Source organism: Clinocottus analis, unplaced genomic scaffold (genome assembly GCF_023055335.1).
Source record: "Clinocottus analis isolate CAN_PGR_092001 unplaced genomic scaffold, fCliAna1.0.p SCAF_4, whole genome shotgun sequence".
Classification (NCBI taxonomy): domain Eukaryota; kingdom Metazoa; phylum Chordata; class Actinopteri; order Perciformes; family Cottidae; genus Clinocottus; species Clinocottus analis.
The window spans coordinates 16,676,773-16,798,668 of NW_027176153.1; the positions used below are offsets into that span (position 1 = coordinate 16,676,773).

The 121,896-nt window shown below is 42.3% G+C and overlaps 8 protein-coding genes and 1 pseudogene across 17 annotated transcripts; 6 read left to right on the plus strand and 3 right to left on the minus strand.

The window, feature by feature from the left end:
- The first annotated feature begins 4,387 nt into the window (after positions 1-4,387).
- On the plus strand, positions 4,388-6,673 carry ankrd33aa (ankyrin repeat domain 33Aa). The gene is made up of 4 exons (XM_068598497.1): positions 4,388-4,645; positions 4,773-4,902; positions 4,992-5,132; positions 5,847-6,673. Exons 1-4 carry the CDS (start codon positions 4,388-4,390, stop codon positions 6,671-6,673), a joined length of 1,356 nt encoding a protein of 451 aa, XP_068454598.1.
- Positions 6,674-10,655: 3,982 nt separating this feature from the next.
- Positions 10,656-22,625, plus strand: acvrl1 (activin A receptor like type 1). Its single transcript, XM_068597466.1, has 10 exons — positions 10,656-11,208; positions 15,952-16,023; positions 16,841-17,077; positions 18,313-18,518; positions 18,619-18,718; positions 18,806-18,952; positions 19,076-19,351; positions 19,540-19,737; positions 21,028-21,158; positions 21,434-22,625. The coding sequence occupies exons 2-10, from the start codon at positions 15,954-15,956 to the stop codon at positions 21,578-21,580; spliced, it is 1,512 nt and encodes a 503-aa protein (XP_068453567.1). The 5' UTR covers positions 10,656-11,208; positions 15,952-15,953; the 3' UTR covers positions 21,581-22,625.
- Positions 22,626-23,871: 1,246 nt separating this feature from the next.
- On the plus strand, positions 23,872-28,222 carry LOC137799958 (activin receptor type-1B-like; annotated as a pseudogene).
- Positions 28,223-31,202: 2,980 nt separating this feature from the next.
- Positions 31,203-45,984, plus strand: LOC137799957 (activin receptor type-1B-like). Its single transcript, XM_068596879.1, has 9 exons — positions 31,203-31,393; positions 40,150-40,380; positions 40,502-40,753; positions 40,935-41,165; positions 41,298-41,465; positions 42,125-42,281; positions 42,515-42,639; positions 42,745-42,875; positions 43,202-45,984. The coding sequence occupies exons 1-9, from the start codon at positions 31,330-31,332 to the stop codon at positions 43,325-43,327; spliced, it is 1,485 nt and encodes a 494-aa protein (XP_068452980.1). The 5' UTR covers positions 31,203-31,329; the 3' UTR covers positions 43,328-45,984.
- Positions 45,985-50,707: 4,723 nt separating this feature from the next.
- kmt2d (lysine (K)-specific methyltransferase 2D) lies at positions 50,708-78,940 on the minus strand. 7 transcript variants are annotated; one of them, XM_068598235.1, is made up of 55 exons: positions 78,347-78,940; positions 75,976-76,058; positions 75,579-75,687; positions 75,238-75,440; positions 74,973-75,082; positions 74,704-74,866; positions 73,625-73,793; positions 73,336-73,450; positions 72,974-73,152; positions 72,561-72,862; positions 72,103-72,219; positions 71,191-71,960; positions 70,951-71,064; positions 70,690-70,803; positions 70,473-70,577; positions 70,208-70,389; positions 69,763-69,927; positions 69,456-69,565; positions 69,276-69,317; positions 69,000-69,185; positions 68,721-68,891; positions 68,509-68,631; positions 68,056-68,159; positions 67,821-67,956; positions 67,631-67,711; positions 67,465-67,542; positions 67,200-67,358; positions 66,992-67,061; positions 66,578-66,816; positions 66,330-66,403; positions 65,891-65,941; positions 64,173-65,795; positions 63,899-64,078; positions 63,312-63,451; positions 61,449-63,223; positions 61,236-61,362; positions 60,859-60,940; positions 60,702-60,768; positions 60,368-60,600; positions 57,278-60,259; positions 57,034-57,183; positions 56,761-56,925; positions 56,483-56,630; positions 56,293-56,374; positions 56,023-56,195; positions 55,704-55,828; positions 55,477-55,612; positions 55,195-55,316; positions 53,675-55,091; positions 53,428-53,564; positions 52,237-52,367; positions 51,595-51,880; positions 51,327-51,400; positions 51,134-51,242; positions 50,708-51,042 (listed from the first exon to the last, which is right to left on the minus strand). In XM_068598235.1, exons 2-55 carry the CDS (start codon positions 76,022-76,024, stop codon positions 50,950-50,952), a joined length of 15,147 nt encoding a protein of 5,048 aa, XP_068454336.1. In that variant the 5' UTR covers positions 76,025-76,058; positions 78,347-78,940; the 3' UTR covers positions 50,708-50,949. The 7 variants fall into 7 exon arrangements, with proteins under 7 accessions (XP_068454336.1, XP_068454332.1, XP_068454335.1 ...); XM_068598231.1 differs by having other exon boundaries at positions 68,056-68,177; XM_068598234.1 differs by having other exon boundaries at positions 73,625-73,796.
- Positions 78,941-82,548: 3,608 nt separating this feature from the next.
- dhh (desert hedgehog signaling molecule) lies at positions 82,549-87,806 on the minus strand. Its single transcript, XM_068597004.1, has 4 exons — positions 87,618-87,806; positions 86,818-87,252; positions 83,806-84,067; positions 82,549-83,646 (listed from the first exon to the last, which is right to left on the minus strand). The coding sequence occupies exons 2-4, from the start codon at positions 87,124-87,126 to the stop codon at positions 82,847-82,849; spliced, it is 1,371 nt and encodes a 456-aa protein (XP_068453105.1). The 5' UTR covers positions 87,127-87,252; positions 87,618-87,806; the 3' UTR covers positions 82,549-82,846.
- A 3,673-nt stretch (positions 87,807-91,479) lies between these two features.
- On the minus strand, positions 91,480-109,486 carry lmbr1l (limb development membrane protein 1-like). Of its 2 annotated transcripts, none has more exons than XM_068597003.1 (17): positions 109,170-109,486; positions 99,115-99,199; positions 97,219-97,252; positions 96,792-96,931; positions 96,138-96,241; positions 95,929-96,052; positions 95,765-95,833; positions 95,616-95,680; positions 95,454-95,526; positions 95,276-95,365; positions 95,106-95,182; positions 94,928-95,005; positions 94,763-94,836; positions 94,457-94,547; positions 94,273-94,339; positions 93,729-93,890; positions 91,480-93,155 (listed from the first exon to the last, which is right to left on the minus strand). In XM_068597003.1, the coding sequence occupies exons 1-17, from the start codon at positions 109,197-109,199 to the stop codon at positions 93,070-93,072; spliced, it is 1,449 nt and encodes a 482-aa protein (XP_068453104.1). In that variant the 5' UTR covers positions 109,200-109,486; the 3' UTR covers positions 91,480-93,069. The 2 variants fall into 2 exon arrangements, with proteins under 2 accessions (XP_068453104.1, XP_068453103.1); XM_068597002.1 differs by lacking the exon at positions 109,170-109,486 and adding an exon at positions 104,999-105,224.
- On the plus strand, positions 106,887-108,582 carry dnajc22 (DnaJ (Hsp40) homolog, subfamily C, member 22). Its single transcript, XM_068597005.1, has 3 exons — positions 106,887-107,475; positions 107,965-108,257; positions 108,406-108,582. The coding sequence occupies exons 1-3, from the start codon at positions 106,929-106,931 to the stop codon at positions 108,580-108,582; spliced, it is 1,017 nt and encodes a 338-aa protein (XP_068453106.1). The 5' UTR covers positions 106,887-106,928.
- On the plus strand, positions 109,256-120,618 carry ikzf4 (IKAROS family zinc finger 4). Of its 3 annotated transcripts, none has more exons than XM_068596999.1 (8): positions 109,256-109,437; positions 115,153-115,207; positions 115,303-115,410; positions 115,527-115,829; positions 115,941-116,108; positions 116,762-116,914; positions 117,028-117,159; positions 117,409-120,618. In XM_068596999.1, exons 2-8 carry the CDS (start codon positions 115,168-115,170, stop codon positions 118,224-118,226), a joined length of 1,722 nt encoding a protein of 573 aa, XP_068453100.1. In that variant the 5' UTR covers positions 109,256-109,437; positions 115,153-115,167; the 3' UTR covers positions 118,227-120,618. The 3 variants fall into 3 exon arrangements, with proteins under 3 accessions (XP_068453100.1, XP_068453102.1, XP_068453101.1); XM_068597001.1 differs by having other exon boundaries at positions 109,256-109,401; XM_068597000.1 differs by lacking the exon at positions 109,256-109,437 and having other exon boundaries at positions 114,914-115,207.
- Positions 120,619-121,896: the final 1,278 nt, after the last annotated feature.

A 121,896-nucleotide genomic window follows, 5' to 3' on the forward strand; every position in this document is an offset into this window, starting at 1 on the left:
ACAGTTTTGCACTCCGTGTTTTTTCAGGTCATTCTGCTACAAATCATTTCCTCAAATGTTTGTTTTACCAAATATGTTTTGTTCTTTGTACCTTTACACTGATAATAATATACATGCAGTGTTTTCATGTTTCTCTAAGTGCATTTTTTTGTTGTCAAATATTAAGAAACACATTTCAAATGTTTCACATCATAGCCACCACTGCTGTGCACCTTGAAGTATCCCTCCCCTTCATATTGTGGCTCTATCAGCTCTCTGTGTGGGCTGCATTCTGAAAAGATTCAAATAATATGCGTATGCACTGTACTTGAAGAAGCCATGGTGCACATTTTCTTACTTCTTTACATATTTTGCTTTCTTTGACTTAACCCTAACCCAGCGTAAAGAAACAATACATGTTCTAAGTGTAAAGTATTCGTTGTTCATACTTTATTCACCCACCCTTAAGTCAAACCACAAACACCTCAAACTTCCACTTCTCATTGAAATAATTTCTGCCATGTCACCCTGAATCTCCTCCTCGTTTTACATGAACACGTTTAGCTCTTCCTTCCCTGCTTCCTTTTCATGCATTCGATCCCTGCAGGCTGCTCGAGGCTTCAGAACGAGAAAAGCAAGAGGGTGGGGGGGGGGGGGGGGGTGTTGTCTTTTAACCAGATAGCTGGAGAGAAAAAAGATAGCAGATGCTCACAGAGTCTGAGCAAAGTGCTGGTAAGACTGGTCCTGGAGAGACATCTAATATTAGCTGAGCACATGGCTGTCTTTAGCATCGGTCACTAAGCTGGCTGAATTTAGTTAATTGCTTCCCAAGCCTCTTTCCAAGTTCTATTGCTCTACCACTGACCTCTGCTGGGTACTCTGGTGTCTGGGGAGAAGTTGGACGGCTTTTTGCAGTGATGAGTGAATGACTCTGTGTGGAATTTCTGTGCAATAGGGGGAAAATAACTTTGACCCTAAAAGGAAAGTGTTAGTATATCAGGAGGTAGGAATCAGAACCAAATGTTCTTTAACTCATAGGTCAGATTAGTAATTGTTTGTAGAAATCTGTTGGATTTTCTTTTATGATAAACACAAACTGCTGCTGTTTAAGTGTGCTGTGCTCTCCTCGTCTGGTAAAGCTGTTTGATCATTCTTAAATATCTAACAGGATAAAGGAAAACACTGAAAACACACACACGCCACTCCCTTTCCTCGCATTTATCAACTTAATTTCTGTTTTGGCCTTTCACAAGCTAGAAATCCTCACCCCCAAGCATGCCCTTTCTTCCTCTTCCTGTGTTTCATATCAGTAAAAAGTCAGGTCGCACCTCAGACTCTTGTGTCTAAACATAGCATTATAGAGTAATGGACCAGGTTAGTGTCATGCTATAGGTCTGACGACGGGATTCACAGCCAAAGAGACAACTTCCAATAAGTAATTGGTTGGGGCATTTGATGGGATTTCGTGAGATTATGTCGTTGGAGGTGTGTCCGCTTAAGGTGGCTGGTATTAACAACATGTCTCTGTTAGTTAATTCTTCAGAGCAGATCAGCAACTGTAATTCTCAGGATCAAAAAGCTTTTGAATGAGCCACTATTGGAGAGATCTGAAATTGAAATAATCTTGCTCGTTACCCGTGCTGGCATTGAAGCCTTCTTCATGATATGCTCCTTCCCAAAGTGTGCAACATGTAGATTCGGAGCAAACAAGATGGGCCTTGTGGTAAGCTGGTGGATATATTTGGAGGGGATATAGACAGCAGCTGAAACCTTCAGTGAGGATGTCCAACACTGCATTACCCAGTTTGACCAGTAGAGGACGGTGCACCCACCAACAGAGACACGTTGTTGTGTAAGGCAAGCTTCGTTCACATGATCAAAGTCAGAAATTGGTCCTACTCCAATTCACTATCAGGGTTAATCTATTTACATGCACCTTTTAAAGCCACGTGATTGAGTCCGTGATGCTATGAATAAACCTGTTGATGCAATATTCCTGTCCACGTATTGTGATTTGGCCATGAAACAATAAGGGATGTGGTTACAGTTCAATCAGAGGGCTCAAACCCTAAAACAAAATATGAAAGTGTCTTAATCTGGTTTCTTATAATAGGAATATGAGATTACTTGGACTATTCGAACAAGTGGTATTTTTGTTGACAAAACGTTATCTGAGAAACCCAGTTAAGAAGACAATTAAATGAAAATGTAGGTTCTGAAACATGAATCATGAACATATGTTTAGCTGTTTTTCAAATGCCTTAAACATGCACATTTTGCACATCAGTTGCTTCAAAATTTGACGGCAGGTATTCGTGTGAAGGCGTCTTATATTTGAACGCTTGCTTGCATGCATCCCACAATGCCCATGTGTTTCCATGCATGTCTGTGTGTGTCATCCCTGTCATGGGAATAATTACTAGCACGGACCCCTGGCTTAGATAAACCGCAGGGCCAGTTTGTGGTCCAAGCAAATGGATTTCCATGAGAAGACAGGCCCGAGAGGCTGTCTCCAATCACACAGACACACTGAAATTATTCAGGCAGGGGGTCCTCAGCAGCACAGCAGATTTAGGAGCCATAGCCTCTATGATTCAGTCACGGCACTTATTTGGACAGTTAAGAGAGGTTTTCTCTGACACAACAGACGGGCAGCAGAGAGCTGTGGATGGACAGATTCAGAGAGAGAGAGCTAAGGAGGGAAGTGAGAGAGAGGAGAAAGAGTGAGCCGACGAGCTCAACGGACTGTAAGGGGAGCAAGGTTGGCTGTTGTCTGTTTCTTTCTCTTAATCCTTAAATCTTCTGTAATCAGGATGAGAGGGAGAGAGCATGTTGCCTGACTTAGGACAGCAGTCTATGTTAGGACCTGTACGGATTGCAGGCTGATGAGGGATCCTAACTAGGCAGTAGAGATGGAGAGAGGGGGATGGCATTCAGCTGGAGACAGCTTGGAAGCGTAAACTTCCACCAAGAGTCAACAGGAAGAAGGGAAGCCCAATTAATGAGGATGGTTTAACCACTGAGAAAGAAGAAAGAGAAGAGGACTTATCCGTGGATTGTTTTAGGGTGAGACGATTTTTTTTTCCACTTTGCTTTTGCACAAATTGTTGCACATATTTTGACATCTTTACTCCACAGTTGATGTTTAAGATCCTGAGGAAGACGCTTAATCTGATTACAAGGTGCTGCTCTGCAGGATGTGAAGGGCACAATAGCAGAGTTAAAATAGGAGCGGTCTATATTTGTGCAGAAGGAGGAAGAGAGAGAAATATTTGTGTGATTGTAATCTTCATTTTTCTGCATAGCACAAGGCGGAAAAAGGAAGGTTGTTTGTGGGATTTGAACAGTTCTATCCAAAATATGCTTTTCCAAAATATGCTATTACTCTAATACATTGTCAGCAAGTGCATAACTGAAGCTGTGCAATCTGTGTTAAATTGTGCCTATTTAGATTTGGTGTCGCGATGTATGCAGGGCCAAGGCAGCTTGAAGTCTGAATCCCTCAATCCCTCACTGGGGAACGATCAAGCTCTTTCTCATGCTCGAAAACATTCAAAACGACCAAATTCATCCCATAAGCCTGAGCCTTGAGAAATAATGGCATCACTGGTTTCAAAATATCCTTCACACAAACATAACATTTGTATTTGAATGGGTTTATATCGCAAAGACCACTGGATAACCAAGTGCACTTCTACTGCTCACTGTGTGACACGGTTAAGACACCATGACAGATGCTGTCATTTGCCAGGACTCCCATTGCTTCCGGCACCATATGGCCTTTCTCAACCCAGTACACCCCTCCTACTATGCCTTCAGTCACATGACTTTCACAGACCAAGCTTCTGCAGTGTTACAATGTTTCTTGACCATTTGCTGTAAACATAATCTGTTTGTTATTTGTAGATATATATACAAGGATTGAACATTTAAATATATTTATGAGTGTTCATTACTCAACTACTTACACTCTTCTTCTGTTCTACAATGGGCTGAGGGAGTGAACGGGTACGGCCAAAAAAACATGTTGCACAGTCAGCTTACACACGTCAGACTTACGGATCAGGAAGACAGAGATGACGTGAAGCTCATCATCCTCTTCACATCACCGGCCCTTATACACAAGGCCCTTACCTGTCATCTATTTAATACACTAACTTCTCAAGTTGCATTCATGCTTGCATTCAATGCTAATACTGATATGCCTCTTGCACACAATTATACGGCAGTCAGCAACACCTTTCACATTAGGATAAGCACACATTGTTGACAATACCTGAATTGGAACATGAGTTATATCAGTGAATGTTGTATCCACAGTGACAATATGAACGTATTCTTATTCAAGATGTAGATGGTGAGCGGCAGACCTGACACCCAGGTGTGAGCACAGGCGGAAAGGGGAACAATGGCCACTGCAAAGTATGACCCCCACCTGGGCGAAGGCCCATCTGAGGACTCGGATATCCTCCTGGATAATTCTGACTCATGGAGTTTGCTCTCTGAAGACTCGTTGCTTCCTGACTATGAAAGGGATGAAAAGTACACAGAGCCGGCGAAAACGTTGTATGAGGCCTGCGCCCGGAATGAACCCACGTCCCTGCGTAGGATCCTGGAAAGAGGAGTCACTAAAGACGAGGTCATGGACCTGGACATCAATGGCAAGGTGAGTTGGATTTCATTTCACTCTTTATAACAGTGACTTTGACAGAAAGTGAGAAATCTATGTTTCTACAACGAAAAGAGTTTGATAGTCATGAAGGTGAATTTATTTTGACATTGTTCCCCCTCAGAATGGACTGATGTTGGCTGTGGGCAAAGGATTTATAGACGTTGTCACCACACTGCACACATGTCCATTCATAGACATCAACCACCAAGACAACGACGGCAACACGGCCCTCATGATAGCTGCTCAGGCGGGTATGTCTCGTAACATATACAGCACATAACACTTGTCTCAAGTCACCAACTTGTCATATTGACATGACGTTTTTGTTTGTTTTTCCCAGGTTTTGTCACCATTTTAAACTATATCCTTAACTTCTACTCTAACGTGGACACCGAAGTCAGAGATCCCCGGGGTTTCACAGCTCTCATAAAGGCCGGCCTGCAGGGCCGAGAAGAGTGTGTATCCGCCCTGTTAATGCATGGTACGTTTATGGTGCATAATACCTCCTATTACCTTTGCAGGAAGAACATCTGGCGTGTGTGTACACATGAACAATAGATTCCATTCAGAGGCAATATGCCTACACAAGTGCAGACCATCACCGATGGGACATATTTAATGGTTTTGGAGAAAAGTACATTTCCAGTAAAGATGGAAGTATGACAGCTATTGTGTGCAATTCATGAGATTTAGAGGCTTAACCAGGATATCTGATTTTTTTTTTTTTTATCTCCAACCACGTTATACTCAAAATTAAATTATGTCAGAGACAGAGTGTTTTACAGGCAAACAGGGCCAAATGTAAAATAAAAAAATATGTATCTAGTACTCTGGGTTTCATTTTCAAGTCCTAGTTATTCATTAAGCGGGTGATCATAGTCTTTGAAATAGACACATATCCCTCCAATAATAAGTTGAACTGAATCATTACTACCAGATAGCAAATCTGCAGAACTCTGGCCTGATTTTAGCACATGTCTTCACCTACTTGCAATCTATATCCTGTTCCTCCATGCTGTGACGTGTTACGCTGTACATCCACTCAATGAAGTATGCTCCAAAAGTGACCACATGGTGGGGTCATTTTACTGAAGGAGCAATTGATTTCCCCACTTCCCTTAGCATCCAATGATTGGCTTGTGTCCTTGTGTTTTTCACTATTTTAGTTTAATTTTTCTCCGCTTTTCATGCACAGGTGCTGATATGAATGCAATGGATGAGGTCCAAGGGAGAAGTCTCAAGGATTGGGTCCTTAGGACAGGAGGGTTTGAGACTCTTCAAAGAATCCGCCGCCTGCAGGCTCATTCTGTCGCTGAACAATTCTGTCAAAGCTACGTTCCTGAGTGGCCTGAGCTGAAGCAACTGGTAGCAAAGGCCACAGCCATCAAAACAACTAGCCAAAAACTGAGGCAGAGCTTGAAAGACAGTGTTTCTTTCAGCTTCCCTCATGACCCCCAAGACAATGGGGTCTTGGACCATATGGTGCGGATGACTACGGGCATCCACAGCCACCTGATTGCCACTGGATGCCGTCCACTCTGTCCCTCCAGCCCCCCAGAGATTGGCAAGCGGCGGTTTGCCGTGCCTGAGCTGCTCGAAAAGCACAGCAGCAAGGAGTTGGAGGAGAGTACAGTGTCGCACAGTAAAGGCTGCGTCACCACCTCAGATTCTCAGGCTGATGTGTCACACAACTCTGTATCTCTGACCTCCTGCTGCCAGGACACAGAGCGCAGGGAAAGCATGATGTCAGGCAGCAGGAGAAGCTTCATTCCCCGCAGCATGGCACACAGGAACAGCGTCTTCCCCTCAGGATGTGTTCCCAAGATTGAAGTAACTAAATCTGGGGAGCCCACTCCAAAGAAAGAGAAAAAGAAGAAAAGGCAGAAGGGCTACCTGGAGCCTCCTATCTGGAAGTACAAGGAGGCCAAGGAGGAGAAGAAGAGAGAGAAGAAGCAACAGGAAAAGGAAAAAGAACAAGAGAAAAAACAGAAGGGGTCCAAACGTTCGTCAAGCCAAAAATGAGGCATTATTCTCTTTTCCTTAGAAAATAAAGTCACGCATGAGGAAGGAACACGGGTGATTACAGTGATGGATTTTAAAATAGTGAACCAAATAATATTTGGTTTTGGAGACGTGACATGTCTTACTATGACTGACCTCTTGATCGAGGATTGGTAGATTCACTCTCAGGGGGATGCAACGTTAAAGTGACCATACACACTTCCAATGACATCATATCACTTGGAGAACACTGTACATTGTGGACTTTACAAATTTGTGTATTGTAAATTATGGCTTTTAACCGCGAGATTACCAAAGCAATAGCAAACACTGTTTATACAGTACATGTGAGTTAACCAAAAACATGATTGCAATGTTGAACGGAGGGAAAAGTGACAACAAATCTCTAAACTATGGGTTTTGCTCCTCTATGCCACGTGCTCAAAAGGGACAGTGACTGCTTTTTACAAGACCAAGAAACTAAAATATGTCAGCAGAACTATCGAAAGATTCATAAAGTGTGGTTCTTTTTCCACTCTGCAATGGGAGGAATGCTGTTAGAAACGTTTCAGAAACAGGAAGTGATCGTAGCTATAACACATTGTCCGATTAAGATCAGAACTGCTCGGTCAGCTGACTGAGCAGTCAGTTTCAATATACTTGAGAGTTCACTGCAATCCCTCAAAAACGACAACCAGGGCCATTTAAAGTCCATATTACAGCATTATATGAATGATATCAGTCACCATTTTGAAATGTCTCTTATTTTCAAGGGTAAACCAATCTTCCCTGTATGCAACATGTAGAATATACCGGATGCCTTTTATTGTGTCTTTTTGACAGAATTGTAATAATACAAATTGTTAGGCTGTGGCACGTGAATGATGTTAGCAGCGAAGATGCAGAAAAGAAAAACTACCCACTGGTAGTCAAAACCAAAGTCTGCCGGAGCTTAATGTAACATTTTTGATCGGCTTTTAATTGAACATCATTATTATCGCTTGCGAAAATGTTTTGACAACAACACAAATCACAAACCTCACAAGTGCAGAGTTACCTATGCATGTATGTCTCTATGCATGTGTGTGTGTGTATGTGTGTATGTGTGTATGTGTATGTATGTATGTATGTATATATGTATGTATGTATGTATGTATGTATGTATGTATGTATGTATGTATGTATGTATGTATGTATGTATGTATGTATGTATGTATGTACTATTTTCACATAATGCCGCTCAGGAAATTGTTTGTGATACATTGGGCATCATATCTTACAAACCTGTCAAGGCAAGAGAATCTCTTTTGGGGTCCAGCTTTCGTTTGGTCATTTAAAATATTCTGTTTACAGATCAACTTAGCAATTGATAAAATCATAAATAATAATACAAAATACACTTAAATATTTAAGTAAAATAATGTGTTCAGATACTGTTTTCACAAAAAGTGAGAACCTCATTTCTGGGGTTATTCATTTTAAAGCGGAAGCAAGAGACAAAAGCTCAAGTCGTTGTACATTTTGATGAAGTGTAAGACATGAAAACATGTTCTATGCAACTTTGAAATAAATGTACGGATCTTTTCAAGTGAATTTGTTTTGGGATTTTGGTCTTCTGAAAGAACCATAATATTGTATGTTAGTGGTCACAGGACATAATACACATTTGTTGCACTGAAAAAGTAATTAAAAGATGCTGCTCTTACACAAGTCCCTGAAACATTTTCCTTTTGTATTCACGCTAGAATTGTAATATTTCCAGGCTTGCACGTGATGGATGAGCCTCTTGTCGGGCACGTAGCCGTGGTAACTCCCTCCCAAAGTTACTTTGAGCTTCTTAAGGAAGCCTATAATGCGCTCTCATAAGTGGCATGAGATGACTTTTGAACTCGGATCTGTAATCTCTTAATCCAATGTACAGTATCAGCACACAACAATTATCTATTATTGGCTACTTTGATGCGCTCAAAAATATACTATGTCAATATTTCCTTTGAGTTCAGTTGGATGTTTTACATTTCAAGTTCTGTAAGTCAACATGAACACTTTCTCATGATATTTTCAGTAATTTGACTCACTTCCTCTTCTCAAGGGGGAACTTGGTGACTTGAGGTCAACTCTGAAATAAAAACCTCTCCATTAGACTTCAAACTGTCTATGAGAACATAGACTATAAACACATATTCTCACAATACACTTATAACACACATCCTCTGAAAATGAGGCCTCACACTGTGAAGCACAAATACGAGCTAAAGTATTGACTTTTTACTTTTTAACAAACTAGAAACACAAGTCTTCTCTTCATCAGGAATTTGCTCATAAAAAACGTATAAAAACATGTCTACTAAAGCAAAATCACATTTCCTCTGCTCTCGTTAGACAACAAATATAAGCTTTTAGAAAAACCTCAAGGGAATGAGACAGTACAGCTCTTGATTGAGACAGAGATTTGGTAGAAAAGAAGAAAAAAAAGGCTGATTAAAAAAGAACAACAATTTGCTCTTTCTTTTCTACATGACAGCTGATGTGAGAGCTTCCAGCTGTTTCTTCAGTCCTAAGCCAAAAACTGAAAGATTACAGAGCCTGAGAACAAGGAGGGGGATTTATTTTACAGACATGAAGACATCTGTCTCAGACTCTGCTGAATGAAGTGTTTTCACACAGCCGGGTTCATCTGGCATCCAAGAGACAAATGCATTTGCCATAAAGAGACACTTTGACGGCCACAACTGCAATAACAGAAAGGCACTGGAGCACCATTGTGTTATCCTCAATTTAATTAACAATGTAACGTAGTTCATTTAGACAAAAGAGAATCCTTTGAAAGTGCCACGTCACTCAGAAATGTGTGTTTGCTTATTATTACTCCAAATGGACGTTTTAACTTTACTGCATGTGCAGCGTTTAACATTAAAGCAGTTTTCTTTCCACATGTTGAAGGAAATGTTTTAAGAAAGTGTCTCACCTTAAATCTCTGTTCAAGGCTTGTTTAAGCATAGTGTCATGACATAACCAACTGCCAACGTCTGGAAGTACACTGTGGTTAAATATGCAACCTAAATAAAACTAATAAAAAACAGTTAGATGCACTGAGAATAGACTTTTCATTAGTAGAAGACAGCTTGTAAGCTGAAGTAGGTTATACTGTGTTTAACATATACAGATAAATTTCACCTGAATCTGCATGACTGTTTGCTTGTGAGGTCATGAGCCTGGAAGGCAGCTCAGGGCTTGTGCCCTTTTATCGTTGTATGGGCTTCTTCACTGCTCTCAGAGCACTGTTTTTGGCCACAGCAGGGCAGCTGTTTCCAGTGAAATAGCCCTGAAAACCCACTGGCTGATGAACATGGTCGAGCATCGAGCATCTAAAGAGCCATATTTGAATCAGCAGTTGGTAGAAACAAAAAGCAAAGCAAATGAAGATTGAATTTTTGACTGCGATTATTTCGGCGGAGAGAAACAGAACTCCAAATGTTGGATGTGGAAATAAGCAACTGTTCGCTTACAACAACTCAGCATATCAACTTCTTCCGTTATTGAATTTTTGCATAATCATTCTGGATTTTTCAATAAAAAGAGTATAGTTTTTTAAAAAAATCATATGAAAATTGTAAACATGTCTCCAGGGGATCACAGTCATGTCATCACTGTCGTTATAATAGGATATAACGCCTCCACTGGCTTCTGAATCTATGTAAGCAAAACAGGAGTTATGGGAGTATGGCACTTAAAAAGTGGTGTAAACTGGGAACAGTAATAAGTACTTCTTGCCTTTGAACACATACGTGTTATTATATGGTGGGCACTTTGAAGCACATTCCTTTCAGTGCAGTGAAGACAGCAGTCCACAGGGGAAAGAGGAAAATAAGAGGTTCGCAAGAAACAGGAAAACCGCTACGAGAACACATTCCGGGCAGAGCAGACCCTGTGCGGGACAATAAAGGGAGGGACGAAGCTGTATCCTATTTGGAAATCTGTAATCTGGCCTTTAGATCGGGACTGGAGACAACAACAGAAAACGTTCATACTTCGGACTTTCAGAGTCTTCAAATTGTGAGGTTCTCAACGCGGAAGGAGTCCGGTTCCAACCCGACTGCGAGGTTGAGGTTTTATCAGCACAGATTTGGACCCAGATGAGATAGTTGCTGCACGCTGGTTGTCGTCCTGCCAGCAAACAGCTGCCCGGGTCGTTTTTCACTTTGCACGTCTTCCTCGAGCGGAGGTGTCACGTTTTTGCTCAGCAAGTGGGCAGTTTTATTATATATATATATATTTTTTTACAATAAGGAAAGACAACAAAAACTGTGGACGAACTGTTTCCAGAGACGGCGGGTTGGACGTCAGCGAAGCAGGAAAGGATGTGAACATCTGCACTTGAGCTGTCGAGACGAATAGTACAACGATTCACTCTTGAAAAATGGAGCTGGTTGCGTTTTAAAGGCACTATTTTTTTTATTTATTTGAAACACTCTGGCCGCGGAAGGAGGCGACGTTGTGATATGGGAGACGTGCGACGTTTGAGTCTGTTGGGTTAAGAGGCGAGTACAAAACAGGTAAACTAGTGGTTGAACAACATTGTTTTCTCTTTCTGTGTGTGTGTGTGTGTGTGTGTGTGTGTGTGTGTGTGTGTGTGTGTGTGTGTGTGTGTGTGTGCGTGTGTGTGTTTTATGCTGTGCTTTTCATAACTAGCTTGTGTCAATTTCAAATGTAAGTATAGCTATCACTGGACGCCATGCCACCTTTGGCTCCACTCCACGTGCTTGCAGATGAACAACAGGTGTCAAAAGGTGACTCACCTGACCTAAAGATGAATTAACAGAAGTGAAGGATGTGCTTGAAGCCATCGCCTGTGTCGTAATAATTATAAATAGAATGGGGGTTGACATAATGAATCAAATGTATTGAACTCTTGAGACCTTCTCAAGCACAATGTGGAGGTATTTTGATTCTGCTACACCTGCTCCACTACATTTCACGCTCAATTAAAGACATTATTTGCTTAGTTTTAACTCCACAAAATAGTTACATGAACAACTACCAGACTGATAAATCAATAAAGTCTATATATTGGCGATATTATGTTCTATTATTATGGCCTAACACCCTTGAACAGTACATTATTGACGATACAGTACTGCCTCTCGTCCCTTATTGTTTATAAGGGAAATGCAAAGATGCATAGCTTACAGAAATGAAAGATATTATTTTGAAGTAGCAGTGCTGCCATTATAGACAGTAGTTTGTCCACCAGAGAGCACTGACAAGTGTATTCTTTACCCCTATTATGTCATATGTCACATATCTGTCATATTCTTATGTTGTTTATTTATTCACGTCAAAAGAAAAGGTGATTGGCTAACACAGAATCGTAGAATATTTCTTAAATTATCATATACCGATATCAACATCAAAAGTATCCTGTATTGGTTGGGCTATGATTACAAGATATTTTCACAGATTAAAATGTATTACCATCTGATTAATATGATTCATTAACAACACAAAAGGATTTAAAATAGTTAAAGTACCTCGCCCCTCAACAGGTTACATAAATAAACTTGCCCACTTTGGTTTGATGAAGGCCATGACGCAGCGACGACAAATATTAAAGCCAGAGCAGATGACGGCTAGTTACATTAGCTTAGAAAATAGCAATATGTCATGGGGCACTGAATTTAATGGGTTTTCTTCAGACCACAAATGTGCCAAGAAGTAAATGCAGTCCCATCTCTTTACTGATAAATCAATAAAGTAGTCCACATGGGAGACTTTGCCAATGGGAGAGCGAGCACCAGCTTTGATCAAGGACCATCTCTGTTTGTTTTCCTCCTGGCTGTGACATCTCCTAGCAGCAGGGATGATCTGTAACCAGTGTAACATTAGCATGATAAGGTTTGCTAGTCAGACGTTCCAGATGTACACAGTAGTTACTTAGTAGTAAAAACAATATAGATGTCGGGGGGCGTCTGCTAAGAGGGTGCAAACATTATTTTATTCTATGGTGTAGATTAGTCCCACATGATCGATTGATGGCGTTTTGAACCATTTTAAACAATAAAATACTGAGTTCTAGAAATTATGGAAAGAAATTTCAATATTAAACACGATTTCAGTCGTCCCTTTTAGTTTATAGCTTAAAAGACACATCTAAGTGTGCAGGTACTTTTTCAAGAAATATTTTGTATGTGAGTCCACTTGTACATTGTTGTATGGCTACTTTTGCTTAAGTAAATACTTTCTACACCAATGGCCTGTACTTTATAGCAAAAGTTCAGACCTTTTTCCTCTCATGTGCAGAATTGGCATATTTCCTGGATGTGTTAGACTGGAGCTTCAACCATACATTTCTCCTTCCTGCATATTGTTTATTTGCTTCACTGATTATGCACACGTGCACACACAGGGGAGACATTTTCCCTTTTTTGCGTATAGATCCTGACAAAGGTCACAACTTCCTTGCAGGTGTGTCGCTGTTGTCGGTCGTTAAAATAAGATGTGTGCAACTCATTCTCATACCCATACCTACATGTGTTTCTCACTTGTATTTCTTCTGCCTCGGAAGGAAGACCAATTTGTCTGACAAATATGCATCCTTTTCTGCCACAGACCTGCTTTCATCGTAGACATGCATGTGAGAGCATGCAGACAGTGACTGAGTCATAAAGCCGGCCAAGCCTACGTTTGTCTGTGAAATGCAGATACAATCAGTCTCTTCCTGTGACAAGCAGACACAAAATGCTTTTACCATTTAAACACAAGTGTCTTACACGTGTGACTTTGTTATTTAAAAGAACATCATTTGTGTTTTCTCGCCATATAAACCACATAACATAAGCTTTTACAGTAACAGTACTTACAGTAACTTCACAGAGTTATCGGATGAGGCCTAGTAGAGGGGCTGTTGGATGCTGGAGCTCTATGCCATGGCCCCACTATAACCACACAGTCATCCAGATGGAATGAGAGATGTGCCTTCCAGAGTTAAAGCTCTCGAGATGAGAGGAAGAGATGACAATGGCTCTTTTCCCCTTGGGTTAGGAGGGTGTAACACTGGGCAGAATGAAGACAAACAGGAGAGAGCTCAGATAGGAAGTGTACTGGAATCTAAAGGCCTATGATGGAGGAGGTGATAACCGCTCTCGTCTATGTTAGGATGATAAAAATGACAGCTAGAGCAAATAAGACACAGTCATGCTCCTCCTGTGGGAATAAGTTCCTTGAGGAGGTGGAGTATAGTGTTTAAGATTTTACTCCACCGGGCCCAAATTAACCACCACAGGCATGTAGGCTGCATGATACAGGAAGTGCATTTCTTTTTTTTAAATATGGCTTGTGGTTTTAGCACGTCAGAGCACCGTGCATTGAGTTTTCATCCGTTGAGCTGGAGCTTTACAGCTAACCTACATAGGAGGAAAGTCTAAAGAAAGCTGAACAGACATTTTTTTCTTGTCAAATGGAAATCTAATCTAGCAGAGATTTCACATTTGATTTGACACTCCATTCAGTACATGTTCTCATTTTCAAAACAGCAAGTAATGCATTTCAAAGAGAACAGGTAAAAATGATTGGAATTAAAACAATAAGCAGACGCAGAGTGACAGATCAGTAAAAAGATAATCATACTAATCACTTCTGGTTTCTCATCAGTGACACTTGACACTAATGAAATGACTACGGTAATGTGATGGCTTCCTGTAGATTATACTTAAATATATCTAGCTAGATGCATCAAAACTAGAGGAGGATATCCGTGGTATTGTGCTGCTGACATGTGCAAGTTCCTCTGCCAGATGTGTGCAGGTCAGGGTTTTTTAGCTGTGTGTGAAGTAGGATTTCAGTAAGAATATTTGACAAATAACCATATGCAGTGCTGTTGACTTGCAGTTAGCAATAGCTAATCTAAAAAATGTGCCTATTTTAGAAAGCATACTGCCATTTGTATTTACAGTCTCGCTGAAGCAGGATTATATTTACATAACTTGTATTTTTCAAACAGTACATTAATCAGTCTGTCTAATAATAATGTATTCAGTATGGTCAACCTGTTTATCTGTGCTTTTTAATTTTCTAAGTTCATTTTTATTCAGTGATCTATATTATTTCTGTAAATTGTGGGAACAGGTGGACAAACTTTTCTTTGGCCAGTGACACCGGAAAAGTACTGAAACGGGCCAGTTGTAGGTGTTAGCCATCAGGAACCACCTTGTACCCTTTTTGGGCTTCAGTCGGCCTGTGTGGCTGCTGTCTCATGTATCTGGACGCACACACCCGAGTAGATCAAGAGATGAGCAAATGGTAACGAACCAACATTAGCCAGCTGAACTGCTACTAACGCCTTGCAAACAACATAATTCCCCAAAGATGTGCTTTTTAGGTGATCTGAATATTGCTAAGTAATAGCAAAGAAAGACACTAAAAGACCTCAGGGTTTATGTGGGTGGTTGTGTTTTTTTGTGGGTTTATAATTCCTGGCTGATGAGAAATACATAGTCTAAATTGTGCCCAGAACATTAAAAAAACAAGAATCTTTTAAGAAACGTGGATTGTTGTTCTTTATAAACAACACAGTGTAGGTAGCAATAAAAAACAGCATCAGACACATTTACTTTAATGCTTACATCTTTCGCAGTAAATATTTATACAGTGTTTTAAACTAAATGTTCTTTAATACTAATTTAAATGAAATGCAATATGTCTAGGCTACGTGGCTGTCAGGTTACAGACTTGCTTCAGCAGTCACAGTCGTGTATGACGGCCCTGCTGCTTTCGTGACCCTCAGCAATGCAGCCCAAAACAATGAGCAGACCTGGGTCTCGCCGGCCAGCCGGGTGGGGCCACTCAATGGCAGGAAGCGCAGCCATCAATATTTACTTTGCGAGCAGGGTAGTCGAGGAGCCGACTGGCCTGGAGACAGGGTAGCACAGCGCCACACACAGTCTCAGCACACATACACAAACATTTTGGAGCGCTATTACAGTCTCCTCTCCCTAAGCCTCCTTTTCCCACCCAATGCAATTACAACACAGGCAGACAGGCTGGGCCCTCGGACTGTTGTTTTTGACCTCATAGCTTCCTCTGCTAAAGAGTCCGGTCTTTAACCACTGCTCGACTCCTCATAGACACTAATAAGTTAGTCAGTAAATTCAAATCACATACTCAGGGCCATATTTGTTCCATAATGCCCCAATTACATTTATGGTATCTCATTATTACCGTTCCTAATGAAGAAGGAACACTAATTATATTATCATCATTTGATAATATTAATTGTTCATTATTTTGTTCCTGTTTTACAGAGATGGAAAGCTCTGGTCTGCGCACAGTGGTGCTAGTTGTGGCGTGTCTGTGGATCTCTGCTATCCATGCAGGTGAGTTAATGGTCGGATGTAGAAAATCAGTGTTGTTAAGAGCAACTACATACATTGAAAGCTCCATTCAGAGTTTTCTGACAAATAATCACATGACTATTCTATAAAGGGGTCACTAGCACGACAGAACCCACTGAGCATGCAGTTTTTAGTTCCTTGTGCGAACTTGAAAATCAAAACACAGACAGGATGGTTCAGGCTCATGATTCTCACCAATCCTCAAGTGTAAAACAATAAGGATCTGATTCCAGCAGACATGCTTGGACAGGCACACTACCTTCCCTGCATGTAATGCAGAGTCAAAGTAAATGAGTGCCTGAAAACAGTCAAATATAAATTGGTTATAAGGAAGTCTTTCCCTTTTCCATAAATTCTGTGGGTTGTCAGAGATTTATATGAGAAGGCCTTTGCCGCATGTTTTTGTTACTTGACTTTTCCTGTGTGCATGAAAAGGGTAAAAAGAGAAGTACCTAAATCATTCTGAATTTTGACATTCTATCTTATCCAAATACCTCTCCTGGTTAACTACACAGTCTTTGTGATATATGCGATGTATTATGGCTGCCAGGAAATGGCATTAACATGTTTCTTTCTATTACCAATAGTGTTTCCCCTTAATAAGGAAGCCACATCTCTTCAGGAGGAGAGTGTCACTGGTAGTCTTTGAATAGTCATTTGTGTGATGTGTCTTTGGCCTTGCTCTTCTTTTACATCTTCCAGATCAATCCTCTGTGGCAGCCAGTTTCTCAACTTAGTACTGACTCGTAAGACTTGCCTATCTATCAACACTGGCTGTGTGTACTTCCTTTTGCTTCAGAGTCTGAAGACGATGGGAAGCTGCTCTGCAGGTGTGAGAATGACAAAGGCACATGTGTGAATGGAACTTGCAAAGGAGACCTCTGCTTCTACACCTGGGTGCCCGGCCGTGAGGAGAGGGGCTGTTTCTTCTCCAAAAACTACATGGAGCAGTGCCTTACCTCTATGCCGAACTTCTTTGTCCAATGCTGCAGAGAGAATCTGTGCAACGTCCTCATCACGCCACCTCCAAACATAAGTCAGTATCTGGAGCTTTTGCTTTACTATATTTTAACAACACATGTATGAATCTGTGGAACTCAGCCTCTTAGTTTAGTGTAATTCAGTAATGTAAAGCAGAGGTAGCCAACACGGTGCCCACGGGCACCTGGTCGCCCGCAGGACAACGCGAGTTGCCCGTGAGGCATGTTCTAAAAATAGTTTTCAAAAATTGAGCTACGTCCAAAAAGAAAATCTAAGATTTCTAAGAAAAATAAATAAATCTAAGAAATCTAAGATTTTTTTTAATCAACCGAGCACGGTTGTTAAAACTCTTCTCTGTGTCGCGCGGCGGAATTCTGCCTTTTCACAATGGGAATTGCTGCTTCAAGCTATCAGCTATTTTAAATGATGAGCTATCACTTTTAAAGCCTAACAGTTCATGTACATGCGAGTAAAGACAAGCAACATCAACAGGCTATAGCCTGGATCTCTATAAACAACGTTTTTGACTTTGCATATCGAGAGCCCTTGGAAATATTCTTCCAAAAGCTCCACAAATGCACTGCAGTGACAAAGCATGCACACTTTGTGGTTGTCATTAAAATAAATGAACACCATGTTTCCTGGGGCGGTATTTATTACAGGTGGGGCGTAAGAGGAAATTATGATTTTAAATGTTCACCGTACACTGTGAACAGGTTTACGCTGCGCATGCGCGACTCACCGATTCTTGGCATTTTGCCAAAAGCCGATCTTCATGAGATCTCTGTGAGCTCAACATTGAGCATGACTTAAGAGCGGTCGTATCAAATCTACAACCCTGTTTTAAAAAGTTTTGTAGAGAAAAGCAGCTCACTGCAGCCACTGATACTGATACAACCTGATGCTCACATACCTGCACTCATTCTGTTTTGTTTAGCAAAAAAATAGCTCATTGTTTTTCACAATCAGTTATTTAGTAGCAACTAAATATTTGTTATTTTTTGCACGGATATAACTTTATTTTCATTTTTCTAACAAAGTGATAAAAAAAATGGTTTTCCTACCAAGGTTGGTGACCTCTGCTCTAGATAGTAACTGGTTCCCCCTGGTGGTCAGTTAAAGCAAGTTAAAACTGTGTGTCCTTTAATACCATGAATCCAAACATCTGCGCCTCAATGTGCTGAAATGTTCTCAACTGGTTTTCTCAAACATGTGTGTGTGTGTGTGTGTGTGTGTGTGTGTGTGTGTGTGTGTGTGTGTGTGTGTGTGTGTGTCTGTGTGTGTGTCTAGAAGGAGAGCCGACCACAACACCCCCAGTGTTCAATAGTCCAGCGCTGTGGATCCCGTTGTCTTTGCTTCTGTTCATCATAACTGTCGGCGTGTGTGGCCTGGTGCTTTTCCTGTGCTGCCGTCGTGCACATGGCAAACTGACAAACGTGGAAGAGCATGATGTCTCCATGCTCAAGGTTCCTCATGGAGATGACCCTACCTACGGCGTAAGAGACATTTGATGTTTGGCATGAAACAAAATATCATAAAAATATGTTCACGTTTTTGAATTTGCACATTTTGATTATTTCTGTGTCTCTGTCTCAGGATATCTTTGATGAGTTTTGCACATCAGGGAGTGGCACAGGGCTGCCCTATCTGGTCCAAAGAACTATGGCCAGACAAATCTCACTTCTCCAGTGTGTCGGTCAGTCTCCTTCCTCACCACTGCTGCTCTTCTTTGTCCTGTTTTGTTTATTACTTTGCAGTCGAGTAATTGCAACCCGGTTTCCAGGCAAAGGCAGGTACGGCGAGGTGTGGAGGGGAACTTGGATGGGGGAAAGTGTGGCCGTCAAGATATTTTCCTCAAGGGACGAGCAGTCTTGGTTTAGAGAGACGGAGATTTACAATACTGTACAGCTGCGACACGATAACATATTGGGTAAGGCAGATACAAAATTATTTTCTTATGTTTTCCGTGCAAATAAAGGCGCAGTGTCTTTTTTTTTTTTTTTTTTTTTTTTTTAAAGCATCAACCTAAATCAGTCTCCTATTCTGGCTTTAGGTTTCATAGCCTCTGACATGACATCCAAGAATTCCAGCACCCAGCTGTGGCTCGTCACCCACTTTCATGAGCTGGGTTCCCTCTACGACTTCCTGCAGTACAGCAGCTTGGAGCCTGAGAGCTGCTTGAAGATGTGCCTGTCTGTGGCCTGTGGCCTGGTCCACCTTCACACTGAGATTGTCAGCTCCCAGGAAAAGCCAGCTATCGCCCACCGAGATCTGAAAAGCCGAAACATCCTGGTGAAGCGGAATGGACAGTGCTGCATCGCTGACCTAGGTGAGGGTTGTGCAGAAGCAAGGACAGCAAAATCACAATGAATCTGTTAGCCTTGTATTTGCATCTGTTTCCAACTTCTGCTGATGGTTATGATTCATTGTATTGAGACAAAACAGCGGTTTCCTGCTAATCTTGATAGTTTTGTAATCCACAATTTTTTTTAAAAGTTGCATCTGTTTGCTCATCAGGTCTGGCTGTGATACACTCTCAGTCTCATGACTACCTGGACGTGGGTAACAATCCTCGTGTGGGCACCAAGCGCTACATGGCTCCTGAAGTTCTGGATGAAACTATTCGTATGGATATCTTTGAGTCCTATAAGCAAACTGACATCTGGGCCTTGGGCCTTGTCTTCTGGGAAATTTCCCGCAGGACAATAGTCAATGGTAAGGAGACAACAACCAATTAGAAGATCATATATTCCTTTATTAGTGCCGCAGTGGGGAAATTTGCAGGATTACAGCAGCAAACCGGGTAAAGTACACACAAGAGACATAGTAACAAGTAATAAAAACAAGTAATAAAACATAATATATAGAAAAGCTCAGTAGTGAGCAGGAGCTGCTGTAAAAGGCAGCTACTCATGCAGCGCCGTAAGTATCCTGCCTTTACGCTCATTTGCAGAGATATTTGGAGATTTTAGCATTTAGCTATTGAAACTTGTACTTTATAATTGTATTAGGTTAACAATAACACCTAAACCACGTCTATCTGGACGTCTCGACATGATCTTTTATGTTGGCATTTCCACCATACGCGACTGAAAATATAGGCGAGAGGCAAAAGAAAGCCTGAAGAGGTAAAAGAGTTATAGCAACCGCCCTGACGACCCAGCGAAAGATTTACACAAGCCCAGACAAATGTGTTTGTCTTTTTATTGGGTTCGATATAATAAATGGGCTAGAGCATAAAACACATCGAAATAACGGCTGAAAACAATATTATTATTATTTACATTGTCGTGAAAACTGTTATTATAAGTTCATGTATTACCCGTCGGGCAGATGATATTGAAATGTGTCTTCTCTGTCCTTTCTGTATGGCTCTGTATACATAAGAAGTAGTCAGTCCCATGTCTCTCAGCACTCCAGTGTTTTCCTAGTCTCTACTATCCCCTCTCGTGATTAGCACGGCAGTAATTATAAACAGTCTTATCTGGTGTCAGCACCGTCTTGTACATAGTCCAGATGCAAGCACACATTCATGTTCAAACGACCACGCAAACACACACACACACAGGCACAAACATAGTCCAGATGGATAGAGATTCATAACCTTCACTCACACACGCACACGCAGACACGCACACCTCTCGGCAGTACTTGAAGATCTCCATCCCAGTGTATTCACCAGGGAATAGATATCTCTCCCTGCTCTCTTGTTTAGTCAAACATACTTTACAAAACTCCCACAAGGGACTATCACAATTTCCAAGTGTGCTATTTCAAGCCTTGCAAGAAGAGGAATGTCTGTTCTGAAAATGTTTGAGGAGTAAAATGAAAGTTATACCAGTTATCTTACTCATGAGGTTGATAATGGTTTACAATATTATTATAGCCACCCATTCTGTCCCTCAACCCAAGGCTGTTTTTGTTAGTTTTTTGTAGTCGTACGTATGCTCAACTGGAGATGAAATGACACACTGATTCATTTTTTACTCTTTTGGATTGTTTTAGGGATTGTGGAAGAGTACCGGCCTCCCTTCTTTGATCTGGTACCCGTAGATCCTAGCTTTGAGGAGATGAAGAAGGTGGTGTGTGTGGACCAGCAGAGACCCAGTCTACACAACAGGTTCCATGCCCACCCTGTAGGTTGACACATTCACTCACTCACTCAAGTGCAATTATATTTTCCAGGGCTACGATAATTTCTGAATGGGTTTTCACCTCCAACCATTAGCGTCAACATAGTTTTTAATTTACAGTTAAGCGAGATTAACGCGTATGTTAGAAAACACATCAACATAGACATCTGATGATAGTATGTAGAGCACATACTCTGCAGGATACACAATCAAGGTGCCACACATGGAATACAGTGGGATGGCCAGATTGTATATTACATTTGCCTCTGTGTGTCCAGATTCTGTCAGCCATTGTGAAGATCATGAAGGAGTGTTTGTACCAGAGCCCACCAGCCCGCCTCACTGCCCTGCGGGTCAGGAAGACACTCTCCAAACTGGACCATGACAGTGACTTCAACATTGAAAAACTCAAGCAGGACATCTAGACCAGAGCACCGGGATGAAGCAGGGACAAAAGACAAAAAACCGCTAAAAGGGATTATGCACTATACCAAAAGCACAATGTGCTTATCATTAGCATGTTTTGAGCTAATGACTCTCACAGTCCCGGCCTTATATTGAAACCACATGATTTTGAGCAAGAGTGTCTGGACGAGCTCCTAAGGTTTTTAGTTTTTACGGAGCCTTATTTTTATCTGCCATATTTCTGGGGCCTTAGAACAAAAGGCCCCAAAACGAAAACATTTAAAACCAAACAATGATGTATATGCCTTTCTTTATGTTCAACTAAAAAAATCTGCCATGACAGATGAAAGAATTACATGAAACAATTACTCATCATTTTAATCATGAAGGGCGCGTCATTCTGGACTTTCTCAGAAACACAGTTAAATTGCACAATGGGTTTTTCACAAAAATGACCAAAGTTAAAGATAACATGGAGGCCTTAGTGGAATTTGTTTTTCTATGAAAAGAGGAAATATGTAAGTGATAACATGCTCATACCAAAGCAAATTCCCTTTTTCATAAGCATATTTAACTTGTATAAAAAGAGCATTTATTATCTGCACACGGGCACATTGAGCTATTTAGTTGAATATATTCTAACAGCATTGAAGCTGTTGTCTTGTTTCACCATTGATGATATTGTAAATATATTTTGAAACGGGTGTTATTGTCTATTATTCAATGAGACACATTTTATATACTTTTTTACCACACGTTTTGAAAATATTTTTTTACATTTCTGTACGCTACTATTACTTTTACTATGGTCATTAAAACAACTCACAAACAGAACTGTAATATTGTAGATGTTAAATAAAGGATTGTATTTTTAAGCAGATTGCCCTGTCGATCATATTTTTTACCACTGCTGTTAGCAGTTCTCTCACTGACCAGTCGAGGTCATCAGATACCAGACAAACATTTATCTATGTCGCTTAATGTTCGCTTACTTTGAAGATTTACTGTATCTCTGTTTTGCAATGTTTTTTAAATTTTCCTAACAGTTATCAGTTAACAGTTATGTGTCAGGGGATTATTTTATACTGCTTAAAGACATTACCATATTTGAACAGCCATAATAGCTCTTGTGTCACTTGCATGAAATGTCATTAAGATGAGATAACATACTCACAATTTCACACTAGCCTTAAATACTGAGATGCTTGGCCAAAAAATATAAATAGATTCATATAAGATCAGCCTGACTGAATGGGGACTTCATGAATAAACATGTTTTTGTATGATAAAATGTATTTGTCTGCACTATTCTTAGTTGGTATTCTGTTTGCATTGAACATACAAAAAATAAGCCATTTCTTATTTTTAAAGGAAAAAAGTGAATATCCACAACTGCAATTTTGTCAGGAGTTTAATTTCAAACTAATTTAAAGATCCTGTTTTGAAAGAAAAATATGATTGTGACATATTTATAGAACACATCTGTTCTCAAAATCACTTGCAAACTCTTCAGATTGTTTACAAAACACAACCATTTGGTTTTATATTCAACCATAGGTAGTGTTAAAACAAATAGTGTAAAAGCATGTGTCAGATTCATGTCCTCTCATAAACACGTAACAAGAGTATCTTTTCATCAAACATGATCTGGCGGGAGTATGTGGTCAAAGCAAAGCATAAAAGCAACAACTTTGATGTGCAGAGTGCAACACTGTTACAAAGTATATAAAATATCCAACAAGATTCCAAATAGCCCAGTTATTGGTTAAATAATTGCATCCGCTCTTTCATGTAATATCTGTTTTCTTTTTCTATCTTCTGTTTTTGTGCTTGCTTCCCCCCTTATCTGTGTGCGTGTGGTGTGCGTGTGGTGTGTGTGTGGTGTGTGTGTGGTGTGTGTGTGTGTGTGTGTGTGTGCGCGCGCGCGCGCGCGCGTGCGTGCATGGTTGTTTTCTGTCTGCCTGGTTGTTCAACAAACTGCAGAGAGATAATATTCACTCAAAGCCCAGTCTGTCTGGTCAGTCAGATGAAGAGCTGGTTATTTTTAACACTGCAGGGGGTTATTCAAGTATCAGAGAGGCCAAACTCCCCCTCTGAGAGTTTAGGAGCCCATCTCACTTCTGTCTATTCTTTTACACAGTGCCAAGTTGTACTGCTGAGGTCACAGCCGTGACCTCAGTGGCAGAAGGGTACATGCAGCAGGCGGCCCTCCCCTTTAAACGCGCGCACACACCCCTTTAAACGCGTCACTCGCCCGGCTGGCTGGCTGGCTGGCTCGTATTTGGCTGTGTGGTGCGTGCGGTCTGGCTGTGGTTGTGTGTTTCAGGTCGGGTCGTGTTGATAAACTACACACTCCGGACGGATTTCATCGCGGAGAGATGGGAATGTGGACGAAATGGCTCTGAAAGAAATCGCCCTCGCGCTCGTGGCCCTGCTCGCCTCGGCGTCTCTCGCTGACGGTAAGTTTCGTGTGAGCGCCTCTCCGGCTTTTGTCTCGATGTGTGTTTCCCCCGGACCGACCCGGGCATCGCCTGTTGTCGCTCATCGTCATGGCGCTGCGCGCCGGGGATTTGGCTCCCCGCGTCCAGCTAGCGTCGACCTGAATACCCGAAACCAAAAGTCACGCCGTTTTGTTTGTGTGTTTTATTGGCTGAAAAAAAAAACCTCGACGTGTGTCTGGTGGGTATTGAACACGGAGCGAGAAGCTAAAACCACAACAACAACAACAACAACAACAACAACAACAACAACAACAACATGGTGGTGCTGTGTGTTTCGAGCCGCCAGATAACGTCGGCTAGCTCACTGCATAACTGGACTCTCTAATGGACCCTCTAAAGTTGAATATTGTCGATAACTGTGGCTCGTTTGAGGGATACAATACTGAATTGAAACAACGTATTGTGGGCTGGAAACAAATAAAGTGTCGATTTAACAACCCACAGTTTCCTCTCGATGTCTAACTTATCAGTCGCTGTTATGCTAACATGTTTACCAAACAACATCTTGCTGGCTTGTGACTGCTTATCGGTGGCAGGCTGGTTGAACGTGCGGACTGTGGTCGGTTATTGGCGCATCACGTGGCACATTTGTACGGACTTTCTGGCACTGACCTCTTTCGATTGTATAGATGGGCCACTGTAGTTTTATTATGACGGCGGCAAGATTTCCGTTGTGTCCGGTTTAATAGCTCCCTGCGCAGGAGTGTGCTGTGTTCAATAAAACTTCTGTCTCATTAGCTTGAACAGTGGCAGCCCTCTGTGTCAGTATGAGAGAGATGGGAGAGGGATGGAGCAGAATGCTGCATCGGGGATTTGGCAGGAGCCCTCTTCCCTTGTTGGGTTTCACTTAGTCTGTCCCACTGGGCAGGTCTGTCTCCACCCTCCGTGTTTGGGTTCATCTGCAGTAATGGATCTGATTTCAGGGCCGTCTGGCTGCTGCGCATGAATTACAAACTGTGCTTGCATGTCACAAAATGCCCACAACAGAATAGGACACTTCAATCTCTAGATCCTGTGGGGAAACTGTGGGGTTAGCTTGCCCACTGCTGGACATAATGGGGAAGTGAAAAATGTGTTTTTTGTTTTAACCTCATGGTTTGATATTTACTTGACTTTCTCTCTCTGTCCTTTCCTCGCAGCTTTACGTTGTAAGTGCACAACCTGTGAGAAGACTGGCTATGAGTGTGAAACTGATGGCGCCTGCATGGCCTCCACATCCTACATCCAAGGAAGGGAGCAACACGTACGCATCTGTATCAGCCGGGACAACCTGGTCCCCCCTGGACAATCGTCCTACTGTCTGAGCGCGGAAGGCCTGCTCAACACCCATTGCTGCTATTTAGATTATTGCAACAGTATTGAAGTCCCTGGTGAGGCACAGTCATCAAACATCAGAGCCCTTTCATATCGATAGCTGCACAGTTTGTCTATTACGTAACTAAAGTAACCACCTCTGCTTCTCCATCTTTTTTTCTTCTTCGCTTTCTTAGTCCCAACAAAGGGGGTCGACCCGGGAAGCTCCTGGGGGCCGGTGGACCTGGTGGCGGTCATCGCAGGGTTGGTGTTCCTCCTCTGTGTGCTGCTGATGTTCGGCGTGTTCCTGTTCCAATATCACCAGAGGGCCTATAGCCACAGGCAGAGGCTGGAGGTCGAGGACCCATCCTGTGACCATCTGTACTTGGCTAAGGACAAGACCCTGCAGAAACCTCATCTATGACATGTCCACCTCCGGAGCAGGCTCTTGTCAGTGCAAGCAGCCCTCTGATGTGGCCTACTAATGTAGTGAAAAAATGCATTGTCCTTTTTTTCTTTTTTTTTTGTCAGCAAATACATTAGCACAGTCTTTGTGTGTACTTTTATAGCTTCACAAATGAATGATTATCTAACTGCAACACAGAATCTTCTGAGGCACACAAAACAAGTCGACAGGACGGGTTTACTTTCTGTTCCAAGAGTCAGAACTAAACACGGAGAAGCAGCGTTCAGCTTTTCTGCTCCACATGTCTGGATCAAGGTCCCTGAAAGCTACAGGTCTGCTGAGACCCCCAGCTCCTTTAAATCCAGATTAAAGACTGTTCTGTTTGCTGTTGCCTTTAATTGAACAATATTGTTAAAGGCAAATGTTTTAGAGAATCATGTTGTCACGGCCATATACATACATATAAGTGAATGTTTAATCCACATGAGTTAATATCAAATCCAATGAGTAGTCCCAGCAACAGCTACAACAACACATAAGTACACACACAGTTTCCTAATGTTCCTCTGTGCACAGTCCATATTTTTGGCAGAAGCCAAGCCTTTCTAAGAGTTTGTGAAGCACACGACCCTTTCGAATGTTTTATAAGAAAGAACACGTTGTTGTCCAGTCTGAACAACAGGATGGAGCCATATCACAACCTGCGCACCTCCGCTGGTGAAGAGTTCAGGTGTTGTGAAACAGTCACTGTGACCCGCGTGTCCAAGTTCTGGCCCAAAGGGAGGTTTTGAGCGGGAAACCGGAGTATGGGCCACAGGCCAGCATAACATTGCACGTAGACGCTATTTTCTAAGAACTGATTAGGGGACTTGGTCAATAAGAAATGACGAAAACTATGTAATATGAGAAGGAAGGTGGGACCTTTGCATGCTCGTGAAATCATGTATATTACCAAATGGTTTGGGGTTTTACAGCTTAGTTGGCTCTGACGGTTTGAGGGGTCTAGCTCGCCGTCATGGGAATCCGCAGCCAACCCAATTTTGTTTGTGGACCTGTTGGTATTATGAATAAAGTTGAGGTGAAGTAAAGAAAACCTTCATCCTGTCGCTGGTCTCGGTCAGTGCGTTGTGGAATCACTAAGTGCCATCTGATCGAGTATTTTGTGGGATCTCAAGTCAGATTCCAACCACAGGACTTATAGCAGTAAGAGCGATTGGGACACCTTTGCCTGCAAGAGACTATCTTTTCAACCACAACAATATTCAAGGATATTAATCTCACTACTGCATTTGATTTCTTAAACTGCACTACAACTTTTATTCTATTTTTTGCTTTTTTTTAATGTTTTAAAATGAATGTTCTCAATTGTTTTTAAATCTTGTTTCCTTCTGCATTATGTTTTAGTGGTTTTATGTGAAGCACTAAAAATGACCAAAGTTACAGATAACGTGGAGGCCTTGGTGGGATTTTTTTTTCTATAAGAAGAGGAAATATGGAAGTGATAAAATGCTCAGTGTCTAGACTAGCTCCTAAGGTTTTTTGTTTTTATGGAGCCTTATTTTTATCTGCCATATTTCTGGGGCCTTAGACCAGAAGGCCCCAAAAGTAAAACATTTGAAACCAAACGATGTATATGCCTTTCTTTATGTTTGGCTAAAAATACATTTCCAAAGCAAAATAATGAACATCGAACAATTCAGTTCTACAGACACATAGGGTTTTAAATTTGCCATGACAGATGGAAAAATGTTACATGACACAATTACTCATCATTTTAATCATAAAGGGCGCGTCATTCTGGACTTTCTCAGAAACACAGTTAAATTGCACAATGGGTTTTTCACAAAAATGACCAAAGTTACAGATAACATGGAGGCCTTAGTGGAATTTGTTTTTCTATGAAAAGAGGAAATATGTAAGTGATAACATGCTCATACCAAAGCAAATTCCCTTTTTCATAAGCATATTTAACTTGTATAAAAAGAGCATTTATTATCTGCACACGGGCACATTGAGCTATTTAGTTGAATATATTCTAACAGCATTGAAGCTGTTGTCTTGTTTCACCATTGATGATATTGTAAATATATTTTGAAACGGGTGTTATTGTCTATTATTCAATGAGACACATTTTATATACTTTTTTACCACACGTTTTGAAAATATTTTTTTACATTTCTGTACGCTACTATTACTTTTACTATGGTCATTAAAACAACTCACAAACAGAACTGTAATATTGTAGATGTTAAATAAAGGATTGTATTTTTAAGCAGATTGCCCTGTCGATCATATTTTTTACCACTGCTGTTAGCAGTTCTCTCACTGACCAGTCGAGGTCATCAGATACCAGACAAACATTTATCTATGTCGCTTAATGTTCGCTTACTTTGAAGATTTACTGTATCTCTGTTTTGCAATGTTTTTTAAATTTTCCTAACAGTTATCAGTTAACAGTTATGTGTCAGGGGATTATTTTATACTGCTTAAAGACATTACCATATTTGAACAGCCATAATAGCTCTTGTGTCACTTGCATGAAATGTCATTAAGATGAGATAACATACTCACAATTTCACACTAGCCTTAAATACTGAGATGCTTGGCCAAAAAATATAAATAGATTCATATAAGACCAGCCTGACTGAATGGGGACTTCATGAATAAACATGTTTTTGTATGATAAAATGTATTTGTCTGCACTATTCTTAGTTGGTATTCTGTTTGCATTGAACATACAAAAAATAAGCCATTTCTTATTTTTAAAGGAAAAAAGTGCATATCCACAACTATCCAATCTCAGGAGTTTAATTTCAAACTAATTTAAAGATCCTGTTTTGAAAGAAAAATATGATTGTGACATATTTATAGAACACATCTGTTCTCAAAATCAAAACCACTTGCAAACTCTTCAGATTGTTTACAAAACACAACCATTTGGGTTTATATTCAACCATAGGTAGTGTTAAAACAAATAGTGTAAAAGCATGTGTCAGATTCATGTCCTCTCATAAACACGTAACAAGAGTATCTTTTCATTAAACATGATCTGGCGGGAGTATGTGGTCAAAGCGAAGCATAAAAGCAACAACTTTGATGTGCAGAGTGCAACACTGTTACAAAGTATATAAAATATCCAACAAGATTCCAAATAGCCCAGTTATTGGTTAAATAATTGCATCCGCTCTTTCATGTAATATCTGTTTTCTTTTTCTATCTTCTGTTTTTGTGCTTGCTTCCCTCCTTATCTGTGTGTGTGTGTGTGTGTGTGTGTGTGTGTGTGTGTGTGTGTGTGTGTGTGTGTGTGTGTGTGTGTGTGTGTGTGGTTGTTTTCTGTCTGCATGGTTGTTCAACAAACTGCAGAGAGATAATACTCCCTCAAAGCCCCAGTCTGTCTGGTCAGTCAGATGAAGAGCTGGTTATTTTTAACACTGCAGGGGGTTGTTCAAGTATCAGAGAGGCCAAACTCCCCCTCTGAGAGTTTAGGAGCCCATCTCACTTCTGTGTATTCTTTTACACAGTGAGATCACTCCAACTGGCTCGAGACAGAGGGATTTGTTCTGCAGACAACATACACTGAGAAAATGCTGAGATAAATTGGATGCCGATGATGGATGAATATAAAGCCACAAAGCACACTGCAGCAGACACAAGTAGGCTTGAGGATAGCAGTGAGAGTGCTATAGCAAGAGGACAGGTGATAAAACCCCAAAAGTACCTGGTTGCAGCCTGATTGACTTCTTGAGTTAGATTCTCAAGCAGCAGCTGGGTGTGTTAGTGTTAGACATGTCAGGTCCCTAAAGTGAAGTAAAAGCCTGGACTAAACTGGACCAGTGGAACTTTTGAGATCATTACATCCAGAATTATTTTCTACTCTCTCTTTACAAACTTGCAAGCAGCTGTAACTTTTGCACAACATTTATTTTTCTGCAGCTGATATGTTATCTGAGATAGACTGGCTCAGAAAGGAATGAGATGTGACTTTTAATGCAAACCAAATTGGTTTTTTCTGCTTTTCATCAGGGGACAGCAGATTGAAGAATAGATTAAAGTGCTGCATTGCCTCAAAGCTAAAATATCAATAAGAGATTTGTTTGATAATTGATTAGTCATTTATTATGGATGGATGAACATGCGTGTCATGGTCTGACTAACCTTATACTGGTGCTGCCAGGACAAACACAGGAAGTCCCAAAGTCCCCTGCTGTGCATATAAAGCCCATCAGCTCTCTTCTGCTGCCTTCTCGTCGTCGTTCAGTTACATTGATTCCCTCTTTCATTTGCCTTTAGAGGTAGTTTAAATGAATCTTAGGTTTAGTGACGGAATATGTGTACACATTTTGAAGGAACAAGCTGTTATCATTCATCCGATATGTTAACTGCTTCTGGCTTTTGTTGTTGTTTGGTTTTAATGTCTTTATGAGGACCACATTTTAATCTCATGAGAAGGGTCATTTCATTATTTTACTGTTTCAGTAATAATGCCAAGTTGGCCAGTTCGGTCCAGATGGTGCATTGAGTAAATTTGTTTCAATTGGATCAGTCACCCAAAGTCCTGTCTTGAGTAATAACCTCAATCAGGAATACATAAACCAGGCATAACAAAGTTAACCCCAGCAGATGAAATTGATGTAACCGTAATGTTGCTGTTTGTTTCCAGCCATAAAGCTAATGAACAGATTGGGGGGAAAGGCATTTACCCAACATGTTCAGTTTGGCATAATCTTTGTATACTTGTAAAACATCTTTGTATTGTCATAAAAACATTTCTTTAAACACATTTCTTTTAAGTTGATATAACCTTCCATTTGTTGTTTTATTTTGTCATTTTTAAATAATGAAAAGCAACATGTTTGCCCAACTAATTTATAAATCCCTTTAAAAAAGGGAAAAATCTTACATAGTGAAAAAAATCTGTTAATTTAATGATTCAACATCTTCAGTGAGACCCAGTTTGTTGTCTAAATATATCATGTAATGTTTTAACTAGATTCACCAAATGCATGTGACCTCAAGCAAGGTTAATGGTTCATACATTCATCCACAGCACCGTGAAACACCTCGTACACCCATGAAACTACATAGCAATATCATAATAGCATATATAAAAAAAATACTTATCCAGAAATGCATAACCGCATCTGCAATAAATCTACCAGCGTTTAAATATAACATGCATGTTTACACATATAGACATAACACAATTATATTACAGACATTGCAATTATTCATTGTGATTATATGGAGATATCTTAACTGTCAAGTCAAAACGAGATACTTATGTCGGTATTCACTCAGTTTTTTGATAAATGAGATAACGTTTTTATTTTTTGCCACACAGCCGTGACCTCAGTGGCAGAAGGGTACATGCAGCAGGCGGCCCTCCCCTTTAAACGCGCGCACACACCCCTTTAAACGCGTCACTCGCCCGGCTGGCTGGCTGGCTGGCTCGTATTTGGCTGTGTGGTGCGTGCGGTCTGGCTGTGGTTGTGTGTTTCAGGTCGGGTCGTGTTGATAAACGACACACTCCGGACGGATTTCATCGCGGAGAGATGGGAATGTGGACGAAATGGCTCTGAAAGAAATCGCCCTCGCGCTCGTGGCCCTGCTCGCCTCGGCGTCTCTCGCTGACGGTAAGTTTCGTGTGAGCGCCTCTCCGGCTTTTGTCTCGATGTGTGTTTCCCCCGGACCGACCCGGGCATCGCCTGTTGTCGCTCATCGTCATGGCGCTGCGCGCCGGGGATTTGGCTCCCCGCGTCCAGCTAGCGTCGACCTGAATACCCGAAACCAAAAGTCACGCCGTTTTGTTTGTGTGTTTTATTGGCTGAAAAAAAACAACCTCGACGTGTGTCTGGTGGGTATTGAACACGGAGCGAGAAGCTAAAACCACAACAACAACATGGTGGTGCTGTTTGTTTCGAACAGCCAGCTAACGTCGGCTAGCTCACTGCATATTAATGGACCCTGTAAAGTTGAATACTGTCGATAACTGTGGCTCGTTTGAGGGATACAATACTGAATTGAAACAACGTATTGTGGAGTGGAAACAAATAAAGTGTCGATTTAACAACCCACAGTTTCCTCTCGATGTCTAACTTATCAGTCGCTGTTATGCTAACATGTTTACCAAACAACATCTTGCTGGCTTGTGACTGCTTATCGGTGGCAGGCTGGTTGAACGTGCGGACTGTGGTCGGTTATTGGCGCATCACGTGGCGCTTGCCCCCGGATGGAGCAGCGAGGGGTCGCTGAATGAAGGCCGTGTCTGGGTTGTTCATGAAATGTGTGTTGTGTTTTTTTTTGTTTTTTTTGGAGAGTAAACACTGGCATCTCTTGCATTGGTGTCCATTTGTAAGGAGTGAAAAGGCTGCTTAGTGGCCTCCAGCAGAACGTGAATGCTGGCATAGGGTGAGAACAGCCGTGCATTCAGCCATCCCAGACAGAAGTCAGAGTTGAAGTCTGGGTTCATTGTGATGGAAATGTGGCAAGTGGGGTCTTTTGAGGCGCCAGTTATGGGGCTGCTTCAGCCGGAGTCCTCTCTGTCTGCCGGGAGCAGCTGATGCCACCTCATCACAGGGGCATATGTTGGACTAAACTTTCGTTTCTGTCTTTGCAGCTCGTCTATTTATCTTTTAACTTGGCTCCAAACACACTTTTTTTTTTCATAACTTTCATTTGAGTCACATGCAAGTCTCTGGTTACGCAAAAACCTTCATTTGTTTTTCTGCTGTTTCTCCTGTGTTGCAACTTGCCACTCAATGGATACACTAAATAAAATATAAAAAACAAGTGCATGTTGTGATTTTAAACGATTGAGTCAGCGTACCAATCATATAAATATTCCACCCCCGCTGAGTTTAGATGAGGGTGCAGCTCACAAAAGGGCCAATCAGTTCTTTTGAGGCATGCTCGGAAAAAATTGTCACACCTGAACAGTCAATGTTTGACGGGGTTACTCCAATATTAACAGTGGTGTGTGAGTGGGGGTGCGGACCGAGCACACAAGGGGTGACGATGGGGTTTGTCCAGCTGGCGGGGTCTGCCGTTCAAGGGGCCCACAAGCCTGTCTGGAGCCATGGTTTCACACCATGTAATGGATTACACCATGCACAGACTGAAACCAGACAAACCTGAAAGTAGCTGCGCTGGATCCAGGCCTGCTGTGGTGAATGAAGCATGTTTCTTTGAGAATATGCTTTACTCACAGCTTTGACGAATCTGTCACGTGTTGTTGACTTCATCAGGATTAGAAGTCACTAGTGTTATGGGCATTACATGCCTGTGTGACGCAACCTGCCTGGGTGCATTGAACACAATAGCAATGTGATATGGGCACCGTCAACCACACTGCCGAGAAGTAGGGCGCGTCCCTCTCTTTCTCCTTTACGCCTGCCCTTCCTATTCTCTATCACTGTCATGTATAAAGCCTGGTACTTTATCAGAATTTAATCTGTACTTTGTTTTCAGAGTCCCCACTTCTGCTTTCACTCACTCACTGCCATCTTAAGGTGGTGTATCACGCTTAAGCATGGGCTGTTGTGTGTTTTTTCCCAGGTGAAATGAAGGCCTCTGGTAAGATGAGCTCCTATTATCTCTTGAACTCTGCCCTCACTTTTAGTAGGCCGTATATAGACGATGCCAGCGTCTTGTTGTTCCCCATGATTTGTGTCAAATCAAACGCAATGTGATTGGAAACAGAAAAGTCCTTACTTCAAACTTGTTCGGGGAACTGCACTCTGTTACGGGTGTTGTTTAATGTCAAATTGGATGAGAATGAGTTAATGGTGAGGAAGCGTGAGCTCGTCAGAATGGAACATGTGTACACCTGCCCATTAGTTCAGAGCCAAGGGAATGTACGTTGAAACCTATTAAATTCAAAGGTGTGTAAAAAGAAGAGTTTGAACGGGGGGGGGGGGGGGGGGAGAGATGTTTCCAGGCTTGAGATGGAGAAAGTTGTTGGTTTTTCCCCAAATGTGTAGCAGTTGTCGAGGTGTGTTCTAAATAGACAGATGTTTGGGCTGCCAGGTCCCTGCAGCTAAATTGTTATTAAATTAAGTTGCATGTCCTTTGTATAAAATGTCAGGTTATATCCTGGCCCACACACCGCCTACCTTTTTAACAATCTGTTATTACCAACAGTTTTTATAGTACAAGACTAAGCCAGTTGGGGTCAAGTCGGGTCTGGGGTGGTCTAGTTTTCCCTCCATAATGATCAGTGTCGTTAATGACCTCCGTTGGCCCGGAGGCACAGGGCCCTAATTGCTACAGCAGACGGCGTAGCCCCGGACTGACCCAGCTTCACTATTACTGATGTTGGACCACAAGGGATTAGTACCATCGCAGAGCAATTTCACCTTCGGTTGCGCACTTATCCATGCTGATAATTTACTCTCGACGCTTTGTCTGTTGTGCTACATTATTTAAAACATTTTTTTAGTATATATCAGTGGTATAATGACTTCTGCTCTTGTGCAATGTTGTTATTGTCACAGTACACCCAGACAGACCCAGCGGCTCTCAGAGTTAACGTCTATAGGGCTGAACCTGACACCCGTCCATTACACGTCTCTTTGTAAAGGTGTTTGATTTGTTTTGTTGGCATGTAGGTTAGATCTGCTCTGCCTCGTAGTTTTCAGCTTGAAGGTGTGTAGCCGACGGATTGGTGTGATCTAGGGAAGGGCCGTTGGGAAGACATCCTTTGCTTGGGGATTTTGGTGAGAGTGTTTGTCTATAGCTAGAAGTACAACTACTATCTTTCACCTTTCTCTGGCTGCCCATGTTGATGTTGACTCAAACGGAAAGTGTTTCACTTAACAGTTCATCATCTTTGCGTAATTTTTGAGCAGTACATATAATTTTATTAAGAGTGTATGATTTCAATATGTATGTTATGTGTGTGCCTGTCTGTGTGTATTTCCTACATCAACATAGCGTTATGGCCGGACTTTGATAATAACCATAATTTGTTTTGGTGTCAGAACATCTGATTTATATCTCAAGTATGTATGCAAAATAACAGTATATAATCATATTGTTTTGGTTTGTATATACATACAAGTTTTTGTTTTAAAAAGGTAGTCTGATCTTATTCTCATACACTATGGGGTTGTCCTAAACTGTGGCTAGAGCTGGGTATTGTCTGAAATGTTTGTTTTTTTTCTTTCTGTTTTTAATAATGTAGAGTTTCATCACAGATACTAAATTATATTTTTTCCCTGATGGACCCTAATTGAAGATTAAATTAACTATTGATGCTTCAAGTTGTTTTGGTCTGTTACATAACATCATATAAACCTAACTGTAACCTAAAACCTGTTAAACAGTTATAGAAAGACAGAAAATGGGTGTAATCGCCAAGTCTCTGTCCTGCTAATACTCAGAATGGGTTTTAATCTCAGGTCACATGGCAGATGCATTGACTCACAGTACTGTAACATACAGGGGTATTATAGTAGAGGCAACATGGATCAGTTTGGGAATTTGAGCAGCAGTATGAAATATCCAAAGTGAGCCAGTGCTCACACTTGTGTGCCTTTGAACTAATCCGGGGCAGCAGACAGGATGGGATGTAGCCTGGAGGGTGGTTGGTGGTAGAGATGGTAGATGCAGCCTCAGCTCCAGAGACTTCACTTTAGAATCAGATCAGTAATCTGACCCTGAGATGCAGACAAAGGTAATGACTTTCCTCCTTCCCCTAACATTGATTAGGACACAGTTGTGGTGTGTGTGTGTGGGTGCGTACCCGTGCGTGTGATTGCACTCACACTGTCTGGTGGCGTCTGCTTGTCTTGATCAGCTCTTAGTCTGGTATCCGTATGGATTTAATTTCAGCCAGTGCATTTTGGTAATGGTGCTCTGCTCCGTGTGTGTGTGTACACACGCACACGCGTACACATACCCGCCTGTCTCGTCTGTGTCGTTTAGCTCCCAAAAACCCACTGTGTTTGTGTAACCCTGCTGCCCTGTGGCAAGCACGCGTATTTTCCACAGACTCTATCATCTTACCATAATGGAAGGCTCACCTCCTGTTTTGACTGTGTCGCTGTGCACGAGTAGGTCTGAGCAACACGCATACACTGGCATACTCGCATAACACGGCCATGAAGGTTGATGTGTGAAGGTGTTTGGAGTGGGACTATGCTGTGGTTTATACTCGGGTCCACGTTAAGGCGATGCTGCTTGTGGCAACAATGTTTTATTAATCCCTTCCTCACGCTGTCTGCCACTTCCTGTCTCAACATGAACGGAATGGCAGGAACTTCACACACTGGCAGCTCAACCAGTCGCTCTTTGCGCTGGGTTCTCCCCCTATTTCTCCACTGTTCCCTTTTCCTGTTATTTACCCCCTCCCGCAAGTCAAAGTCTAGACTGGGTTTTAATGACGGTCGCAGCTGGTCACTTGGGCAGACCCCCAACCGCAGCTGGGGGGCCCCTCTGAGTCCCGCTCGTCGCCTGCCCCTCCCCTACGTATTGTCCTGACTAACTTGGGACCAGGCCCCCATTCTGTCTGGCCCGCAGCAGCCCCCCCAAACGTCGGAGTTGTTACTGTTAACACTGGTTGGTCCCCCGCGTCACCCATCCCCCCACACTGCTCCATGCAGAAGTGCGCTCCCCCACTCGGCTCTTTGTTCACGCAGGGCCGGTCCAATCCCTCATGTCGTCTTAATCTCCACACAAAGGACCAGTGTAAAGACCACCAATTACTTGGATACAAGAGCAGAGTTGACTAAAAAAACACATACACCCGGGCTCTACTCATATCCATGTGTACCCAGGCTTAATATTATTCCTTCAAGTCGAGCTTTACGACACTTCTGCTCCAAATTCAGTGAGATATGCAGAGCGCTGTGCAAACAACATGGCATTTACCGAAATGCCAGTGGGCGAGGAGTTCTTTTTTTAGTGCACAAGTACATAACTAATTCCAACAATGTCTGTCTTGCTTGACATTCATTTTGAATTTAGTTTTCTATTTTGAATTTTATTCTTCTTAGTTTCATATCAGGTCGTCTTTTGTGAAAGCTTGTCATGGTCTAGGTGATATAATATACTCCGACTGGTCACAGCGATTTGTCAGCCAATGGAAATTCTTCAATTGAGGTTTCCCTTTTAATATGTCTACTTTGTTTATTGGTTTTAATGGGAATTGTTGAAATGTACTAAGCAGGACTGTTTCCATCTCTGTCAATATAGAACATGACTATTTGTCGTAGATGTTCTCCATATCGGCCACCCATAGGGACGCCTCTTGTTCGTGTGGAAGCAGACGACATATGGTGTTTCCACAAGGTAGCCTGTAACGAAAGGGAAAGACGAACCACAACCCAAACTCTTGGTAGACCTCAAACCATCCATGATAGACTCTCTGTCTGTCTGTGTCTGTGTCTGTGTCTGTGTGTGTGTGTGTGTGTGTGTGTGTGTGTGTGTGTGTGTGTGTGTGTGTGTGTGTGTGTGTGTGTGTGTGTGTGTGTGTGTGTGTGTGTGTGTGTGTGTTTTCAGCCATGTTTGGTTTTCTCTTCCGACCCTCTATCTGTCAGTGCGTTTACATGCTGGTAATAATTCGAATCTTGCTTTAGTCGGACTATGCTCTCTTTCGGGGCAACTGCTGTTATCCGAATATACATGGCAGTGAATAAATCGAATCATTGGCCGAATGCATGTCATATCCGATACGACAGGTGGCGCTGTTTTCATTACATGTAGTGGTGATACAGCCATCTCCGCTTGACCTCTTCACTCTTCATAATGGAGAGAACCCCGCTAGCTTCGGTGGTTGTCGGGGAGCTAGCGCAGAGCAAACAGGGAACTAGCAGCAGCGCCAGCAGGCTACACCAGAGAGCTAGCAGAGACACCCACCGAAGGTAGTATCGGCTCGTAACCCGACTTTTACGTTTGTTTGTTTCTGCCGGCCGTGACAACTTATCGTCTCTTTCGACTTCCGGGTCACGACCTGGGAGGGCGGGAGGGAGGAGGCGGCGGGATCTTGAGCATGCGCACAAACGCATTGTCCAGTTCCGATCCGATTCAGCGTATACATGCAGCGTTATTCGAATTATCAATCGAATCGAATCGAGTTATCCAGGGGTGTTAATCGGATCGTAGTCGGACCGCAGTTATTCGAATAAAGGTGTTTACATGAACTGGATAATTCGATTTTAGTCGGACTAAGCCAGTTATTCGAATCCATGTAACCGCACTGTGTAAGTCTGTGTACCATCTGTCTTACCACACACAGCCTCTGTGATGGATGCCCCTGATCCTTTTAGATCATGGGGTTCTTCTTATCAGATCACTGTTGTTAATGTTGCTGAATATTGGTGCTCTGTGTTTGTCGTAAAAAGTATTTTGTAGCCTTCTGTTTTGATTTAAAAAAACGAGGGACATTTAATCAAACTGGGTGGCTGTATTGTGAGTGAGCTGTGGAGAACTGTTTGTCAAAAAAACATGTGTTTTTCTTCTTTAAATGTTACTCTTATCAGGATGGAGTGATCAAAATGACTCATGTCTGGACTAACTAGCTGATTTATTTGAGATGCAGTAAACATCAAGCCGACGTAAGTGTGCGGCCTCATGGAAGAAGGGATTCAGATTGGATTTAATGATTGATATAAAGCATCTCCCAGCTTTCTAACCTACAGCTGTTACTCCTGTCATCTTTTTTATTTAGCTAAACCATTTGCTTCATTGCTGCTGTAGATTAGCGTGATGTGGCACACAGCTTGTTTTTCTTTCTTTATCAGTCCCAGGCCGCTTCACCTCTGTGTAATCTGCAGGAAATTCCATCTGCATGTGAACTCTGGTGAATTTGGACGCACTCCACCAAGAGTTCCTGCCACTTTCCCGCTCACCTCCTGGAGAGCAATACACGCACGCTAACACTAAACACATGAGAAATGTTACTGAAACGAGTGTTCCACATTTCCAGTTACCACTCGGTGAACAAGCATAGACACATCGGCATACGCTACATGCAAAATATGCTCCCACACAATGCAACTTCCCAGAAACCAGTGAAAACCCCTCCTCTGACACCGGGTTTGTGGTTTTGGCCACTTGGGTGTTGCGTGCTGATGGCGCAATCAGTTTATCATCATTTTAAGAACGGAACTAAAGCCTAATTAATTGTGTGACCACTCGGTCAGTTCAGGAATGTTCTGCAATCTGCTGACACCTTCTTGACAGACACCCAAGTTGGTTTAAACGGGGCAGATGAGTGTGCTCATCTGGTCAAAGAAGCCCTCAGGATAAGACACGGAGGATTAGTGGAAGCTTGCCACTCTTAAAATCTTTTCTTTCCTCCGGTGCAGATATTGTCAGTGGTCCAACCGCTGCTGAGCCTCTTCTTTTTGAGGGGGGAATAAGGATTTAAATTCCTCTGTGCTTTGTGTCTCCTCCTGTGTTGTTGTTGTGGTTATGGTCTTGTCTTTGCCAAGTCCACTGTTTTGTCTTGAGTGTTCTAGTTTTTTTTGTTTTTTTTCTCCCCAAGAATCTGCTCTTGGTCTGTCACGCCTCACTACCGGCCCTGTTGTCAGTCAGACAGTTCGTCATTTACCTTTTGACAGAGGTTCAGTTGAGCTTAACAGCATCCCAGTGTTTTTTGTTTTTTTTTCACCATGTGAAAACCACATCTAGCCTCATCCAGCCTTGCCGGGTCCTGCTTTGTACTCTGTTTGGTTGTAGACAACCTTGGAAGTAGCCTTTTGAGCTGACCTTACTCTAAACGAGAAGCATGTGTTCTATGACTAAAAATCACATTTCACTCCAAATCTAATCAGTGAGCGCAGTTTCTGGCTCTCGGATTGCCCGATCGACTCTGGGTCTGTTTCAGATATGGCAGATTTGTACGGACTTTCTGGCACTAACCTCTTTGGATTGTGTAGATGGGCCACTGTAGTTTTATTATGACGGCGGCAAGATTTCCGTTGTGTCCGGTTTAATAGCTCCCTGCGCAGGAGTGTGCTGTGTTCAATAAAACTTCTGTCTCATTAGCTTGAACAGTGGCAGCCCTCTGTGTCAGTATGAGAGAGATGGGAGAGGAATGGAGCAGAATGCTGCATCGGGGATTTGGCAGGAGCCCTCTTCCCTTGTTGGGTTTCACTTTGTCTGTCCCACTGGGCAGGTCTGTCTCCACCCTGCGTGTTTGGGTTCATCTGCAGTGAAGGATCTGATTTCAGGGCCGTCTGGCTGCTGCGGATAAATTCCAAACTGTGTCTGCATGTCACAAAATGCCCACAACAGAATAGGACACTTCAATCTCTAGATCCTGTGGGGAAACTGTGGGGTTAGCTTGCCCCCTGCTGGACATAATGGGGAAGTGAAAAATGTGTTTTTGTTTTGACCTCATGGTTTGATATTTACTTGACTTTCTCTCTCTGTCCTTTCCTCGCAGCTTTACGTTGTAACTGCACAACCTGTGAGAAGACTGGCTATGAGTGTGAAACTGATGGCGCCTGCATGGCCTCCACATCCTACATCCAAGGAAGGGAGCAACACGTACGCATCTGTATCAACCGGGACAACTTGGTCCCCCCTGGACAACCGTTCTACTGTCTGAGCGCGGAAGGCCTGCTCAACACCCATTGCTGCTATTTAGATTATTGCAACAGTATTGAAGTCCCTGGTGAGGCACAGTCATCAAACATCAGAGCCCTTTCACATCGATAGCTGCACAATTTGACTATTAAGTAACTATAGTAACCACCTCTGCTTCTCCATCTTTTTCTTCTTCTTCGCTTTCTTAGTCCCAACAAAGGGGGTGGACCCGGGAAGCTCCTGGGGGCCGGTTGAGCTGGTGGCGGTCATCGCAGGGCCGGTGTTCCTCCTCTGTGTGCTGCTGATGGTCGGCGTGTTCCTGTTCCAATATCACCAGAGGGCTTATAGCCACAGGCAGAGGCTGGAGGTCGAGGACCCATCCTGTGACCATCTGTACTTGGCTAAGGACAAGACCCTGCAGGACCTCATTTATGACATGTCCACCTCCGGATCAGGCTCTGGTCAGTGCAAGCAGCCCTCTGATGTGGCCTACTAATGTAGTGAAAAAATGCATTGTCTTTTTTTTTTTTTGTCAGCAAAAACACTAGCACAGTCTTTGTGTGTACTCAGCTACACAAATGAATGATTTTTTAACTGCAACACAGAATCTTCTGAGTTTGTCTGTCGACTTCCCCTCCGCAGGTTTGCCTCTGTTTGTGCAGCGGACGGTGGCTCGGACCATTGTGCTGCAGGAGATAATAGGAAAGGGTCGTTTTGGTGAGGTGTGGAGAGGGAAGTGGAGAGGAGGGGATGTGGCGGTAAAGATCTTCTCATCCAGAGAGGAGCGCTCCTGGTTCAGAGAGGCAGAAATCTACCAGACAATCATGCTGCGCCACGAAAACATCCTAGGATTCATCGCAGCAGACAATAAAGGTGAGGATGTTTGTGGGCTGTGTTGACGTGGACCATTTAACTCAACATTTCAGGCATTTATCTGAACCGTACAATTTATTTAATCTACATGTCACTTGCATGATGTCTGACTATTTTTTTGCTCTCTTTCAGACAATGGTACATGGACTCAGCTGTGGCTTGTGTCAGACTATCATGAGCACGGCTCTCTGTTTGACTATCTTAACCGGTACTCTGTCACCATCGAGGGCATGATCAAACTGGCACTGTCAGCTGCCAGCGGCCTGGCACACCTACACATGGAGATCCTCGGCACTCAAGGTGAGATCAGCTGTCGCGCTGAAACACCGCACGCAATAAACTAACTGGAAAGGTGCACTAAACAGAGTGCCGATGTCTGCCAGGTGTGGCTGCAACAAACACTGCCGTATTGATTAAATGAACATAACCTACAATTGGCTCACAAAGCGCCCATCTAGACGCCAATGTGTTGCAACACGTCGTCAAACACACTTCATTCCAACTCAAAAACAAGCAGTGATGTGTGCTGGCTATCGGCTGTAATTCATCGTTTAAGACGCAGAGCGGTAAGACAAATGGTCGTGTGGGTTTTGGTAGTTCTGTTGGCCAAGTCCGCTTTACAGAACAATACAAGTGAGCTGAAGAACACGGGCGGAGAGCTACACAGGCAATAAAAGGTGTTTTGAGTGTGTGACAAACGGCAAATACAAGCGGTCTTTTCGGCCATAACTTGGCATCCAAAATATGAGGTAGTTTGCGGCAACAAAAGGAAGGATTAGCCGTGGTCAGACAGAGATACTCACTCATTCCCGCATGCAGGCACACGTGTACGATCCTGCTGGCTGAGATGATTATAATAATAATAATAATCAGCGGGGACTTAAAAGTTAGAAGTCATAACAAGCGAGGGCTATTTCTGCTGAGCTCTCAATGAGAATGATGTGTCTGTTCCCCTGCAGGTAAGCCTGGCATTGCTCACCGAGATCTGAAGTCTAAAAATATCCTGGTGAAGAAGAACGGCATGTGTGCCATCGCTGACCTCGGCCTGGCAGTCCGCCACGAGTCCATCACAGACACAATCGATATCGCGCCCAACCAACGCGTAGGCACTAAGCGGTAAGAATTGTTTTAATATATTTTATTGATCAATTTGCTTAAGCGCTTTCTTACCCAGTTGTGGATATGTATTGGTCATTACAAAATAAGTCCTTTTTATCCAAGTGACATTTATTATTATCCCTAAACATTTAACTCACTAAGATTCTTGCAACGTGCAATTGTCTCATAATGGTTTACTTTACGTCTCATTGACGCTGTCGCTCATTCCTGCCCTGCGTGTCCACCTCCAGGTATATGGCTCCAGAAGTCCTGGACGAGACCATCAACATGAAACACTTTGATTCCTTCAAGTGTGCTGACATTTACGCGCTGGGCCTCGTGTACTGGGAGATTGCACGTCGCTGTAACGCAGGAGGTAAGACCACAAACAGCAGCTGATGGAGATTTATTGAAATTAATTGAATCAAATGAACGGGAGCATGAAACCAGCGACTGAGAAGGCTTTCTCACTGTTGTGCAGGTATCCACGAGGAGTACCAGCTGCCCTACTACGACCTCGTGCCCTCTGACCCCTCCATAGAGGAGATGAGGAAGCTGGTGTGTGACCAGAAACTGAGGCCCAATGTGCCCAACTGGTGGCAGAGCTACGAGGTATTTCCCACTAATTATACACGATAGACAACAAGAGCAGAGGTTTTTTTAAAAGGCGCATTCAGTGGCTGTATAGAAGCAGTTGGGCATTATCAGGCGAAACAGGACGACCTGGCAGCTGATTTCTAAATCATTGTTTAATCTCATTCTTATAATAGTTGCATTTTACAGGAAATATGTATCAAAGTACTACCATTTGATTAAATAATGTCCATGTTGGGGCAAACTGTACTTGTTGTTCTTATCAGTCAGCTTTGATAGGAGGCATCAGTGTTTCAAGTGTTTGGGACTAAACTCAAGTTGTTCTTGGTTCCCTTGTCCTGCAGTCACTGCGTGTGATGGGTAAGATCATGAGGGAGTGCTGGTACTCCAACGGTGCCGCCCGGCTGACGGCCCTGCGCATTAAAAAGACCCTGTCTCAGCTCAGCGTGGAGGAGGACGTCAAGATGTGAGCGGCGAAAAGGTGTGCTGGAGACGCACAACCAGACCACACTCCCACAGGAAACAAACACTAAAGACAGACTGCAAATGAAAACCCTGCCAGTTTTAAAGCCACACTCCAAGTTGTGACGAGGCCTACCTCACCTTTTTAGCCAAAACTACTGAGAGTCACTTCTCCCCCTTTTTTGACTTTACTCCTCCCAGCCTCCCTTTGTTCCTCGTGTCTCCTTCCCTGATCCCTTCGACCTCCCCTTCTCTAAGGGCCACAAGACTACCACACTACCACTGTTAATATCATCACAATCAACTTTTTCACTTCCCATGGCAGGAATTACTACTAATGTACAGTGACGGGATTATTTTGTTTGATCTCTTTTACCTCTGAAATATGTCCCATGATGGACTAACCTTGTCTAGAAGAGTCAAGAATGATGTGCGTGTGTGTGTGTGAAGCATTGTTTCTAGTCATGTGTGAAAGGTGTCTGGACTACGAGCATGTTTCTGAGACACTGAGATGTCCTCTGCTATAGGCTGTAGCTCATTACACAAATCCAGTAATGGGACATTTAAGCATGAACACCCAGGTTTTGCTTTTTAATCCCTCTTGAATATCCTTCAAATAGAGACGAGTTGCACTCAACTGTAGCTTCCTCCTCATGTGTTACACCTGCAGGTATCGCATGACCCATGTGGTCCAGTCCTGTCGTTAGTTTAAAATGTGACTGGGGGGGATAAATGTTTGGGATGCTTTTACTTTTATTTATTTGTTGATAGTTTTTATTTCATATTGATGAACACTGTGAGATGAGGTGTGGCAAGCCAGAGTCTAATATGACATGAACATTGTGTTGTAGTTCAGTCCAAGTCTTCACCATCTTTTTCAGGCGTGAGAGTGAGGGGATGTTTTCCTAAGAAACTGAGCGCACATATGGATGTAGCCATAACCCCCGTTTGTGACGGGCGATAACATCACGTACACTGAGCAAATAAGAGGCGTGTGAAAAGGCAATGGTTTTCTTTTTCTTTTTTTTTTTAAAATATATTTTTGTGTTTTGTGGAAAGACATAATGGGTGTTTTCTTTTGACATTAGACACTACTGATGATGGGTACATATGATTTGTATATAAAACATGTATTTTTGTTCCCCCTTTTTATGCCACAAGCATCAGTGTGACATCTGAACAGTGATCTTTGCTTTCAGGGTACTTTCAGAGGTCTGTTGTTTTTTGATTTGTCTGCATGGTTTCTCACTGTGCCAGGAAATAGACTGTCATCTGCTGGAATTTGTTTTGAACTTGCTCCTTATGGCAATTTGGTGGTACTACTGATCCCAGATAATTTTGCTGCAACCTGTTGTTATTATGTATAATTGTTGGAATTGCTTGTTGAGTTCAGTAATGCAGATCTGTTACATGAAATGTCCTCCAGGGTGACGGCTCTTTCTCATTGACACTGGAATATTTAGAAGCCTCGTGTAACCTTGAATTCCGACGATGCCAATGGCTATTTATTCAGAAACGGAGACAGCTGCTGACAGTTCAGCCACAGGGAGCTTACGGTTCGACGTTAAAAGTAGTCGAGACGTTTTACCCTCAAAGACGAACATGCTCGGAAAGTGAACCTGCATGTTTTCGTTCTACTTTGTCGTCTGCAGCTTCGAGTCTGTCTGCAGACAAATCTATGAAAGTATTACACTGACAGTTGTCACAGTTGGGCTCTGCACTGTTATGTCCACATGGGCTTGAGTTCATGTTAATTATGTCATCGCCTAATCCAGAATCCCCGTGTCATGTTAAGAGTCCCATTTTTGCATGCCGTCTCAAACACTGGGTCCTCTGCACTGAGGTATATAAATGTAAGTCTCTTCCCTCTTACTGCGTTGCTTTTCTTTCTTCCTTTTGGTTCGGGTCGTTGGCTGTGTACCCCCAGAAATGTTGCTGCTACTGTTAACATGGCGGAGGTTCAGCAGGCAGATCGGAGGAGGAGAGCTGGGAGAGAAAGTAGAGAGACTGCTGTCGGTTGAACCAAAATTGTCAAAACACTCCTGTCCATGTTTGGTTTGTTGCCATGGGTATATGACCATCAGACATCCTGTTCATACGTAATACTTCAAAAATCATGTTGTGCTTTTCAGAATTAGTTTCAAAGTGTATATAGATGATATACAATAAAATTCTCTTTTTCTTATCTGGGACGTCACCTGTGGTGCTCATTTAAGGCGGCATGCCATGTTTTCATGGCCGTGTTCTTTTCCCGGTTGTAGAAGGTTTACATGCACACAATAAACAAGACCATGACACAACATGTCAGTGCTGATGGTAAACTCCCAGTGCGTGCTCAAGCTGGTCGAGCTCGGAAATGTAATCTTGGAAATGACTTTGCATTTTTGCACTCCTGTTTCGCTCGTGGAGTCGATGAGTTTTATTTTAATTGGTTTTTGGTTGATCTCTGAAATAAGGTCTGTGGTTAGCACGAGCTTAAGAGATTTTGTTGTAAGTATCCCCATGTCAATTATGAAGTGTCTTTTAAAAGAGCCAGTTGCAAACAAGATTTAATGGGGATTTGCATTTTTTTTTTCTTCATAGTCACATAACAGGTTTTCTGTGGTTTAAGGGAAGGTTATATTTGATCTCAAAGGGAAGTAAAAATAAAAGTTAAGAAGTCGGACATGGTATTAATTTAATTAGAATTATGTTCTTGTGGTTTAATTGCTGTGGTCAGCGATAAGAGTGGCTTAATGAGACTACAAAACTTCATCACGCCAACTAGTCTGAATAGTCTGCCTTTACCCGAGCATATATGACCGTGGTGTCAACAGAGAGAACCACAAATATGAACCATATCTGATGTCAATGATCTTGTTTTGAACAATACTTTCATGAAAAACACTGCAGTTGAGCAGTTTCACAGGATGTAATCACGATGCAATGACACCACTCATTGTGAAGGGTTCTTGTTCTGGGGGAGGATTTAACTTGTGCTTTACATACAGAATTAGAAAATACCAAAGATTGTCTTTCTTTGCTAATCTAGACACGTACAGATGTCATCAGATAGAAGTACACAAGCTACTGCTCTTAGCCGAGGAAGGTCGTGACCTGCTGATGTAACATTAGTGACCACCGTGTAACCTGGGGAGCCCAATGGCCCTGTTGCTCAGTTACACAAGAATATTATCTAAATATAAAGGCACAGATATAGATATACGGCTAAAAACAGGCAACAGCGCAGAACAATCACTTGGATAGAAACCATGTGAGTAGCCGTGCGCTCCATGTTTTAGTATTATACAATAACTCATAGTCAACTCCTAAAACAGTGTTCACACACAGCACACTGCTGTTTTTCTTTAGACCAAAGTGCCTACATTGTGATATGGTTTTGCCAGAGTTGGACACAGACAGCAGAGTTAGAACCGAACAGGTTGAATGAGTATGACCGGTGATCCTCGTGATGATATAGTTTTGAAGGTAATAAGGGGAACATGGGTGCCAACTGAAGAGAGGGTTTAATAAGAATAAACCAACTAACTTAATGAACACATGCTCACTCTTCCATGTAGGAATGTTTGGTTGTAAAAGGACAACTACTAAATAGCATAAGGTTTCTAATTAAGAGAAAATAAACAGCATTAATTACATCTGTGTCAAAATAACCTCGATAATTATCAAAGACAATGGCAAATATAACTAAATCTATGGTTTATATATACATATACTGCCATCTACTGGTAGAAAGTGGAAACACTTTCTTTGCGTCTCCTCATCCAGACCTCATCTGCGGTCACTCAAGAAACAGCACAATGAGAAGGAAAAATACATTTGAGAGCTGACGGCAACAATTTGATTTAACTATATTACTTGCTTCACTCCTTCTATTGCTTCGGCTTTTACTTTTGACAGTCTTGTACTTCCGGTCGCCTGCCGTCTCTCTTCAAAAGAAAAGAAACAAAAGGATTTTTCAAAAAACTAAATTGCCTATTTGAAGGTAGGTATTGTAAAAACTTTATTCCTATCGCTAATATAATATACAACACATCTTGAATTTCAATTCTTGTTTAAATATTGTCTAATTAGATAATTCCTTAGTCATTACTTTTTACTGACATAATGTATATGATTTTGTATAATCTAATAATTTAATCTAATAAAATAAATCAATCCTGTGCAAGGACAGAGTAACAAGCACAGTGATAAGTGCTATTTATGAATGCAAGACTCTGTTATTGAGCCACATAAACAGTAAATATACTTTACTAATGACTTGCTTGAATTTTTAATTTTCTAAACTCAGTTTTTACATATTTATCTCCTCCATCTCTCCCCAGTCATGTAGGTGACTAAACAGTGGAAAGGGTGGAGGAGCTGGTTCTGGCAGAAGAGCTATCAGCCTTTTCACCTTTAAAAGAAACCTAATTTATAGGGGGTAGGCTGTAAAACAAACATGTGTATGCATGTATGTGTATATATAAATAAATATATATAATTTGTACATGTGAATGTATGTGATTCACCCAACAAAAGCTGCTTTCAGAGTGGAACAACTGGTAGTTTGGGTTTTTAAGGCCAACGTGATTATCTTCACCAAAGCTGACGGGTCAATCGTCTGCTGGAGATGTGACAGAAAGCTCCAAAAGAAAATGAAGTGGAGCTTTTTTATAATTATTATTACTTCAAGAATGAACCTTCAAGAGAAGTATCAATGTTGCATGAAGTTTGAGTAATAAATAAATAAAAATTAGCACATATTTAAAATGCATTTTATTTTCCTTTACAAGAAACAAAAGCAGACAAAGAAATAAGATGAAGGGAAAAGGGAGTGGGAAAGCTGTATATAAAGAGATGCAACCTCTGGCGTCCTGAAAAAAATATGTACAATTCAAAATAATATTCATACAAAACATGCCACATACAATAAAAATGATCATTATATTTATTCATATTCCCTAAAAGTATCTCTGCTGTACAGATGCAACATCTTTTTAAAAAGTAGGTGAGGTTAAAAAAAACCTTCAATTTGAGCAAACTTTATTAAATTAAAAGATATGCAGAGAATTTAAATTAAGATTCAGAGAAGTTAAAAATTATTCAGGCTAAAATCCAGTGAGCGGCATAATGTCTCGTCATGGTCTTCCCTTGAAATAGAAACATACCAAAAAATATATATATCACTGCTTCAGATACTTGATCAATATCTACCACTTTAGAGAAGTTCTCCGTTATACTATGAGAGTGCAATTCATTACCAGGTTAAGTATGGGATTAACTTTGAGTATTACATCATAACATACATTAGGCCAAGTAACCATTTCACGAGGTTTACCAACACATTCACTTCTATAGGGAAGATAGAAAAAGCAAAACACTAACAATATTCTAGGGAGTTCAAGATTTTCCATTCAAGAGTATATTAATCCAATTGTGACCGATTAAGGGACAGGTTTTGGTAATCAACAAGCAGTAGCATAAATAAAAAGAAAAATAAACACGAACAATATTACATAAATACAAATGCTATGCACCATTGTACTGCTTTACGCAAGAAGTGATTTTCATGTCTAATCAACGACCGTCCACATGAGTCCAAACAGTTGTGTAATCACACCGGCTTCTCGTCGCATTTGATTTGAGAAGACCAGACATTTTTCTCAAACCTATTTTAACAAACTTGTCTCTGAGAGCTTATAGCAAAAACACTAATAGAAAAACAGGTAAATGCAAAACACTCTGGTTCATATACATAAAGATATTAGTTTGCCATTTTACATATATTTATATTTATGTACAGCTTTATCTTTGTTAAAATGATATCCAGTGGTTGATTTTTTTCAATTTTATTTCTCTACACTTTTGACTTTATTGGTTACAAAGGGGCTGGATAAAGAGTTGCTGTCCCCTAATGCATATACTATATATACAGTTTGTACAACTTTGCATTTTTAATTCATGTGAGGTCTTAGGTTAGGGAAGGGGGAAACAAAGTAGCATGGGAAGATGGAGTTTTAGTAAAGCTCCCTTTTAAAGACTTTTTCATTCATCTTATATATATTTATATATATATATATAGAAATGAAAACAAATGCCCTTTTTTCCAATAAGTCTTTCCCTGCCATCAGTTCAGCCTCGAGAGGACAGTACCAGCACTAGAAAAGCACACTACAGGGGAAGTAGAAACACTGCAGGCTGTACTCAGGCAGAGGAAGACCTACTACAGTAAAGTTTAACAACAGTCCACTAAATATTAAGAGAGGAAGAGGCATGATTAAAAGTTCAAGGTTGAGTTGTGAAAAGATTGACTTATGGGGGAATAAAAAGCATTTAATGGGACAGTAGTCATGCATCCACCGGCTGGTTTTCAACAAGTGGTACTTCAATGGATGAAGCAACAAGCAAAATGTACTTGGTAAATTTCTGACTTTGTAGTCTTCTTCAAAGACTCGAGTTACGCACTCACACCATTGCTATCTTCAAGCAACTTATAAAGGTTGATGTTATTGTGCTTTCACACAGCTGATAAACATGGTTTTTGAGACTCATAAATAAAAAAAGAAAGAAGAAAAAAAAGCTACATCAACATCCAGGAGGATTTGGTGGCATACAGGACACCCGCTAAGCTTCTGATTGTGATTTTAATGCAATATCTTATCAAAACTGTCATATATTTCCTCTGTATAAACAATTCATGAATAATAATTATGTTGGCTCATTATTGTAAATCATCATCAGCATAGAGTAGATAGAGCAAACCTGCTGCTTAAAATTCCCTGCTTGTCCGAGAAGGCTAAGCCCATAAAAACATCGCCCTTCCCCCTTCCCTCCCCACCCCCCCCTCCCGTTCCACAGTAGCAGTTAACAGTTTTTATACAAAGCAGTCGCTTCCCGCTAAATCAATGAGGTAGACTGGGTCCAACTAACCCCCGGTGGGACTCCACACAGTCAGAACATCTGGTTCCTCTGGAGCCACAGATCAATAGCATCTCAAATTTTATATTAACTTACATCTTTCTTTTTTTTTTCTCCATCGATCACATGTAGTTCTTACAAAGAGCCACATCAAGATTGTCTAGCTAGCCAATATCCGTGTTGTCTTCATTGATGACTTGATGGGGAAAGTGCCTTTTCTGGGGGATGAGGGGGAGGTGTGGTCAGGTGGGACAGGAAATAGGTCCGACTTCAAACATAAAAATGCATCATTAGTTCATTCTTAGTATTTTAAAATGGCTTTTTGTCGAAGCTCCAGGTGAGCTCTGCACTACGTGTATCAGTATCAGAGGGTCAGAATCATTTGGTAGATGTTGAGGATTGTTTTCCAGCCACTGTGAGATTATTGAAAACAGTCGAGGAGGAGAAGGGTTTTGGCTGAGGAAAAGGTGATTTCACTAGTCCAAACATGAGTTAGTCCCCACCATCACGCTGCTGTTGATGGAGGTGGGCAGTTGCTTTTATTGATTAATGCTTTTCAAACCTTTGGCTACAGGTGTCAACGCTTTAGTCTTTCAACGACCGAGGCCAGCTTTCCTCTACAACTTTCACAACAGCTTATGCACTGGCTATGGAGGATTCAAAGGCTTTGGCGCAGGAGTGTTCTGGCACCAGTGAGAGGGGAAGTTTCCATTTTGTCGTCTTCTTCTGGTTAGTTCATCCACTTTCGGCAATTCCAGGCCCCACAATGGCAAGGGATCTTGTGTTGATCGTCCTCGAAATCAAACTGGTAGTCGTACGTCAGCTGAAAGTAAGAAATAAAGAAAGTTAATGATAAAAAATGAAATCTATGTGAGAGAGACTTGAGTGGTTGTTGGCTTTCTAATGCACTGCACCTCTTCTCCCTTGGGGATCCTGCGGCTGGAAATGATGATGATCTTGTCTTCTTTGTCAAATGTTACAACTTCTGCTACACAGTTTGGCGCACAGGAGTGGTTGGCGTAGCTGGCAAGAAGAAATACAAAATAAATTAAATTCAATATACGAGATTCAAGGGTTTGAGCCAACCAATCACAAATCCACACTTACCGAGCTGGGCCTCCAGTCAGAGTGGCATCAATCACCTGCTCATTGTTTATGCGGAACATGTAGATCCCCCGGTTCTAAGTTAGAAGAAAGAAAAAGAGAATTAAAAAAAAGGTCAATACACATTTTCAAAATCCCAATTTAAAAAAAAAAAACAATTCTAAACTCCAGGTTTAGCAAATTTGTCTTTTCCCCCCTTTTCGTTCATTCCTTTAACCCAGATTAATGTTTTTGAACTTTGCATTCAAGTGCCAGTGTTCAATAAACATACCTGAAACTCGTAGATCTTCTCACGGCGGTTGGCCACTTCGTTGCGTATCACAGTGCCGATGTATTCAATAACCATGGTGTGCTTCTCCAGATCCTTAGCAGCGTACAGACCCAAGCCCTGAATGCGTGATCGTGCCAGATAGACGTTATTCTTCCACTCGGTCTTCAGCCGCCGATACTGGGACGACTTGGAGTGGACAAACTGCTTGCTGTATGGTGTGTTGAGCTCTCCAGTGAAGGTGCTCTGGTAGGCCTTTGACACGCTGGTGCTATTTAGCGTATGCGGCCTATAGACAAACAAACAGAACATGTTAGTTGGCATCCAGTTATTTTGTAAAAGTGACGACTGTGAAACAACTTATTTGTTTAGAAAGGTGTGCCTTGGGCCACAACACATGACTGCATCCGTCTGAAAATCACTCATCAAGCACGACAAAGGAATACGTTGCCAGCTGGAAGCCAAACTTTTAAAATGAGTGAAATATATAAGCAAAGCATAGCGATAAAGCAAGGAATAGCTTTTATACATTATCTTTATAACGCATTATTGAGATGTTGTACAAAAGTAGTTAACAATAAGAAACAAGAAGTTAATGGTAGTCATAAGGCTTGTTGATTTAATTTGAAAGTAATGCTGCTTTACCTCTTGCACTGTGTGGGGACTTTAGGTTCAGAGCGAGCCGAGCCAGACGGATTGATCATAAGAGGGAGCTCCATTAGAGGGTGCCGGCCATATCGGAACAGGTAGTTCTGGCAGTTCTCTACTCCAGGCAACTAAAACAAACCAGAAATCAGTTAATCAAGCACTTTGATTTATTGACCTGTGAGCTGCAATGGTTCTCTTGTCAGACAGGAAATTATACAGGAACCTTCATCAGACCCAAAATTAAAGTCTAAGAGATGCACCGATCGATCGCAGCAGTCAGTCTTCATATTTAATTTTTTTGCCAATCAAACTTCACAAACGTGTACCACCAACACATACTAGGTTTGCGTCGGCAAAGCATGGCACAGAAAGGAACATTAAAGTCTAACAGTGTGGAAAGTTAGCAATTTGGCACAACCACCTGCCAAAACATTTGGAACAAACTTATTCAGACACTTATATAATGACGCTAACAGCTAAAGTTAACAATGTTTACATTGACTTGCAATGCTTTCCAGCTAATAAAAAATAATAATAATTGTATCAGGAAAATATAATCTTGTAAATCTCTGACAGTGATGTTTTCCCAAAATGTAAAATATACAGAGAGGGAATTAAGACCTTTCTTACAAAAGCAAACAAATACAAAAAAATCTAAATGCAAGATGAATTATTAAAGCATTTAAATAAAAATACAATGCATTTCCTAATCATTTGAATAAAAAAAATAAAAAAATAAAAAAATAGGAAAAGAAATCCCAATACAAGAAATTATTCATCCTTTAACTTTTTTTTTTCGTCAACAGTCCCGAAGTTGCTTTTAACCAACAAGAAAATCTAAATGTTTTCAGGACTGTATAAAAAAATCCAACAGAACTAGAACAAATGCAATTGGTTGGGCCAATGACGGTTTACCAGACTAAAGCAAACACCACAAGCGATCAGCTAACTTTTTTAGCTTTGCCAAATCCGTTAAAGGTTTGAAATACTGCCAATTGAAAAGTTTTCTTAAAAATGAGCAGATTTACCTCTAATAATGTTTGACCATCTGGTCACTAATTCACAAGGTGACTATTAAGAAGGCGATGTCAACCAATAGTATGTGTGAATCTTGACTTGCAAAGGGCTAAAATAACAATTGGGAGACAAAGACTAAATAGGAAGCATGGTCCTGCTGCATATTCTTACCGACTCAGTGATACGCATGACTGCATGGACTGTGAGGCCGTACATCTCCTCTCCCTTGACATGTTCAGTGAACAGCTTCAGCATGGATGAGTCATCTCTGAGTTTAGCCACCTGCTGAACCACCCGTTCCCAGATCCCTAGAGACAACAGGTGGTAAATCAAAAGTTAACAGAATTATTTCAAGTGGAAAAATACAACACAGAAAAAATTATGCAATATGAAGTGGGAGCAATGTATGAGTTCTTACCCTCTGGAGTAGCGTCCCGATACTGCAACTCCTCCATGCCATGCTCCAGAACACGCACCTCAAACAGGGGACGACCGTCATCCTCGTTGATGCGACAGCGGTAGCGGCATCGCTTGTTGGGCACGCGCGTGCTCCAGTAGATGCGTGTGGCCTCGTAGCCAACAGGGAAAATGGCAGTGGGCGAGTGGAAGTTGGCCATCTGGGATGGTAGCAACTGACCAACAGCATGAAAAATGAGACCGCCTACACGGAACAAGTGGATACGATCACTTCGCTGTAAAATGCTGGCAATCTGCTTCACCTCATCACGCTCAATGTAGACGCGCCGTAAAACAGCAAACATGCTCAGTTCGTCCTCACTCGGGCCCTTCAGCTTATGCTGAGTGCACAACATGGTCTTGTCCTTGAAGAACATGCAGCGTGCCCGGATGGCACACGCAAAGTGGTAGACATTTGGGCAGCGAATTCTGTTACAGCTGTTAGTGGCGCCTGTTTTCTGACAGCAAGCGCAAAGAGTTCTCAATCCACGACGCAGGGCTACCTCCACATTGATGAGGGCACCCCCCTGCGTCTCATACACCTCTGTGGACCACAGAGCGCAGTTGAGGTGCACCCACAAGTCCACATCAATGTTAAGCAACCGGGCAGGCCCATCAGTTGATCCATCACCTTCCTCGTGGCAGAAGCAGCATTTACGTTTATCCCGAGGCAGCCTGTCTGGTCGAAGAGTGATGCGCAGGCGTTCCATTAGCTCAGACACCTCACGGCTGCTCTCTTTCTTAGACCCACCCTTGCGTATTGTAATGACAATCTGAAGACGCTTCCAGCGAATCCCCTTCCATTTTTTCACTTTGGGATGCATCACCTCCTCATCGGGGGAGAGAGGCCTGCGCTGCTTGACAGCCTTCGGCGACAACTCCATGTTGTTCGGAGAATCTTGAGGAGGTGGAGCTGAATCAGCGCCCAAGTCCTCCTCCTTGATAGCAGGACCCAGAATGACTTCAGTTGGATCAGTAGTAACAGAAGGATCTGGAATGTCGGAGGCAGTTTCTGGATCAGTGACCGACTCTGGAAGAGCAACTTCAGACTCTGTGACATCAGTTGGAGGAGCAGCAGCTTCAGACTCTGTGACATCAGTTGGTGGAGCAGCATCAATAGTGGGACCATCGTCCTGCTCAGTCTCAGTCTTGATCTGGACAATGGTGGGACTGATTGGAGGCGGGGATGGAGAAGCTGACTTTTTGCAAGGTTCAGCTTCACTAGTGGGAACTGAGACTGATGGGGGAGGACACGGAGGGGATGGTGATGGTGGTGGAGATTCTTCCACTAGTATAGCAGGAAGGTGGCGCACATCCAAGTCATTTACTTTGGTAGTGTAACAGTGCTGGGCCGGTTGGTCTTCTTTTTCTTGGAATTCCTAGGAGAAAAATTGACATATGATATATACAACTTTCAAGAAATATATAATGCACAACATGAGAAAAAAAAGAACAATAATTCTAACGGTTCTCAAGACTGACCTGTTTAATAAGTGCCAGTATGTCCACTTGTTTCTTCAATGTACAGCCTGGTAGAGACACATCAAACTGCCTCAGCCAGTCATCCTGACTTGGTGAAGCACTGTCCTTTGTACACAGAGCCCCTAGAAAACACGACAACCCTAATATATTAGACTTTGTGTTAATTTAAAATTTAAAAAAAAAAAAAAAATGCATTCATGTACACGCATAACTTGTTGTTGTGATGGTCCTGACCCTGTGAGACGACAGGACAAGCCAAAAAAATAATCTCTAAATGCATACCTGACTGGTCAGGTCCTTTCCCAGGCCCATCCACAACAGGCATGTCAGAGTTTTGAGGAGGGAAAGTCACCTCATAAGAACCTGGCATTCTGATATTTAGCAGCTGGGCCATGGCCATCATGACATGGTTCAATTTCTGTAAAATAAGTTAAATTCATATTTAATTTAAGGCATAGTTAACAGAAACTTTAAACAGGGTGCAATTATGTCATATAATGGCCAAGTACCTTCGCTGCAGCAGATGACAATGTGAATGTAACAGACACTTCGTTGTTTTTGGCCTTGTCCCAATGGTTAGATGTGGAAACAACCTTGCCATCAGCTGCTTCAAAAGGTTTGTTTTCTGGGAATGCTACAAAAGAAAAAAGTGTAGATAATGTTTTTGCATTTTAGCTGGCAATAATAATAATAATAATAATAATAATAATAATATAAATGGATGTAGAAAGTAACATTATTTGAACAATAAATCATAATGTACCACATTCAGGAAGGATTTCCACACACAGAAACACATTTGAAGAATTACAGAATGTTGTACAATACCTGGGATGGCAGTGCGAGGTATAAGGGGGATGATGGGGGATATTGCTCTCTCTGTCTCCTCCTCTTTAGGCTCCCGTAATTGAGGGAAACGTGGCGTTTCATCCCCAACCGTACTTTCAGGGGATGATGCTGGGATGATGCTTTCTGGGGCATCCTCATCATCACTCTCCATCCTGTTAGAAAGACAAAACATACATTTATAGGCAGTAAGTAATATAAAATCCATGTATTGTGGTGGACAAAGAACTCAAGAGAATCGCCATATTGTACCTGATGTCCTCATTCTGGTTATGTGGAGGGGTGGGGAGAGCTGCTAGAATGTCTACACTCTTCACCTCATCTTTAACAGAATCTACAGGAGAAATTATAGAGTATTAAGAACCCGATCACAGTACAATTGCATATCAGATTCAATATTCATGAATAACGTTCATTTTATGCCAAATCCCTCATTGTTTACCCATTGGCTCTGCTGCTGGTTCTGTGTCTTTCTGACCCTCAGACAGCTCCTCTCCAGGAGTCACGCCATTCAGCAGCTTGTGCTGTACTGAAGGTGGAGGAGTGGGTGGCAGGGAGGATGGGGGCGTTGGTGGGTTGCTGAGGTTACTCTGTAAAGGGCACAAAACACTATCTTCATTAACCATCCTTGGTTTTGTAAGACTTTGTTCCTGAAGTTGTATTATTTGTTTTCTAAAGTCACAGCCTGCATCAGCATGTTGCAGCTTTTTTTTTTTATACCTTTGTGAGTAACTGAGAATAGTAGTCTGGGATATTGTCCAGCACTGCATTTCCAAAGGATCCTTTGAGCTGGGCTTTGCCATTGGCTGGGCTGCTTCCAAAAGGGGCAAACAGATCCAGACTGGCAGTGATTGAAGGCTCCATCAAGGGCAGCAGAGACAGACCCTAGAGGGTAAATGTCCATTAGTTTACCAGATGTGGAATCACTCTTCAAAACATAGATGCCAAAAAAAAACAAAAAAGACTGGAAAGTAATTTTTACTATCCTTTTACCTGTTTGAGTTGCTTTATCAGTGCTTCAGCACTTTTTCCAACTTCTTCCTTCTTATTCTTTTTCCGTGCGTTAGGTCCTCTGTCTCCAGCTGCTTTATTAGAGCGCTTTGGCTTTTGTGCAGGAGCCCTTTTTGTTATGGACTGTAAATCCTGTAAGGGTCAAGAAAAGGAATGAGAGGTTCTTTAATCACATGCAGCAACATAACGAGAGCAAAGAGAATGAATGAACGAAAGAAAAACATACCTCCATATTTCTTGGAGTCCCTTGAAGTTTTTGCTCCAGCATTGCGAGTTTGCTGTTAATGTGGCCATTGATCTCATTGTGGATGCCTTCTGAAGGCCTCTGAGCTCCAAGCTGAAGGTTCTTGGTTCTCAAGAGTTTCTGTAATAGTTGCTGTCCTGTCTCGGATCGAAGGCCTTGAGTCCCAGGATCTCCAGGCATGTTTCCAGCATTAATAAAGCTAGTGTTGTTTCCAGAAGTGACTGCCTCACCTGTTACTTCTCGCTTTATAGCCCCAGGATGAGCCTCTGGTGCACCATCACATTGAAACTCTCTTGGTTCCTGTTTAATGTTCTGTAAAGTCATCTTGCATAGCTCCCCTACTATAGGGCCATGTTGTGTGTGAGGACCATTGTTCTCTGTGACCTGCTGCAACTGCTGATGAACATGTATGCCTTTCTGTGGACCATTGGGGATAACTGAGGCCAAGTGAGATGTTTCATTGCTTGATGTCTGGGCTTCTACTTTAAGTCCAGGACAATCAAGTGGACTCTTTGCTCCAGGTGACCTGAGTGGAGAGGCCTTGACATGGCTGTACGGACTCCCCCTTCCAGCCCTGCTGTCAGCTATAGAAGGTGAGGAGACATGGGATGAATGAGGTGATGCCGGGTGGACCGGGCTTATGCCAAAGGGACCTCTTGGAGAATAGGCATGTGATGGAGATCCCTGCATGCGGCTTGCTGCAGCTGCCATTAGTGCTTGCTGGTTCTGGTTGGGAGTGGGTGGACGCATACCCATAGCTTGATTAAATGCATGTCCCGGAGAATTGGCTATTGGCTGGCGTGGAGATGTTGGCCGTACCATCCGGCCCTGGTCCATGGGGGAAGGTGGCACTGGTACCTGGCCTCTCATAATATGTTGCTGCATCATCTCCCCTACTTGTGGCTGTTGCTGCCCAGGGACCATCATCCCCTGTTGCATCTGTGGAGCAACACCAGGTTGTTGACCTAACATGCCTGATTGTTGCTGTGTGCCCACTGCTCCTGGCTTTCCCATGGCTCCATATGGCATCTGCTGTACAACCTGTGGCATCTGTCCTGGTGGCATATGGGGCCTCAACTGACTTTGCTGGCCTTGACCCATAGACATCCGCAGCATCTGTCCCTGTTGAAGCTGCCTCTGGGCAATCATGGCTTGGATGTGCTGTATCTGCTGGTTTGGGGGAAGATTGCGGAGCTGAGGATTCTGAGCAATAATAGCCTGGATGTTTATTGGGGTGCGGATCTGTCCAGGTGGAGCCACAGGCCTTTGTGCCATCATCCCTTGCTGCTGGGCTCTCATCATGCCCATCATGGCCTGTTGTTTTTGTTGCTGGGCCATGAGGACTTGTTGTGGGTTATGACTCATCACAACAGGCTGTGGCTGTCCAGGATGGTTCTGGCTTATGATCTGCTGTTGGATGTTGGGATCTTGTGACTGCTGCATGGCATTTTGCACAGTTTGTTGCTGCTGCTGCTGCTGCTGCTGTAGTTGTTGCTGCTGCTGCTGCTGAGCTAAGAAATCAATTGGTTTCCTTTCCTCTTTAACAGTCATCAAAATGGGCTTGTCAACACTGAGGGAACCTTGCCTCTGGAGAGTGAGCGGAATTTGTTGCTGATGTTGAAGCACACCAGTTTGTTGGTTTCCAACCAAACCTGTTTGAGGCTCAGGTACAGATTGAGGATTTGACTGCTGCTGCTGGGCCATATAAACCTGGTTTTGATGCTGCTGTTGTAACTGCTGTCTTGCCAAATCAGTTTGGTGATCATTTGTAGTGCCTAGTTGGGATATCTGATTGGGAGTGGAGGGTCCACTGTGCTGCGGTGGCGTTCTTGAGTCAGGGCTGAGGATCCCACCCTCTTTGGGGCCTGAGTTTGAGTTTTGGTTGTCTGTAGCTCCCTGTGGCTGTGGTGTGATACTTCCTGCTGAAGGCGAGGAGCCCATCTGTGGGGTAGAGGGCTGTGAGAGTACTCCTTGCTCTTGGTTGGATTGGCTGATCAACTGGGTTTGTTGCCTTTGCTGTGCAATCTGCTGCTGCTGAAGGTGGGCCAAATTTGCAACATTTTGCTGATGCTGTTGCTGAGATGCAAGCATGCGTTGGGCCAGAATGTTCTGTTGTTGTGGAGTCAATTGGGCCTGGGGACCCCTGAGGCCAGGGTGGCCAGGAGATCCAACCATTCCCTGCTGGCCCATCATAAGCTGGGGCCTCTGTTGCTGTGAAGGTGCAACTGTTGGATTCCCCATAATTCCTGGTTGAACTGCCATCATGGCTTGACCATGATTAATAGGCTGGCCTCCAGCAAGGTTCTGTGACAGTGGAGCCACAGACTGGCCTCCAACCATTCCTTGTGGAACCTGCACCATGCTCTGCTGATTGGGCTGGTTGGCCAGTATTGCCTGTTGCGTGTTTGCTTGTTGTTGGCCCATAAGTGGGTTCCCCATCATACTGGATGGTGGCTGAGCAATTAAGCCAGACTGTTGATTTGGGTGTGGCATTGTTTGCTGGCCCATCATCACCTGCTGTTGTTGTTGTTGTTGCTGCTGCTGCTGGAGCTTTGCCATCTGCATCCTATGTTGAAGCTGTCTTTCTTGAAGAAGCCTGGGGTCTGCACCTTGCATTACAGGCCCCTGTGGGAAGAATCCTGTTGGAGGACCAGGTGGACCTGGGGTTCTGGGGGGCCTGGCTACAAGAGCAGCAGGAAGCTGAGGTTGGGCTCCACCAATAAAGGGCTGCCCTTGGGGCATCCTGACAGGCATTCCGCTTTGTGGCATCACACCAGGGTGCTGGGCCATTACTGGTGTTCCCTGTTGGCCCATCATCATCTGGCCAGGCATCTTGGGAAACATGTGAGGAGAGGCCCCCTGTGCATGACCCGGGGGGAGAATACCTGAGCTTTGCTGATGCTGCTGCTGTTTGCTTCTGTACTCTGCAATGAGATTAGTGTGCTCCTTCTGCTGCTTCCGTACCTGGAAGACAATAATTATCAACAGATATTCGTTTGTTTATCAAGTGCCTTTACTTTGGACCATTTTATTTATTTATTTATCTTTATTAGATTCTTAAAATCTACACACCTGGTCAAGCTGTTTCTGAATTTTACTCTGCTCTTCTGTTACCAACTTCAGTTTCTCTGCATCCGTCTCAGCAAACTCCCTTCCAGCTTTCTTGGCGGTGCGTTGCTTAGCACACAGTGCCTTGCGTGATTTGCGGTGAACTCCAATCTGTTCCTCCAAAAATTTCAACTGCATTTGGAGTAACTGCTGAGTGTGAAGAAGCCATTCTTCATATTGGTGCTGTTCTGCATCATCTGTAAAAGAAGAGAATAACTTAAAACAATAAAAAAGTATGGGGACAGAAATATTGTTTTTTAATACATGTTTAACAAGAGGGAGGATTGGTAAAACATACTGATGATTCCTTGCACAAACTGGGGAGGGTTGGGTCTCGACTGGGTGGGATCACTTGTTTCTCCCTCCTAAAAACAAAAATACATATTTTTAATTCATTAGCTACATAAGAAAAAATTAAAGTAAACCAATAAATTCTGACAAGCAAGACAGTATACCTTTGGAGGTCCAGTTGCAAGTTGACCTGGATCTGTGCCCGGGGCAGAGGCCAGCCTCTGAGCAAGCAGAGAAACTTGTTGCCTAAAGAGAAAGAAAATCATAAAATGTATTATGATATGGTCAGCCTACTGAACCATGATGTGTTGATGGTTGACATGATGGGTGTCTTGTGATGCTATTAAATTAGGCAGTTGAACAACATGTCTAACATACACTTCTTAAAAAATATTCTTAACATTTGCCGCAGCAAACAGTTGTACCAGTAATAGAGATGTTCTGATGTTTATGTAGCTCCTTTAAAACTGTTGGATGAAAACACAATTACCTAACTCAAATGTCCAACTAATGTATAAAAGCTTCACACAAGAAGAAATACCTGTTTATGCCAGAAGGAACAGCCGCCATTGGATCCTGTGCCAACACTCTCTTGATACCCTTAAGTGCCACCATCTTTGCCTTGGCAATGGGATCCATGATGTCCTCAGCAGCAAATTTGTCTAAATCTGCAATAAAAGAGTAAGACAAAGTTTGTTGCCATAGTACACAAAGAACATCATGAGTGATGACGTTGACAAGCCCCAACACTTACCTTTATCTGGAAAGAAGTTGTTGGCCAGAGGTGGTTTTATCAATGGCTGCGACTGTGGTTGATGACTGACACCTGCATGAATCCCTGGCTGACCCATCCTCACCATGGCTTGCTGCTGGGCCATATTCATGTGAGGTGGAGGTGCCATTCCAGGTCCCATAAGCCTTTGCTGCTGCTGTTGTTGCAACATGTGTGGCGCACGGGGTACAATCCCTGCCTGAGCCATCATTGCTTGGGGTGGTGGACGATGGTGGTGTGGCAGCATTATCTGTCCGGGTGCCTGTGGGTTAGGCTGTTGATTTGATAGGCCAGGGAAATGGGGTGCCATGCCTCCCTGGTGGAGGGAACTGAGCTGTTGCTGTTGTTGCTGCTTTTGTAGTTCCTTCTTCTCATGCTCCAGAAGATCTTGTATTAGAAGGGGCAGTTCACCATCTAATGAGCTCTCTACCTTCGCCAAATCTACAGCAAGAGAGTGCTGTTCCTCTACATCGGGCAGCCCCAGTGGATCATCACCAATATCTGCATGTGGCGCAGCTGGAGGAAAATTAGCTTGGCCTGGGAGGGGGTATGGAAGTCCCCCCAATCGAACAGAACTGAGTGAAGCAGACTGGTTTTCTGGTTGTGCAGACTTGACTGATGGTGTGGTCCCACCAAGAAGCATCGACACAGCCTCTCCGATTTCATCTTTCACCACAGTATGTCCTGGATGCAGCTGAGGGGTCAGACTTCTGTCCTCTACTTTTACCTTGGCGGTATCAACAGTGTCTGCAGAGAGCGGCAGTTGCGTAGCAGACCCCCGTGCAATAGAAGGAGCTGATATGAGAGACTTCTGCCCTGGCTCCACCATGGCTTTTCCTTCTACTTTAACAAGTGCAGATCCAGAGGAAGATGACGGTGCTTCACTTTCTGCTTCCACCAACCGCAGCTGGTCTGAGAAGACATCTTTAGGGTCTCCTTGGTCCAGTTCAGGGTCAGTGTATGCCAGCAGGTCAAACTCATCACTATTAAGCAAGTCATCTAAATGTGGATCATTGGTTTCAAGGTTGTCTAGATTCCCCAAGTCATCATCTCCTTTGTCAGGGTCCAAGTCTAAAGCCAAATCATCCTCATCCTCAACACCTCCATCCCCTGGGGCATCCCCAAGCCCTTCAAGGTCCGGCTCTGGCAGCTCCTGGCTATTTTGGGGCTGGGGCTGTGTGACTAGGCTTGGTTGTCGAAGCTGATGGTGCTCAGTGCTAGAAACGTTTGGAGTGGAAGTAATTGCCAACGGCTGCAAGTGAGGCTGTTGTGGTACTGGTCCTGTAGACTGCTGAGGCAGTAAAATAGACAGTCCACCCTGTTGTAACCCCATCTGTGGGTTGATGCCCCCTTCTGTTTGAATGCCACCAGCTTGAGCTATGGGATGTTGCTGAACATAAGGTGCTGCCATCTCTTGCTGTGGAACAAAGAGACGTGGTCTTGGCTGGGGTCCACGGGGCATAAACTGAGGTCTTAGGGAAAGCCTCTGTGCGTTGTGTCTCAATTCAATGAATTGTGGTGGGGGTCCTTGACCCATTGGCTGCATGGGCTCTCCTCCATGTCCTGGTATCATGGTGTGAGGGCTACCCATGCCTTCCATGCCCTGGATGTTGGCAGCAGGGTTGAGATTGTGCCTTATGCCCATAGCCTCCATGCCAGGCTGGGGAAACCTCCTTGGACCCGGAGGCTGGCCCTGCCACTGAGTAGGGAATGGAGGACGGGCAAACATGCCCTGAGGTCTGTTGGGCCCTGGTAGCCTGAAGGACAGAAACACATATTAACTGTGTATGGGGAACTAAGTCTTCGTACAGAACATTTGTGAATCTACTTCAATGATGTGGTTACCTTAGTGCACTTGGATCCATGATGGCAGGAGTTCCTGTAGGTGGTGGGCGACTGAGCTTGTCCTCCATGCTTCCGACAGCCATGGGCATCTTTCCTGCTACGGACGTCTGAGGTCCAGCAGTAGCAGCAGCAACACGATCCTAGTGGAAATGATAACAGGAAAAAGAGGCAAATGTAACATTCCATATATTTGTAATTTGCGTTGCAGAGTTTATTGTGCTTTACAAATTTCCCCCTTATTTATCCACACAAGCCGTCTCAGCAAGCTTCCATGCAAGTCACTTCTCTGACTATTTAGAGTTCAATGTCTTGCCTAGGGACACTTCAGCAGAAGGAGCTGAGGATCGAACAACCAACCTTTTGATTACGCCTTACTCAAAGCCAGTCACTTTGTTACTTTGACATTTAACTTGCACCAGTCCACAAAGAGTTGAAAGTACAGCCTCAACTATAAAATAGTGCACTTTAAATGAGTGCTTCAGGTTTTTCCCCACAAACTCCTTAGAACAGGCATTTGGGATTGAACACAGGTCATGCAAAGACGTCTTCCTAATTGCTACATCACACTGTTGTAAAAGTGTGTGTACCTGTGGATAAGGTGGTGGTGCTCTATGGGCTTTGTCTTGTTGAAAGGCTCCCATCTCTCCTCCAGACCAGCCAGGGGATGTATTGATAGCAGCAGCAGCAGCCGCAGCAGCCTCCTTCTCTTGTCTGATGGAATTTCTCTGCATTTGTTGTCTGATTAAGAATTCCCTTAGCCTCAGTCGCTAAAAAAAAAACAAAAAAAACAGTACAAGCTTTGATTAACAAAAGATTTAGGAGGTGCATTGCATGATTGTTCACTGGCTAATATTTAGATACCTGTCGGTGCTTCTCCAGCTCAGAAGGGCTAAGGCCTATTAATGCAGGGTCCTGCACTGCAGAAATGTCAGGCATTTCTTGAGTGCCTGGCAAAGCTGGCTGATGGGGTGTGTCTGGAGGGCGGACAGCTGATAGTTCTTGAGACCCAGATGGGGGTGGCACCCTGGAGTTGAAGCCGTCTGATTTTTGTGGCTGTTGTTGCTGAAGCTGACCCTGTAACATCTGATTCTGCTGCTGTGTTATTTGAAAACCTCCAGTGCTGGGGCTGCGGCTGAAAGTAAGAGGTGCTGACGGTTTACCAGAGAGAGGATCGCCTATGGAACTGTTAGTCGGATGTGGTGGAGGTTGCTGGTTAGGATGAGGTGAGCCTTTGTAACTTGCAGTTCCCTCTGGGGCAACAGAAGGGGGGCGAGGAGGTTTGTGGATAGTAGCAAAAGGGTCTCTAGATTGTGGCCTTGAAGGTGGCTGAGAACAAAGGTCTGGGGATTGGAAACGAGGAGCAGCAGGAGAATGGACAGAGTAGGCATCATTGGAATGGCCACCAGGAGTGTGGGGGGACTGAGAGCTGCACTGGGACTGTGGGCTGGAGGGTACACGAGGGCATAGTTCCTGTTGAGCTACAGGGTGTCTCTGAGGACCGAGAGAACAATTGTCACTTGACTGCGGCCTGGAAGTAAGGGATGGCTGAGTGTGGGGGTCAGAGAAAGGGTGGGAAGGAGACTGCCTGTAGGCTTCAGAGGGGTGGCTCGGGGAAGCTCCCGGATGGATTATCCCACCCTCCCCTTGGTGCATTCGTGGAGTCATAGGTGCCTTGAAAAAACCATCCCCAGACTCCAGCATCCCAGCAGGTGAGTCAATGGAGAGATCAGGTCTTCCAACTGCAGAGGAGCGTGGACATGGTGCATTCATGTCAGCCTTGTATTGCCCTGTGCTTGCAGGTGAGGAAGCCACTGCAGAGGGTGATGGGGATGAACCATATTCTGACCGTCCAATCCCTTGCTGGGTTCTGAAAGGGTCTCCATAGTGGGTATTGTGGGGTGGCGAGAAGATGGGTGACTCCCCAAGCCCTGTGCCTCTAGAATGAGGACTTTCTGGATGTCCAAGGGACTCCTGGGAGCCTTGCTGCGATTGTGGTAGATGGCCCTGTTGCTGCTGCAGTTGTGATCTGAAGTAGGGGTCAACCTGCTGAGCCCGTCTGGGGGTTCCAGGAGTTCCTGGTTGCATGTCAAAAGGGCCAAGACTGGCTGGCCGTCCCTGAGGAGGACCCTGTGGGCCGGAAGCGGAATAACCTGAGGAAGAGGCCTGTAAGGGGCTGGCCCCAGCATGGGAAAAGGGTGTGTTTGGGTGAGAGTGTGAATGGGGTGACTGAGGAGGAAGCTTGGCAAAGGGATCTGTCCGGATTTCAGCTGACCCCGGAGTTTTAACAGGTCCATCTGAGAAAAAGACAGAGGATGATCCTGAATCTGGAGGGAAAGGAAATGGGCTTTCTGCAGAGCTGGGCTGGGAAGAGATTGACGTAGAGCCTGAAGGTGGAGGGATCTGGAGGTGTAAACTGGGTCGTTCAGTCTTCACACGCACTCCACCTTCTGTCTTGATTGGCCTGCAGACCTGACTCTCTGCCTGCTGTGGAAAGAGGAAAGTAGAGAGAATGCATGAACAATCTGTACGACAATTCTAATGGTATTAATCAGCAAAAAGATGCTGTCGCTATGAATCACCTTCTGCGCCTTGTTGATCCTCTGTGCTGCTCGGTTATCTTTGGCCTTTTGCTACAAAAAGCATAGGAAATCATTTTAAATGTAAGATACTTCTGCATAACAAAACATATTAGTTTAGAATTAGCCATTTCTTTCATATAAGTGCAGAAATATCATAAATACATGTAGGTTCGATCAGGATAATCTTAACGGCAAATTTCTCATTGGGGTTCCAATAAGCACTACCAAAAAGACAGTTTCCTGTATTTCTGTGTAGGTATTTTTTGACTTTAAGCTTTCTGAACAGTGACAGTACCATAATCCACAAGGGACAATTCAAACACAAAACAACAAGAGCCAGGCATCATTGACTACCTTTTAGAAATCTGTGTTACAAGAGAACTGCAGGAAACGATTGTTGAGCTAATAAGAATCAAAATAAAACAATCTGAGAACCTACCAGATATGGAACCTTGTCAGCCGCTGACACCTTTCTCCAGACCTTCATGATTTGCTTACAACGACTAGCCCAGTCTGTCAAAAGGAGAAATGTGTAATAGCTGTTCAATATCTAAAAGTTATAAAAAACATTCCATTAAAAAAGGTACTAGGTTTGTTTGATCTTATTGTTATAGTATTAATATACAATACATTATATTGTTATCAGAGGTTGTACATATATTGTGATAGTATTTCTTCCACACTCACCTGGGTAGTCCGTTTTGAGAGTGGGAAAGTTGGTATTGGCATAAAGCACAGGGGAAATAGTTGAAAGTTCTGCCAGCTCCTCATCTTTCTCCCAGCGTTGGAGACTGCGTTGGTTGTAGGACAGCCCATCACCCTCTCCCTCAGTGGGGGTTTGTGGGGAGGAGGGGGTTGCTGGGGTAGTGGGAGTGGCCCAGGGGCTCTCCTCACCCCCATCTGGACTGAACACTCCTCCTCGGTCCCTGTACCCCATATTAGATGTTATTGTTTCATATCAAAGAAAGTGCTTGCATGTGTCAAGATTTTAAAAAAAAATAAGTGTGTGTATGCTTCTACATTATGATCTAGACAGCATGAGTTGTGGCGATTGTGCACACTGCAAATTATTGTAAAATCAAAATATAGTATTGGTCCTACCGCATATCAAAGAATGGTGACTGATTGAGGCCAGGAAAAGCATCCATCATTCCAGCTGAGGGCAGAGACCCTGGTAAAGATTTAACATGTTTTCAATCTCTAGCCAAACTTCACCAAAACCTTACTTGTACTAGTCCTAAATCATACAATAAATACAGTTTTGAACTTGATAGAAAGTTTTAATATGTAGACATGCTCACATACACACCTGAGAGGAGAGCTCTCTGCGGCAGAGCGCTACGATTGAGTTCTCCCTTACTGCCCTCCAAGATGGGTTTCATACTACCCAAAGAGGAGCCTTCTGACACTCCCAGAACCTTTCTGAAGAACTGCTCAGAGTCCTGACTCTCCATCCCTTGCGGAAGACCTGTCACGCAAGGACAATGGCATTTAAGGTATGACGCTAACATCAGGTATTAAAACCTTCCCTAAGTTAATGTTGCATACAGTTTAGACCAAAGTTAAGGCACTACCTTCACGCTTTTCTGCATCGGAGTCGTGTGGATCAGTTGACGCTTGGTCCTTCAGCGATGAGGATGGTGCAGAAACTCCTAAAAATGTATAATTTTAAAACCAACCTGCAATCACCTTAAGACCATAACAATGAAGAAGGAAAAAAGCGACCAAACAGACACTTACCTGCACCTTCTCCCTGAGCCTGAAAGGCATCGCCCCCTTCTTGCTTGAGAGGAAAATTCTCTTTCGCCACACGATCCTCAGCTAGTGAGAGAAGCACAAAAGGTCACAAAGGTACTAATCTTTTCCACACTCAGTGTCACAATTAATTTGCATAGTTTTAGTGTGCCATGGGTAACGTTAGTGTGCTTACTCTCTGGGGCTGTACTTTTGACCCCTGACGGTGCTGGTAATGAAGGTCGGACCGGGCATGCGCCTGACCTCTGCCCAGGTGGTATCATCCCAGCTTTCTTACTCAAGTCTATTAGTGTCTTGCCAAAGAAAGCCTCCTGCAGCAAGCCACAAACATTTCCGACATAAACATAATGTCTCTTCATACCATATGTTTTAAAACTGAGTAAAGAATGGGGCATAGAGAGACTTGAAACCTGGAGATAAGATGGAAACATGTCCTCAAGTTTGCTCTTCTTCCGTCCCCGACGTTTCTTGGCCTGTTCCTCGCCCTCCACTGGTTTAGGATCCATTATGTTATCTGTGTCAGGGTGAGGTCCTATGCATATATAAGCATGCAATTCAGTATTCCAAATGTACAACATTCACAAAAAAATAGAAGCTGTGTTAAAAAAAATGCAAGAGGGTTGTTTTGGTGAATGACATGGGATTGCAGTGACAGTTAAGCCAGGGTCAACTTTCTTCTAGATGACCTTGCATTTTTTTTTGCCTTTGTTCACACGATGCTCATGTTGGCATAAAGGAACTATCACAATTTTTTAACGTGAAGCACCCACATTAATCATTTTCACTTTCTGAATTCTGGAATTATTTCATGAATATTTTTTAATATTTGATTAAATTAAATTCACATGTCTGTTGTCACTAACCTTCGTCAATGGTTCTCTCTATCGGCTGTCCATCTAATGTCGTTTCTCCAGCCAACTGCGCAAAGAATTCTTTCTTCATTCGTGTGTGACACTTCCTTTGTCGCACCATGAAGCCTCCAATTCCTTTAACAATTTATATTTAAATATGGTGTTAATGCTCAGACATCTTTGCGGATGTTACAAGTTGTTTTGTGAAATTCTGGGTAGCTTACCAGGCCTGTAGGGTTTCCGCTTTCTTTTTTTGTTATCATCCATCTCCCCCGTTTCTCCTTTGAGGCCCTCGCAGTCAGCCATGCCTTCAGTGCCTCCCTCTGCACCACCATCTCTGTCAGGGCTCCCAGGGTTCTCCATCTTGGATTCGCATTCCATGGGCTCCCCACAACCTAAATATACAAGAGAACAATGAATTTGGAAAAAGTCTTGGATTAAAAAAAGGAGAAACACATCTGTGAAATTGTTAATACACCATGTGATGTGCGGAGTGTGCAAACCTTTTCCATCCTCCCCTTCTTCAACTTCCCTTAGATCCATTCCATCAGGACCTCCTTCACAGCACAGAGTGCCGAGACGGGAGCGACGCTGCCGCCTCTTGTGCAGGGGAGACATGGAGATGCTGCGAAGCAGGGACATACCTGACTCCGTCAGCCACACACCCTCCAACCGGTAGAACTGGGGTTCTGTAAATTGACATTTTAAAAATGAGTGACTTGTGACGACCACGCTTCATGGCTCGTGATAATAAACATGAACAAGATAATTCCACTGACCTGGCTCTTTGATCTTTATCGAAGCCATAATAGCTGACTCGACTACCATAAACAAAGGCAAACGTCAGGTAGAGAAAGAAGAAGAAAATCATGTAATTAGTAAATATGAAAATATCCTGGGTATATCTTTGAAACCATATTCTACTGTGAGTCTTCAGTTTTAGTCGTTCTTGGACTTACCCACAGGTTTTGGAACATATGCGGAGCAGGATGTGCATGCAAAGCCCTCATCAGAAGCTTGTTCCACCTCATCCTCCGTGTACAGACTCTCACAGACGGCATGGACCCATCTGCACAGGCACACAGATATACATTGATATACACATACTTTTCATAACAAATCACACCACGAATCAAAGATGTTATGGAATAATTCATGATATGAAAAATACATAAATAATCCATTCCCCCTCGTCTTCATTAGCTGCAGTCTCATGAATACCTCAGTTTCTGTGTGTGGTGTGCAGTTCTAATGAGCAGCACTCACCGATCGCAGTACTGACACTGCAGCAGCAGCTCCTCCTCCATGAAGTTCTCTCTGCATACCGGACAAGTGACGAGGCTTGCACAGGGGCCACAGTGGGTGTAGTTGTTCTGCCACTCACAGTGGAAACCCGGGGAGTTGGAACCACACTGCACACAACATACACACCTGCACAGAAGTAGTGAAGCACTGTGTAACAAATGTACAGCCAACATGAAAGATCTTATTTTTTTCTTCATATAAAAGACGTTTAAAAAAAAGATGCAGCAGTTTTTCTGTTGCTACAGAAGCAAGAGGCAGCGAGATGGGCCTCTGAGTTGCTAATGCAGGGCTGAGGTATGAGTGTTTTACATAATATGCAAATTTAAATGTAGTCATTTCCATTTGACCCCATTTGAAGCTACAAGGCTGAATGAAGCATTGTGCTCGAAGAGTTTACTTTTTTTACCATTTGCACTTCCAACCACCCTTGGGAACATTGTGCAGGGGTGGGTCCAAGCAATAGGTGTGATAGCTGACGTCACAGTCGTCACACAGCAGCAGACGAGAGGGGTCCGAAGCCTTTCCACACATCTCGCACACAATACATTCCAAACAGCGCCAGCCCTTACGGAGCATCGTCTTGGTGATCTACCAAAGACAACAGGTTTAATCCATCTATAAAGAAAATAGTAATGGGGAAATTAAAAAATAAATGATAATGTTGTGCTTACTTTGCTGTTCACACAGTAAGGATGGTAACACTGGGCACACTGGGCACAAGCCAATAACTGCCCCTCGGCACCCTTTCCAAAACTGCCACACACGACACACATATCCTGAAACAGAAGACAGAAATAATTAAAAAAAAGAGGATTTGGTTTTCATTTTAAAGTGGCATCTATGATTGTGCCACAATAATAAAGAATGTCACGAAAAAAAGAGCTGTACCTGGAGCAGAACAAATTTATCAGTGTTAGAAAAAAGGACCACTGTGTTCTGCATGGTGTCATCTTCCTCATCTTCTTCCTCCTTATTTACTCCAGTGTCTGTGGCCATGCTTAGCTGTGAACGAGGGAATAAATAGTTGCAAACATACTGCCAACATGTGTCATTGAATGACAAGAAGTAATGAAAAGAGGTACGACATAATGCAAATGAAAGTGACAGGATATATAAAAACATTTGAATTCCATTCCGAATGGAGCTCACCAAGAAAGCATCAATGCAGGAGGCCATGGCTTTGAGACGTGACCTCCCACCACGCCCTCTCCCCCCGCCACCTCCTCGAGGTCTACGCTTCCCAGGAAAACTATTGCTCCGCCCCTAAAAGCAAGGGAAAAACATTTTAATGTTAAGTCGTGTTGTGTAAATGTAACAATTCAATCTTAAAAACAAGAGGAAAAAGCAAAAATCACTCAATAAAACAGAACTTGTAAAAGTTGACCTCACCTGTTTGACCCGTGAGCGGCCTGGGGATCCTCTGCGTTTCACCTTCTCTCTGTCGCTTCTGAATGGTTCGAAGGGAAGCGAGTCATCAGTCTCAGTGAGCAGATTATCTGTGTGGCTAGTGGGTAGAAGGCCAAACTCCATGGAGAGCTGAGGATCGTGTTCTCCTGGAGAGCCCAAAAAGCCACTGCTGCTCTCATCTCCGTGGCTCATATATGACATGTCGTCCAGCAGCATTTCCCTCTTAACCTCTTGCTCCTGCAGTTCCTGCTTTATGTCCTCATGAAGTCCTACTTCTCTCATATGCTCATCATACTCTTCTTCATCATCATCATCCTCAGAGTGAGGTAGTAACCTCTCACCTATTTCCATAGAAGAGAGAACCTCTTGTGTGTCTACTGATAAAGAAGAGGGTGACTGAGGGTCCTGGCATGGACTTCTCTCCTGAAGATTATCCATGAGCAAATGCTCCGGAGAAGCTGGTAACTTTGGTGGATCCTTACTGAATTGTTCTGTGCCATCAGAACCATTGTTTAATAACTCTGGTGATACTTCTTGTTCCACTGAGGGAGTGACTTCCTGTTTCTCATTCTCCACCTCCATACTTTCAGGGCCCTGATGTGACAATGGTGTTGGTTCTACTCTAAGGTTGTCACACGGTGTCTCTGCTGTGGGGTCCTGGGAACAGGCGACTTGAGACACCTGGCTGGCTTCCTCTTCTGCTCTCTCATTAGCAGGAAGACAGGAGGCCCCTTGTTCTTTTGTTGCACATTCTACATTTGAGATTAAGGAATGCATGGTTATTAGTGTAAATTTATTTACACTTTTAGAAATCTATCATTATCGGCAAACCATCAAACAAAAACGTAAATTGTGTTCATTTTCAAATATGTGTGCAGTGTGTTCTCAGTTTACCTGTGGACTCAAGTGGAACAACAGTTGCCTCAGAAGTCAATCCCTCTGTTGCTACCTGCAGCTCGTCCTCCTTGATTTTCTCCCCATCTGTTGTCTCAACAACTGCAGACTCCACCCCTAAAACCAAAAAGTAGTGAACTTTCAGCAGCCCATTTCAGACAATAAATACACTACATTTACTTAACCGGTACTCGATCAAATGCAAGTCACAATAGGTGCATTTAACTATGTGTATACAACCCAAAGATTGCCCGAATCATGCAATGCATATACTTCATCGAATATGCTGATCTACTTCAAGTGCTACATTTAGAAATAATAAGAGAAATAAGTGGGTAATCTTACTGGTCACAGTGCAGTCAACATAAAAAAGTTGCATTATTTTACTAGTCCAATAAAACTGATGACTGGCACGTCTCGTAAGCTTTGTCTTATGTTGTGTGCGACTCACGACTTACCCAAGCCCATGGGTGCCTCTTTATCAGTTATGGCTTGAGCCTGAACCATCTCTGGTGAATCCTTCTGTCCTGGTGTCACCTCTGATAAGTCTTTGTGCTCTTCTGTCACCATGTCTACGTCCGTTTGGATTGTCGTCTCCACCAAATTCACAATCCCTTCAGTCTCCTCGGACGCCTCTCTAGTTTGTATCTCTGCTGTGTTTGGTTGAGTGACAGGCTGCTGCTCATCCTCCTTGCAAAGCCGGCAAATGCACTTGGTTTCTGAATGCTCTCCCAGTAAAGCACACTCACTGTGCACCCACCTAAGACAATGAAAAGATGATCAACAAAGTATTTAATGATAATATGAGTGACAACCCCACACATGATGGCTGCCATTAATAAACACAATTTCACTTCTGCATAAAACAAACCTGTGGCACATGCTGCAGCACAGCAGTGTGACAGATGGGTCGGCAGCTTTGCTGCACACACCACACACGGAGCTGCGTTGACGCTGGCAGCCCTCACACACGGCGTAGTTGTCAAACCACTGGGCCGAACCTGGCAGTACCAGTCCACGGACACCACACTCCGTACATACACGACACCTCTGACAAAATACAAATGGGTGTAAAATATAAACCATATGATCCACACAAAAAAAGAAATCACATGAAGACAAGCTCTCTTTCAAATAGCCTGGTCCATACAAACTTTATCAGCTTGCTTTTACAGTAGGTTTCTTAGGTATGGGCATCTCTTTGTACCCAAGTAAAAGACACATGTAACTTACTCTGCATTTCCATGTGTCAGAGGGAAGAGAATCCATGGCTGGCTGGAGACAGAAGGTGTGGTAGCCCTTATCACAGGCATCGCATACCAACATTTTGGAGTCTTCTCCTGGTTGTCTAAGAAAATTAGTAAAGAAACTAGTCTTAAAAATGGAAAATAAAGCTCAAGTAAAGTAGGACAAATGTCTTGACTTTTTTTTTTAGTATAGTGCAAAACATTCAGGGAATACATCTGATTCACTACTATAGTGCAGCAAATTATAGTATCTGATTCTCTACAGTTTGATTTACCTGCAAGTCTGACACACTTTACACTCTGGGCACTGCCATCCTGCCCTTTGGATAGGCGTGGCACCAATCTCAAGACAGGCCGCATGATAATGTTGGCCACAACCCGTACAGAAAAGCAAGTCCGTGAGCTCCCCCGCTGAGTCACACACTGCACACCAAGACTCCTCACCTGCTGTAAAAAAGTAAAATAAAACATTACAGGGTGAATGAACAGATATTGGCACCATTAACTTTTTTTCTCTTCGGATTTAGTTCTGTTTAAAAGCAGAAGGAAAAAAATACAAGGAAGGGGGTAGCCACCTGATGTTTTGTTAAGCAACGTAAGCATTTTCATTTTTATGTCAAAAACATTCAATCTTTTTAAAAGAGACAATTACTGATGATTGCTTTTTTCAAACTTTCAAGCTTTGCGCCGGCAAATGACGCAATCATCAAGTTGGACACAAAGCACTCGCAACATTTGCTTTTGCACCTCTGAATTTTTGTAACTTGGATGCCCACACATTCGGAGCTTTTCAGACGTGACTGTCAAAAATAGTTCACTGAAAAAAACACTGTTTGCATGTGGGAATTATACAAATAAGGCCAATTTGTTTGTTTTTTTAAATGTTTTCGAAACTGGAGGTCTTAAACGTCTTCATTTAAGTATATCAATTTGCCAGCCAAATCGAATTGTTTACAGGATAGTCAACCTTTGTTTTTTTATAAAGCATGTAACATATGATACGTGTAATTGTCCATACTTTTATAGTTCATAAATATGAGGTCACATTAATTCCAATTCCTCCTCTGTACTGTGGAGGATGGTTTCTGCCATTTTGCCAGTTTCTGCCATTTCGCCGGTTACACTCATTGACTTTTTGATTCTTTACATTACATTTTGTCCTTACCCCGCGCTGAAGTTTCTGAGAATAATTAAATGAACAACGCGCTGAGCATAAACGCCTTTGTGTGTGCTTGTAGCTTGTGCGCCATCTGCGGAGGCGGTTTAGACTTGCATGAATATAAACAAAGCTTTGCTGTGTGCATGCCTTAAATTATGATATCACAACTTTGACAAAGATATTTGGTTCTCTTACCCAACTCCTCTGCCTTGTCTATGTGCTCTGGACAGAGGAGAACCAACTGCTTCATGGACTGGAAGGATCCACTGGCTGCTGAGCAGGGGAAGTGGTAGAACCGCGTGCAGCCCTCAGCATGGCATCGAATGGTTGCGCCCAGCCTTTTGCAGTATTCGCAAAGCTGGAACAAACCAATGGCAACCAGTAAGATTTTGTGAAAGAAACCTGTTAAAACCTATATTCTCACTTGATACCATCTTATTCAAGTCTATGGATGGAGCACTTACCCGCTGTGTCCCTGAGATAACGGCCTTATCCACGTTCTCCAGCTCCTCATTCTCCATCCGCTTTACTCCCTCTGACCACACCGCACACCAGTGATGAACCGCACAACCCCCTGTTTTTTTTATAAATAAAAAAGCACATCAGGTAAATTCTTAACAAAACATCAATTATAAATATGTGTTCTGCATTTATAATCAATGGAAACTATTACATACTTAATTGATTGTACATACATTAAATAGAATGTCCTAATGTTTTGAATTTAACCTGAGTTGTCGAAGAGTGACGTCAGGCAGGGGGAGTCGGAAAATCCAATGGAAGACAGGTCATCATTCCCGGGCTGTGGCAGTGGGGAAGCTGATGGCTTGAGGGTTGGACGCTCAGAAAATGGCCCAAAGTGTCTCAGTTCCCGCTGTCCATGCAGGCTCCTCTCCACACAGTTACAGAGCGTACAGGCTTGAGCACTCTCTCTGTACAGTCACAAACGTGATTGTTTAACACACGAGTAGAGATTCTATTTTTGGTGTTGTGAACAATGACCCCCTTCTTGGGACATAGACCACAACAATGTGCAACATAACATTTTTTAATCAGAATAAATAACTTACATAGGTGTGCTGGAGGAGGCTGCAGTAGCACCAGACACGTCCTCAGCAGCAAGAAGGGCTTTGGACTCCTCAGAGGGGACAAGCTGCTTTGATGGGGCATTGTCATCAGCTAGAAAATGGAAAAGACAAAGGAAACGTCAATTTATATAATGGGAATAAATGTTGTTTACCAACCCCCTATTAATGTGTGTGCTTTCATCACCTTTAAAAAAAATGGATTTCCATCAACTATTAATTAATCAATAAAAAAATTGAAGAAAAAAATCATGTGTATTTCTCTTTCAGAGCGAAGGCACATTATAATATGATTCATCTTATCTCATCTTCCTAACGAATTGAGCATATGGATACCGGATGATGTAGCGACATCGGGAAATATTTTTAAAAAACACATTACCTGTTGGTTCAGAGTCATTTTCTTCGCAGTTTGATTTCTGCTCGTCCATTCCCCGTACTGATTTTGACCTCCTTGACAGAGATCTGCAATTTCAAAACAAAAGTAAAATCAAGTTGTTAATCTTTATCAGAAGAAGAATAGTTTAATAAAACTATTCAAGGGTGCCAATGTGTGGGCATTATGTCTGATAACTATAGCACTATAGCTGTGCCATTAACTCAAGTCTGTTATCACAGAATAGAAAGAATCGGAATAGAGATGATAATAAATAATTTCCACAAAAAACAACAACAGCTAAATAGTATCTTGGTTCCCCACTTACAAATATGATTTTTATTAGCCAACATAAGTTTGACAATTAATTAATAGTAAGTCCCAAAACTCCACACCAGCCTTCCTATTCAACCAAAACACCTTTTACACGAAGACTTAAAACAAACAACGCAACCAATTAAACACGGATCGTATGTGCTCACTTTAGATGATTTCCCTGTGTTAATCTCACTAACGTTAGCACTAATGCAATCGAGCTTCCTCGCAAACTCATGAAAATAGCGCGAGGGTTAAAAGAGACAGATCAGTCGGAAACCACTCTTACAATTCAAGTTATCGTTTACCAAGTAATGCATAATCCAAATCGGTGAAACAGCTGCGCGAACAAGCACAAAATGATGAAACTAAAATGGTGTTTTCCCAAATAAAACAACCATAAATCGGGATACACAAAGAAAACACAACTTCCGTGTGTTGAACTTCCTGTTGCAGCAGAGCTTATTTCGTGCAGAACCTTTGTCGCAAGCATCATAGTTCCGCTGTGAGATTTACGCCATTAACCCAAATAACGTTACTGAAAAACAAACAACGAAGGACCTGCCGTCTATTTTATCAACACAACTAATAGCAGGAAGCAATTGCATGCGTTTCAACGGGGAAAGGCCATTTATGTACAAGCAACACATACAAAGGGAGCCGATCGACATTGATTTCGCGTGTTATATTTGACTTGTGGTCTAATATCATGTGTGTTAATGCCATCGTGCATCTCCAAAATGTGAGAAAACAAAAGACTGAGAAAACAATGCTGTAGGGCCATGATTTGATCTAATGGGCTCAAAGAACAATACGTTGAATTATAGCTGAGTGTCTCGCAGAGTTTCGTCAGTTACAAAAACAAAACACATCACACTCATCCTATGAGCTGTCGATATCAAAACACACATTTCGAAACGTTTCCTATTTATTCTCACTGAAAGCAGTTGAAAGAAGACATCCCAGTCCGAGAACGAGCGCACTGTTGTTTTTAAACCCACAATAGCACAATGTAGTGAATAAAAATGAAGCTCATAGTGTAATTCATTATAACATTAACCCGATTACAGCGCATATGCACAATCCATTTTATTTTGGAGTGTTTTGAACGCTTGTCCAGTAAGTTGCACTTTGCATTGAAGTCCAAACTCGTCAAATAAAATGCCTCATAGCGGCACTCCTGCCCTAACATACACAATGTGTGGCACTCCGTTAAAACGACATTGGCGGCTGAACACCACGAGCTGATGGACAAAATACGCGTCAACGTGAAATAAATCCTCCTCGTGAGAAACGTCTGCGGTGGCAGCAACATTGTAAACGCAAACTCTCTTCTCGACAACAAACTTGACGTCAAATTTAAGTCTTATAACACCAACTGGTCGCAATTAATCAGGATACTAAACAGGCTTTGTCTCTCACATGAAGTTGTTCAGAGCAAAAGTGATGACATGACGAACGTTAAGTTATCGTCTTAACATCCTGCTAGCCGAGTTTAAAGTGTAACTTTCACGATGAACGTTCGGTTCTTATCAAACAACGTCCATCAATAACAGGGGCCGTTCGTTTCAGTGTCAAGGTGGAAGCGAAGGATGTGTTAAGAGTTTATTAATTGCAAAGCTAAGCACTATTCCTCAATGTAAACACCGACTTCAAAGGGTTGATTTGGTCCAGCAAATAGCCATGTCCGTGTCACCGGCGACAGACTGAAACGGAAAAGCTTACAACTACCAATGGTGACGTAGCAACAAAGTGTCCCGGAGAGGCTAAACTGCGAGAAATACACCCACTCTCGTACGCAGGCACGTGTACATTTAAAACGTCAACCGACTACTATGTGACCCATGCCGTGGACACAGCCGACGTGAAGCACATTTCAACCAAAAGTTAGCCCGCAGGTAACATAGCGAGTTCTCCAGCAAGTAGACGCCCCCATCTGGTCGCAGCTAACATTAGCTAAACGATAGCAGCGCTACACTACCCGGTCTAAGGTCAGCCCTGCTGTGTCTTTAGCTATGTCTGCTGCAAGAAGTTCAAATACACAATAAGAAAAACTGCTCACCTCAAAAAAACAATATCGTCTCCTCGTACATCAGCACAAGCCAAACAGCCACACAGCTTCCCAAAACGCTGACGCTCGCTTCATTTTATGTACCGGACTATCGCTGCGGCGAGCCGGCTGGAGGGAGAGTGGGGGAAGTGCACCTCGGCGGAAGGCTGCGCGGTGATGCGAGCTAGCGTATTAACTAGGTGGATGATGCTATGGTTAGCTAGCTAACCAGCAGCTTGAGCTTTGTGTCGAGTGGTCGTTTACTGTTGGGTGACTAGGAGGCACCGAAACATGTCTTCAACCGGTCCCGGCAAAGGCTCTCCGGCTCCATGCTGCGAATCCTAAAAACTACCCCGCTATCCGTCTCCTTGCTTGTGTGTTTAGCTTGTAGGCTAACAACCGTTAGCCTCCGCTCTGTTCTGGAATCTCGCTCGCGAGGTCGTTAAAAGCGACTTCAAGTTTGCACGAAACAGTGCATCCAAAAATTACGACCCCAAACTTTGTTGACACGACAGTAAATGTAGTTTTTCTTTTAGTTTCAGTCCAGTGCGAAATATTAATCTACCTAAATGTGCAGCTCAACTTTGCATGGGTCCCCCTTGTATGGGTCACTAGCATCGCTAAACTGCGTTGCGTCTGCACACGGCTGTTCCGCCAAGTGGCTATCTGCTGATAGCAATGCTGGCTAATAACAACTACGTCAAAAATGTATTTATGCAAAACAACGATCACAAATGTAGTTTTATTAGGAGACACCATTGAAACGTGTCACAGCTTCAGTGTGGCGATGTTCGACGTTGTGCGACGGGGACCATTTTGCACACGACACATGATTTTAATCTGAGCGCGGACCACTGAAATATGGTGTATATTAGATATTAGGTCATTCAATTTTTGGATCCAGGGAAGCCATTTTTTCATTAGATTGTTGTAGCGCCAAATCGACTTTGACATACCCATAGATGAATGCATTGTTTTTTTAATTGATCTGCCGCAATTTAATTTAGTTATATTTAGCTCCTGTTTTCTTATAATAAATGAATTGTAACCAACATAACAAACGTCTGAGCAATTCCTCGAGGTTTCTAATGACTTATTCTGCCTCTACTGTACTCTCCGGCTGATACGATACTGCGATGGGTTGCATTTTTGGCTGGAGTGACAGAGAGTAGATTGGGAAGAGTAGACTAATTACACACAACTGCCATGATCTGAAATAAATTGCGACCAAGTTTTCAGCAGGTTCACCAATAATTACCTTCATGAACCAGAACACCTGCCTGTTATTCTGAACCTTGACGTTGTTTGACCACATTATCTTTTTACCCATGTATATGTCATTAGGCTACCATGCACTTAAAATTTAGTATCAAGCCACATAAGAATGCATATTCAAAATTAAATATATTGATATACATTATGTACTCATATATTACTCCTTTGGGTCAGACATTTTGACAATATGCTCAACACTTTACTGCCCTTATCATAAGAATCAATTCACATGAAACAATTCAGTGTCAGACCTTTCTATTTAAATGGCCGATAAGTATTTGTTCATGTAGTACATGTTCAAATCTTGTATAATATAAGAAGAAATCACAATGCACGGGCATACTGTAGATACATTGAGCATAATGCAGATACTATGGTGGGTGGTAATGAGAGGGGCCTTCTGTATCATTATGTGGCCTTATCACTGTGAGAAAGTCATGACATGCCGGACTCAGGAAGGATGGGTTCAAGAAAGTTGTTCTCACTCCGAAATGTTAGTTTTTTTAGTTACTGAGTGTTGGCATGTTGATAACAATCAATTGTTAAGCAGATAAGGGTCAAAGGTCTTGTCAAATGGATGATTTTAAAGCTTTTTTTCTTTCCTTTTTTTTTAGAAATGTTTTTTCTTTAAATTAAAACACTAACCTTCCCATGCTATCCTTCTAGGCCACTCTGTGAACAAAAATACAAGATAAAACTGGGATGTCATTGGATTGATCCTATGAACTTGCACAAAATTAGGTTGGATAACAGTCAGTCCCATTGTGAGAAGGTAACAGGTACATCAGCTGTGTATCTCCTGTCATGCCAAAGAGCAAAAACTATCATGTTATAGCTTATACAACTCAACACTTAACTGAAGAGAACAGCATCTGCTAAATATCTCAAATGTAAAGATGATCACACAAGACTGCCTGACTATACATTATCTTCCATGTAAGCAGTGAACTTCCTGCTCAAGGGTGATCTGCAGCTGACCCTGCACTGTGAAACAGCTCTATTAATGCAAATATGCAGAGGCGTCAGGAGACCTCATGGCTCACACTCGCTGATGAGAGAACAAAAATCAAGAATTTGTTGAACAGGATGAAAGTAATTTAGCTTTCTGAAGCTCCATGCCACTAAATAAATAATTGCCTTCCAAATGTGACTTGAAGCTGAAACTTAAGAAACATGCTGATATACACACCACAATCATTTAGATTAACCCAGCAGTACCAAAAGGAACCAAATGAAAAAAAACATGCTTTTAAAGGCTTTTTGACTTCAAAGAATAAAAGTGGTTTTGTATTAAGTCCTACACTTTTAATAATTGTTCATTGTATTAGACAATAAATAAGTAGTCTCTGAGGTGTTAAAATAAGCCAATAAAAAGTAAATTGCCAGGTAAGGTCTGGGGTTTAATCACGGATGGAGTCATACGCTCTTTTGTCCATCAGTTCAGGTGTGGTGATGTGAGAAAGGTTATTCATAATGTTTGACAAAACAATATATAGCACTCAAATATTTTAACATTCAATACAAACCCATACAAAATCTCCACTGGTGCATCTTTCTCTTTCATGTCTCTAAATGTTGTTAACAAATAAAACTTGTGTAATCATTATTTATGCCTGCTGCCACTGATCTGTATTTTAAAAACTAACATATATTTTAGTCAGGAAATGTGTGCCTCCCTGTGTACAGGTTTTCATTTTGAAAATAGGTTATTACGAGTCCCCCTGACAGGATTAGTTAACTCCCCATTCAGCTTTAGCAAGATTGGATTAGATTTTGGGGGGCTGAGACAAGGTGGAAGACAGTGACTGATTGGCCAATGGATGTAAATAGAGGATGGTATTAGGACAAAGGGCTTTTCCTATTGGCCAGACAGCAGGGCCTGTGCCTTCCCATCTGCCTCCTGTTTCTCAAGGATAATCCCCTAGAATACCTCCGCAGATGTTTACAACAGAACGTAAACCTAAAGTAGAGAATACGATTTAAATTCTCAGTATGATTATTATTATTACAGTTATATACTTTACAGATAACTGAGAAAAAATAATGTAGGCTACTTCTACAGGATACAGTTTGTTCTCTGAACATATTTTCTGTTTTCTGTTGTGTTGAGTTATCAAGTCAAATATTTGCTATATTGTCAATAAACTACAAGTATTACAAATTGTTGAATTACAGATCTAGAGTAGGTATTATACAAGGGCATTTAAGAAATAACATAAAATAAAGAGGCTGAATCTCCGTTTCTCCACAAGGGGTCATACAACGTCGTACTACCTCTCATGAGCATGTGACAGAATAATATAAATATAAATGTTGTAACAGGGAAAATGGAACAAAATACATGTGTGCAGAATGGTAGACTTAATGCAACAAAATAGAAATAATTGTACTTTGCCACCAACAGATCGATAATAATAAATCGGTCTCCCTTAAGATTATAAGACACCTGATCTCTCCCTTGAAGTAGCTATGTGATAAAGTCTGTGATGTCGACAAGGTGGTGGCACAGTGTGGGGAATATTAAGTACGTCTGGGCTTTTCATTAACCAGTCCGCTGCGGGAATAGATTTCCACAGAGCCCTTGAACACTGTAACATACATAATACACAACTATGACCCCAGAAAGCCTCTTTCTGCACACGTCTCAGCTGTTTCACACTTTCTAAACAAGCTAAAGACAAATCAGCTTCACTGACTCAATTTCCTCAAGAGCTGAAGAAAAAGCAGAGTGTTGCTTATTAAAATTACATTTTAATTTGTGTTACAACATGTGAGGACATACAATACATGAAGTGGAATTATTATATTAAAATGAAACATTTATATATTATGATTCATAAAGTACAAAAATAAAGATTCTATTGTAGGAAAATTCATTTCTATCCCATTAACATTATATATACACACACTTCATATTTGTGTGTATTTCACACAAATAGGATGTGTTATATATGACTGAAATAATTAAAAGAAATAACATGACATACAAATAGACTCCAGTCATTTTGAAATTACTTCTTTTTACATGAACCTGCTCAGATAAATTGTCTCATCCAACCCAATCTCCTATAAAACATCACTTACGTATTAGCATGTAAATCATTATAATGCAGACATTGGTGAAAAAAGCAAGCAAGCCATTCAAGTGCTTTTAATTTATTAAAGTAATAACAGGAAGTGTTAGGGTAAATACATCAAAGCTATATACACTGACATAGTGTGTATAGTTTTAGGCTTTTAAGGATGAAATGCGTTTGAGTCTAAAAAGATACATCCCAAACTGTACAGTAATCTCGCATACCAATGCACATCTGATGTCTGCTTCTCTTTCATTTCCATCCTCAGAGGTTCACTCAGGTAGTCTTCCTGGTTCAGAGTGCCATTATTCACACACACATCTGCTCTGTCCTTTGCGGCCAAAGTGCTACAATGAGTTTTGGTGCAACCCGTTTCACTGTCTGTGGTCTGCTGTTCTTTTCTCGTCTCCCCCCAAAGTAGCTGGTTGAATGAGGAAAGGAGTCGCACAGGTCCAAATGCCCAGTGTGCAAGTCTGTGGTCATCCACCAGAGCATAGCTGGATGCCAGCACTCCTTCAACAAACACAGATCCAGCTTCTGTTAAGGGAGCATACACTCCCATACTCTCTTCTTCTGAAACGGAGATGATTCGAGATGGACGCACTTGAGCCTCGGCTGTATGGATGAGAACGCAGTCTCCAGTTTTGGCTCTGCTAGCAAACTGGGCCTGATACTCACGACTGTCGAGTGTGCAATGTGAGGCTAAAAAGACCAAATGATGAGGAGTAAGGGCCAATCGATGGCCATCTTCTGTCTCCAGGGAAAGAAAATCAGACCAACTTTCTTGGTCCTGGTGCAGAAACAAGAGTACTTGGCTTAACACGACTTCGCCTGTCCCAGACAGGGCCATGACCCTGTCGCCGGCGGCCAGGGATGACAGGCTCTTCTGCACCCCTCCAGCAACAGTCACCCGGGCCCAGCCTGGGAAACAGCCACCTTTTTCCACCGCAACAGAGTGATCTGCAGGAAAATCAGCATAAAAAAAGCCATAATGACTAAACTCAGATTGTGTTTGGTTTTTTGTTTTAATGTCCTGACACCATCCAGAGAATTGATGTAATTTGACACAGTTACCAACATGGTCTTGTATGAAAGCTCCATCGTTAAAAAAAAACTTACCAGCCTTCACTGAGCAGTGGATGTGATATTTGGACTCATAGTGGACCCAGTCAAAGCCAGCCTCCACAGCCAGCTGGGCTAGAAGGCCGTACTTCTCTGTTTCTTTATCGTCAGTGGTTATATCCACGGCCCGACCTTCATAGTGCAGAGAGCCGGGAGGGTGGTGGCCGTCCTCATCCCAGGCCTCTGTCACGCGCAAGTGTACCCCCGGCCACTGGTTCATCACTGCAATCGCCAACCTGTTCAAACAGTCCTTACAGCGCTGGAAACAGAATGACACAGTGGTAAGTTGTTCAGTTTAAAACATAATTAGCTGATCAGCCAACATCCGCTCATCACAGATATATTGTTTTGACACATATGTTGGACAATAAGTAACAGGAAATTGCTGTACAGAAATGCCAACGATGCCTTTGAGGTCATTTAGAAATTGTCTTCATAACATAGTTTGTCGACCACGAGCATTGACAATCATTGTCCATTTGTAAATATCTTAGCCATAGTTCTTTAGTAGTAGTTCTACACCAGTCAAAAAGAATCAAATATGAGTCAGAGTCTAGTGTGACATTATTGTCAAGAAAAAATAAGATTGGGTTCCGATAACTGGTTCAATAGTTATTAAAATACCCAGATTCATTATGACAGGATGAATCATTCAGGGATTTATTTAATCTAGTAGGCAGCCGATATACATTATATAACATACTTAGTTCTTGATTATTAAATTATGTATTATTTTTTGTTGGGAAAAAGAGAGAGAGAGAGAGCTAGAGATAGAGATAGATAGATCCACTCATAATCATTTTCAACAACAAACTGGTGTAACTAATAACACCTTCCTGCATAGCAATGTTATGTTTTTTTAAAATTATAATCCCTTTCTATTTTGCCTTTTAAAATGCTTTGAATGTTATAGCAAGAGGGAAATGTTTATTTCAAAGACAGTAGTTTTAGACTATTTTTAGTCATTCTGTCTGCAGCATGTGCTGTGTACCGGGACAGTCGAAAAAAGAAACATGCATTGTCACATTGTACATAGAAGAGCACACAGTGAAATTTAACTTTTGCATTTAACAAATCTTAGTATTAGGAGCAGTGTTAAGTTGATACGCAGCGCTATGGAAGCAGTTTGAGTGTTTGGTGCTTTGCTCAAGGGCACATCAGGAGTGCCAGTTACCAATCTGACTCCTCTGCAGCTACCAGCAACACATGCCGTACTTAAATTGGCAACCCTCCAGTTCCCAAGCCAAGCCCCAACAGACAGAGCTACTGTCCTAATAATGTATTAACAAAGCGGAAGGCACAGCCTTAGTGTACAAGTAGTATGACAGCATGAAAGCCGACTATACACCTCAGTGCACAGACGGAGTTCAGAGAAACACAGAGGAAAAATGATCACACAATTCCTCCTCTTCTCTGTTAAAGGCCATCTCAACCTTGCTCCAAAAATCAGAGTACAAGAACAAAGCTACTGTAGCCAGTGTTGCACATTCCTTGGCCTTTTCGACAAGGTGACAGAATAATCAAGGCCATTCTCTGTCTTTTCCAGACAGTTTTCCAGTTCCTCCCCTCCCCCCCCCCCCCCCCGAGACATTTGATCAGAAATTAGAAGATCAGAAATGTGTACAGTGACTCTTCACACCAACGTGGTCCATGTTGTGACAGACTGTGTCAGCATTGTCGTGGGCACTGAAAATGACATCGTCATCAAACGAGTCAATCCATTTCATTATCTGGACAGTTAATTCTCTTGAGATTGCGGTTGACAAAATAAAGCGCTTCTTGCTACAGAGTATAAAATGAGGGTTGGTAAAAAAAAAAAACTTTAAAAAAAGCGATGAGAGTGTGAGAGATGGAGGGAGAAAAAGCAGAGTGAGAAGAAAGCAGTGTAGCGGAGGGCCGAGGTTGGGAGTAAAGAGAGAGAGAGAGCAGAGGGCAAGAATGTATGGGCATGGACTTGGGAATGTGACAGCAAGAGTGAGAAAGCGAGAAGGAGAGAAAACAAACTGGTTACATTTTTTCTCGCAATGCCATTGAAGAGAGGCGTTTCATTGTCAGAACTACAATAGTCGCTTTACCGACGGTGCCATTACTTCAGCAGGCGGGAATTTTGTATAGGCGACCCCTACGAGTCTCCAAATGACGCACAAAGAGAGTCTTTCACATCTGGGTAAAAGAAGGGCACATGCACACATACACACACTCAAACTGGGCACACATATACGGCCGCAGATTTCTATCACATACAATCACTCGAGGAGGGGAAGGAACACAGATTTGTATCCCAAACAATCACAGACAATCTGCAGCATCCAAAGCAGGGCGACATCCGAGTGTCAAGACACCCGGTGGTCAATTTCAGCCGTGTGGGATTCAAAAAGTCAAAAAGCATCCAGGTCTTAAATCCTCTGTGCGATCGATTGTCTTTTCTAGACATGAATGTGGATACCTATCACCAGTAAACATTCAGGAGTTATAGTTTAAGTGCCACCCAGAACCCGTCATAGGAATAGTTTGATTTCCAATAACAAAGACTTTGGTTAAAGATAAAAAAGGAAGTGTTCCTGAAGGGAAAGGCAGTCTCTTAAGAGGTAGTGTTGAATTACATCCTGATCGTCTTATCTTAAGAAAAGGAAGGGGAAGTTTAGTTAAAACTTACACACTCTATGTGAAAGAGTTGTTTGAGCGTTAAGAGCCTGGTAAGGGAAGGTACTGCAAACAATGAATGAGGTGATACGATTTGATTTGAACGTGCCATGCTGGGTAGCATGGTATGAGCTGTAAACTGATGTCCCTTCATGTGAATGTAGTTAATCAAATTTCCAGCAAAGGGTATGGCTTGAAAAGGTTCCAGAGACACCAGAGAGCGCATCCTTTTCAGGCTACTCTCTGCACTGTTACCTGGTATCACTGGGGATAGTGAAAACAAGTGATCCACGGTATCATTCTATTCTACAACGTCCTTAAAACTTGCCATGATTGAACTGGACACACACAACACACTGGCCTCACCTTGGTCATGAAGCGGTCTGCGTTGGTGTTCTCCTCATCCTTGAAGACAATGTCAGGGTTGTAGTTGCACACCAGCTCATTGAAGCGCTCAGAGGCGCGTGTGATCTTGCCTTCCGCTCTGCCGCTGGCACCGAGGTTGTTTTCTGAGAAGTTGGGGAAAAACTGCTTGTAGTGCATGGCTGTGAGTTTCCTGGCCCTGGAGCGGATGCCGTAGCCAGGACCCGGTCCGCATCCCTGGACCAGCCACATGCAGGTCCACAAAGCAAGCAGGCCGAGATGTGCCAGGCGGGCCCACCAGGACTGCGTCATTGGGGAGGGATGGGGCAGGACTCAGTGGCTCGCCGTGCCTAAAGTGGTACCCCAGTTCCAGGTGTGTAGTAGCATGTGAATGAGGGTGACATCTCGGTCCATTCCAAATCATATGTGGTATGAGAGCTGATGATTAAAAAAACATAACAAAAAAAATATTATTTGTTGGGATATGGAGGAACTTCTTCTTTCTGTGTTCACTCATGATACAACATACGTTTTATAGTACCAATCTGTTGGTTTGACCCTTTGCAATGCTTTGATGACTAAAAGTAGGGTTACAGCCTAATGAATAATGTGATTGACCGAAATCTGAACTTTAAAGTTTCTGAACTTAAACTACGGGACACACTACGTCTCTAAGATTTCTCTCCAAAGATTCCAACATCTATGTCCAGCGTTTACGCCTTTTGTGAACTGAAAGTCATCTTCACATCGCAGTTACCAGTCGAGGCGCAGGTGTTTTTTTTCTTGGGTTTCTAGTCACTTACCGCTAATCTGTCTCCACGCAGTTCCTTAGACGAGACGAGACACACAAACTGACGCACAGCAAAAGCTCCACGGCTCCCTGTAATTCCTATGGACGCTCCCGTGGCGCTCTCATCCTCTTTGTCCATCCAGAAATGTCTCCCCTGAGATTTCTTTCTTCTTCTCTTCTTCGTCCACCGTCTTCTGTCGCGTTTCAGAGCTCCTGGCCACCTTGCACCAGCCATTGGGTCTTATTAGCGTCCGGACAAGATTGCCCTCCCTTCCTCTGCGCGCTCCCACTGCGACAGCACACGCCTCCAATTCAACCTTACAAAGGACAAATGATTAACCTACTCATGTTAACAAAATGACCGCCCCCCCCCCCCTTTCCCCTCCACCCTTCATTAAATATTAACGCTTAGTTAAAGACAGTTTTGGAAACGTTTCTACATCGAACTGCTCCATCAAGTGAAATCAATTAACTATCTTGCCACATGCTATTTTAGAGCACATGTGGTATATTTAGAGTAAAAAAAACGTATGTCAATTGAATAACTAAACCAACGTGGCCTTGCTATTGTCAGCTCAACCCGCCCATCAAAAGTGGATGGGTCAACTGCGATGACCTTGTGCTGACGGTATTAATAGACACAGTTGAAGGTAAGGTGAGGGAACACTTGTGTCCAGCCTTGACACCCCTGACTCGGACTTACAGTGCTGTCTTCCTGTGTTCGGGGAGCCAGCCTGACCCCCCCTGAACCCTGTGCACCCAAGACCTCTCTACTGGAAACACCCGCTGGCCACATCAACATATTATTTTTATCCTTCTCAGAACAATAGCTGGGAGTCATAAAAATGTGTCAGATAATTTCCAAAGAGGGGTTAGAAAAGAAAGGCATCGTTGTGTCTCAGGGATCTGACGTGTGCAATCACATACGGAAGCTTAAATTAATGGCGAATTCAAAGGTCGAAGTGTGTCACTGTCCTATCTGCAGCTTCCTGGAACACTTGAGGACTTAATGATTCGTGGTCAGTTTCTTGACAGTGACTTTGTTTTAAATAATCTTTAGCCCACTCACAACAGAGCGGCTGTGCAATGTCTGGTGGTTTAGATGCGTAGTTGTTTTGCCAGTGCATATCTTGAGTTGATGCAATTGCATTTTAAGGATGCTACAAGATTAAATAACTACCAAGGCACTTTCATCCAACGAGAATAGATACATTTTTACCAGAAGAGAACCTGTGAACATCCCATTTTGCGTTTTGTGCCTGATCTAAAACAGCACTTACAATGAGCTTGTGTGTAATGAAGAAGCAGAGGTCACTGAGCTCCACAGTGACCATGGAAAGGCATCCCTGTTAGGGACGTTTTCAGAAGATCCCAGGATGTTGTAGGGAGGGGTGGCAAGGCAAAGCTGCATCTTCCTGTCCTTATGATAAACATGGAAGAAGGCTTAACTCTGGCCCAAGCAACACAGATGAGAGATATCAGCCTTCGTGACAAATGCAGGGAATGACTTAATCAAAAACAAAGCAACACACACACACTTTCACATCTACAATTAACCACACCGATGTTTCTCTTCAAAGCCGTACACGAGACGAGATTTCCATCTGACATAAAAGGGAAAGGAAGGAAGCAAACATCTCTGCAGGTTGGAGATGGAAATAAAGTCACTCTTATTCATTTTTATTTTGGTACCCCCATCCTCCTGCCTCCCCCTGCCTCCTTCTGGGTCTCAGCATTTCACTCCCCCATTTCAGGATGGGAGTACATGGCCGGGTGAACGGTTGCGTTTCCTGCACAGCCACAGCGTAGACAGCAAGATCTTTCCTGCCTGGGTTAGCCTACCCTGCTTTGTTCTTTCCAAATGAACGCCTATGTTAGCACCTGCTCGTGGTCAATTTAAGCACACACTTTTTTCAGTAACTGACTAGAGCACTAATAATGGGGGAGGGGAAAGGGAGGGGGGGGGTGGAAGACGTCTACAAATGCAGATAATAATGATATTGGGGATATATTTATTGAAAGGACGCAATCATTTTAAAATAGCAATTTGGTTTTGGAGCAATGCTGACTTTGACATCTCAAGTGTCTCTTGGAGCTGAATAGACACTCTGTAGGATCCACTTCCTCAGATGGAGGCCATTGAGATGGGGAGGGGAGGCCAAGGAACCAACACCCGACCACCTCCCTCCCCTCTCCACCTCTCTGTCCACCACCACTCAGCCCATTCCACTGTCTTTCACCGTGTTATCAGTGTAGGAAGAGGCAGGGTGGTGCATTCTGATGTGGCTACACACTGGACGAATCTTGTCCTATGTATTGTAACTTTGTTTGTAGGTACTGGCCATGCTATACCTTTAAACACACACCTATCACTGCATGCGTCATGTAGCATACCACACACAGTCCAGGTTTTAAGTTGCTTTGCCTTTACAGAAGGAGCACCAGTGAGTTGAGGTTGAGGCGATGCTGCACCGAAATGGACAATAGACCGAGAAGGGTGGAACTTCCTGGCCCCATACAAGCAGGTCAAAGGTCAAACAAGATAACACACATTGTATAAATTACATACTCTATGCTGTAGGACTCTTTTAAATTGACGTTTCTTTCTAAAAATCCATGTCACGGCATTCACCCAAAGTCATCCAATGAAACAAAGGCCTGCTGCCGTCAACTGTGTGAAGCAAGTGTGCCGTGAGTGTGCAAGCAGGATGGAGGGCAGCTATGCCAAGCGGACAGTGTGACCCATTATCAGTTGATTAGCGGGCAAGTCTCGCCTTTTCCTGTGAGTGGTTGGGTATTTGTAAGCATACAAACGAGGGAATAACAGCCCTTAATGCGCTCTGGCACAAACTTCAAATGGTCGACTGTCAGGAAAGCTAATCTGTGTCTTTTTCCCCCCTTCATTCTTATGTTTTGACAATAAAGATAGCATATCTCATCCCATTATAAGCTGGCAGTCTCCCGCCTTGCCCCTGATATACCCGACATCCAGTCCAATAGAGTGTGTTACCCAATGGGACTGCTGGGACACTTTGATTGCACTGCTATCGACCTTTATATTTTTCTGCAGGGAGAGGTGCTATCCTAGTGTTTCCCCAGCTGAATCCAAGGTTGAGGGATATATGTGTTGTTATAAGCTGTGTGTGTGCGCACAGAGAGCAGTTTTAGTTGTTCTCCCAATAAAACCTAAATACCTGAGACACTTACGTACGTTTATGTGTGTGTATGTGTGTTTGCGTGTATCTGGTTTATACGTCACTTCCTCAGAGGGTCACCAGTCTCCAGATGTGCAAGTTATGTTACAGCGACATTTTAGTTCATTTCCTTTTTGCTAAGGAAACACAGTGCAAAACAAAAGCCAACTCAAATAAGCTTCATTAACATCCAACAAAACAAAAAATGCAAACAAAAATCAAGAGGGAGAAATTAATCAGAGTCTGGGTTTTTTGAACCGACTTCAGAAAAATTAGAAACGGAAATGAACAATGGGCAAGGAAAAGGAATGGAAGAAAGGAGGTGGGTGGCGGGGGCGCGAAAGAGTGAATGTGAGTGGACGCCGCTTCTCATTCTGATGTGCGGGGTTTTTATCTGGCAGTTGCATCAGAGTGGGAAAGCGTGGGCTACGGCTGTAGTGGCGTCGCGGCTGGACATTGCTGACAGACAGGCCAAAATATGTCTTTCTTCTGCTGCTGATTAAAGAAGTGCAACAAAAGGGTGGAGGGACAGAGAGGACAGACACCCTCACCAGTCACATCCACCCATGGGATCAGCCACAAAGTAGTTACAGTTCATGAAATGTAACAAACTCATAATGGCATCAAAGAGAGTTTACAGTACAATTCCCCTTGATGTGTATCCAAAATGACACAAAGTAGTTTTAGAAAAAGATGATTTTATTGCTTTTTGCTCATAAAACAATGGTTGAAAAGTCTGATGAGAAAATCTCAAACATGAGCTTTTTAAAAAGTAAAACATACATACAATTTTTTTATCCTTGAGAACAACTCAAGATTTTTTGTCTCAACTGTATCACGTTCAACAGCGGTTAAAAATCCTAATAGTAAACATGTGAAGTATAGATCACAAAATCCCCATAAATACAGTCCATCATAAACTCTATGTTCCCAAAAAACAGAAAATTCCCAGAAATTTATGACACTTAGTAAACTTTAGAGTGCTCTATATAGATATAGAGCATAAAATAACTAAGGAGAGACTCATGACACAGATGCTAGAGTTGGGTTTGAGAGACACTGCCCCCTGCTGGTGAAACCAACAGCTATTAACCTGCTGATACAGCAGCAAAGACAAACTGTGACACAGGGTCACCAACACATTGTAAATGATGAGATCACAGAATTTATCAAAATATAAAAACTGATACCAGGAAGATTGCATGGCTTGATGGTCACATTTGCTTCTTGATACTATTCTAAGCTTCAAAGATGTTTGAGATGAGAAAAATACTTCACAGAATATCAAAAGAAACCATGCAGAACATTTAGAAATCATTTTATCAGGTTAAAAACTGTGCGTTTACTTATCAAATATTGCACTGTCCCACATAAATTCACAGTTTGATTGGTCAAAGGCAGAAGTTCCTCCTCGTGAGTGTCACATGGCTTTCAAAAGTTTGCACAAAGAGTAAAGCTTTCTTTTTAGAGTATTTGTAAATTAATGAGTCATCCCCAGACTTAGTAAACTTATTGTCATCAAAAAGTAGAAACCCTGCTTAATGGTGAATCACCACAAAAAAAAAGTTCTTAACTCTACTAAAACTGGATTTGTAAAAGTGCTCGAGCACTGAGATTATTACCTCACTCACAAATTCCCTGTGTAACCGATCCATAGATAGACAAGGTACTCTGTTTCCCATTTACTCCCAATTTCCTCTTATTAATTTACATAACACTGGAGCAGACTGGACCACCAAACACATTCCCAATCTTAAAATAGTGGTACAACCAAAGGGCACAGAAAGAAAGTGCACTCAAATCGACCTGCAGGAGGAAGAGGAAATTTCGTTGCAGTTGCAATGTCATATTTCAAAATAACTCTGCTGACTTTCACATGTGTCAACTGAACAACGGCTATCCCACTAGATCCTCTTTTCTTTTTCCTCCGGTTTGATGGGAGGATTGCTCACTCATGGTCCACTTAAATCCCTTTTCCCCTTGTTCCAGTTGTAACGATCACTCAGCTAACTAACCGCTTGCATACTTGTCCCTGCAGGCAAAAACGCACACAAAAATTGGACCCTGATGCATTGGTCGTTAAAGCTTCAAGCAAAGCTCCCACTGGACACGGTGCAGGCAGACTCGTCACCTTCTCCAGTGTCTTTGCACAGGGAGACATGAACCAAGTAGCAACTGGCAAAGTGTCTGAATAGCGAATGTCTTTAATCCAATAGGTGCACATTTGAAGTGGCTCAGTTTCTAAAGGTTAGGAGAGACGAGGAGGAAAAGTCACTGGATTTTTGACAGTCCACTGGCCAGGAGAAGTCTGAAGGGGACGGTGGAGCGTGACACTGTTAAAGGCAGTCTGTGGAGACCTGTATACAAAGTAAAACAAAAAAAAGGGACAATAACTTCACATACAATCACAAGGTGGAGCACTTAACTTGCAGACCTAAGGAAAATAGTGATCTAGATGAAACGAAAGTCTATTAATCACAGAACAAAAGTGAGTTGGGAGGCAATGGGAAAGTGCAGGAGAACTGCCATGGTGCAGAGATGCTATCAGTACTGTGAGGAAAGGGACTGTGTGTGTGTGTGTGTGTGTGTGTGTGTGTGTGTGTGTGTGTGTGTGTGTGTGTGTGTGTGTGTGTGTTCTGAGCTCTTGTTTGTGTTGGGTGGAGAGAGTGTGTGTGTGTGTGTGTGTGTTAGGAGGGGTCTAGGGCGGTGTGCCTGAAGGTCCCCAAGGAGACCTGACTCTGCTCATGTCCCTTTACACTTTCCTGAAATAATTGTGTTCTTTCTATCTGAGGAAGAGAGACAAACCCATAGGGAAATGGGGCCAAAGGTTGGAAAACGTATGACATGGCTACCCAAGTGCACTGGATTTTCAGTACAACAGAATCCCAAACACACATTGCTTCCAAAAATCGAAATGAATGTAGACTGACCAAAGGCACGCATGAGCTCTGTCTGTACAGCCCAGGTCACCGTCTTGATCAGGGAGGCGGAGGTCAGTCCAGCAAACAGCATGTTGTACAGGAAGACAATGTGGAAGTTCCCCAGCCAGTTATACCGACCAAAGTCTCCCAGTAGATCAAAGCGTGTGATCCCTAACAATGCAAAAGAAAAAGGTTTTAATTAACTGCTCAAGCCAGCCCTCACCTGCAGCTCCAGTATTAGTGGCAAATAGATGCCCTCTTGTGGGCATTACTAAAACTACAAGCCACTCTGTACTACATACTAAATGTGCACTATAATCATGCATGTGCTTGAAACCACTTGTAAATGTATAGTTCTCTCTTATACATCATATGCAGTTACTATACAACGCTATGCAACTTATAAAAAGAAAGAGCACTTTGAATGTTTTGTCTACTATTTCATTGTGAACGCACACTCAAAATCTGCTCAGAATCAGAATAAAGTATGGAGCTAGGAGCTGAGTGCAGTCTTTGATAAATATTGCATTTGCCATCCATGCCATGTCCTTACCAAGTGTGCGTGAAAACACTGGCAGTGCTGAGCTTAGAATAAGCAGTGAAACACAGTTTGCAATTATCTGAAAAGAACAGAAATGTAGTACTTTTCAATAGATCATACAGAGTTATAAACAGAAGATCACAAATTACTGGTTATTTATCACTGCAAGATAAGATTCATGTAAAAGGTTGTATACCTGTGTGAGGTTGGTGTCCTGTGCACGAGGCAGGAGGCCAGTGAAGAGAGGAGAACTATAGAAACCTACCACAGAGGACACCATCAGATAGCTGAAATCAATGTTAAGGGCAACACTATAAGACTAATGTACTTGGAGATTAACAGTGAATTATTAATGCTTTATAAATGTATGGATGTAACAGCATGACTCAACACAAAACCCTTAGGTCTGTAAGAGGCCAAGTCGGAGCCCAATGGACAGGACAAGGCAAGTTAACTGTGTGCACATACAGACACTTGCAGGTGAATGGTATAAAAAGGATACAGGATAAGGATGACTTGAACTGCAGCGCCTAGTGAGCCAAACATGGAGAAGGAGGCCATCCCAAGGTGAGGGTCCTAAAACCCACAAAAATAACAATCAACAGTGTACACAGATGACTGGCAGTGGCACGCCAAGCATGAAATGTGCACCAGCTTAAATCCTCACCTCCATTCCTCGGGGCATAGCCGTGTCATCCAGGAGCAATTCCAACACATTGAAACAGACCATCAGAACACACATCACCTGAAGAGACATGAACAGTAATTATGCTGCAATTAAAACCACCACCTACGTTAGTAAATGATGTAAAACAACCTGTGAGAATAAATCAATAAGCATGTACCGTCAGTGCGAGGAGCCCAAGCATGGCCAGTGGATAGCCCAAATTTCGCTGCCAGGGGGACGCTTTCCTCCGCAGTTCTATGAGGAAATCAGGATCAATAATAAATGAGTACAAGAACAAAATCATTATACGATGTAACTCCTATGCAAAAGCCAGGTAATCAACCTTACCCAGGGCAATGCGCTTGCTCTGTACTGTCAGGTACTCTTTTTTCATAGCCTCCATGTTTAGCTTGACCCAGCATGATGTCGTACTGCCACCTTAATGTCAGACCACAACACATGATAGACAGTCAGTCAGTCAGCTTTAGACAATGGAAAAGGACTGGGATCGTGGTGGCACACTCACGTTTCAGTTTCCTGGAGAGAGAGTCTTCCTCAAATGTGGTGCAGCTCAAAGTATCTTCTATATCTTCCAACAGCTGAGGGGGGACAAGAAAAATCTGTCAATTTAGTTCACAGGCTCAAGACAACTGTGGTGGTAAGTGTAGTCACTGGGTCTGTGACTCACCCGCGGTTTGACTAAAAGGCTGCCAGTTACACTGAACATCCGGGACAATCCAAAGGGAGTGCACACTGTGGAGGGAAACACAGACGGTGATCAGCAAGTGTCATATGCTTAATGAGCTGCTCAGGTAATTGTGAATGAGATATGCTTACGCAAAAGCAGCAACACTCCAAACAGGGAGATGCCCGAGTACAGATAAGGAAGGTAATACTCCCATAGGTCTTTAATTCAGGGAAGAATAAAAGCAACCATATTAAACAATTTGTAAGAACCAATTGTTGCGGAGGGATCTTCAAGTGTAATGCATGTGACTCACCATAGAGGCTTTTCCTAGCTACGTTGTCGTGGAGGAGGGCTGATGCAACCCAAACAATGCCCAGCACAAGTAGAGCCAGCAGCAGCAGCAGCACAACTGCTTCATAGACTCGTGCCATAACCCCCTACACAAACATGACACACTGTGTTAAGCTGTCAATTTACATTCTTAATTACATGGCATGTTTGAGGGAATGTCAAAACTGGTACCTTTCTGGATCCTGCAAATCCTTCAGACTCAGTGAAGAAGTAGGCAAAGGGCATGAGAAAGACCAGAGACAAATTGGAGAAAAGAAAAACTAGGTTCCACAATCCTGACGAGAGGAAGAGAGATGTTCAGAATGTTAGTGTTTTGTGTTAATGTTCATTAGGGATAAAATAGCAGCGAAGCATTTTGGCAGTCCCACTGTGAGATATAGTCCCACCAAGCTGTGTAGCACCACAAGACTGCCAACCCAGTCACATGTGCTAATAAGCAAGAACGTGCAACAAATAAAAAGTTTTTTTTTAAAAAGACGTGATATAATAGGAACGATTCCTGCATGAAACAACAATACAGGCCTGGTTTACTTTTGGGCGTCACAACCTATTACTTTACATCTCAATTGCTCAATTTAAAAAAATGCATTGTAGTTGGTTTGGAGTTGGAAAGCCAAACCGAGCGAAAGCAAAAGTTGGAACATGGCTCTGCACACAGCCACTCTGTCCATAGCAATTATCCATTTGGACTCAGGCCTGTAGTGAATTGATTTGGAGGTAGCCACCAGTGACCCAGTTATAGACCAAGTAAGGCCTTCTGCCGTTTGACATGTAGTGATCATCAACGGTTTGGTGTTGTCAACTTATAAAAGCATTAAGATGTACCGTGGATAAGGGATCCATTAAGCCACTGCATGTAGTAGCTCTGTGGGAAGGTGAGCAGCACTTCATTGGACAGAATGGAGATGGGGAGAAGGAGCACAGCACACACTGCAACAGACAGGGTGAACGTACACAACCACAGCCTGGGAGAAGGAAATAAACAGTAAACATAAAATAGTGAAGTCACACGGCCTCATACTAACACCATAGTTTAGGTGTCGAGAACTGAGTGGTAATACAGCGCCAGCGTGTAGGAACAAAGGGCAAAGTGACACTGAAGTGCCCTCATCCCAATCACATAAACACACACACGGGGCAATCAATCTACAACTAAATAGCCTCAGGCCACTACATGTCATGCTGTCAAAGGTATCTGCTCAAAGGGAGCAAGTGAGAGTAGATTGTTGTGAATCTGTAAATAATTACTTACGCAATCTTGTTGACGGTGGCATCTTCAATATCATCTGAAAAAGTAGATAAATAAGTAGGTTTTAATCTGTGACAAGTGATTCAGACAATTTGTTTTTACATCTATATTTTGACAAGGATAAGTTGCCAATGAGTAGTCATCTCATTTGCAATAACTTTGTAACAGACGAAGGCTTAAATGCGGGTTAATCCAAAACATTAAAGATACAATATTATTACAAGTCTGAGCAGTGCGTGTGTGCTGTATATACAAAAATATATAGGGGGATATATAGGGGAAAGGTGTAATAGTGACAAGTCTCACTGGCCTCAGAGTTGGGAGTGATTGGGGGACGAACATGTTGGGAACATTCTGTTCAAGAAAGACGAGCACTTGAGTAAAGACTGAATTACATATGTAGGAAACTGCAAAGAGCAAAGTTTTTAGGGGTGTGAAAGGGACCCATCTGTACATGCAAGCTTATTTCCAAAACCCTCCCTAAAATCCCCCTGTATCCCTCCTGTAAACTTGCATGCAACATGCTTTATCTTTAAACCATACTTTCCCAAGTTGTTTTGTGCAACATAGTACATGGTAGTCTATTTTCTCCTTATGCAAACTTTTTTCTAATAATGAGGAGCGAAACCAGTTCTTGACTCCCTCAAGTCAAAAACAACTCTGTAGAGAGTATTGCACAATCTGCATTGAGCTCCAGGGCACAACTGCTCTGCTGTTGTTTATGATGAACTGACAACATTTACAACGCTGGGTTAGTACAAAGCAGGTCTTGCCTCTCAGATTAAAAAGAAAGAGATGGCCATTTCACAGGTTTCAACCCAACCCAGCCACAGCAGAGTAGAGACCTGGCTAGTTGGATTTCCTACATGTGCTTTCAATAGTAGCAAGTTATTTAATTCATTATGCAACTGCCAATGCAGTCACGTTGCAGAACTTTAAAGAGCTTCTTAGTTTAAACATTAAACAACTTATTTCAAATTTAAGTGAATGAGATTTCTTGCACTTCGGCAAATACTTGTCAGCTACAAAGATGTTAAATATGAACATTAACAAATCAATGACGAATTAAGAAAGTTTCATGATGATGTTGTACAGTTTAAGATTACTGAAAAAAGATCTCCTTTGATATGTTTTTGTCCAAGTAGAGGGGGCCTCAAAAGCAGAACCATGTATTTATTGTAGCCACATTCTTCACTGCCCTCCCTCCATCCTGTTCCCCAAGGTTACCGCCTGAAGCAGTGGTTATAGGTTACATAAAAACACACCTTCTGCACCTCTGGACTGCTCCAGCCAAAGTTCAGAGCCTGGGTTGAAATGTGCAATCCTGAAAGTGTTTCAACTTAAGCTACTATATATGCACATACATGCACAGCAAACAGCTAATATTCACATCTAAAGATAGCTATGCATAAGAAAAGATGTTCTTTCTGACACAAATGTACGAACAATGTTTGGGATTTTGTTGCATTTGGTTATGAGGTTGCATCCAACTCGACACCCGTCCGCTCAATCCTTTCCAAGTATGTTAGAGAGCTAGATTGGCCTTCAGGTAATGTAAAAACAATACAGATGGTGTTTTGTTCTTAGTTTCAGGTGATTACACACTAATGAAAACATAGTTATAAATATTATATTCCATTTCTGCCAGTAAAGCCCACTAAGAATCCTTTAGAAACATGTTGAGTGAGGTTTGTAAAATACAAAAATATTAATTGTATTGCTCGTCTGAGATTCAGCTAAATTTAAGATTAATCTTCAGGTAAGGTTAAAATGAGTCTGTTTCCTCTTACATCCATGTACCCTTCACAAAATATAACTCAGAGACTATTTACTTAAAACAGAAATGTAGTGTTTGATACACCTGTTAAAATCTAGGGCAACAGTTATTATAAAACTCACCTGTGACAAACTCTGCAGTCTTCTTGAAATGGGTAAGTATGAGGTAGGACACCATGTAGAGGCATGTAAACAGGAGCACACAGATCTGCAGAGGAGACAGACCATGAAAAAGAAAGTGTTATTTGTTTCACTTGTTTACACAGCTAATTGCATAAACGAAGTGCAGCCTTATAAACAAGCTGTCGTGCTCTGTCCAATACTATTGATGAGCCACATATTTATTTAGGTTGGCTCATCTCCGATTTAGTAAATTCTGATAGGTCTCAAAAGCGGGGGTGGATACATAGCAAAGATACCAAAAACATCCGGAAGAAATGGAGACGGCACAGGGAGCGCAGAAGAGATGGCAAGCATACAATCACTGCTGCAACAGATTTGTTCCTCATAGAATATTCTGTTTTGTGTGGAGAAATAGCAAGAAATAAAACAGATGCAAAAAGCCAAAAACAGTCACCATTCAGCCAAGGTCAAGAGGGACAGATGGAGAGTGAAGATTACCGCTCTATTTCAACAAAGAGCAAACTGGGTGAACTCGGATGGATTAAGGGTAGAAAAAGAAAAAGGGTTAATACCAGTGACACACAGCCCACACAGTACTTATAAAAATCATTTTCTGACATTACACTAAATCTACCACCAAATTCAGGCTAAACCTAAATTCACTCAGCAATCAGCTGTCTGGCAAAGCTCTCAACATTCCACCTCAAAGACTTAAGTAAATTGCTTGTATGATCAACACACAAAACACGAGAACAGTTCCAAAAACACAACAAAAATCTATCTCTGCATCGGTAAGATTACCTCTGGTTCTACACTTCATGCAGTGGACAGACCGTGAACACAGCGTCATCGTTCAGACAAACAAACTCAACAAAAACTTAAATATTTATCAGGATAAAACAAAAATGCCTTTGTCACAGCAACCAAATTGACAGACACATCCCAAACACATCTGTGCTCTATGTGGTACAATAATGAGTATCCAATAAAAACTGAGTGATTAGAGGGTGCATTCACTCCTCTGTGCCATTGAATATTGGGTGATTGGAAGAATACCAAACAAGACTAAAACTTAATGATCATGCGTGCTGTACCACAGGTCTGTAGTGATCATTTCAAAACCATAAAACAAAGTTGTTCTATGGTTACAATTTTGAGAAACAACTTTACTATTCTATCATCACCCCTACTGGACAATGAATGGGCCTAGTTGTCAAAATCCAAATGGTTTATTCTTTCTCTGCAGCGAACATTGTAGGATCTACTGTGGCTCAGCTGCTAGAATACCATCTTGGCTCAGCTGCTCGAATACCATGTTAGCATTAGTCATTAAAGTCCAGCTGAGGCTGACTGAATTCCTGTCAACCTCAGCTGCACTAAATGTCATGTTAAACCATTCAACGTCGGAGATGCAGAGCACCGATGAATGAATTGATGTTGCCAGATCACAAAACATGTCCACATGGCAGCTGAGAGGGAGCACAGCAAGGTAGCAGGAAGCTTTCCCCTGCGGTAACAACAGCACCAAACAGAGAGAGAGGCCCTCTGGAGAATGACAGACATCTGACAACATTACAACCGTAACAGGTGTGAAACCAGTTTCTTAAATGCATGTAAACATAACAAGTTCCTTAATGAGCAAAAAGCCTAAAAATTCATCATTCAATTTTTTCATTTCTTTTAGTATGTCGAAACTATTCATGGGGGACAAGGTGCATTTAAAATCAGTGTTTCTATTGTTCTAAATGCATAACAAAAGGATATTTTTGAAATTAATTATTGAGACATATGGTCGGCTACAATAACAAATGGAGTTGGGGTAGGGGCATACAGCCCCCTTCCCCTGTATGGCTCCAGGAAGTGCCAGACATTGACCCAATTCAGAATGTAAACAAAAATTCATATGCATATGGCTAGAAAACAATTATATTTCACACAAACATCAAAATGTCATCTGATGAGAACTGCAGTACTATACTGTAAGTGGGAACGATCATCAGAAACATATACCAGCTACATCACACAAACAACAATGGACTGTACATAACTCATCAGCTCAGTCTGCAAAATTGTTCAATTATGCAGTCTAATTTGCCATGGTTAATCCAACAAAAGGAAAAGCAGGAAACAAAGGATGCATTTGGGGTGAAAAATAGGTGCAGGGGTGGAATAGCACTTATAACACCATGCTGATCGGCAATGTTGAGAGCTGGCAACGCATAGCAGGCCACTGAGAATAGAGTTTGAAAAGATCTTTGTGCTGAACACAAAGCCCCTGGGCTCAGAGGTCACTCAGAGAATTTTAAGATTCACAGAGTAACCTAAACATCTTTGTGCAGACTCAAGCTAAAAACATTGAAGCTCAAATATGTTCACGTCACATCTTCTTTTAGATTCTCTAATAATAAAAAAACGAAACAAAAAAAAAAACAAGAAGTTGGCATTGGCACAGAACATCCTTGCAAAATGTCAAGTGGACTCTCGAGTGTGTTATTTCAGGGGCACCCAGCCTCTTGTCCAGTTTCAAGCAAAGCATGACGGCATTTGTTTAAGTAAGAGGATAGATTAGGAAAGACCTATTCAAGATGTATTAAACATCCAGAAATAACTTGAAATGTTTCACAGGAAAAGCCTTCCTAATCCAAAAGGTGGGCAGCTTGTAGTGTCAAGTGTTTGGATCATTTTACTGGAATGTGTCAAACAACATTTGATATCTTCATTTCAGAGAAGTAACAACTGAAATTCCAGTTTGGCAAGTGTCTCCATGAAAATATTAAATCAACATTGACAGTGTGTCATTTTCCAACAACAAAACCATTATACAGCTTCCTTAAAAGCTAAACTGACACAAAAGTAAGATGCAGATTTGATCATTAATCTCCCTCAAAAGGTCCAACAGAAAGGGATTTCTAAGTAAGACATTTGTATGATTTGATTTGTATTGGGCAATATATGTTCTGATTACTCTTGACCATGTCTTTTAAATATAACATGGTACTTTTCTCATGGTGACTTTGATATTTTATGCGTTCTGATGCTGGGTGTCACGTGTTCATACTTATCGTACCCTTTTATTCTGCTGATCATTGATCCTTCCTCAAAGTTTCTAGGCTCAGGGTGTGGGCATTGGGTGTGTACTCACGTCTCAAATGTTTAAGATAAGATAATACTTTATTAGTCCCACAGCAGGACATTTACAAAAGCATCTTACAATCGACAATGTCTTCAATCTATACCTGTTACTCTTTCCAGAGACTCTGATCCAAGACGATCTACAAAACTGCATTAGCTCAAGTGAAAATGGACATTTGGCCTCAATAACATGTTTGCTGCATGTTTACTTGTTATGGTTTCTTCCAAATAAAAAAAGGCATAATCAATATCATCTCAAAAGTCTTTTACCATTTGTGCAAACATACAGAAGACTTGAAATTGTGTTTCTCTTTTGTTTGACATAAAGTGAATGTAATGTGATGAAGTATTCATAATTTAGAAAGAATTACTGTCTGCCACCAACTAGTGATACTTTGAAGCTTCCGACTAAAATTTGTATAAAGTCAACACTTCATATAGTTACTGCTTTTTTCATGCCGTTCAAGCACAACATTTTAACATGCGTCTGTGCTCCAACAATATATCACACGGAGCACTAGCATTACGTAAATGAGTCTGCCTTCTCAGCACAGAGATTACTGCAGGGATACATCACAAATGTGTTATATAGGTCACATTGGTCTAAGATTATGATAATTAATCAATTACACACCATTTCAATATCCAAATGTTTTGTTAAGTTTGCATTTGAAATCTCATCCGATTAGTTTCTGGAAGCTTGGACATAAGAGAAGAGCGTTTGCAGACTGTAGGTTTTAGATTAGTACTCAAAGATATCTTTTGAAAGGAGATTAGATTTGTATTAGAGCTAAAAATATATTTTAAAAATGCATCTTTTGCAGGCAATTTTACACAATCTGTTTTATTAATCTTATAAGTTGAAGCGTTTTCTACTTTTTGATGTACACAAATTAGATTAGATTTTATTTACCACCCCACATCTCTCTGTCGGATGCTTTGCTATGCGAAATACTACCACTGTATACTACTACCACATGCTCTCTTCAAAATTAGTTGAACAATAATAAGCTCGGCCTAAAGCCATTAATAACAAAAGATGCAGAGGCAGCTGATAGGCCTGACAGGGAGCACTGAGCAGAGATGGTAAGCTGGAGGCCAGCCAGTGGCTTAAGAAGGCTGTGTAGACAAATAGCATTAGGTCTTGAGGTGAAAGGGACAATGACAAAACAAGGTCACAAGAACACATATGAGCACTTATTGTTGCTTGTTGAAATTAAGTCTACACAATTGAAAATATGTCTGCTACTAATTTTCATGCGTTCGTCTAGACTATTTTCAATACAGAATATTGAATATTTTCAAAAATCACAAATTTGTCTCAGAGGGCATTACAATCTGTACACATACGACAACCCTGTCCCAGGACCTCACATCGGGAAAAATACAACAAAAAAATCAAAATCAGAAAAAAAACTCCCTCTACAAATACCTTTCACAGGGAAAAAAGGAAGACACCTTCAGGAGCAGAGGAGGATCCCACTCCCCAAATGGACAGAAGCAATAGATATCATGGGTACAGAATGTACAATGCAACAGAGTTACAGCACATTCAATGATTATTAATATAATGAGTAGTGGGCATGGACCACAATCCAGTTAACCACGATCCACGACCAGAGGATCTAATCAATTTCTGCCCGTGATGCTATGTAGTCACTGCTAACTTACATTTAAAAATACCACTTGAATTGGAGAATATAACCTTAAAAAAAAATATCTTAAAAATTGAGTCAGATTTTTTTGCTTTGGATGTTTTTACACTTTAAAGCGATTTCACAGCCAAAACTGACTACCACAGCAGGAAACGCACAGGTGTAACTAATGACACTAACGAATGATGGCTCAGTCCCATTAACTGCCCAATACAATATTAGAGCCCTGAAACAGGGACACCTAAATACAATGCAGTCATTATTGAGGTTATTGGTTACACCTTTTATTTTTCTGCCATGAAATTGAAATGGTATTCTCTGAAAAAGATCTTTTGGCTTCACTTGTAGTTGCTGTTGTAATGACTTAACCTCCCAAAGGATCAATCATTTTTACATAACATAATTCTGTTGGAAAAGTACCCCCTTTTACTGGCCTAATCTACAGCAGCTCTTTTTTTTTTTTTCAAAAGGCACAGGAATACATTTAGCTTTTATTTATCTATTTGCAGCAGAGCAAAACCAGGACAAATTGACAAGTCAACCACGGACTTGAACAGTTGTTTGTATTTGCAACACTGCATTAGCAGTAATACCAATATCACGAAATAAACTGCCAATGCGATCTTACTGTACTTGTGGGGAGTTAAAGGTCATTAACCATGTGCCTTGCTGTAACTACAATGTTGATCTGACTGAAGTTCAACAGGGTGTTGCACAAAACTGAGTCAGCCACTGGCAATAACCAGTACAGTTTACAGCAAAGTCCAACTGATGGCAAACAGATACAAATTTGAAAAGCGGTGGTTAAAAACTCTAAAGAAAGAGCTACAGGATACAAGTATGCTTTTTGATGGCACACGAAACCCTCAAGCTGCCTACTGACCAGCTTCCTCCGTGTACATGTAACGTTGCAGAAGTTCAGCTGAAAACCCCGTACAAACATAAATGACCTGAAAAGCAGGTTGAATTCATTTGTGTATGTTATTTTTCCCAGTTGCTGAAATGTGAGACTTAAACAAATAAAGAAACGACGTGGCTCTGCAGGAGTCTGGTCGCATTGTCCTCCTCATATGCATATTAACCGACGGGTTACTTACTATGGTCTCCCGGACGCGGTTGTGGAAAAGTTGCTCTCGAACCGACACGTCGTCCGTTTCCATTCTCCGACACCATAACAGTAAGCTCAGGCTCAAGAGCGCTGGCGTGACTGGTTAAAAAGTTAAAACATGGTACATCTTGTTAGTAGAGCCAGGGATGTGTGGCTGTGTAACCCAGTGGCATTTAAATAGCTGAGCTAGCCTGGTGCTAGCGAGGAGTCTGTAATAAAAGACGAACAGGGAAGGGTCCTCTGGGGGCGGGGCCAACCGAACACAAACAGAGGGGCGGGGCCCCAAAATCCCTACAGGTAGCTGCAGGTAGCTGTCAATCACCAATAATTTGCTAATAAATTCTCCAGCGTCATCATCACATTGTTCATATGTTACTCATATCCAAAGGTGTGTGCACATAGTTACCATAATAGAGATGCCGATCAAACATAACAATGTTTATGTATTTCCCTGCATGTTCTCTTTGTTGGCCTAGAAGTGCCTGATAGAGAATCAATGAATTGATACTGAAATATATTCTGCCTATGTACAGTACAGTAAGCACAGACCTGCTGTAGGCAACATAAATACAGATGCAGTTCTGAGGTACTTAGCCTACTTTACTCTTACACTACTCCCCTATTTGAGAGGGAAATATTTTAGCTTCTACTCCACTTCATTAATATGACAGCTATAATTACTAGTTACTTTACACATTGATATATATATTTTAATTCATAATGACATTTAAAATATAAGTCACACTTGTAGAGTAAGTTAGTAGATTATGCTGTTCATACATTCATGCATAACTAAGAATAATTAAATAGTATAATAATATTATATTAACACTGACATGGGCCATTCTGTCTGCACAAACAAGTACACTTTAATTCTAATATGTATGTACCTTTGAGTAAACCTCAGAGTAATATGTTTTACAAATTGTTACTTTTATTTACTTCTTCCTATGCTTGTATTAACATAATTTTAAAGAAATATGTTTAATATATGATCATTTGCTTTATTGTTTCTCAAAATTTTTATTGTTGTACATAAGAATTTGTGTGTATTAATACTCTTCATTTGTGTTTGCTATGCATTATTCTTTAAAATGTTTACAGACTACTTCAGGCATTCTTTAAAGCACTTAAATCAGTGCCCTATATCCCTCACAAATATCCCTTCCTCATTTTACCAGTTCAGATGTTAAAGGGCTGAAATGTTGATGAAGCCGCAGCGTAATTTCTTTATCATGATCCAAAGTCCAACTGTTGCAACAACATGCAAGAACTTCAACTGCGGAAGGGATAGGACAGGATTTATCGTAATAAGGACTTTAAAATCATGGGCTCAGTAAGTAACCTCTTATTTATTAGTTATAAAATGAAAAGGTTTTACATGTTTTACATGTATAAAAAGTAAATACAGTGAACAGTCAGTTTGCTTAATTATGGATTGTTCTATAGAGAAAGGTTGGGAACTAACATCTCAGTTTCCCACTTTTTGTACAACATTGTTTTCCCTCAATCAGAACATGGGCATGTAATGACATTGAGTTACAGCCTGCTATGTTTTGAATATGCTTAAAATGACAATGAGTATCACAAGCTAAGACAAATCCCTCTTATATAATATATTATTTAACCATTGGATCACAAAGATTAAAAATCCCTTTGCCAAGATGCAGCAGCACACAGCTCATAGAAAAAACATGCCAAAATGAACAACACTGACTTGAACTGGAATATGTGAAACACATAGAAGTGATGGGTGTACATGGGATTAACATGTGTCATGTGATCAAAAGGCATGATGTAAAATTGGCTAATGATAAAAGAACAAGAGACGGTAAGACTAAATTATTCTGTTACTTCATTGCAGGTACTCATGCGGGATGACTAACATTCGCCTGAACAGGGACCACTGAGGCAGAACAATGGTAAAAAGTGTCATGGTAGCCTATGCCTTGTGGGCTGCAGGTGGGCCTTTGGGCCTCCACCATTTATATTTAGGAAGAGACAGCCATGCACTGTTATGGATGCTAACTCTGGGAGGATTTGGGCTTGGCTGGGTCAGAGAGTTCATACGTATTCCTGCATATGTTGGTGAGGCCAATCAAGATGCAGAGGAGAGAAAAACACCTTCCACTTTGGTGCCTCCACCTGTAGGTGCTGTCAGATTTGTTGGACAGGTGTGTGTTGGGGTCTACTTTGGCACAGTGGCTCTGATTGGACTGAGCTCCCTCAGTTTCTTCTACTTGATCGTCCTGCCTTTATGTGTGGGTGCAGGGGTTCATCTAGTGTCCTGTATTGGCCAGCAGACTTCGGATCTACATAAAACTTTGACTACTTGTCTCATAACCTCACCAATATTCTATGGCAGCAGCTTATCGCCTCTCCCTATAAGCCTGGCTGCCAGTGTCACTGCTGCACAGAACCGCCGGGTCAAACCTCCATGCACACCTGGGAGCACACAGGAACTAGGTGAGATAATATATATAGTATAACATGTATATATAACAATACCATCCGATGACTGAGCCGAGCAAGGCAGGGCAGGCAGAGTGGGGTGTGAGCGTGGCGGGTTGTGGAACCAGATAGGAGGATTATGGATGCACAGAGAGACAGGGTGAGTACAGGAAAGCAATAACACGCGGAATGAACTCAGAAGTTACAATTGCTGGGCCGCCAAAAACTACTACCTACTACTGTGGTTGCAAAAACGATCTGGTGTTTAGTGGATGGAAAGCCGGGTAGATATCTTGCTGGGTCGATGAGAAGATGAAAGGCAGACTGGGAGTGAAGTAAATGAGGTAGGAAACCAGGTAGGAGTCGGGCAGGAGAAGGAGAAACACAGGGGCAAACAGGAGGCATGACCTGTCTGTGACAGACTTTCTTTTACATCATGGTAACACTGCTTTTCGCTACATCTTTAATACCCACTAAATGAATGTATTTCTGTCTTTTATCCAGGTCCACGGCTTTACAAGCTCGGTCTAGCCTGGCTGGCCTTCTCTGCTCCGATTGGTTACTGTATTTTCCATAACACCACAGCCACACTATACTACCTGTCTGACTGTGTATCAGCACTGCTGGATATTTTCTGGTTCCTGCCTTGGCTGAAAAATGTGTTTGAGTACATTCTTTTAATTCCATATCGGCTCCTGTGTGTTCTTACTGGAGGGGGGTACTATGACGACGCTTGGCGAAAAGTGCTGGAAATACTGCTCAAAGAGTACACTGAGAAAGAAAAAGAGGCACTGAAGGTAAGCTAGTGCATAACTGGGAAGGCTGTATAAATGACAAGTTAGGGTAGTTTCACTTCAAGGTGTTAACATCAGTCTGAACATTTTCAGCTTGTCATTTCTATGCCATCGTCTCCACACTGTTTATCAGGATATATTTGTGTTGCAGGTATTTTCATTGGATGAAGAGGCCTCTCTCAAAGACATAACTCGAAGCTATAAGGGGCTGGCCAAGACATGGCATCCAGACCACAACACCAACAAGGAGGCCGAGGCCATGTTCGTGAAGATCAATGAGGCGTATGAAGTCCTCCTACAACGACACAAACCTCGTCGATTCACATAGTTGCGCTTCATTCCTCACTGACTGGGATAAATGGGTTGTGAGGGAACATCTTTTTTCAGTCAGTTTTTTCAATGGTTCATGGAAGGTAAATCAAGAGTATCCACAGGCTCGCAGTATTTTGCTGCTGTCTGATTGGTTCGTTCACAGAGTTGGTCACAAACAGCGCATTGCTGCCACCTTGTGGTGCTATTAGAGTAATATCACCCTGAAGTATTTGAGCACAACAATTTTGGTTATGTTTTACTGTGCGCTTGCTTGCTTACTTTTCAACACTACACTAACACAAAGTACATATCCTATTCTTTCACAGCATAAATACTCAAATTAAGTATTACAGTATGTAATGATCACGTAATAAAGGTAGACGCAAATATGACATTATCCGCCTCCTCCATTCTCCAGCATTTCCGGAAGAGACCTTGTTCATAAACACGTGTCTGAATTTCCAATAAATAATTGTCCTAAATGTCGCGTGCTTACTATACATAGCTCGTATTTCTTTCAGATATGAATGCGCAGCAGCCTATAATATTCGTGTGTGTATAGCCTTCTTCTCATAGCATTACATTTCATCACATTTACACCACCTGTACCGGAGCTGACATGCATCGATGCATTCGACAATCACTGAATCAGGAGATCTGTTGTACAGTTATTCGGTCTGTATCCCAGCATGGGCCCGGAAGTTGTTTGGGATTCCCAGGTAAAAAAAAAAAAAAAAAAAAAAAAAAAAAAAAAATCCCGGAGATGCTGTCGTCGCCTGGGAAAACAAACAGCTATCCAGACAATTAAAAAAGGGAAACGCGGACCGGGCGCCAGGTAAGACGGAGGCTCGTGGACCGCACACGGCGCTCGGTAAGACCAACCGTCGGGTTTGATGCTGAAAGTGCGGCATGTTTTTGAGTAGTTGGTGAAAGCCGTTTGTCGTGTGGTCGGGTGCCATAGCAACGGCTCGTGAGAAACATTGTATGGCCGGTTTGACGACAGCTACACGTTCATGCGGACGATTCAGAGTCGGGCAACTCCTGCAACACATTGTCCTTGTGTCTCCTGCAACACATTGCCGTTGTGTCTCGCCACTGTCTCGACCCGTCCACGAGCGGACTGGTGTCATAACAGACTAAATCCACCGAGCAGCTAAAACAAGTGTATAGCCGCGCGCACATAGAGCAGCGTGGTAGTTATTTGACAATGTAACGCGGTGTGTTTTACTGCACAGTCCGGAGAGGCTTGTCAGGCAAAGGGTCGGCGCTGCTGCGCGTCCCCCTTTCTTTCTTTTTTTTTTATTTTTTTTTTTTAGCGCCGTGCCCTGGTGTGACTGGCGCGTCTCCCGGCTGCATCAGCGCCTGTTGCTCTCCATGCACGGCCAATGCCAGGATATTAATTTCCCCTGCGCTGCGTTGTCTCCGCCCCCCCCCCCCGCTCCCTCCATAGTCTCCTCTGTCCATTGTTGTTGTCATCCATTTGAGCAAAAGGTGCAGCATTGTACATCTGGCTATTTTGGTCTTTCTCTCCCTCTCTCTCTCTTTTTTCCCCAACATGAAATAAAATAGAGCCTCACCTTAACTCACATACAATCAATATGTTCTCTGTCTGGAATTCTTGTAACTCAGCACCACTTGTGTTGGAAATTGGTGTAGTCTCCATACCTCTTGAGAAAAAAAATGAGAAAGAACAAATGATAACTGTCAGCATCTAAATATAACCCTAAATCTCAACACAATCTCGTATGTATAATATATGTATCTATGTATGTATGTACGTATATGTGTGTACATATATATCCACTACTGGCTTTGGTTGCATCTAGGCCTATATGGTTAGGGTTAGGTGTACTGTAGTATCTATCTATCTATCTATCTATCTATCTATCTATCTATCTATCTATCTATCTATCTATCTATCTATCTAACTTGTGTTGAATTCCTCTCTCTCTCTCTCTCTCTCTCTCTCTCTCTCTCTCTCTCTCTCTCTCTCTCTCTCTCTCTCTTTCTCTCTCTGTCTCTCTCTTTATATATATATATATATATATATATATATATATATATATATATATATATATATATATATATATATATATATAATTTGTATTATAGTCTTTCTTGTACTGCTCACTGCTGAATCCCCTCCTGGTATCAATGAAATTGGGATAACATTTTGTAACATTTTGTTGAGCTTACGTCATTAGTGTAAGGTGTTTCTGCTACTTTGTCCGCCCCCAGTAGTTTTAACTCCTCCTCCAACAGTCTTTCCTCTCATATATCAGGGCAGCAAGTTGACTAAATTAGTTTATTACAGAGAACTCACTATTAGACACTTGTAACACAAAGTGAAAAGCCATCTGTTTTCCTATTCTTGTAAGGATATTTTATGTGGTTTGTAACAAAGATATTATAAGAATAAGATTCAGAAAATTCTTCTCAAAGATCTTCTTAAAAATGACAATTGTTCTACCCTCCATATATTAAATAAGTGTTTAAGTTAACTGTTATGTGTTTTCATTGTTTCATGCATAAATGGGTGTAGAGCTTTTAATTTGACACCTGTGAGAAACAGGTAGTAGGAAGTTAAGAGCTGTAAACTGCAGGGAGCATGGTCATGGCTTTGTGGCACCCCATGTTTAATCTACAGTAATCCTTCACATGTATTCCTCAGAAAGCAATGACTGTAAGTGTTTTATATTCTTCATGTGTTGTCCATAAAGGAATAGTGACTTTTGTTAGCATTTCAAGGTGAATTGTGAACCTAAGCCTGTTTATATTTATCTGCTATTCAGTTAAGATGTTTTGTATTTTCTTTTCTAGTTTCACTCTGATTCAACGTTGTCAAGATGAGTTGATGTTGGAAGTCAATAAAGGAGCAAGTACGCTCACATTCCTGGCTCTTGAAAAGGAGTTTGGCTGGCTGTTTATCTATGTTAACACTTCAGAAGTAAAACACATAGTACAGTATAGTGAAAAGTCATACTATCAGAGAGATTTATTAGCGGCAATTATGAAAGACCAGTCTTTAGAAAAAGATGAAATAGTGTCATCGGTGTCAAAATCCTTTTCTAAGTCTTCAGTGACTAGTGCTGCTGCTAGAGCAAGAGCAACAGCTGAAGCTGCGCGCACCAGAGCTGCATATGCTCAAAAGGAGCTGGAACTGAAAAAACAAACAGCCAAATTAGATATGGAAAAAGCTACACTAGATGCAGAGTTAGAAGCACTGGAACTCGAAAAAACAGCTGCTGCTGCGAATGCAGAGGCAGAAGTTTTCGAGGCTGCTGCAGGAAGAGCATGCGAGGATATGCAAAGTGCTAGGAGCAGCATCTCACCATAGACAATCAGACAGCAAACAGAGGCGTATCTGCAACATCAGGCTCAAGACAACACCTACCTTACCATACCTCCTCCTGATACATCACTTCCTCTCCACATTAAAATGTCATCGCCATCAGTAAAACGGAAAGCGATTGAATTTAATCCTGCATTCAACCATAACGTCTCGCCCACAATGCCAAGGCACACTCAGCGGACTGAGTACTTGCATCAGGATACCAGAGACACCTGCCACAGCATCCCATCTCAGACCCTCTCTTTTCCAACAAGACCAATCTGGCACAGGACCCCTCATCGTTCATTCACGTGAGTCAACCAAACCGTTTTACAAAGAACAAAACGCATGGCTCTACCATCACTCCAGCAGCTAACATGATAGACTTTGCCAAATATCTGTCCCGCAGAGAGTTAGTAACCACAAGGCTCAGTAAATTCGATGATCGCCCTGAGAGCTCCAGTGCATGGCAATCTTCCTTTTCCAATGCTTCTCAAGGCTTAGAGCTAACAGTCGGTGAAGAGTTAGATCTGTTGATAAAATGGCTTGGAAAAGAATCTTCTCAACACATAAAGGAACTTCGGGCAGTCTACGTTAACAACCCAGAAGCCACACTTCAATTGTCTTGGACAAGAGTGCTATGCAACCCCTGAAGTGATTGAGAAAGGCCAGCTTTCCTCGTCCCACATCAAAGGAAAATATTAAACTCAGAGAACTTAGTGATTTACTCATGGAGCTTCTTTCTGCCAAAGAGGATGGTTACTTAACTGGTCTTAGTTACCTTGACACGCCAAGTGGCATTAAACCAATTGTAAGGAAATTGCCCCCCAATATTCAAGAAAAAGGTCTTTCTGCTAGTTCAAGTGGTTTATAGTGTTTGCTTTCCACCCTTCTCTTTCTTTACTGACTTTGTACACAAGTAAGCAACGGCCAGAAATGATCCGAGCTTTGTCTTAATAGAGAGTGGCCCTGCTCATTACCGCAGTGAAAGACTAATAACAGGGCAAGCTGGTTTGAAGGCGGCTATATCTGTCCGTGACACTGTCGTGTCCACTACAGCAGAGTCAAGCTCAGTGCATGGAGTGCACATGACCAAAAATGGCAGTTACGGTTTTGCCAATTACTGCCCACTGCACAGTAAGTCTTACCGAATGAACACCGGCGATACTTCAGGCACTGCTCTACAACTCATATGGCAAGAGAATGCACAGTGGAAGTCAATTGCAATGAGTGTGGAACTAACCGACACATCACATCATGGCTGTTGACTGTGTGTTGCTTGGTGGGGGTGTCCGCTGGTGGTTTAAGTGGCTTCTTGGGTCGGTCCACTTGCCCCTTGTGAGCTCCTCTCAAGCCCAGAATGGCTCTCCATAAAAGCGCATTGCTGAACGGGAGCGTCAGCTGTCTCTCTTTTTTTTAATCTCTCAAAGTGGTAGAGCTCCGCGGGTCGGTCCCCACGCCCTCCCTCCCTTCATGCTCATGGTGGGGCCGTTTCGCAGAGTGCTGTCCACACGTGGTGGACTGTATGAACACGGCGTGTGTTGAGTGAGTCGGTCTGTAACTCCCGGGACACTTGCGTAGGTACCAAAACCACGGCCCGCCACTGGTGTTCATTAATACAGAAAATGACAATAAACCTGCCTTGACCTTTCAATATGAGATATTCCTGAAAACCATGCAAGAAATGCTTTACCGAGATGAGCAAAACAGCTGGGTTGCTCCCCTGCTATTCCGGGCACCCAGAGCATCCCTTCCTAATAACTGTGCGCAAGCCCTCTCCTGCCTTTAATCTTTGAAAGGCACTCGAAACAAAAATACAGCTGACCACCAGGTCTGTGGCCGCATCACAGCTACAGGACCAGACTTCCTTCAAAAACCACTTCCACCTGATACAGATCAGTCTTTTCAGATGGTGGATCCTGAAACAGATACAGATGTGAGACCACAACTGACCACTCTTCTATACTCGTTCATACAAGTCAGACTCGACAGACACATGCAAAAGATGGCATCAGGGAATGTACTCAAGAAGAGTCGGCAAAAGCTAAGATGGTTATACCCAAGTCTGTCCAAAATGAGGCTTATCCAGAGGAATATGTCGCAAGAGAAGAGAGTGGTCTTAAGATCAAGTGCAATCCTGGATCTTGATCCTTTCATGTGTGATGGTCTCCTGCGGATCAGAGGACATCTGAGACATGCAGCAATTGATCCTGAGGTAAAGGATCCAATCACACTCCCAAAACAAAGTCATGTCATGAAATTACTGGTGAATTACAACCACACAAAGGTGGCACATCAGGGCCGACAATTCACTGAAGGGGCAGTCAGGGCTGCTGGCCTATTGATTGTAGCTGGCAAGAGTGTGATCAGTTCAGTCCTTCATCACAGCGTTACCTGTCGCAAATTGAAAGAAAAGCTTGACGTCCAAAAGATGGCAGACCTCCCCCAGAACGTCTAAGCTCATTTCCACCATTCACGCACATTAGACGTTTTTGATCCCTGGACTCTGTTCACCAGACACACTAGAAGAGGAGCAGCACAGAGTGATGATAGGTGGGCGTTCCTGTTTACATGCAAGTTGGAGACATTGTGCTACTGAAACAGAGCCAATCACTCCGCAATAAGTGGCCAATGGGACTGGTCGCTTCAACTCTCCCAAGCACTGATGGGAAGGTCTGCAAAATTGAAGTCAGGACGACATCAAAAGGCAAATCAAAGACATTCTTAAGCCCTATCTCTGATGTTGTTTTGCTCCTACCAAGGGACAGTCAGGAGTCAAGTAAGGACAATTAGATCTTAAGTGGCATATGTAAATGCCAGAAGAGCTGTAAACTGCAGGGAGCTTGGTCATGGCTGTGTGGCACCCCATGTTTGATCCACAGTAATCTTTGGCCTGTATTCCTCAGAAGGCAATGATTGTAAGTGTTTTATATTCTTCATGTGTTGTACATAAAGGAATAGTGACTTTTGTTAGCATTTCAAGCTGAATTGTGAACATAAGGCTGTTTACATGTATCTGCTATTCAGATAAGATGTTTTGTATTTTCTTTTCTAGTTTCACTCTGATTCAACGTTATCAAGATGATTTGATGTTGGAAGTTAATAAAGGAGCAAGTACGCTCACATTCCTGGCTCTTGAAAGGGAGTTTGGCTGGCTGTTGATCTATGTTAACACTTCGGAAGTAAAACAGTCCAACAATTATAAATTGGAAAGAGTTACATTGACAGCCCTTTTTTTAAATCATATTTTTGTAGGCATCTGGGGAGAGAATGAATGCTGATGACTGCAATGGATGCTCATATGCACAAGGTAAGTTTATATATCAGGGATAAACAATATGCATGTGTGCACAGTCTCCAAACTGCAATGCTTCCTTAAATAACAAGGGCATATTTGTTTCTCAGGTAATGAAGGAGAGTCATCAACGGAACATGATTTTTATAGCGGGTTACAGGGCCCTTCAGCAAGATCCCCAAACAGTCAGCAGTCATCCCCACACCGCTCCATTAGTGGTCAGTTATCATTCCTTTGCTTCATTATGCCCGCATGGACAAATGATAGAATTCTTCATTGACATTATACAAGTAAAAGTGATTTTTCTCCCCCTCCTCACCCACTCTCTACACAGCGAACTCCATCAAGGTTGAGCTGTGCAGCGATGATGAGTCACCAGGTGCTCCACAGCCAGAGAACAGAGAGGCTGTGAGTGACGATGGCAGGGGGGATGACAGAGGGGACCCCATGGAGGAAGGGAGCACAGAGTATACTGGGACTGGAAGAGACAGAGGGAGCATTTATAATGAGATGGCCAGTCCAAACTCTGCTTCACCAGGACCTCTCCGTCTGCCCAATGGGAAGCTCCAGTGTGAGGTGTGCGGCATGATCTGCATCGGGCCCAACGTGCTGATGGTGCACAAGCGTAGCCACACAGGTGGGAACAAGCCAGCAAGGCAGTGACAGAGTATCACCCTAAATATCATGAAATAAAAGGCTATACGTGAAATCATCCCCTCTAAAATCCTGTTTGTCCATGTGTTCAAAGGCGAGAGGCCGTTCCATTGTAACCAGTGTGGAGCTTCCTTCACCCAGAAGGGGAACTTATTGCGCCACATCAAGTTGCATTCGGGAGAGAAGCCTTTCAAATGTCCCGTTTGCAACTACGCTTGTCGCCGGAGAGATGCCCTGGCTGGACATCTACGCACACATGCAGGTAAATCAGTGAGCTTTAAGTGCAATGCCACAGTACATAACACATTAAACATAAGCCATGAAGAGTCAGTTATTTAACCTGATGAATGCAGTCGTTCTATCCTTAATGTGATGGAGTATAATGTATTGAACAACGGTAAGCGGTGGAAGTGGGGACTCATTAGAACGGCCCCCTTCTGTGAATCTCAGAGGAAATAGGTACTGAATATGTACTGAGAAAAAAATATGACATTTAAAATTTGTCAAAAACAGGAAATCCTGTTGACACAGTACAGTACAATAGGTCTCGATGGATCTCCACAGGTCTAAGAGGTTCATTTACGGATTTCAGCGAATTGACGTCAGTCTTTCCGACGGCTTATTAAGAGGAAACGTTGTTGCGGTAAAGGGTTAGGCGTTTTCTGTCGTCATTGGCGAGCAATGTAGAACGATTTCGTGAATTGACAATCAATGGGGAAATCCATTATCTCAAACCTAGCCAATGATGAGTTGTTCTTTTCAAAAGAAAATCCCCTCTCAAACAATATTGTTATAAACAACACCGCTATAGAAGTTTACACAATATTTCTCAGCGGATTACATTTGATCAACGGTGTCCATCGAGGGTGACATTTTATCCATCTATTAGTTCTGTGTCTTTTGTCTGAATTGCAGCTTCGTCTCCAACGGTGGGAAAACCTTTCAAGTGCAGCTACTGTAGTCGCAGCTATAAACAACAGAGCACACTGGAGGAACATCTGGAGCGCTGCCACAGCTATTTGAAGAGTTTGGACCACCAGACAGCAGTCATTGCACAGACAGCACACGGTAACACATCACACCACACAAGAAAGTGTCTTCCTTGCTTGTAAATGCAAACAGACTGAATAAAGCAATATAAACATATTCATCCACATAATGAGTTTGACTTTTGCTTGCAGGTGAAGAGTCAGTAAATATGGAGACAATTACAAAACCTTTGGTTCAGCCATCCAATGAAAAAATCCAGTTTGTGGATAGACTGGCTATTAGCATCACCAAGCGCAAGAGGTCAACACCACAGAAGTTTTTGGGTGAGTTAATTTTAATCCGACAACCCATGTTATTCATATTAGGTAAGAGTGGAGAAATATATGTCTAACCAATTGTAATTATTATTAATTATATTATTTTCCATTTAAGTCACACAATGTAATATTTAGCTTAAAAAATGGTTGAATTATTAAGAAATTGATCTTTGTCTGATCTGGTCCACGTTGCTCCAAAGTAAACCCGGAGACCTTTCATCCTAATCATTGTATTGCTGATATTCCTTTTCATAGGTGAAAAGCACATGCACCTCGACCTACCTGAAGCACCTTACGAATTGTCCTCTGGCTCTGAGAAAGAGACGGACCTCATGAGCTCTCAGCCGTCTGGGGACTCTGCTGGGTTGGCCAGTCCACATCTCCAGGGCAGCAGGGGTAAACAGGAGAACCATGAGCTGCCTGCACTGTCTCAGCTCCATCCTGCCTTCCTGACGGAGATACGCACGATTATGGGCTCCGTCAACAGCAACTTGACTCCTCAGGGGCCCCGAGCCCATGCTGGAGGCGGGCTGGCAGCAGTGTCTTTTGGACTGGCGAGGCAGCAGGCAGGTGAAGGCCGCGATGACCAGCGCTCGACCCGTAGGCTCCTCACCTCGCCCAACGGCTGCCCCGACTCTACAGACACAGAGAGCACAGCAGAGGAGCAGAGCACAAGGGCTACAGTCCCGACAAGTACCTCCAACAACCACCACCTCCACTACCAAACCCCAGCACTGCCACGCAGCCGTTCCACTTCCAGCCCCAAGCAGGCCAAAGACTTGGACCCCGAGTGGGAGAAAGCGTGTCCTGTGCCCCCCACCGTAAAGAGGAGCCCCGTCTCGCCCCTTTCTTCCAAGGAGATTGTGCATGTGTTAGACAGGGGTGGTCAGCCTGTGCGCTCCTTCCACTGCCGGCACTGTCGCATCCTCTTCCTGGACCATGTCATGTTCACCATCCACATGGGCTGCCACGGTTTCCGCCAACCCTTCGAGTGCAACATCTGTGGCCACCGCAGCCAGGACCGCTACGAGTTCTCGTCTCACATCAGCCGCGGAGAGCATCAGGTGGACTGAGGAGAGGGGGGAGTGGTCGGATGAGGAGAGGTGACTGTTGCTCTCTAAAGTTGTCGGCTCCTGTTTGTTCTGCACCAGATCAGTTGCTTTAAATCCCTAGTGTCAGATAAAGGATTCGTGGTTTTACAGTGAGAGCGTTTATTAAACGTAAGCAGGCGCGAGTGAAAGATCTTTTTACCGTACCATTTAGAGTTTAGTGGAGGCAAATTGCATTCTATGATTGATTGCGCTCCCATATAAAATCATCCGGCAAAACTACTGGTTTTGCTTCAAAAGTGCCTTCTTTGGGGATTTCCTCTTAACTTTAAAGAAAAAACTGTAGAGGAACTGGTGCTGGAAAATCAAACTAGCCATCTTTTGCTAAGCGATTTAGTTAGCACTTTTGGAAGGTTGTGCACAGGCAGTTAAGGTAAGCATGGCATGTACATTTAAAAAAATTATATTTGGTATGCTTAGTATGCACTAAGAGCTTTGTTTTTGTGGTTGAGGTCGGTACTTTGTGTCGTGTGTCAGGTATGCTTAATATGCACTGAGAGCTTTGTACCTCTGGGTTTGGGAGGAGCTTTTGTCACAGACAAAGCACAGTTATGGATTGCCTTAACTCCTACAGTAGTGCGCTGCTGTAGGAATACATTGTTTACAGCACGTGTGAAGTCACCTCAGAAGAGAGAATATTTGCAGCTGCCCAGAGAGACTATTGGGACAATGTGAGGGAAATTAACTTGAAAAGATTCAGGGCCTTCAGGGCTCAGATGTTTAGTAGATTTTTGGATTTTAAAGTGAGCCTTAGCATACTGGTGCAGATCAGACCACGAGCCATGTAGTGTACAGTAAGAGCCTGACTGAGACGGCCCAGGGTGCTACACCTAAACAGGCTTGCACTTTTAGGTCCCCTGCTTATGTATGAACATCTTTACCGAAGCACTTGATGGCTTTACCATTTCTTTTTTTTCTGTGATTGTTCTACTGCACTGATAAATCACATATTACTCATCATACACTGCCTGGCCCAAAAAAAAGTCGCCACCTGGATTTAGCTACTACTGCCTACTGAACAAGCCTGTGGGATTCTGTGGGGTGGTCAATCTGGGGTTGCTGCAGTTGGTCAGGTCTAGGTTCAGCAACGACCAGGTTCAGCAATGACCAGGTTCTTCCATCAATGGATTTTTTTTCTTTCCTGATGGCACGGGTATATTCCAAGATGACAATGCCAGGATTCATTGGGCTCAAATTGTGAAAGAGTGGTTCAGGGAGCATGAGACATCATTTTCACACATGGCGTCCAGACCTTAACCCCGTTGAGAATCTTTGGGATGTGGAGAGAAAGCTTTGTGTAGTGGTCAGACTCTACCATCATCCATATAAGATCTTGGTGAGAAATGAATGCAACACTGGATGGAAACAAATCGTGTGACATTGCAGAAGCTTATGAAAACAATGCCACAGTGAGTGCGTGCCGACATCAAAGCTAAAGACGGTCCAATGAAATATTAGTGTGTGTGACCTTTTTTTTAGTGGCGACTTTTTTTTTGGGGCCAGGCAGTGTATTTGATCCTCTTATTTGCGACACCAGTGTATTGTTAACGGAGCCGGCCTTCAACAGAAAGCGTTGCACTGGTTCTGCGTTCAACACTGAAGTTTTCTGCAATGTGTGACTGAAACAATTACTTTGTTTCGTTTTGCACTCAGCAGTTGAGGCTGAGAAATTCAACAATTTGCTTAATGTAAGTGAATTAACAAATGAGTTATTTAAAATGAATTGACACATCATTTTCAATCTGTTCAGTTATCACTTGTGATTATCTATTTAGTGTTGTTTGTTTCAGCCTTGGTGTATTTAATCAGCTATATTCCAAATCTTATCCAGCATATTCCTCAAGTCCATAAAATGTTACCTCCTGCTTCTTTATAGCACCCAAATACCTTATTGCTACAGTATGGTGAGTTATCTGATAATGTTAATATTGGGAACATGAATGAGACCAAACTCAGTATTCTTACCTGTTATTGTGGGTTTGCTGCTTCATAGTTTAACTTAATTTTGATTGATCGCAGGCAAAAATATACTTGAAACCGTTTGAGAAAAAAGAAATCTAAAGATGCACTTGGTTTGATAAGTAGAGAAATGTGTGTGAATGGAATATAGCATGTGTGCTTGTCATTTTCTGCTTTTCCCTGAATTGTGAATTATTTTTGAAATGTGAAGTAATTTCAAGAAGTGAAATGAGGCATGGGTTTTTGTCTCCTTGTGTAGACTTTTAAATGTTATATGATATTTTGTGAATGATGTAACATGACAAAACACTTTACCTCAAAGTTAAAGATGTACAACTGCCTCATTATTTCAATAAGTCATGTTGCTTTCCGAGATGTTCTTGCAGTTACAGATGCGTGCCCCTCGATATTCTCGAAACTTTTTACTGTCAATAAAGTTGAGTTTATTGTAAAAGTGATTTCCTCTCGTTCGACTATGATGGCATCCACATCTTTGACCTATATTTTATAATCAAAGTGGACAGAGTTTCACACAATGTGAAAATATAGAAAAACAAGCAGATTAGATATTTAAGTATTTCATCAAGATAACACATTTTTAATTCCACGTCTTACAGGCTTTGCAATTACTCAATCAATGTGCTGATCACATAACTACTGCTCCCAAAAACTTTTGCTACAGCTCCATCACTCCATGACATCACATTTTAGGATCAAACGAATTGTGTAGTAATCTGCCTGTGATCTGTATGTTATATTTAGTTAATAATAAGAAAAAGGCTTATATTAGATATTACATACCTACAAATATTCCAGTTCATGTGATTGGAACAAAAATGCATGTATAATTTCAACAGTGTACCATTTACGAAGGTAAACTCGACTGTAAGGGTTTTGTAATTGAAGCCTAATCATTTACTTTGTCTTGAAATGTTCAATTTGAACTTGTAATTTTTCTTGTTTTGAACTTTTTACATGAATAAATACACATTTAATATGTGTTAATTATCACAGAAGACAAATATTGTATGTTGTGAACCGCGAATCAAAAAGTAAAAACAAATATAAGCTGTATAATATATAACGTGGTGGCTTGGCTACTATAATATATCTAAAAACGATTTAATATTCTTGTGTATTGAATGTTAAGTTTTCTTAGATATGGAGGTATTTCTTCTAAGATGTACAGTTGAAACAGGTAAAGTGTGAACAAAGAATAAGGCTAACCGTAGACTACTTTAAATTCATATGACATTTTGCCGAACATGACAGACTTTTGTTTTGTCTGTTTCAGGTTTTGACCTTTTTTTCTGTGCAGCGGAAAATCTGTTATGTCTGCTCCCACATATAAGTTCCAGGTGCAATTTCAAAAGTCCATAAATATAACCACCCCTGCAGTGAATCACAACATTCAGAAACACAGATCTCAATATGTAAAAGCCACAGAGAATATTCGTTTTCATACTTTGACGACCTGTGTGACCTTCAATGCACCCATCACCATCCTGATGAAGACACCACATGCATGCTGCTGAGGGAAAGTTCTACGATGTGTTTAACATTTGACAGACACTTGTCTTACCCTTGACTACAGGTGCAGTTCAAAACCACTTCAGACGACAACCTTTACTAGAATGTAAAAACAAAAGAGACAGCTCACGTAATACCCAACTTA

Coding starts and splice junctions, on each gene's coding strand:
- ankrd33aa (XM_068598497.1), top strand. CDS start 4,388: ATGGCCACTGCAAAGTATGACCCCCACCTGGGCGAAGGCCCATCTGAG. Junction 4,903..4,991: donor CATGATAGCTGCTCAGGCGG/GTATGTCTCGTA, acceptor TGTTTTTCCCAG/GTTTTGTCACCATTTTAAAC. Junction 5,133..5,846: donor ATCCGCCCTGTTAATGCATG/GTACGTTTATGG, acceptor TTTCATGCACAG/GTGCTGATATGAATGCAATG.
- acvrl1 (XM_068597466.1), top strand. CDS start 15,954: ATGGAAAGCTCTGGTCTGCGCACAGTGGTGCTAGTTGTGGCGTGTCTG. Junction 16,024..16,840: donor GATCTCTGCTATCCATGCAG/GTGAGTTAATGG, acceptor CTTTTGCTTCAG/AGTCTGAAGACGATGGGAAG. Junction 21,159..21,433: donor ACAGGTTCCATGCCCACCCT/GTAGGTTGACAC, acceptor CTGTGTGTCCAG/ATTCTGTCAGCCATTGTGAA.
- LOC137799957 (XM_068596879.1), top strand. CDS start 31,330: ATGGCTCTGAAAGAAATCGCCCTCGCGCTCGTGGCCCTGCTCGCCTCG. Junction 40,754..40,934: donor CACCTCCGGATCAGGCTCTG/GTCAGTGCAAGC, acceptor TCCCCTCCGCAG/GTTTGCCTCTGTTTGTGCAG. Junction 41,466..42,124: donor GGAGATCCTCGGCACTCAAG/GTGAGATCAGCT, acceptor GTTCCCCTGCAG/GTAAGCCTGGCATTGCTCAC.
- kmt2d (XM_068598229.1), bottom strand. CDS start 76,024: ATGGACGAGCAGAAATCAAACTGCGAAGAAAATGACTCTGAACCAACA. Junction 69,928..70,207: donor GGTGGTTGGAAGTGCAAATG/GTAAAAAAAGTA, acceptor ACTTCTGTGCAG/GTGTGTATGTTGTGTGCAGT. Junction 67,712..67,820: donor CAAAAGTACAGCCCCAGAGA/GTAAGCACACTA, acceptor TTCTCTCACTAG/CTGAGGATCGTGTGGCGAAA.
- dhh (XM_068597004.1), bottom strand. CDS start 87,126: ATGACGCAGTCCTGGTGGGCCCGCCTGGCACATCTCGGCCTGCTTGCT. Junction 84,068..86,817: donor CAGACCGCTTCATGACCAAG/GTGAGGCCAGTG, acceptor TTCTGTTTCCAG/CGCTGTAAGGACTGTTTGAA. Junction 83,647..83,805: donor CCACTGCTCAGTGAAGGCTG/GTAAGTTTTTTT, acceptor ATTTTCCTGCAG/ATCACTCTGTTGCGGTGGAA.
- lmbr1l (XM_068597002.1), bottom strand. CDS start 105,061: ATGGAAACGGACGACGTGTCGGTTCGAGAGCAACTTTTCCACAACCGC. Junction 94,837..94,927: donor CTATGCCCCGAGGAATGGAG/GTGAGGATTTAA, acceptor TGTGGGTTTTAG/GACCCTCACCTTGGGATGGC. Junction 93,891..94,272: donor AGTGTTTTCACGCACACTTG/GTAAGGACATGG, acceptor TTGCATTGTTAG/GGATCACACGCTTTGATCTA.
- dnajc22 (XM_068597005.1), top strand. CDS start 106,929: ATGGTAAAAAGTGTCATGGTAGCCTATGCCTTGTGGGCTGCAGGTGGG. Junction 107,476..107,964: donor TGGGAGCACACAGGAACTAG/GTGAGATAATAT, acceptor TCTTTTATCCAG/GTCCACGGCTTTACAAGCTC. Junction 108,258..108,405: donor AAGAAAAAGAGGCACTGAAG/GTAAGCTAGTGC, acceptor TTTGTGTTGCAG/GTATTTTCATTGGATGAAGA.
- ikzf4 (XM_068596999.1), top strand. CDS start 115,168: ATGAATGCTGATGACTGCAATGGATGCTCATATGCACAAG. Junction 115,208..115,302: donor TGGATGCTCATATGCACAAG/GTAAGTTTATAT, acceptor TTTGTTTCTCAG/GTAATGAAGGAGAGTCATCA. Junction 115,411..115,526: donor CCCACACCGCTCCATTAGTG/GTCAGTTATCAT, acceptor CTCTCTACACAG/CGAACTCCATCAAGGTTGAG.